Source organism: Malaclemys terrapin, chromosome 14 (assembly GCF_027887155.1).
Source record: "Malaclemys terrapin pileata isolate rMalTer1 chromosome 14, rMalTer1.hap1, whole genome shotgun sequence".
NCBI classification, from domain to species: domain Eukaryota; kingdom Metazoa; phylum Chordata; order Testudines; family Emydidae; genus Malaclemys; species Malaclemys terrapin.
In genome coordinates, this window is record NC_071518.1 from 39,795,792 (window position 1) to 39,914,854 (window position 119,063).

At 50.1% G+C, this 119,063-nt stretch overlaps 2 protein-coding genes and 1 pseudogene across 4 annotated transcripts in view; 2 read left to right on the forward strand and 1 right to left on the reverse strand.

Annotated features, from left to right (window-relative positions):
* Positions 1-3,213: 3,213 nt before the first annotated feature.
* On the reverse strand, positions 3,214-3,367 carry LOC128849096 (U4 spliceosomal RNA; annotated as a pseudogene).
* A 3,286-nt stretch (positions 3,368-6,653) lies between these two features.
* Positions 6,654-70,569, forward strand: GFOD2 (glucose-fructose oxidoreductase domain containing 2). The gene is made up of 3 exons (XM_054048864.1): positions 6,654-6,870; positions 40,129-40,472; positions 68,180-70,569. The coding sequence occupies exons 2-3, from the start codon at positions 40,214-40,216 to the stop codon at positions 69,076-69,078; spliced, it is 1,158 nt and encodes a 385-aa protein (XP_053904839.1). The 5' UTR covers positions 6,654-6,870; positions 40,129-40,213; the 3' UTR covers positions 69,079-70,569.
* A 28,883-nt stretch (positions 70,570-99,452) lies between these two features.
* ENKD1 (enkurin domain containing 1) overlaps positions 99,453-119,063 on the forward strand; it is a 19,970-nt gene continuing 359 nt past the window's right edge. Inside the window, exons 1-9 of one of the 3 annotated variants that reach the window (XM_054049375.1) lie at positions 99,453-99,502; positions 103,119-103,224; positions 106,713-106,816; positions 107,332-107,556; positions 111,052-111,224; positions 112,940-113,101; positions 113,238-113,407; positions 114,370-114,506; positions 115,022-119,063. The exon at positions 115,022-119,063 is cut by the window's right edge and continues 359 nt beyond it. In XM_054049375.1, coding sequence (XP_053905350.1) covers positions 106,732-106,816; positions 107,332-107,556; positions 111,052-111,224; positions 112,940-113,101; positions 113,238-113,407; positions 114,370-114,506; positions 115,022-115,182 — 1,113 coding nt within the window. In that variant the 5' untranslated portion in view covers positions 99,453-99,502; positions 103,119-103,224; positions 106,713-106,731 and the 3' untranslated portion in view covers positions 115,183-119,063. Of the gene's footprint in view, positions 99,503-99,972; positions 100,149-103,118; positions 103,225-106,712; positions 106,817-107,331; positions 107,557-111,051; positions 111,225-112,939; positions 113,102-113,237; positions 113,408-114,369; positions 114,507-115,021 lie in introns of those variants that run through there. The other 2 variants (XM_054049376.1, XM_054049377.1) reach the window with 2 other exon arrangements.

Genomic DNA, 119,063 nt, shown 5'->3' on the forward strand with positions numbered 1-119,063 from the left:
AATGAAGTATACATTGTAATTTAATTTTCTTCTTCTGACGGCTCAAAACTCAGGTATGAAAAGTTCAGCTCCAGCGTGGAATGTGAGGACACTTTGGTTTTGTTTCCTTTTTACCAGCCATGTCAGCTATAAAAAAAAAATAAATAAAAAAAAATCCACAATACAAATAGTGAGTGAGCAGAGTCTTTGCTCTTCCAGATTTATCCTCTTTGTTAATAACATCGGCTAAATGGACATTCTACAAGTTGTGCACATTGGTTCAGTCTAAGCTTAGTATTTGTGAATTAAGTTACCCAATGCTAGCATGAAACCCTCAAAAGGGGAGGGGAATTTTAACTGAAGAAAAAAAATGTAAAACTGTACTGGAAATATGGTAACATTCTGTTGTATTTTGACAGAATTATTTTTATTAAAATACACATCCATGTGCAAGAACTGGTGTGGAGATGTGCGCTTTGTGAGTCTGTGCTTTATTTATGCAATCAGGGTTAGATGTTGTCTCCCCAAGTTAACCCCCCACCCCATGTGCGCACACCTTCCGCTGCCTCACTGGCTTGCACGGGATGCTAACGCTATTGAGTTTGTTGTCAAATGATCAGCATCACAGGGGGCTGGGGGAGAAGACAATGCAGTAGTGGACTTTACAGCATGTGCTCCCCCTCCTCCCGTGTATCTGGGGGCTGGTCTACAGATAGTGGCACCAAAATGCCTTAAATTGGGTTCGGTTCACACTTTGGTTATTTTGCAGACCTGTGTGGACAGTCTGATTTCTGCTTCTTTTGATTTAGTGTAAATTTGTTAGGATGCTTGTAATCCCCAAGAAGTGTCCTCCCGCAGACTTGCTCCAGAATAAGCATTGCCAGCTCTTGTGATATTTGGTGTTTTTCTTTAAACCCTGCTGTTGGAATCAAGAGGGTCTTGGTAACTGAGTGTTTTTAGCTCTCGGGGTTGCAGAGAAAAGCCTGGAACTGTGGCCTATAGGCTCAGCAACCAGAGGGCAAAAAAACAGAACCTAAAGTGTAACCTCCCCCGGTGTGTGGGGCGGGGGTTACATCTGCCCCAGAGTGTGTGGACCAACCCTCATCATGGGCCTATCTAAGCTGAAGCCAGTCCTGCAACCCTGCCAGGAAGGACCAGCCATAACCGTCACAGGTCTCTGCTGTGTTCCATGAGTCGAGATTTGTCCCCTACTGGGTGCTCCACTACCCGCCCTCCTTCCCCTCTGCTTCGGACTGTTCCTTAAAGGATGTTTGGAGAAGGAACTGCGGGTGGTTCGCCCAGGCACCGCTGGCTATCCCCGGGGTCCAGCATGAGGAGGCGAAGGGGGCATGTGGGCCAAACAGACAATGTTAACTGAACATCTCTGATCAAGGCTCGAGAGCCACATGTGCACTTGAAGTGGAGCACCCAGAGGGGGACACATCTCAAAGAACTGCAGTAACTGCACATGGGGAGTAACCTCTTCATCAACATCATCATGAAGTCCTCCTGAGCCGGGCAGATAAAACCACCCAGTTTCCCTTCCAAAATCAACCTTCACTGCCCCTGCTGCCTGAAGGCAGGGCCTGCTACGTGCCAGCCATGGGCACCAAAGCTTGATTCTGTCCCCTGCAGAGAAGCTGCTAACTGTGCTGCCACTGCACTGCGAGTGACTCCCTGTAAGGGCAGGTGTCCCCAGCGTCCTAGCGCATCACACAGCCAGGGGAGGGGAGAGGAAGGGGACAGGTGGGCACGTTAACTCGCTAAACAGCAGCCGCAGAGCTGCTGGGGGAACTGGCAGCAGCAGCTGAATAGCCTGAATCAGGTACTTTGCAATGGCAATGAGGGACCACGGGATGACTTTAAAAATCAGGGCCGGCTGGGGGATGTCCTGCACAATTCAGGCCAGTAGAAAGGTGTGCCCCGCACACATCTGCTCCACCCATGGGAGTGGCCAGCCCCCAGGGTTCAGAAATGATCAACCTGCCCCAAAATCATTAGCTTGTCTTAAAATGCAGGAGGTTTTAACAAATAAAAAGTTGGATCTTTTTCTTTACTTTCTGGTCTCTGAGCCTGAGGTCACCTGTGTGTCATGTTTTCAAGCTTTTAGCTGTAATCACAAAGGCTAAACGTTGTTTGTTCTTTTTAAAAAAAAAAAAAAAAAAAAGCTGAGTCTCATGTAATCACATGATACCAGGAGCTGGGGCTTTCTGAAACTATCACAAGATTCACTATAGTTTTAACAAAACTGTAGAAAGGGCATTTCTACATCCTTTCCATGCACTTTCTGGAGGAGGGGGAGTAATTCCTGTGCATAGTCATTACTAACTGCTAATGTAGCCCTGCTATGTCTACACTGGAACTGGAGGTGTAATTTCCAGCTCAGGTGGCCATACCTGTACTCGCTGTGATCGAGGTAGCGCAATCAAAATAGAAGTGTAGCCATGGCTACAGGGGTGGTGGGTCAGGCAAACCACGCCACTTACAATCCCATCTGAACCCTTAGGTATGTACTTGGGCTGGCTCACCTCTCCTGCCACCCATGCAACTGGGGCACTGAGATGGGGAGGGGGGTGGGTGGGGGTTGAGATGGTGTGTGAGAGGGGTGGTGAGGCAGGGTGCGACGGGAACATCAAGGAGGTTGCTGAAGAGGAGGGTGTATGTGGGGGGCACAGAGATGGGGTGTGGGGGTGCTGAGGCAGAATATGGGGCACAGAGGTGGGGTGTGAGTGGGGAAGGTTGAGGCAGGGCCTATGAAGTGTGACGGGGTCCCTGCGGTGCAACCTGGACCATGGGACCGCGGAGTCCTCCAAACCCGCCAACCTGGGCTGCCCCTCCCTGTGATACTCATGTCAAGCTAGGAGCCTCTGATAGGCACTGCACTGACACCGCCATCTACAGGCACGGACACATCTGAGTTACATGAATGATCTCCCAGACACTCACGAATGATACATCAATGGGGAGGCTTCAGCCAATTCCCCCCAGTTCTCCAGTCTCACACCTCAGAAGTCTACCATCTTGTACTGCCCAGAAGTCTGACCAGTGTAAGCTCAATACCAAGTTTGCCACTCCCCCAGTGTAGAATGGGGACACACCAGCCCTTGTAGTCTGAACTGAGATTCCCCACTCACTTCAACCTAAACACACTGTTGTAGGTAAAATATAAAAGATTTATTAACTACAGACAAATTTTAAGTGATTATAAGTAGCAGGCCTAGAGATCAAAGTCCGTTAGCGAAGAAATATAAATAAATTAGAGGTCTGAATTCTAACTTAAACAGACTAAGCAGGATTTGAATCAAGCCCTCTCTCACCCTAACAGCTTTCAACTAGCAATAATCACGCCTCGGATTAACCTCATCGGCTATGATACTATGGCTATGATACCGCCACCTCAATACACAGCCGAGTCCCCCCCTTCTAGCCTGGGACCAAACTTACCCAGTCTGAAGTCTTTGTCTTCCAGATGTCCCTCCAGCTGTTGAGATGGGGGGCGGGGAGTGATCTCCTGCTAGAAAGATCCTTGTAACCTGGATTAGTCCGCCCCCATGGGGAGTCTCCAGGATAGGGGATTGGGTGTTGATGAGCCATTAATCCCTGTCTGGCCAATGATGGCTAGGCCTTGATTGCAACTGAGAGCCCTATTTCAGTAACTCACATAGCAATACTTAATAACTTCACATACAATGATAGCACACACAATCTAACAGGCTATTCATGTTCAGTGGATCAAGACTTTAAAAATTATACCTCACACGATACACTTTGTACAAAACGTTAGTGTTACCATATCTAACAAATAAAAAAAGAGGACCCTCCATGGCCCCTGGCCCTGCCCATTTCCCCAGCCCCACCCATTCCCCACCCTAACTCTGCCCCCTCCTCCCTCCCACTCCCAGCCACGGGGAAAGGGCTGCCCGAGCGCTACCGGCTTCACGGTTTGCCGGGCAGCCCCCAGACCCTGCGCCCCCGGCCGGCGCTTCCCCAGCGCAGCTGGAGCCCGGGAGGGGAAGTGCCCAGCCGGGGTCGCAGGGTCTGGAGGCTGCCCAGCAAACCGTGAAGCCGGTAGCGCTTGGGCTTCGGGCAGCCCCCTTGCCTCCGGACCTTGTGCCCCCGGCTGGGCACTTCCCCTCCCGGGCTCCGGCGGCGCAGGGTCCGGAGGAATGGGGGCTGCCCAAAGCCTGTAGCGCTCGGCTCTTAAACAGAGCCGAAGAGTCGGGGAGGAGCAGAGCCGCCGTGGCTGGAGGCTCTGCTCCTCCCCTGACTCTTTGGCTCTGTTTAAGAGCCGAGCTGCCCGAGCGCTACCGGCTTCAGGCAGCCCCCCTGCCTCCGGACTCTGCGCCGCCGGAGCCCGGGAGGGGAAGTGCCCGGCCGGCGGCTGGGGTCCGGGGGCAAGGGGGCTGCCTGAAGCCCATAGCGCTCGGGCAGCTCGGCTCTTAAACAGAGCCGAAGAGTCAGGGGAGGAGCAGAGCCGCCGCGGCAGGGGAAGTGCCTGGCCGGCATTTTCCCGGACATGTTTGGCTGAGTGGGGGGAGGGGCATAGAGGCAGTATGTGTTTGTAGGGGGCTCAGAGGTGGGGTGATGTGGGATGGGATGCTGAAGCGGGGTGTGTTGAGGTGGAATGTGTAGGTAAGGATACTGAGACTGGGTGGGGGGGGCTCTGAGATGGGAGGTGTGGGAGCTGAGGTGGGAAGTGTGTATGAGGTGGGGTGTGGGGGGGAGGTGCTGAGGTAGTGGGGAGTGGAGGAGGCGCTGAGGTAGTGTGTGTTTGTGGGGGGGGCTCAGAGGTGGGGTGTATGTGGGGTGGGATGCTGAGGGTGGGTGGGGGTGTGTGTTGAGGTGGGATGTGTAGGTGGGGACACTGAGGCTGGGTGTGGGGAAGGGGAGAGGCCATGTGTGGGGGGCTGAGGTGGGGTGTATGGAGATGATGCTGAGGTAGTGGGAGTGGAGGAGGCACTGAGGCAGGGTGTGTTGGGGGGGTGCCGTAGTGGGGCCTATTGGGGGCGCGGAGGTAGGGTGTGTGTTAGGGAGGAGCTGATGGGCAGGGGAATAGAGGGGGCACTGAGGTTGTAGGGTGGGGCAGTGCTCAGGCAGGGGGTGTGGCAGAGTGTGGTGGCGGTGTGTGAGAGGCGCTGAGGTTGTGTGTGTGTGTGTGTGTGTGTTGGGGGTGCTGCGCGAGGGCATTGAGGTGGGGTGAGGGAGATGCTGAGGTGGGGTGGCGGTGTGTGAGAGACGCTGAGGTGGGGTGTGTGTGTGTTGGGGGTGCTGCGGGAAGGCATTGAGGTGGGGTGGGGTGAGGGAGATGCTGAGGTGGGGTGTGGGGTGGCGGTGTGTGAGAGGCGCTGAGGTGGGGTGTGTGTGTGTTGGGGGTGCTGTGGGAGGGCATTGAAGTGGGGTGGGGTGAGGGAGAAGCTGAGGTGGGGTGTGTGGTGGCGGTGTGTGAGAGGCGCTGAGGTGGGGTGTGTGTGTGTTGGGGGTGCTGCGGGAGGGCATTGAGGTGGGGTGGGGGTGAGGGAGATGCTGAGGTGGGGTGTGGGGCGGTGAGGCGGATATGGGGGTGGTGGTCAGGCAGAGTGTAAGGGGGATGCTGAGGTGGTGTGTGGGGAGAAGAAACTGAGGGGGTGTGTGGGGTGGGCAGAGGGTGCTGAGGCACGGTGTATGGGGGGGTGAGGCAGGGTGTGTGTTGATGGCAGTGAGGTAGGTGTTTGTATGGGGGTAGTCCTTGTTGTCAGCAACAGGCAGGGCAGAGATGGGCTCAGGGCACGGTCCCTCATGTCATTGCCAGGTGGGGAAGGGCGGGGGTGTGTGTGCGGTCCCTGGGGTCGGCCCTGGGCGGGGAAGGGCAGGGTTGGGAGTGGGGTGCAGCCCCTGAGGTCGGTGCCAGGCGGGAAAGGGCAGGGGCAGGAGCGTGAGGGGTGGCATCTGGGGTTGGTGCTGGGTGGGGATGGGCAGGTTGGGGATGCAAATTCTGGGGTCGGTGCCGGGCGGGGGCAAGTGGTGCGGTCCCTGGGGTCAGTGCCAGGAAGGGAAAGGGCAGGGGCGGGAGTGGGGGGTCGGTGCCAGGTGGGGGCCGATGGCGCGGTCCCGGGGGTCGGGGCCAGGAAGGGAAAGGGAAGGGAAGAGCAGGGATGGGAATGTGGGTGTCGGTGCTGGGTGGGGTCGGTGCGGGGTGGGTGGCATGGTCCCTGGGGTTGGTGCCGGGTGGGGGCGGGTGGCACAGTCCCTGGGGTTGGTGCCAGGCGGGGACGCGGTCTCTGAGGTCGGTGCCAGGAAGGGAAAGGGAAGGGAAGGGCAGGGGCGGAAGTGGGGGGTCGGTGCCGGGTGGGGGCCGATGGCGCGGTCCCTGGGGTCAGTGCCGTGCACTGGTGGGTGGTGCCCGCCAAGGGCTTGGGAGGCTGCAAGTCCTGGCTGCGGGCTGTGCTGCGGGGTCACTGTGCTCTGTGCAGAGCAGGGCAAGAGGCTGCGCTGGTGCCAGCCTGTGGATCTGGCCCTGGTCCCCTACTCTTTTATTGTGGGTCCTACTGTAACCCGCCCGCGGGCTCCCCCTGCTGCTGCTGGCGGCCTAGCACAGGGGCTGTGAAATTCGACGCGGCTCCTTTAAGGCTTGGAACAGCCCCTCCCTTCCGCGCATGCGCACGAACTGTCGGAGTGGGCAGAGTGTCTCCCGCGGAGCCTGGCCGGCGCGCGCTGCATCGTGCTGCCAGAGGGGCCGCGCCCAGGACTCCCCCCAGCGCCGCGGGAGCGCGCCCCTCCTCTTTCTCTGCCTCGCGGGAGCGCGCGCCCCGCCCCGCCTTCCCGCCCTGCCAGGAGGATGCGCCCGGGGGCGAGACGGGGCCGCTGCGCTTCGCTGGCCCCAGCCCGGAGCCAGGTGCCGCCTCCGGCCCGCAGGTGAGAGACGCGCCCGGCGGGGCGTGGGGCTGGGGGCGTTAGGGGAGGAGCCAGGGGGTGTCTGGGTGCGAGGGGAGGGGGGTGCTGAGCTGGGGGTGTTGGGGGGTGCTGAGCTGGGGAGGGGGAGTGGGGAGCTGGGGAGGGGGAGCGGGGTGCTGTGGGGGTGCTGAGCTGGAGAGGGGTAGCATGGTGCTGTGGGGGTGCTGAGCTGGGGAGGGGGAGCATGGTGCTGTGGGGGTGCTGAGCTGGGGAGGGGGAGCATGGAGCTGGGGGTGCTGGGGGGTGCTGAGCTGGGGAGGGGGAGCATGGAGCTGGGGGTGCTGGGGAGGAGGTGGGCAGCGTGGAGCTGGGGGTGCTGGCGGGTGCTGAGCTGGGGAGGGGGAGCGGGGAGCTGGGGGTGCTGGGGAGGAGGTGGGCAGCGTGGAGCTGGGGGTGCTGGGGGGTGCTGAGCTGGGGGTGTTGGGGGGTGCTGAGCTGGGGGTGTTGGGGGGTGCTGAGCTGGGGAGGGGGAGTGGGGAGCTAGGGGTGCTGAGCTGGGGAGGGGTAGCATGGTGCTGTGGGGGTGCTGAGTTGGGGAGGGGGTGGGCAGTGTGGAGCTGGGGGTGCTGGGGAGGGGGTGGAGCTGGGGGTGCTGTGGGGGTTCCTCCCACATCCCTATGGCTGTGGGGATGGGTTGTGCTGATCTCCTCATGCCCTGCTCAGCCCCACTCTTCTTGCTTAGGTCACATCACTCCTTGTCCAGGGTCCCTGCAGCCCCTTGGTGGCTCCAGCTCTGGGGAACTGGGTTTGTGTGTCTTGACATTTAATTCCTGCGGGGAACTAGATTGAGCTTAAGCAGTAATGTCACAATGACCTTTAAAGCCAGCATGAGTTACAAGTCGCTCCTTTTCCCTCCTGCTCAGGTGTTAACTGCAGCCTTGCCTGGCATATCTGATGGCATTTGGGGCCACAGAAACACACTAGCAAATCACATAGTGATGGCTGGGAAAAGTCTGCATTTGTCAGCAATTGCTCCCAGTTACATGTTGTGTGCTCTAGTTTGTCCCTGTAGAATAGGTCTCTGCCATCACTGTGTGGTAGTGATTGACAAATGTGGACTTTTAGTGGTGAATAATCTAGCCTTGAACCCTTTGCACTTGCATGTCTTTTGTGTTGCCTCTCTTTCTTTTCCCGTCTGCCCATGAGAACAGAGCAGATGAGCTCTGTATTAAAATGTGTAAGAATTTGCTATGCTAGGAGAACAGCCCATAAGTAAGGAACATAGAAGCAGATGTGGGACAAGGTCAATAGTGCTACATATCTGCTCTTGGAATAATTGATAGCCACTGATGCACCATCATTCAAAATGTTACTTTTGGGGCTTGTCTACACTGCTATGTTGTCGCCAAAACTTTGGTCTTTTGCGGGTACTTAAGAAAGTCTCCCCCCCCCCCCCCCCCCGAAAGTCAAAAGTTTTGCCAACATAAGCGGCAGTGTGAATGCGACTTTGTTGGCAGGAGCGCTCTCCTGCTGACAAAGCTTATGCTGCTCTTGGGGCTGTACCAATAGCGTTGTTCACACCCGCTGACTTTTAGCAACAAGGCTGTGTCGTGTAGACGAGCCCTCAGTTAAAGCACAGGACTGACTGGGTGTTTGGAGATCTAGGTTCTGTTAGTGGCTGTGCCGCAGACTTCCTGTGTGACTTTAGGCAAGTCTCAGTTTCCCCATTGCTAAAATGGGGTTAATACCAACTCAGGGGCACTTTGTAGATTATTTGTAAAGTATTTTGAGATTAAATATCTTTTCTACACAAGAGAAAATTTACTCTTGCAAGAGCTATGTGGTGCCCCCTAGCAAACTTGTAACATCCCTTGCATCTGCATGTAAAAGTGCTCAGACTGTTTACACGCATACACAATATCATTTGGATCAGTACTGTTATGAGCTGGGTGAAATGTTGACCCCGTTGAGGTTGATAGGTGTGAACTCTGGGGTTGATAGGCATGAGTTCTGTTAACATAACTAAGCATAAGCTATGCCTAAAGCAAAAGGTGTGTCTTTAACCACCCAGGACTTTTGGCTGACTGTTGTGTTGGGTAGGGGTGTGTTTGTGTGGGAAGAGAGATCATGCATAGAAATTGAGAACCTACAAGAACAAAAAGAGGGAGAGGCTGGGCAAGAAAGCCAATCAGGAGACTGTAAGCAAAGTTTGACCCTAGACAAAGCTAGAAAGAGAGCTTTTGGGTCTGGTATTGGCTAAATAAAGAGTCTTGCCGGCTGTGTAAGCTCAGAAAATGCTCCTTTTGTTCTTGGTTCCTTCTGCATTCAGAGACACAGGACTTTGTACATTCTTTGTAAATAAACAAGATTGCATCAAAGAAAATATCAGACTTCATCAATTTCTACTTCCAACTGGAATATCTCCAGGGCCCTGAACTTTGACTATCCACTTGTTGCCCCTTTTCAACCCAGTATTTAGAGTTGCTGAAAGCAAACCTGATTTAGTCTGAACCAATTCAGCCTGCATGCATCTATTGCCAGTGGGAATGGAACTGAAATTGTTCAGATACTCCTCCCACTATTGTCTCATAGTGTACCAGAGTCTTTCAGAATCTGAGTCCACTGCTTCTAGGAGCTGTGCAGTGAACTGTGGGATAGGTACCCAAAGGGAACTGTAACTGAAGTAGTTCAGAGCAGCACTACTAGGGACACAGGACAAAGCTTCATGGTACAACTCAGTGTGGCTAATGTGGTTGCAGTGAGTAGTTTGTGCTTAAAACAGTTCTGTAAGAGCACTTCAATTGGGAATTATTCCGATCGGTGCTGTAGATCTAGTCTAAGACCATGTCTATACTACAAACTTTGGTTGACGCAAGTTATGGTGGCATAAAGGCAGCCCACTGTTAGTATATTGCTTGTGAGTGTGCATACTTGGCTGCTTGCATCAGAGTTGCGCATACTCACCAGGAGTGCTTGTGTTGATGCACAGTGTAGTGCAGTGGGGGGGTATCCTAGTGTGCAACACACCACCGTCCAGCACTCTCTGTTGGGAAGTTTAGAAATGCATAGTGGGGCAGAAATGAGTTGCACGGGGATGACTGTGAGCAAGGGGTCAGCTTCCCAGTGTGCAATTGTCCCCATCCCATAATGCCATCTAAAGCCTATAATTTTTCATGACTTTTTTAAAAATCCCACCACCCCATGCGGGCTGTCTTCTCTTTTTGCTGATCGTGGCGAATCAACTTGAAGCACTCCTTCCATTTTTAGTCATTTCTAACATTAAAAAAATTGATCAGGTATGATGTTCTGAGCATTAATTGATAAATTGTGGCCCGTGACTGAAGGTATTGTATTAACTTTGTGAGGACTACCTGTTAACTTTTTAAAATTATACGTTAACACGGTGTTGATTTTTAAACATTTTCTTGACAAGTCTAGAACAATTATGTAAATATATATTCATGTTTTGTACCTTGTGTTTGTGGGAGAAAGGGCTTTGATACCTAACTTGACCCATTTCCAGAGACATTATATTATCAAAATATCCACCAACTGAAGGATCTGAAGCTAAGAGGGCAGCAAGTCCCTCCATCTGCCATGCCACAGAGGATGATACCATTGAAATTATGATTCTTCTTCGAGTGCTTGCTCATATCAATTCCAATTAGGTGTGCGCGCGCCGCGTGCACGATCGTCGGAGAAATTTTCTACCCTAGCAACACCCGGTGGGTCGGCTGTGGAGCCCCCTGGAGTGGCGCCTTTATGGTGCTGGATATATACCCCAGCCAACCCAGCGCCCCCTCAGTTCCTTCTTACCGCTCCGATGGTCGTTGGAACTGAGGACCGCGGCATAGCTGTTCTCCACTCTCCCTAGCTTATGCTGTAATTCTTATAGATAGTTGTAGTTATAGTTGTAGTATTCTTAGATTGTTAATAGTTCATTATTTAAATAGTTGTAAATAGCGGGGGTTAAGGAGGATATTTCTCCCCCCTTTTCCCCCGGCGCATAGCCGGGCTCATGCCCAAGGCTCCTGGTTTTAAGCCGTGCGCATCCTGTGCTAAGCCTATGCCAACGGGGGATCCGCACGGCTCGTGTCTGAAGTGTTTAGGAGAGTCCCACCAGACAAATAAGTGCAAAATCTGTAAGGCTTTCAGACCCAGGACTAAAAAGGAGCGGGACTTTAGACTCAAGCAGCTCCTCATGGAGGCGGCACTTAGCCCCGATCCTCCCTCGGCGCGCCAAGTTCCGGCACCGAGCGCCTCGGTGCGCAGCGCCCCGGCCGCACCTACCGGTACTACACCACGAGCAGACGCGGATAAGGCCGCACGGCACCATCCTCCTTCGGCACCACGTCTGCCTCAAGCGCCTTGGTGCCGTTCCTTGTCTCCGGGACATAAGAGACCCCGCAAAACACAGGCACGCTGTCCTACAGGCACCGGCTCCCTTGGTACCGTGGTAGAGCCACGTCCGCCTCTAGAGCGCCAGAAGACGCAAATATCTTCTACACCGTTGACCCCGGCACTGGGGGTAGGGCCGTTGAGTCCGGTGCGGACTGGCTCACTGCCTCGGTTTGTGGTGGAGCCCTGTCTTCCGTCTACTCCGGAGACCGGACGGCAAAAGACCTCATCGCTCTCACGGAGCTGGCGCCGTCTCAACCCGGGGCACCGCCCGCTCTTCGGACCATGCAATCCAGGGGCAAGCCTGCCCTGGTACGCCCACCGTCTCCGAGCGTGGACTCGCGGCACCGCTCCAGGTCTCGGAGCAGGTCCCGACGCTGTTCGCGGTCCCGGCGCCGACTTTCACCCCGGCACCGGTTGTACTCACGGCCTAGGTCTTCTTCATGGCTCCGCTCGACGTCTTGGCGCCGTCAGGACCATCGGTACTGGTCGGAATCTAGACATAGTTCTCGGCACCTGTACGAGCGCCGCTCCAGTTAGAGGGGCCGCTCCCGGAACCATGTCTACAGGCGGTTGTCTTCATCTCGGTCCAGATCCGGATCTTGGCACCGACATGGCCAGTGGCACCGATCTCGATCACGGTACCGCTCACTGGCACCGCGCAGGGACCGCTCGCCTATGGACCGGCACTGATCGGCACCGTACCGGACTGAGCCAATGCAGCCGCGTTCGGCACCACCCTGGCCCTCGAGATCAGCGTCTCGCTCATCCGACGGGGCTTCACGATCAGCATACCCTCTCCAGGATCAGGCTGCCGCTGACTTGGGTCACTGGCACAAGGGGGCAGAGGACCCCGCGCAGGACCCTACGCATTGGTCTTTCTGGACCCTGTGGGCGTATCACCAAGCGCAAGGGGCTCCTCCATCGGCCTCTCGCTCGGCACAATCCGAGCCCAGAGTCCCAGAGGCCACCATCTCCCGTCCTCCCCCAGGGGGCATGGAGGCTCCTGTGCCTACACCGCCTCAGGCCCTAGACCCCGGGACATGAGATCCTCCGCTTCAGGGACCCTTGGAACCGGACCCTCATTTGGATCCCTTGCCCCCGGAGGCATCCTCCTCATCTTCCCCGGATGAGGCGGTGGCGGGCACAACAGCCTCAGGCCCGCCCCCAATAGATCTTCATGCCCACCAAGACCTGTTACATAGGGTGGCACGTAACATGGACCTCCAGGCGGAGGAGATAGTAGAGGTGCAGGACCCGGTGGTGAGCATCCTGTCGGCTGACGCCCCATCCCGGGTGGCATTGCCACTGATTCGTACGATTCAGGCTAATGCCACTACCATATGGCAAACCCCTGCCTCCATTCCACCCATGGCCAGAGGGGTAGAGAGAAAGTACTTCATCCCCTCCAAGGACCATGAATACTTATACACGCACCCTCCACCGTGTTCACTAGTCGTGTCCTCGGTGAACGCAAGAGAGCGTCATGGCCAGCAGGCGGCAGCGCCCAAATCGAAGGACGCTAAACGCTTCGATTTGTTTGGGCGTAAGGTGTACTCGGCGGGGGGTCTGCAGCTCAGAGCCGCAAACCAACAGGCGCTCTTGAGCCGCTACAGTTACAACTCATGGAACTCCATAGGTAAATTCAAAGAGTTGGTGCCCCAGGACTCAAGGGAGGAGTTCGGGGCCTTAGTGGAGGAAGGTAAGAAGGTGTCTAGGACCTCCTTGCAGGCCTCCCTGGACATAGCAGACTCGTCCACCAGGACACTAGCATCTGGCATAGCCATGCGACGCGTCTCCTGGCTCCAGGTTTTGGGCTTACCGCCAGAACTGCAGCAGACCCTGCAGGATCTACCGTTCGAGGGCCAGGGGTTATTCTCGGACAAGACGGACTCTCGATTGCAGAGCCTCAAGGATTCGAGAACCATCATGCGCTCCCTGGGGATGCATGTCCCAGGGCCCCAGCACAGGCCCTTTAGGCCCCAGCCGCAAAGGTTCTACCCTCCCCCGCCTCGTCTGAGACAAGACTTTGCCAGAAGGCGGGGACGCAGTGATAGACGAAGGTTGACCGGCCCTCAACCTGGTCAGAACCCAGGGCCCTCCTAGGCCACCTTCAGGTCCTGGACAAAACTTTTGAAGGTGCGCTCGAGGACGGCGCCCCAGCCACTACCCAGGATCCATCTCCCTCCTTTCGGGATCACCTCTCCCGTTTCCACCGTGCTTGGTTCCTTATAACCTCAGACCGCTGGGTCCTTCGCACGGTGGAGAGGGGATACGCTCTCCAGTTTTCTTCATTACTCCCCTCCACCCCCGTCCCTCTTCAGGGACCCTTCTCACGAGCATCTCCTTACACAGGAGGTTTTTGGCCTCCTCTCCATGGGGGCCATAGAGGAGGTTCCCCCAGAGTTAAGGGGCGGGGGGGTCTACTCTCGCTACTTCCTGATCCCCAAAGCAAAAGGGGGTCTACGTCCCATTTTAGACTTAAGCGGACTCAACAAATTCATAGTAAAGTTGAAGTTCCGTATGGTCTCCTTGGGGACCATCATCCCTTCCCTGGATCCTGGAGACTGGTTCGCCGCCCTCGACATGAAGGACGCATATTTTCATATAGCAGTTTACCCCCCACACAGGCACTTCCTTCGATTTGTAGTAAACAAGGTGCACTACCAATTTGCCGTCCTTCCCTTCGGCTTGTCCGCGGCTCCGAGAGCGTTCACCAAATGTATGGCTGTCGTGGCAGCATACCTTCGTCGACAAAGGATACAGGTGTTCCCGTATCTAGACGACTGGCTGGTGCGCGGCCGCACCAGGGAGCAAGTTCAAGCTCACGTACAGATAATACTGCAAACATTCCACGAGTTAGGCATTCTACTCAACAAAGAAAAGTCCACTCTGGACCCAACCCAGAGAATTGAGTTTATTAGGGCAGTCTTAGACTCCAGACTCGCCCGAGCTCTTCTACCAGACAATCGGTTTCACACCATCACAGGCATCATCCGAGGGCTCCAGGTCTTCCCAATTACCACAATAAGGACGTGCCTCGGCCTGTTAGGTCACATGGCCTCTTGCACTTACGTAACCAGGCATGCAAGACTTCGGCTTCGCCCACTTCAGGCCTGGGTATCGTCGGTGTACCGTCCTTATCGGGACAACCTGAACATGGTGATCACGGTACCGAACTCGGTCCTGACCTCTCTCACATGGTGGCTGGATCACAAGGCGGTTGGCGCAGGAATGCCGTTTCACGCCCCACAACCCTCCCTGCACCTGGTCACGGACGCTTTCTCTCTTGGTTGGGGCGCTCACCTCGGAGAACACCACACCCAGGGCCTGTGGACCGCATCCCAACTAGCTCTGCACATCAATGTTCGAGAGCTGATGGCCGTGCGTCTAGCCTGTCAGGCATTTCTCGGTCTCCTGCATGGCCGTTGCGTGTCAGTCCTCTCAGACAACACCACGGCCATGTTCTACATCAACAAGCAAGGAGGAGCCCGGTCGTCTCTCCTATGCCAAGAGGCCATTCGCCTGTGGGAGTTCTGCATTGCCCACTCGATACATCTCATGGCATCGTTCCTCCCTGGAGTCCAGAACGCTCTAGCGGACCGTCTCAGCAGATCCTTACAGACGCACGAGTGGTCGATTCGCCCAGACATCATCTATTCCATCTTCCAGAGGTGGGGATTTCCCCAGGTCGACCTGTTCGCATCTCGAGCCAACAGGAAGTGCCACGTGTTCTGCTCCCTACAGGGGCGATCTCCGGGCTCCCTGTCGGATGCTTTCCTTCTGACGTGGAAAGACCAGCTATTCTACGATTTTCCTCCATTCCCACTGCTCCACAGGGTACAGCTCAAGCTACACAGAGACGGGGCAAGTCTGATTCTAGTTGCTTCAGCTTGGCCAAGACAGCACTGGTACACCACGCTTCTGGAGCTATGGGTTCAAACTCCGATCACGCTTCTCTTGTGCCCAGACCTGATCTCTCAGGACCATGGCCGATTCTGTCACTCCGACCTGCAATCGCTCCACCTCACAGCGTGGATGCTCCATGGCTAAATCAGACAGCGCTACAATGCTCACATCCCGTGCAACAGATTCTGCTGGGAAGTAGAAAGCCCTCTACATGGACCACTTATTTAGCCAAGTGGAAACGGTTCTCCTGTTGGTGCGCACAGCGGGCTACGCCCCCCTTGCAGGCGTCAATTCCCTTTATACTCTAATATCTCCTATCCCTAAAACAGCAGGGCTTGGCGATATCTTCAATCAAGGTTCACCTGGCCGCTATATCGGCATTCCACCCAGGAGAACTCGCTTCCTCGGTCTTCTCTAACCCAGTGGTCGTTAGATTCCTCAAGGGCTTAGACCGGACGTACCCACAGCAACGCCAACCCGTTCCGGCATGGGATCTTAACCTGGTTCTCTTCAAGCTCACAGGGCCCCCGTTCGAGCCCTTGGCTACCTGCTCACTCCTGTACCTATCTTGGAAGACAGCCTTCCTGGTAGCCATCACTTCAGCAAGGCGTGTTTCTGAAATCAGGGTGCTTACGTCTGAGCCTTCATACACAGTTTTCCATAAAGACAAGGTGCAGCTTTGCCCCCACCCTGCCTTTCTTCCCAAGGTAGTTTCACCTTTTCATGTGAACCAGGATATATTTCTCCCAGTCTTCCATCCTAAGCCTCACGCCACCCGTCAAGACCAGCGTATGCACTCCTTGGACGTACGCAGGGCCCTGGCTTTCTATCTTGAGCGTACAAAGCCGTTTAGGAAGACGACACAATTCTTCGTGGCAGTGGCTGACCAGATGAAAGGCTTACCGGTCTCCTCACAATGTCTCTCCTCTTGGATCACGTCCTGCATTTGTGCTTGCTACGACCTGGCCAATGCCCCGACGCCGTGCCTTACCGCCCAGTCTACAAGGGCTCAAGCCTCCTCAACTGCCTTCCTGGCTCGAGTCCTGATCCAGAACATTTGTAGAGCTGTGGTTTGGTCATCAGTTCACACCTTCGCCACTCACTATGCGCTTGTACAGCAGTCCAGAGATGATGCTGCATTCGGATCAGCGGTTTTGCACACAGCGATGTCTCACTCCAACCCCACTGTCTAGGTAAGGCTTGGTAGTCACCTAATTGGAATGGATATGAGCAAGCACTCAAAGAAGAAAAAACGGTTACTCACCTTTGTAACTGTTGTTCTTCGAGATGTGGCGCTCATATCCATTCCAAACCCGCCCCCGTCCCCACTGTCGGAGTAGCCGGCAAGAAGGTACTGAGGGGGCGCTGGGTTGGCTGGGGTATATATCCAGCGCCATGAAGGCACCACTCCAGGGGGCTCCACAGCCGACCCACCGGGTGTTGCTAGGGTAGAAAATTTCTCCAACTATCGTGCACGCGGCGCGCGCACACCTAATTGGAATGGATATGAGCAACACATCTCGAAGAACAACAGTTACAAACGTGAGTAACTTTTTTTTTTTTTTTTTTTTTTTTTTTTTTTTACAAATCAAGTGACACCTCCCTTTCCTTTCGATCTTTAACTTGCCCACGGAATTACACATGCTCCCAGACTGATAGATATGGTGAATTTATTTAGGGACATCTTTTGATCTGCAGAAGTGCAAATATATGACACAATCTTTATCTTCAGGCACAAATGGGTTTTTCTGGATAATAATGGGCGAATGAACCAAAGTGTATTTTGTTTTCACGACAGTTAAAATTCAGGGTCGTCATAGACCATACTTTTATACCAAAGTAATCTATTTACGTGATAAGCACCACAATGCCTCTAGTTCATACACGTTGAATGTTGCTTGTACAGGGAGGAGGCAGGCCCGAGAAATGTGGATCATGATGAACCTCTCCACCTTCTGCTTCAAATGCGCAATGCACATTTTTGATCCTGACTTCCCTGACATAAATATGTAGCAAAATGTATATTAAAACCAACAACCTGAATGTATACTAAACCAAGATAATGTCCTGTACATGCTTCTCCACTGGGAGAGGATGAGACAACAAACACAACAGCTGTTTATCAGTATTTAATGCTTGCATCTGTAACTTTCACTCTATGCATCTGAAGAAGTGAGGTTTTTACCCAGGAAAGCTTATGCCCAAATAAATCTGTTAGTCTTTAAGGTGCCACCAGACTCCTTGTTGTTTTTGTAGATACAGACTAACATGGCTACCCCATGATACTTGACAACAGCTGTGTAGCAGTCTTGCTTACTGCACGATGACTGTGGTATAAGAACCTATTGAATACAATATTAGAGTGAGCTTTCGTTCATATTTGACTCTGTCCATTAATCTTTCCCTGCAGAGTCCTCCTAGACTGTCTTATAAGATTTATGACGTCTGAAGCAAGCCAGAAAATACAGAAATACACAAAATCCAAGAAGATTCTCCCCCAAGATTTTCATTCAAAAAGTTTAATGCCAGAAGGGACCATTAGGTCATCTAGCCTGACCTTCTGTATATCGCTTTTACCTATTTAACCCTGTATTGAGCCCAATGACTTGTTTGGCTAAAGCCTATCCTCCAGAAAGATATCCAGCCATTTTTGGTTTGAAGACATGAAGATGTGGAAAATCCACCACTTCCCTTGGTATTTTGTTCTTACCCTTAAAAATGTATCCCTTATTTCTAATTTGCATTTGTCTGGCTTCAGTTTCTAGCCACTGGTTCTTTTTATGTATCACTCTGCTAGATTAAAGACTCCTTTTGTATCTAGTATTTTCTCCCTATGAAAATAGTTACACACTATAATCAAGTCACCTCTCATTCTTCGTTTTCATAAACTATAAACAGATTAAGCTCTTTACATCTCTCACTGTAAGTAAGCCATTTTGTCCAATCCCCAAATCATTTTGTCTTTTCTGTACCCTCTCCGGTTTTTCAACATTCTTTTAAAAATGTGGACACCAGAGCTAGACACAGTATTCCTGTATCTGACTCATCAATACCATATGCAAAGGTAAAATCTGCTTCATACTCCTACTCACTACTCCTGTTTTTATACATCCAAGGATCACATTAGCCCTTTTTGCCACATCGTAGCACTGGGAGCTCATGTTCAGTTGCTTGCCCGCTGTGATCTCTAGTACCTTTTCAGAGTCTCTGCTTTCCAGGATACAGTCCCCCATTCTGTTGGTATGGCTTGTTCCTAGATGTATAACTTTGTATTTGGCTGTATTAAAACACATCCTGTGTCCTATAGAATATTAGGGTTGAAAGGGACTGCAGGAGGTCATCTAATCCAACCCCCTGCTCAAAGCAAGACCAATCCCCAGACAGATTTTTACCCCCGTTCCCTAAATGGCCCCCTCAAGGATTGAACTCACAACCCTGGGTTTAGCAGGCCAATGCTCAAACCACTGAGCTATAGCTTAACCTTTATCATGTTAACTATATGTTAGTGATTTTTTTAAATGTGAATTCCATGCTGATGAAAGGTGCCAGTCTAACAGCCTTGGAGACTGAAGACTCTTATCTGTAGGACAGGTCTTCTTGGTAGTCCATCGAATCCAATGATGACAAATCTGTGCAGATCATCAGTTGTTGGTCTTATGATGTGCCCACAGCAAGAGCAATAGACATGCAAACTTCACCCGTATGCAGCCAATATACCTTTTCCCTGATCTGAAAAGACTGACGCTAGTATTTGAGAGGTAGTCGTTTCAGGATATAGGTGTACACAAATTTATAATCCATTTCGAGTCTTAATTTTAACTGATAAAATGGATTATTTTTCCTTATGATTACTTGATGGAGTTGAACCCCTTATTCAACTTTCAGAGAATGAACTTCCACTTTCAATTTTGATCATATTTTTTCTCTTGGGAGAGTCAAATAATGTTTTTTTTTTTTTTTTCAAACTTCTCTCAATGTCTGCCTGCATTCCTCTCATATTCTGCTTGTAATTCACAGAAATGGGAATACTGGAGTGTCTAAGCAAAACATAAAGTTGTATGGGTACCTGTGTTAGGACTTTTATACCTGGGGTTTTATTTGCCTACTGAAATATCAGCAAACATTCTTCTAAAGTGCAGATTATAAAGCAAATATGTAATGGCTCCCTTGGAACCAATATAGTCAGCAGTGTAATGCAGTGTGCTTGAGGCACACAGTATATACTGTTCAGACAGCAATACAGAGTTGTTATAACTATCAATCTTTAATATAAATGCTACACAAATGCACAATTGTTGACTATTCATACGGTATAGTTTATGATACATTAAACTTCCAAAAACACCCAAAAAACCCTATGTGCAGTTTGGAGGTGACTGAAAATTGTTCCTGTCCAGCTGTTTGGCCTGTGTGAAATAAATACAAATAAACAAACATCAGATAAAAATAAGCACATAAATCACCTTGACAATTGGCACTAATTGGCCCCTTTGTTTCTACTTAGTAGAGTGCTGAAGTATTGAATCAGCACCAGACTGAGATTGAGAGAGGTTATTAATTGTGGGGAGGCGTGTGGGGGTGTGTGCCTTTCTGTTGATTTTAATCCATGAGCTATAGGTTTTGTGCATAGACACAAGATTTTGATCTCCATCGTATCGATCTGGCACATTCCCCCTGCACTAAATTCATTAAAAAACAAAACCAAAAAACCACTACCTCAAATGCCTTGCCTCTTGTTGAGGGCCTGCAAATGTAACTTTTTTTTAAAAGGCTTTGAGTTGTACCTGTGCAAAAAGTCTGAAATTAGCAATATCCTAGAGAAAACCTAAAGGTGACCTTTTGTTCAGGGCAGCAGAGTGCCGGCGGAAATTCACTAAATAAGGTAACATGCCGGGTGCCTCAAATTGTAGTAGGAAAAATGGGTGTTCAGTGTGCCTAAGCTTTTTGTTTTTGTTTTGTTTTTCTCTTGTACTGAAGTCTCCCAGAGTAATGCTCTGAAGCCCCAGCACACACCATGGAGAGGTGTGGTCTGAGCACAGCACAGGGATCTGTGTACTGCAGTGTTTCTCAAACTGGGGTTGCCGCTTATGTAGGGAAAGCCCCTGGTGGGCCGGGCCAGTTTGTTTACCTGCCCCATCCGCAGGTATGGCCGATCATGGCTCCCACTGGCCCTGGTTCGCTGCTCCAGGCCAATGGGAGCTGCTGGAAGCAGTGCGGACCGAGGGACTTACTGGCTGCCGCTTCCAGCAGCTCCCGTTGGCCTGCAAGGGCGAGCAGCTGCCAGTGGGAGCCGTGATCGGCCAGACCTGTGGACGGGGCAGGTAAACAAACCGGCCTGGCCCGCCAGGGGCTTTCCCTACACAAGCGGCGACCCCAGTTTGAGAAACACTGGTGTACTGACTCACCACTTGACCTTTGGCAAGTCATTGCACTTCTCCGTATCTTAGTTTTTCTAACTTGTAAACTGGAGCAATACTTACCTCACAGGGGGATTAGCAATATCATAGAGAAAACCTAAAGGTTTGAAAAGTGCTACGTATTATGCTATAATGTCATAGCTGTTACAGAACTGGTGTGGGGAGGGGGAAAGCAAACATTTACAGGTACACCTTCAGTTTAGAAATAGCACTTTAATATGAAAAATGTTTACTTGTTACACTAATCTTTGATATGACCAGTAACTGTAGAATTTGAGGGGGAAATCTCTCCCCTCAGCTTTTGTGTGTGTGACAGCACTTTGTGTATAGTTCGTTTCCCTATAGTTTTCTTGGCTCTTTCAGGAGAGAGAGAAATTTTTAAAATGAGAGAATCTAACTGTAACCCACAAAACTGGCAGGGGCATTCAAGGGCAGGGATAGGACCTGCAAATACTTTCAACACATTTTTAAAATGTAACTATACCTCTACCCCGATATAATGCAACCCGATATAACATGAATTCGGATATAACGCGGTAAAGCAGCGCTCCGTGTGGGCGGGGCCGCGCACTCTGGTGGATCAAAGCAAGTTCAATCTAATGCGGTTTCACCTATAACGCGGTAAGATTTTTTTGGCTCCTGAGGACAGCGCTATATCGGGGTAGAGGTGTATTTAAAGTTGACTATATCAAATTCGCTTCTGAAACTCTATAATGTTTGGGATATAAACTTGTTTATTTCATATTGAATCATATGCTTAATCTCCCTGGACGTAACGGCCTACCTGTGTCTTTGAACGTTAAGCTCAGCCTTAGATCCAAAATGTCACCAGCTTTGTGTAATATTATCTGAGTGGGTTTCAGAGATTCATCGTTTGTAAGGACAAGCCTTGGCTATTGTGATCAATCTTGTATAATCTGTGTTGTGTAGACCATAGAACTTCACCTGGTGATCCCTGCATGGGGTGTGGTAACTTGTGGTGGAGCTAGATCGTATCTTTTAGAAAGACATCCAGTCTTGATGTAAAGATTTAAAGTGATGGAGAATCTACTGCATTTCTTGGTAGGCTGACCCAACAAATTGAGTGACTCAACCACTTCCTAACTGAGACTAGGGCTTGGTTGAGAATGAGCAGATTAATACTCAGTCTAGACAAAATGGAGGCGATGGTTGTGGAATGGAAGAAGGAACTGGAAGAATTAGTGGAGGTAATTTCAACCTCTTTGATTGGGGGAAGAAATATGTTTGCTATTTGTCACACGATTGCAACCTAGCAATCTTCTTGGTTGCCAGATTTTCTAGGTAGCAGTTGTGCTCCAGGCTTTGTTCTTTCTGCACCTGGCTAGAAGTCTGTGATTATTTTGTTCAGATGTCTGGGGTCTTCATCACTTTAAGATTGGATTGCTGTAATGCTCTGAATGTAGGGCTGCATTTTAAGATTTGGAATCCTCAACTAATGAGGCAGCCTTCTTACTTAGTGATGTCTCCCACAGGGATTGCATCACAACTGTACTCTACTGTTGCACTGGCTCCTAGTTTTGGTTTTGGGTGTAATTCAAGGTTTTGGTTTGATTTAAAATGTGCTTAAATGGTTTGAGCTCTCAGCGAGACCTCTCTCTTCCCTGTATGTGATCCAACGACAGTTGAGAGCAGCTGAGGCATACAAGCTGACAATCCTGTCTTTAACTGAGTGTGTTGCTTGGAGGACATTTCAGAGAGAGGCTCTAAAGCTTGCTTTACTCCCCTGCACCAGCAAAGCCCAAGTCTGACCTTTGGGGCATGCTTACAAGGTCAGTGCGTTTTCCCATGCTTTTGAGAAGAGGGGGGTAAGGAGGATTTAGGGAGCTGCTGATTGTTCTAATGGATTAATTGTTTAAGGCAGAGTACGCTATTTTAATTTTTTTATTCACTTTTAACAATTTAAACTCAAATAATGCTAAATATCACAGACCCTTCTCACATCCTAAGAATACAGTAGTTATAAAGAAAGCCAAAAGATATATAAACTTATGTTTTATCTATAACTCAGTAATTTTTTTTTGTCCACAGTTCAATGTTGAATGACCATTCAGAGTTTAGCATAGAGTAGCAGCAGAATGAAATCTCATCAAACGTGACTTAATATTTAAAGGAATTCTTTCCAATTAAAAAATCATTCTTCCTCCTTAAAAGAAAATCTAGTATAATTACAAATAAAACTTGCATTCTGAAAGTTTAGAAGGGAAAATTTGTTTTTATTTTGTGCATTTTACAACATTTCCTGTAAATTAAGTTTCGGTTTCCTCTGCATTATCAGTTAGGTTGCAGTCTTGTAAAGACTTAGCATGTGCTAAACTTGCTCGAAGTTAAGCATGTGCATAAGTCTTTGCAGGATTCAGGGCCTTAGTCACTTTCACTCCTTTGTGTTGTTTTACGCAATAGGGGAAAGAGAGATTTTAAAAAGAAAATGTGATTGTAAAACCACAGAACTGGACAGTTACAAAGCAGATTGGTTTTACAGTACCCCACACAATGGGGCTTAGGCCTCTAGGTGCTACTGCAGTACAAATAATAAATAATCAGAAATATTTTAATACCACTCCATTAGTTAAGAAGGTCTGACTGCTTGTTCTCATTGCACTATACTCTTTCCTCTAAGGAGCTACTTTTAGTTGATAAAGTTCTAGTTTTATTTCCATTTTAGTATGGAGCCACCATTCTAGTGTAGAGTGACTCCAAAAGTTGTGGGTAGAACAGTCTTGCTCCAGACATGGGAGGAACAGGTTGTCTGCTGCAATATGTCCTATACAGCTTAGGTTTAAACCAGGGGTTGGCAACCTTTCAGAAGTGGTGTGCCGAGTCTTCATTTATTCACTCTGATTTAAGGTTTCGCATGCCAGTCATACATTTTAACGTTTTTAGAAGGGCTCTTTCTACAAGTCTATAATATATAACTAAACTATTGTTGTATGTAAAGTAAATAAGGTTTTTAAAATATTTAAGAAGCTTCATTTAAAATTAAATTAAAATGCAGAGCCCCCCGGACCGGTGGCCAGGACCCAGGCAATGAGTGCTACTGAAAATCAGCTCGCGTGCCGCCTTTGGCACACATGCCATAGATTGCCTACCCCTGGTTTAAACATTGGCTCTTCTTTAGTTGTAAGCATTGTTGAGTTGAAGTGCCTTTAAATCAGAGGGTATTAAAACTTCTGGCTGCATTGGCTCAGGAGCTGATCCCAAATACTTCTCTCTCCTGTACTGCTGGTCTCTACCCCATTATTGGTTTATTCTTTGTAAGATGTGTTGGTGTATGTGCTGCTAGAGTACTTGGATACGTTCATTTAAAAAAAAAAAAACCAAATCTACTGCTTTGCTTGGAAAAAAAGAAATTGCAAATTGAAATGACCCTTGAAGCTCTGTGCTTCAAAATGAATCAAAAGAAAATGGATATCCAAGATAACTGCACCTGTTTGTTTTTATACATGACTGTAGTACTCAGATTAAATTTGACAACTGACAAATTCATAATGTTTTAACTGTGCTTACTTGCATATTGATGCTGACAAGCATTGGCCAGAAAGATAGTTATTTAAAAACAAAATATTTGGGAGTACAAGTTTGTAGAAGATGTAGTAAAATTTTTCTTGCTATTGAAATCATCCTACCAAAAACTGTCTAGTCCTCTTGGCATGAAGATTTTAAACACAAGCTGAATTGTCAGAGAACAATATTTCAGTTTTACCCCTCAGGTTTAATTCAATATTTCCTCATTTTGGTTCAGCAACAATTAACTGTATTTAATCCGGGAAGTATCCACAATTACACAACAAGGACTAAATTGGCACCAGGCAAATGTTATGGAATAAGGTATTCTGGCTCGGGGAGAACAACTTGAGAATGTGGTATGTGACCTTTTCTTTGACTGGCACTGGATATTTTGTGCATGTGTGTGATATTAGGGTATATCCAAAACGAAGGATACTGTGTCATCATGTCTCTGTAATTAGTCATGCAGCCAAACCTGAAGGTATAGTTTGGAATTGGAACAAATGAAATTGGCATAGCGGCATTGTATGTCTGTCTGTTCCCCAAGAGCAGTTCGCACAGGCATATGCTGCTCAAGCTGTTTATCTCTGCCTTTGTTCAAGCTTAAAGTATATACATGCCATAGTTTAATGAACTATATTGTTCTCTGCACATTTTGTTACTGTAAAATTTGTAGATGCTTTTAATTCATAGGATTATATCTTGTGATCAAAACTTCCATGGCATTAAGATGGCCTCTTAAGTGTAATGAAATCTCTCCCCCAGCTCTTAATAAGTTGTCTAATAGAAAATTGAAGGGTTCTTTGCCAACAATTGCCCACTTGAATTGAATGGCTCACTTTTCAAATTAACCAAAGTAGTTTTGAAAGAGTAGCAGAAACACTAGAGCTATTGTATAGAATATATTCTAGTATTGCTTTGAATTTCACAGATTATGAATAAAAATGTCTGAGGAACGTCTGTCTTTCATAGAAAACGTAACCAAGGCCAAAGGCGGCAGTTAGGGGCCAAAATCTCTAACTTTGTAATTCTCAAGATAGCCAGTGTTACAAGAATGATTAATAAAATGCTCCCTGTGACATGTTTTCTTTCCATCAGACAGCTTCATCAAAGCCTGGGGCTATGCATGTTTTTCAGAGATAATTTAGTAACCTTCTCTCTCTCTCTCTCTCTCTCTCTCTCTCCAAATATCAGTAAAAATGTGAGTTGGAAAGGGAAAGTTTCCTTCAGCACTGTGCAGCTTTGGGTGTCTCTCTGTGTTGAAGTCACATGATGGCAAAGAGGGGGCAAATGACAGTTTTGTTCCTCCAACAGGTCCTTTACTTTAGAGTCTTCTCTCACCTCACGGTGACAAGATTCCTGAAAGGCCTAGTTGAAGTATTCCCACCTACCAGAGAACAGATTTCCCCATAGGACTTAAACCTAGTGCTTGCAGTCCTCATGGGACCACCCTTCAAGCCCATGGCCGCCTCTTCCGTGCTACACCTGTAAATGAAAATGACATTTTTCATAGTAATAACTTAGCCAGAAGAGTAGGAGAGATTCTAGTGCTAATGTCTAACTCACTGTACACAGTATTCCACCCGGATAAAGTATCAATGAGGAGTCATCTTAAATTCCTTCCTAAAGTAGTGACAGAAATCCATCTTAATCAACCTGTACACCCATCAATATTCTTTCCATGCCCTCTTACATCCAAATTAGAGACAGTGTTGCATACCTTGGATGTGAGGAGAGCTTTGGCCTACTACCTAAATCCTTTTAGAATGTCTCCAAGACTCTTCTTCTCTATTGTGCAAAGTATGAGGAGCTCTGCAGTTTCATTGCAGACTGTCTAGCTGGTTTTCTAACTGCATTAGAACATGCTATGAGGTAGCCAGGGTAGACCTACCATCCATGATCAGAACATACTGCTGTCACAGGTTGTGCTCTGGCTGAGTATCACTGTGAAAGCTACCGATATCGGACATTTGTAAGGCTGCTACTTGGACATGTTCACTCGACACCAAGCCTTAACGGAATCCTCTAGATCCAATGCTGCATTTGACAAAGCTGTCCTTGAATTGTTCATTAACTATTCCGTGCTCTCACCCTCCTTAATATGATCACTGCTTGGGAGTCACCATCAGTGGAAGGTGCATATGGACAATCACTTAAAGGAGAAAGGGAAGTTATTTACTGTGGACGGTAACTGGAGTTCTTTGAGATAGGTTGTCCATATGCACATTCCACATAGATCCCTTCTGTTTGCGAGTCCTGTCACAAGAGATTGTACAGTGAGAAGGAACTGAATGGCGGTAGGCACACTGCCCTTGTATGCCCTTGCAGTGAAGCACAGGGACTGAGGAGTGCATGCATACTCTTGGGTACTGCTGGCCCAAAAGATTCCTATCTCTAGTACAGGAGGTCCATGCTCACCATGTGCATATGGACAACACATCGCCAAGAACTCAGTTACTGTAGACGGTAACTAACTTCCCTTTTTGAACAACTTTTTATTGGGCACTCAGAAGTGTGGCATGCCAAAGGCTAAATGTGATTCTTGAAATACCTTCTCACTGTACTATCAGAAAATAATCTTTCAGTGGGTTACGGATCTCACCAAGTGTTTATTCCCATATACAGTAGCAAGAGAATATAAAAATGTATCATTGTTTGAATCTTTCTGTTCAAACAAATGGCCTTTTGGGACTCTAAAAAGATGGACTTTCTGGGTTACTGTTCTGCTACCTTCTGGGATTGGTCTGAGAGGAAGGACCGAAGTCATTTTCAGTGTGTTTCCATTCCCTGCAACTTCTTGGTGGTGGGACAAAGGGGATTTAGTTATGAAACAGACTTAGGTTCAGATCCTGTCCAGCACAAGACTGATTGTGTGATGCTGGGGATTACCAGTGAGAAACCCATGTGGAAAGAGAGGTCCAGCAGCTTTACGTTTAGCTGGTGTGTTGGTTGCTGAAAGGAAAAACCAAGATACGGTTTAATTTTTGTTTTGGGTGCTGTGAGCTGTTTACTTTTTAACAAGAGTCCTAAACTTTTTTCTTCGAATCTAATAAGGTAAATTACTAAATGGGGATGAAACGTCTTTTTCTGGAATAAACACTGACCTTAACTTGGCATCTGGTGGTGGTTCGAGACTATAGCTGTTCAGGCAATCCTGTCATTCAGGAGATGTTGTAAATCAAGATGAGTTGTGGAAGACAGAATTCTTCTTTTCTGTAATATCTGCTGAGGGGACTTGCTTATTTCCTTTAATAAAATCTTGTTTATATAGTAAGTTTAACTGAGAAACCATCTGCCTCCAGACCGGATCTTTAATTCCTTTGCAAAGTCATTGGTCTTTCATGTCAACTTCTTGACTTCTCAAAGCACTGAGACTTAAAATGGACTGAGCATAAATAAGTTATGAAACTACTTTATAAAGATCTGGTGCCTTCATAAAACAAATGTATTTGTTTTATCTCTAAAATTAGGATTATGTATATATTTGTAATGAGGATTATTAGTCAGGTGCAAACAATGTGCTCAGTGCTCTGTGAGGCACAGAGGATACAGTCCTTGCTCTGAGGACCATACAGTCTAATAGAAAACACTGTTTAAATAACACTGGGAGACCCTTGAACCTCTGACAGCCAACAGTCCACATATTTTATGCCTTATTTGCGGAGTCCTAATATTATCCACTTTTCTCTGACGGTAGCTAGGTTTCCCGATCCCTAAAGGTCTCTGCCATATGGGGCACAGACTGATTCCCTCTGGGTAGCTCTAGTTTTCATTCATAAGAAGGGTCATACTGGGTCAGACAAAAGGTCCACCTAGCCGAGTAGCCCGTCTTCTGACAGTGGCCAATGCCAGGTGCCCCAAAGGGAATTAACAGAACAGGTAATCACTAAGTGATCAATCCCTTGTCGCTCATTCCCAGCTTCTGGCAAACAGAGGCTAGAGACACCAGCCCTGTCCATCCTGGCTAATGGCTATTGATGGACCTATCCTCCATGAACTAATCTAGTTATTTTTTGAAATCAGTTATAGACTTGGCCTTCACAACATCCTCTGGCAAGGAGTTCCACAGGTTAACTGTGCGTTGTGTGAAAAAATACTTCCTTTTGCTTGTTTTAAACCTGCTGCCTATTAATTTCATTTGGTGACCCCTAGTTCTTGTGTTATGAGAAGGAGTAAATAAAATGTCCTTATTTACTTTCTCCATACCACTCATGATTTTATAGACCTCTATCATATCCCTGCTTAGTTGCCTCTTTTCCAAGCTGAAAAGTCCCAGTCTTATTAATCTCTCCATATGGAAGCTGTTCTATACCCCTCATCATTTTGTTGCTCTTTTCTGAACCTTTTCCAATTCCGATATATCTTTTTTGAGATGGGGTAATCACATCTACACGCAGTGTTCAAGCTGTGGACGTACCCTGGGTTTATATAGAGGCAATATGATCTTTTCTGTCTTACTATCTATCCCTTTCTTAATGATTCCCAACGTTCTGTTCACTTTTTAGATTGAGTGGATGTTTTCAGAGAACTATCCACAGTGACTCCAAGATCTGTTTTTTGAGTGGTAACTGCCAATTTAGACCCCATCATGTTGTATGTAGAGTTGGGATGATGTTTTCCAATGTGCATCACTTTGCATTTATCAACACTGAATTTCATCTGCCATCTTGTTGCCCAATCACCTAGTTTTGAGAGAGAACTTTTGTAGCTCTTTGCAGTCTTGGGACTTAACTATCTTGAGCAATTCTGTATTATCTGCAAGTTTTGCCACCTCACTATTTACCCCTTTTTCCAGACCATTTATGAATATATTGAATAGGACAGAGGTAGGCAACCTATGGCACGAGTGCCGAAGGCGGCACGCGAGCTGATTTTCAGTGGCACTCACACTGCCCGGATCCTGGCCACTGGTCCGGGGGGCTCTGCATTTTAATTTAATTTAAAATGAAGCTTCTTAAACATTTTATAAATCTTATTTACTTTACATACAACAATAGGTTTATTATATATTATAGACTTATAGAAAGAGACCTTCTAAAAACGTTAACATGTATTACTGGCATGCGAAACCTTAAATTAGAGTGAATAAATGAAGACTCGGCACATCACTCCTGAAAGGTTGCCGACCCCTGGGATAGGACATTCCTTCCCTCATTTCCCCTTCATGGTTCACTAAGAGTTACCTGCCTCAGCCCCCTTGCAAGGACTTTTGCCTAGGCAGGGCCGTCCCTAACCATTTGGGTGCCCTACGCAGCTCCCTCGTGGGGAGGGGTTGTGGGAGGCCCCAGGCCTCCCCCACCCAGGGCCTGGGAGGCAGGAGTTGTGGGGGCCCATTTTTGGGGCCCCATAGGCCCAGAGTGGCCCGGGGGATTAGCAGGGGGCCGGGAGCAGGCTGCTCCTCTTCCCTTGCCCTGGCCCCAGCCGTGCCCCTTGGGGAAAGGGATCCCCCCACCCCCCATTCACTGGCAGCGGCGGGAAGTGGAGCAGCCCAGCCCCAGCCCTCTCTCCTCCGCCCTACTCCGCCAGCTCCCAGCCGCGGCGCTCCGCTTCCTGTCACCTGTGAGAACTGGGAGTGGTCCTTCCCCCAACCCGAGCGACATGGCTGGGGCCTGGGCAAGGGAAGCGGAGCGGGCTGGGGCCACGTTGCTCCACTTCCCGCCACCAGTGAGTGCAGGAGGCGATCCTTTCCCCACGCTCACCGGCGGCGGGAAGCAGAGCGCCGCGGCTGGGAGCTGGCGGAGCAGAGCAGGCTGGGGCCGTGTGGCTCTGCTTTCCGCCGCTGCCGGTAAGTGCGGGGTCCCTGGGAGAAGAGGTGTAATGGGGGCGGGATGGGGGTGGAGCAGGGGAGAAGGGTAACAGGTGGGGTGGAGGAAGTTGTCCGGGGCCCCACGCCCCCCTAGGGACGGCCCTTCCCCGCCCCTTGCAGTTGGCGCAGCTGCGGGGGGGCCAGCCGAGGGATAGGTCTGGTCACCGGGGCTGGTGCTGCCACGTATGCAGCATGCAGCTCCCTAGGGCACCATGAAATTTGGGGCAATTTGGTGCCCCAAATTTCATGGTGCCTTACGCAGCTGCATGTGCTGCATATGCCTAAGGATGGCCCTGTGCCTAGGATAGCATTAGAATCCCCTCCCCCGACTTTCCTATATGTGTCGTGACAAGAGGCTCAAAGAAACAGGAGACCTATGGGACAAACAAAAGGTGAAATTGTCCCAATTGTCCCATACCTCTGGGTGTCTAGGAAATTCCTCAGCCCTCTCAACAGCTCAGAGTAACACGCTTGGAAAACAAAAAGAGTGAATGAAAACCAATGCGGTTATTTCACTGCAAGCCTGTGTGTGTGCTCTTTGGGTAATAAAAGTGCTTTGGTGGTTTGTTAAATGGTGTAAGTTTATAAGTAGACCAGGCCTTAGACATTCTTATTTAATTTGGGCAAAAATGGTAAGGTAAAAGCCAATCATAGGGCAAGGGTAAGACACCTCAGAGGATCATTTTGGGTCCTTCAGTTTGGCTAAAGAAAGGGGAGATGAGTCTTGTAGAGGCGAGAGGAGCACAGAATCAAGGCAGTGGTATGTTTTCTGTATTTATCAAATGCAGTGGCAGATTAATGCACGAGCCCACGGGTCCCGTGCCCAGGGGCCCTGACTAATTTGGGGCCCCTGCAGGAGCGCTGGAACCTGGGTAGAAGTGGGGGGGGGGCACCAGTGCCAGAACTGTGGCACTGCCCTCTGCTGCTCCTCTTCCCCCTGAGGTCCCACTCCATGGCCAGGCCACAAGCCGGAGCTAGGTAGTGGCCCCAGACCCTCCCTTTGCCCTGGGCGGGGGCTAGGTTGCCTGACAGCAGCCCCCAGCTGTGTCCCCGCCCCCCGGGGCATGCTGCTGCAGGTCAGACCCAGAGGTGGGGGCTCTGGTCTGGTCTCCCGTCCCCTCCCTGCCGGGAGGAGCCGGGCAGGGAGGCAGCCTCCGGCACAGCTCCCGCTGCTACTAGCCTGGCCTCAGTGGCCACTGGACTCTACCTGGGCTTGCTCAGTGCTTGCCCCCGTGGGTGCTGTTGCTGTCGGGCTGCCCCTGCGGGGTCCCTCCTGCTGACAGACTGCCTCCGCTGCCGCCTGGACTTTGTGTCTGTGGCAGCAACCACCTGCAGCACCGCTCCTCCTGTCGCCTCTGGCTTGAGGTTTGCAGTTTGGGGGGGCAACACCCCTTCCTGCCCCCCCAAACTACACCCATGCCATTGCCGCTCCATGCCTGCCTGAGGCTCTGCCCATGTTAAAAAGGGGGGGGCATGGCCCTCCATCCCTTCTGGTTCTGGTGGCCCTGGGCCCGCATGATATGGGGGAGCCAAAATGTTCTTTGTGCCCAGAGCCCCAATAAATCTTAATCTGCTCCTGATCAAACATGATGGCTTTTGTCCCCATTCTTCTCTAAATAATTGTTTTGAGTGTCGTTTTATTAGGAATAGATATTGGAGTTACTTTTCATAAAAATAAATCTCATATTTAGCATAAATTGCCTACCTTCATGTTAAAGGAAAACAAAATCCTTTGGGATTTCTGCCTTTGAATGTTTTGGAGCTACTTAATCACTCAGAGTAGAATGCCATAGACCAGTGCTTCTCAAGCTATCTGATGTGGGGGACCGGCAATTTTTTTTCCAATGTGCCAGGGACCGGTGCCATATTATCCTATTCGACACTCTTATGAGGAAACTCGCTGCGGACTGGCAGCCGATGGCTCGCGGACCGGCACTCTGTAAATAGAGTTTTTCAAGGGTATTGCTATCTATGGATACATAACAGGAGAAGATGGCCTTTCTAGTTTAACCTAAATTGAAAAAAAAAATGACCAGTTAGGTGTGATGGGCGTTGTATTTGTCTTGAGGCAGGCATGGCGTATAATAATAGTGCCTTGTGGCTAAGATCATAATTTACAGAACTATAAATCTCCAGCAATGCCATGTGATCTAGGAGGGTGGAGGTATACAGCACTATATTCAGAACATTACAGTTAAGTGACCTTTCTTGAATAAAGTCTGTCTGTGTCATCAGACCTCTAGAAAGAGTGGATATCTTGGGTATAATTCAGAGATATTGGGTAAATGCCTGGAAATGCTTTGAGTCCAGGTGCATTTCTCATGGTTTTGGCATACTCCCATCATGGTCCTCAACTGGGCAAAATTTTGACGCTTCTGGTTTAAATAGTGAAACATGCGCAGATGGGAAAAGTTATCCCCTCGTTTAAACAAATTGCTAAAATTTTGATCCTTAGGGAAAGCTGCTGTCTCCTGAAGCTAAAATTAGTTAACTGACTACTTGAAAGTAGATTATCCCTGTGAACAATTGATGGAAATGTTACTGTCTAAATATGCTGGCTCCCCCTGGAAGACCAGGGCAAGTTTCTTCACCTTCCTGAGTGTTCATAGAATCATAGAATATCAGGGTTGGAAGAGATCTCAGGAGATCATCTTGTCCAACCCTCTGCTCAAAGCAGGACCAACCCCAACTAAATCATCCCATCCAGGGCTTTGTCAAGCTGGGCCTTAAAAACCTCTAAGGATGGAGATTCCACCACCTTTGTAGGTAACCCATTCCAGTGCTTCACCACCCTCCTAATGAAATAGTTTTTCCTAATATACAACCCTAGACCTTCCCCACTGCAACTTGAGACCATTGCTCCTTGTTCTGTCATCTGCTACCACTGAGAACAGCCTAGCTCCATTCTCTTTAGAACCCCCCTTCAGGTAGTTGAAGGTTGCTATCAAATCCCCCCTCACCTTTCTCTTCTGCAGACTAAATAAGCCCAGTTCTCTCAGCTTCTCCTCATAAGTCATGTGCCCCAGCCCCCTAATTATTTTCGTTGCCCTCTGCTTGCCTCTCTCCAATTTGTTCCCATCCTTTCTGTAGTGGGGGGCCCAAAACTGGACGCAGTACTCCAGATGTGGCCTCACCAATGCCGAATAGAGGGGAATATTCCCTCAATGTGCTGGCAATGCTCCTGTGATGGGTTGGATCACAGAAACCCCCTTGGAAGCTGCCACCCAATGTACCAAGACTACCTCTGTTCTGGTTTTCCCTGCCAGCTCAGGACTCCAGCACCCTGTCTTGCTGAGCCAGACACTCCCGTCTGCTCCAACACACACCCAGGGTCTGAATCACTTGTCCCAGAGCTGCAAGTTTACCTGAAAATAGCTCACAAAAGTGTGCTTGTCTTTAGCACTCAGATGCACAACTCCCAATGGGGTCTAAACACAGATAAATCTGTTTTACCCTGCATAAAGCTTATGCAGGGCAAACTCATAAATTGTTCGCCCTCTATAGCACTGATAGAGAGAGATGCACAGTTGTTTGCTCCCCCAGGTATTAATACATACGCCGAGTAAATTACTAAATAAAAAGTGATTTTATTAAATACAGACAGTAGGATTTAAGTGGTTCCAAGTAGTAACAGACAGAACAAAGTAAGTCACCAAGCAAAATAAAATAAAATGCGCAAATCTATGCCTAATCAAACTGAATACAGATAATCTCACCCTCAAAGATGCTTCAGTAAGTTTTTTCTCAGACTGGACACCTTCCAGGCCTGGGCACAATTCTTTCCCTTGATACAGCTCTTGTTCCAGCTTAGGTGTTAGCTAGGGGATTCTTCATGATGGCTCCTCTCCCCCTCTGTTCTCTTCCACCCCTTTATATATCTTTTGCATAAGGCAGGAACCCTTTGTCCCTCTGGGTTTCCACCCCCCCCCCCACTGGAAAAGCACCCAGGTTAAAGGGCGGGCGGCGAGCCCGGCCGGGGCCCCGCTCTCCCCGGCGGCCGGAGCGCCGCGGGGAGGGCGGCGAGCCCAGTCGCGGCCCCGCTCTTGGGCCGGAGTGCCCCGCCGCGCCGCCCCCCTCCAGGCGCCGCCCCAAGCACATGCTTGGTGGGCTGGTGTCTGGAGCCGGCCCTGCATGATCACATGTCACTGCAAGACTTCATTACCCACTTGCCAGCACACACACATACAGGAAGACTCACAGGTAAACCCAGCCATCTGCAGACAATGGGAGTCCTCAAGATTCATCAAGAGCGCCGGGAGCAGGGCGGAGAGCCCGGCCGGGACTCTCCGCTCTCCCCGACCGGCCGGAACGCACATATACAGGAAGACTCACAGGTAAACCCAGCCATCTGCAGACAATGGGAGTCAAGATTTCAAACCACCATTAATGGCCCACACTTTGCATAATTACGATAGGTCCTCAGAGTTGTATTTCATATTTCTAGTTTCAGATACAAGAGTGGTACATTTATACAAATAGGATGATCACACTCAGTAGATTATAAGCTTTGTAATGATACTTTACAAGAGACCTTTTGCATGAAACATATTCCAGTTACATTATATTCACTTATTATGTTTTTATAAAACCATATAGACTGCACAACGTCACAGCTCCTACTAATGCAGCCCAAAATGCCATTAGCCTTCTTGGCAACAAAGGCACACTCCTGACTCATATCCAGCTTCTCGTCCACTGTAATCCCCAGGTCCTTTTCTGCAGAATTGTAGTAGTGCATGGGATTCTTCTGTGCTAAGTGCAGGACTCTGCACTTGTCCTTGTTGAACCTCATCAGATTTCTATTAGCCCAATCCTCCAATTTGTCTAGGTCACTCTGGATCCTATCCCTACCCTCCAGCGTATCTACCTCTCCCCCCAGCTTAGTGTCATCCGCGAACTTGCTGAGGGTGCAATCCACACCATCCTTCAGATCATTAATGAAGATATTGAACAAAACCGGCCCTAGGGCCGACTCCTGGGGCACTCCGTTTGATACCGGCTGCCAACTAGACATGTAGCCGTTGATCACTACCCAGTGAGCCCAGCTCTCTAGCCAGCTTTCTATTCACCTTATAGTCCATTCATCCAATCCATGCTTTTTTAACTTGCTGGCAAGAATACTGTTCACTGATGTTGGGATCTAGTGTCTGTGTCGTATCAGTTTACTTCCTTGGAAACCATTGTGTGATTTCTAAGAGCTGTCAGGACAGGAAATACAGAAAAAGCAAATCAAAACTTAAAAGGAGTTAAAACTGAATTCAGTTTGAGTGGCAAGGGCCTGCAGTTAAATATTTTATGACGTGGTATGTTTGGGATCATATTAACAACTTCAAGCAGTTTAGGCCTTCCTAGACTCTTTTCATGTGCTCTGTAGTTTTGACTCTGTCTCTACATAATTGCTGAAGGCTATGATATTCTTTCTACTACACACTACTTCTTGCTTTTCAACCCCAACCCCACCAAATGTAGGTGCATTGTTACACTAGCATTCTTCACAGTCATAGCAAACTGCCATTTGGGTAGAAGGCATTATTAGCTGATAAAGTTAAATAAGCATGAAAGTGAAAAGTGTTTCCTATCAGTGAAATGAAATCTTTATATACATAATTAATGTCCTTCAGAGTCCTTTGATACTAGACTTGTTTGACAGGGTTCCATTTAATGTTAGATGCTTATTAACTGGGAGTGAATTCCAGTTGCAAGTGAGCTCTGAACTCTGCCAATAAAAGAAAGCAAAGGAGTATGGCACTATTTGAGTACCAGAACACAGAACAATGAATAGATGTCAAGCACATGGGGTAAATAGCTGGTAACTTTTTATAGCCTCCATAAACATTTATACCCCTCAAGCACAATAAAAGCTCAGTGGTGCTGGCTTTGCTTTGCTATTTCCCTGACTGACTTCTGTCACAAATTCAAATATAGTACCCAGGGGCCTGATTAGGCACTGCATGGACGTGTGTGGAGACCCAGTCTTTTCTCCAGAGTGCTCACTAAGCACTAGTAACTTGTAAAACAAATGTGCTATGTTACTAGTGAGACTCTCATTTCAATGTACAGTCTCATTTACCGTTTAACTTACAAGGTGGCTTTTCTAGGAGGGGAAGATGTGTAGGGAACACTGTAAATGGTGCTTTGCTCTTTCTCTCTTTCCAAAAGGACAGGGCTTTTTGTTGCTTATAGAAAGGTTTGTAGGCATTTTTTCATGACAGTACTCCTGTTCGACCTGCTATTGCTAAGGGTCTGTCAACCATTCTCTTTGACATCCCCATTTTCCACTTAGAAAGGAGACCATTGCTCTCCAAAAATGAGCTTTTAAAGAAAAGCAAACTTAAATCCTTCCATACTGTTTTAAAAGAAGAAATGTACCTGACTTTGTAACCCTGAAAAAGGTCAATAGTGGACATGATGTTGGATGCGAACTTGCAGTGGGATATATAACAGTCCCCCCCAAAGCCCAAGCTTGGACTCTAGGTGTCTCGGAATGGGGGGCGGGGCTGCGGGGATGCCTTTCATGTAGCTCTGGTGAGACAACACTTCAAATACTACAGACAGGTTTGGGCAGAGGAAATTCAAAGAAGGACATTAAATAAATAGCTGGAGAGACTGATTTTTATCAGGAAAGATAAGAACTAATTATGTCTGGGTTGGCTAAATGCCTGGCAAATGTGGGGACATAGTAACTGTATAGGAGTATCTGTGTTTGCTGGGGGTAAATGCCATGAAGAGATAGGAATTGTTCAGTGTGGGCCAGAGTAAAGGAAAACTGAAGCTGAATATTGGAAGTGCCTTTATCGTAGACTGAAATAGTTTTCTAGCATGGCAGAAACACCTTTGCTTTTGTATCTTCTTTGTAATGTCATCAGGGACAGTCTTGCTCTGGCCCCTGTAGGGTGTTTTTAGGTATAATCTAAGAAAGCTTTTATCTCCCCCCCCCCCCCCCAACCTCCCTGATTCTTTGTGTGTCTCTGAACCAGAGAAATGTGGTCCCTTTAAAAAGCTTCCTAAACACAGAGAAGGAAACATAGTTCCAATTAATTTAGGGTCACCACCAGTACAGTTTTCACTTGGACAGTCAGGTTTTGGCTTGTGTGTCCGGGTGCCATTTGACAAGCCCTGATGTCCGTTTTTTTAATGTGGGGGGCAATTGGCGGAGAAAGGGGGAGGACTTTGGGGGAAGAGAAAGGGGTGAGGCCTCAGGGTCTGGTTACCAACCATTAGAAAGGTGGCAACCCTAGGTTAGACAAACACAAATTTACACATATTTGTGTGTTGGAATACTAGAGACAAAGCCACAAGAGTTCTGTAAATTGGTCAGCAAAAGCACATTAAAATGTAAATCACAGTGATGGATGGTGGACAAATCAGTTCATTGCAATAGCAGGTATAATGCAGTATTGGGCAGGAGAAATGAAGGAAATAATCTTAGGTTAACAGTGCTACTCAATATGGTCTCGCATTTTAGTTAACAATGTCACTAAGGGCCAGATTGTGATACCACTTACTCACACACTGAGTAGAGCAATACTCTACCTATAGTCCCATTGAGTCAGTGAGGACTATTCAAGGAGTAAGGTACTTCTCAACATGAGTAAAGGTTGCAAAATCTGGTGCTCAGTAAAGTGTCAGCTCTGTATAGACCGTTCTTATTTTCATTTTTAAATATTTTATTTATCAATAAAATGTCAACATATTGATGCACTTAGAGAAAGAGGCATGTGAAGAGCCTTAATTTCCATAGATTTCCACTTTATAGGGGAATAAAAACCTATTAAAGGAACACTCTTAAGGAGCCCAAGCAACAAATAATATCTCTGTGTAGCCATAAATAGGACAAGAACATCTAAGAAAGTAAATGGGCATTGGTACATTGGCGATCATCTTTTAGAATGCAAGTATATTGGTTGGTAAGGGGCTTGCAAAATACCAACTTATTAGGGGTTATATAATTGAAACATAATAACAGGTTTCAGAGTAGCAGCCGTGTTAGTCTGTATCCGCAAAAAGAACAGGAGTACTTGTGGCACCTGTTAGTCTCTAAGGTGCCACAAGTACTCCTGTTCTTTTTTTCTTGAAACATAATAGTGTCTGATTAATATTTCAGCAACAGAAAAATTAATATATAAAACAAGATGTGGAGTGATTACACATGGCAGCCTTTTACAAAACATAGTTACATATAAACTGGAATTGTTTACAGTGATGAAGATGAGAAATGTAGCAAGTTTTCATTTGATTTCATGTTTATATTTAGTTATTAACTCATTTTTCTTTTATGTAACTTAAATGTTAAACCAGAAATACAATATGAACTGCTTCTCATACTATATTTTTCATCTATGGTACACCTGCAAAGTGAGTTGTTGTTTTTTTAAACGTGTGTGAGCAAAAATAATTTTATAGTTCAAGATCATGCAGTTTCTGTAATTAAATACCTTTTATTTAAAAATCAATGGGAAAGATCTTATATAAACTACTAGTTCAAGAAAAAATGTTCTATCTGTTCTAATCAACTAAGTTTAGTAAAACTTCCTACCAGTGGCACTGGAGCAAATTTTAAGGGGAGATCCTGACTGGAGTAAAAAAGCTTAAGCAGAACAAACACACTGAGGAGACAGTGTTTGCTACGGAAAGAAGCTTTTTATAGATAAATGCTGTGGAACATCCTTCCATATAGTAGGCGTCAGGAATACAAACGATCCGTTAGTTTTCCTGTTAAAGTAGAGTTGTGAAACTTCATTTTATTGTCATGTCTCCCCATGCTTACTTGGTTTCACACTGCTTAACTTAAAGTACTTTTTACATGTACCAAAGTACTGTACCCTCACTGTGTGAAATCTAAAATAATGCCGTGATAACTAATAGACACTTGGAGGGGTATTTTAGTTAGACAATTGCTGATGTGGAAATTGGGCAGAAGGGAATTACGTCAGCTAGGCATCAGATGCACAAAGAATTTATATGTGGACTGCCACAAGACACTGATGGTGGTATGTGGCATGAATCAGGCACAGAATGTAAAATGTGGGAAGGAATAAAAATATACACTAAGTACACCTCCTTCTCCTTACTCTCACTGAAGAGAACACTTTCATCATATTAGTTGTTAAAACTTTGCTTTTAACTAAATCTTATTGTGCAGTGATGATACTGAGTTTCCCTACAGTTAAATAGCTTGATAGGTTTTTTTGTTCTTTGCTGTAGTGCTTCCCTTTAACCCTTCATATGAAAGGTTGCTGCCTTTGCATTGCCTCAGGCTTAGAATCTACGTTCAGGAGAGATTTTAGTAATGGATGTATGCCAAGATTAGCAGGGCTGTAGCACCATTCTGTTTGGTTCTTTGTTAGACATTTTACGTCTCTTCTTTAGAAGGGTGCTTTCTATTACTTATTCCTCTCTGTACCTACGCCCCTAAACTTACCAAGGGTCTTAGTGGATTCTCCATCACTGATGATTTTTAAATCAAGATTGGCTGTTTTTCTAAAGATCTGCTCTAGGAATTGTTTTGGGGAAGTTTTCTGACCTGTGGTTTATACAGGGTGGTCAGACTAAATGACCACAATGGTCCCTTCTGGTCTTGGAATCTGAAAACCAATATCTTTATTTCTCAGCTGACGTCAACCGTCTGGATGGTACTGTAGTCCCAAATTGTAGTGTGGCTGTACCCTCTACTGTCTCCTCTTGTATCATTTATTTTTAGTGCTTATAGTTAAACAGAGACCCACCACACTTGACATTTTACCAACATGATTACTTGGAATATGTTTTGTTCAGAACAGTATATTTACCTGTGTGTGACTACATTTATAACACAGAGACCATAGGTCTGGCATGTCTAAACTTCACTGAACCATGCCAGATTACCTGGGGACTGCACCAAGTGGGCAAAAAATGAGGCATATGGTATTCTCCCGCATCTTTAATGTGAAGATGTGGCCATTAAGACTAAATATCTCCGTATGCCAGGTAGCCTCTTGGAAGCTCACCTATTAAGATGTTGTTTCTCTGTTACACCTTCGCATTAAAGACAAGGGCACTGTGGATCTCCTTTTAGTCTGCTGGCTTTTGCTGCTCTATCTTAGGTTTATTTATGATTTCACTTTGTGTGAGTCTCTCAGCATTTTGCATGACACCAAAATGGTAACACTAACATTCAGTAGTGAATGCATTTGATGTAAAAATGTACCCTTCGGTAATATCCAACTGTAACATTTGCTGTTTTAGGAGCTGTGGTTGAGATGGAAGGCTGAGGAGCTAAACCTTATGCTGGCGGTCTACATATGGACACTAAGGCTTGAGTGAACACGCAATGAAAATGCTTCCTGGAGTGGGCGTTTTTGGGACTGGCAGCACTGCCCGGGTACTGGTACCTTTGTTGAGAGCAGAGGGTTTCTCCATCGAAGCACTTTGGGGGAAGACTGAAGAGGAAGCAAAGCAGCTAGCAGAAGAAATGAACATTGAGTTCTACACGAGTCGGACTGATGATGTCTTGCTGCACCAGGATGTAGATTTGGTTTGCATCAACATCCCTCCACCACTAACCCGGCAAATTGCTGTGAAAGCTCTAGGTACCGTGTTTTCTCTTTTAAGGCAGAGCAAAAGGTTTTTTTGACTATCTGATTGAAAAAACACTTTCTAATAGATTTAAATTTATAGCTGTTGACTTGTCAATGAATAGTCAGTAGTACTATAAATACACCATTCTAAATGGTGTTGTATTTGGAGCTGGTACTGCTGCCTGTAGTTACCTGACACTTCCCATTAGAAGACCCTATTTATAGTTTCTTATAACTTTTAACTGTTTAGGCTGAAATTTCCCATGCTGGGTGTCTACCTCAGGCTGAATTTTTTTTGGAAAGTTTCAGAAAAAACGGTCAGCTATTTCGGAGAATGAGATTAGGGCAAAATATATTTTGTTGCCCATGTTCAAAAACATTTTTTTACAAGGGTTTAACTGAGAAGCTCTTGCGCCCCCATGCTGTGGAGCAAGGACTTCAAATTTTTTTGGGGTGGTGTGGCGCTGGCTTTCCTTCCATCTCCCCTCCTCCCTGCATGAGGGATTTTTTTGTTTGTTTGTTTGCTGTTCACATTTTAAAAATGACCAAATTTGACCAAGTGATGAGGTTTTGAAAAAATCTGCAGATGCTCAAGAGACTTGTGAGCTTGGCAGCTAAATTCTTTGACTATTCAATACTGAGCATGCTCCATCCCGGGGTTGAGCTGGACTTGCCCTGCTATTTGCTGCTGGCTCCTATGGCACTACACATACAAATGGAAAGCCTGGAGAGCATCTCTTGTTGCTCTCTCTGCTGGCACCTGGCAGCATGGTATATGAGGAGGAATCCTCCTGACTGAAACACAGAGGGGGCAAAGGCTGAGCCAAGATAAGGGTGGAAGAAGTGGATTAGGACAAGAACTCAGGAGGGGGAGGGCTGAGAGTTGGTGTGGAGAGGGAGAGATACTGGGACTGCCTGCACAAGGAGACTGGGAACTGGTTGCATAGGCAATTTGAGTTCCCCAACTTCCTAACTTTTGATTTCTTGACCTTAATGTTTTTATAGAGGGTGGTGAGTGCCTATATATAGTCTTGTAAATCTAAAGTTCGACTTCTTGTTGACTCTTAATAGAGATCAAAGTGAATGGGTTTTTAGGATTGGGGAATATGTCGTGCTGTATCAGCTAGGGTAATCCTTTACTCTCTGCCTTTTTAAGCAGATTTTTGTGCTAAAGTAACTTGCTTTTGAAGTATACATCTCATGCTAACCCTTCTAAGATGTCAGTCAAATGTTCGGGGAGGTGATCTTTGGGTTTTGTCTTCACGTTGTTGTTGTTAGACTTGTATTGAGTGCTTTATTACTGCTAGTCCTAGGTCCCAAGGAACTACTCTGATGGAAAATGTAATGTACGCGTGAGAATTCATTGCTTGAAATATGCTAAAATCTCTTCTAAATGCTGTTTAAATGGTGACCGTTTCACTTGCTAGGATACCCTCTGCAGGTTACACGTGAAGTGAGATGAATTTGTGGTTGAACCTTTTCTGGTAAACTAAGCTGAACACGAGACAAATTTAGGTTGTTAATAAAACTCCCATTCCTCAAAGGTAAGGAAACATTAAATGGCATCACTCCAATCGAAGGAGGTGAAGAAAATGAAGTTGTGCGACAAGTGTTTATACAGTAAATGGACAAGTGAAACGAGAGGGACTGATGGCTTTTAAGAGATCAACAAATAAACTCTGGAACAGCAGAGGATTATTTACTTTTCATTTATTTTTATTTTCCCTGAAGTGGTCTTATCTAAAGACTGTCTGATGCGCCCATTTCAGAGTCAATAGATAATTACTAGTTCCTCCTGTCTTTCAGTTTTTTCTAAATTTGTCTAGGATGTTCCTTAAACACATTTCTGATGGGACCAAATTCCAGAAGAATGCGCATACTACCAAAAATGTTCTTCCTTGATCCAGTATTTTGGAGGAACACCTGTTATATGATGGGCTCAGAGGTGGCAAGTATGCCTGTTAGGATATCAGCATTAAAATAGCAATCATTACATCTAGAGCCTTTTTGCAAGGGAATTGTATGTGGCTGGGGGCAAACTTGTGCTTTACCAGCTGGGAGATTGGGGAACTGAGAATGGCTAGACTGCTGTGCAATGAAAGCCAGTCTCACCATGTCAGGTGTTTGGCCATGGGAGGAGGCAGTGGTGCCAGGTGGCACTAATATTAGTTTACATTTTTTTAATTTATTGGTAACCGTAAACAGTTAATCAACAATCCAATAACACGTAGGGGTACAGTCCTAACATAAGTGACATTGTGATATTAACTTTGAGCCATGAGCAAGGCATAGCTGATCAATGCCTAGACAGTAATCAAAATTAAGACCAGCATGACTAATAAGTAACCAGTAAGGCAAGAAACTATTTTACATTTATGTACCACTTTTCACCCCAAAGGATCTAAAGCCACTTCATAAAATGTGTCTCATATTGCCCACAACTGAAATGCAGCCACCTCTTGATAGAATGCATCAGTTTCAGGTAGAAAGCAAAAAGAAACGTATCTAACTGAAATGGCTTTGGAACTTAGAGAGGCAGAATATTAGAAAAACTCCAAATGAGAATTTGTTCAGGACACCAGAGCCAACACGGCTGCACCTGCCCTGCTGATCCTTTATGGAGTAGATAAAGAGGGAGCCATTCAGCTGCTCTCTCGGCTTAGGTGGGTTTTTACTTATTTGAAAGATAAGCGAGATCTTTGTGATGTATGCTTTGTTTGTCAGTCTGGCTTTGTGGGATAATGTATTACAATTACATTAAATGTATGTTTGTCTTGAGGTAGACAGAAAAGAGCTCTATCACTGTTTTGCATTTTTAGATAATTCACCCTTGTTGTTCCTGGAGCAGGTGTCCTGTGATGTTCACCAAGTATATTACTATTACTGTTTGCATACAGCTTTTCCATCTCCTTATCGCAAGCAGTGGGAGGATTTTTGTGTTTCAGAGCTCGTGTAAACAGGAAGTAGCAAAATGAAGGAAAGCATTTTGGACTGAGTTTATCACATTCCTGCATAGATGGAGTTGTCACATATTGGCAGTACTTCAAAACAGGCAGAATTTCTTAAGGTTTGAAACATAGCTGGTCATTTCATTATGATTGAAATTGAAATTTGCTCAGTCCCTCCCAGATGCCTGTGGAGGACAGGGTAATAGAGGAGCATGCTTCCAGTTATTGATTATACATCTCCATGAGGTGTATCCACATGCACTTCACTTCACACTGCTCAGAACTCTTGAAGAGCCTGTGGATTAAATGACACTAGGTCCTGGTCTACACTGGCGGTGGATGGGGGTGTCGATCTAAGTTACGCAACTTCAGCTACGTGAATAACGTAGCTGAAGTCGACGTACTTAGATCGACTTACCGTGGTGTCTTCACCGCGGTGAGTTGACTGTTGCTGCTCCCCCATCGACTCTGCCTGTGCCTCTCATGGCGGTAGAGTACAGGAGTTGACGGGAGGGGACTCGGGGGTCGATTTATCGCATCTAGACTAGACGCGATAAATCGATCCCCGTTGGATTGATCGCTGCCCGCCGATCCGGCAGGTAGTGTAGACATACCCTAGGATTTTTTAAAATTTCCTGTGATAGACATTTTAATGTAGGATAAGTAGCAGTACTGGTGGTGATGGGGTCAACATTGTAACTTACACGTTTGGAGGCAGGAGGGGCAAGCTGAAGTGAATCTGGTATTAGTGAAAAGTGCTGGATAGACAGTTCTGGAAACTGCAGCCATGTCAGTTAATCACTGAATAGGCGCGTCAAGGATTGTGGTTGTAGGGTTGCAGAATAGTTGTAGCATAATATTCCTGCAACTCAGCTGCTAGTGTGCACAAGCCCTGGCCTTAAAGGGACCACCCCACTCAGGAGCAAGAGGGGGAGTTTATTTTGTATAGCTCTGAGCCTTTCTGCTGTGACTGGTCAGAAGTGTGCAAAGTGTGATGTTCTCAAAATTAAAAGATGGACCTGCCAGCTGCTTGACAGATTACTGTACAACTTTCAGGTGACTTTTATTCTCTAACAACCTGGGCTGTATATGAACTGCTGAAAGGCTCCATATCCCATTAATAATTCATTGAGGTATCTAATGTGCACACACTTTCTTCACGCTAATATTAAAATGGTCAAGACTAAATTAATGGATTATAGCAAAGTAAGAGCTCTGCTATAGTTAACCTTAAGACCAGCTTTCTGTTTAAAGCTCAACTCTTAAGTGCTTTAAAATGTACATGGTTACGTGGATTGCTTTGAAATGTGGTGTGCTTCATGGGGTTTCAGGGTTCTGTTGTGGATCCAAATTTAGGGCCATTTGACCCAGGGTTTCCTAAAATGCAGCCTCTGAGGGGAAGGGGAGAGACAGACAGACTTTTCTTAACAGATTCTAGCAACTTATTTTTGCTCACGGAGAGAGATCAAACCCAGGGCTCAGCCAGGGGTGAAAATAACTTAAAGGACTTACTGGTACTCCGGAGCCCTTAGGAGGGGGTGGGGCCTCAATTGGAAGAGGCGGGGCCTTTAAATCCCCAGGCCCTTTAAATCGTCCCCGGAGCCTTGGGGAGGTGGCAGTGGGGCTCCAGCGGCTATTTTAAGGGCCAGGGTGGTAGCGGCGGCCAGAGCCCCGGACCCTTTAAATATTCGCTGGAGCCCCGCCGCCGCTACCCCAGAGCTCTGGCGGCAATTTAAAGGGCCCGGGGCTGCAGTCACTGCTGGGAGCCCCAGGCCCTTTAAATTGCCGCCAGGGGAAGCCAATCCGCCCCGGTACAGCGCACCGGCTTACTTTCACCTCTGGGCTCAGCTCATCGCTCCAGGGTCCCAAACACTTGAGAGTTACCCCAACAGAATGCTGCCCTTCGGGGGAAATCGCATTCAAATGTCATTTGATTGAAAAAGTTGACTTCTTTAGACACACTAAGGCTCGTGAGCCTTTTCTCACACCTTAAAGGTTACACTGAGCAAGCACTGACAAAGGAGTTAACAGGATTATTAACACCAGCTGGGGAGCTCAAGGGGACCAGCAGTAGTACTTTGAACTTGACCTACCCAGCGAATATCAATTTGAGTCCCATGTTGGGCAGAAATTTGGAAAAGGCAGGTTGCGAAAATCTGCCTGTCAGGGATTTTGGTTTTGTTTGTTTGTTTTTGGGGGTGAATCCAAGTAAAATTCTTTGAAATCTGCTGATGAAAAGCACTGTTTAAAAGCTAGGTCTTTTGATTATTGCCTAGCCATAGCATATCTGAGGTAGCATATCCACTGCAAGCCTCAGTGAGAACTACAACTGTCTAAATGCCCGTTAACGCCCACCGACAAACATTTCTTTTTCTGTTTAAAAAGCTAGCAAATTAAAGAACAAAAAACTTCATTAACACAGATTTAAGATTGCCCAGTGATAGCTCATGTCCTTCCAAAACATCAAGTTCAGCAGAATCAACCTTCGGCGAACCAGGAAATACAGTGCGAAGGTAAACGCCTACATAGAGTTAACTCTCCCTGCCTGGTGCAGGCAATAGCCACTAGTAATTCTCTGCACACACTCCAGCTATATTCACTGTGTTAGATGTAGCTGTTGCATAGTGGAGGAATAAGTTGGAGCAGCTTGGAAGAGCTGTGATTGTGATATGAGGAGATCTGGGTTTGAGTCGTCTCTTCCCTTCTCCTCCCCCCCCCCCCATGTGTTATCAAAGGGAAAAGGTTTATATGTACCTTGAGGTTCCAGTCTGCATCTTTTCAGTACAGAATTATGTAGTTGTGTCAATAGCAGGGCACTGGGGTCTTCTTGCCATAGGTATCCTCAGTAGTGAGGTGGTATAAGAGAGCAGTCAGTGGCTTTAATGATGGGCAGAGGAAATTACAGGTTTAGAGGGTATCCTGAGTTCTAGTGTGAAGGGGTTGTAAAAGGGTATGAAGTGGTTGTTAAATTTTACAGGTGTGGTATTTGTTCGGGGGAGTAGGCTCTCTGTTCGAGCATAGGGCAAGTGCAGGTAACGCCTGTCTATTACAGTGGAAAGGCAAAGTGGGAGTGAGTGTGTTATGGGCATATTGGGGCATCGCTTGAAGAGGGTAGAGTTAAGGTTGCATGGGCATTTATCTTAACTGTAGTCCCTGGTTTTCAGAAGGTTGAGTTTTGCTGAACTTGCCATTCTGGAAGAGCATGTGCTATCACTGGGCAACCTTAACTCTGTAAACAACTTTTCTTGCAATTTACTGTGAAAGATAACTTGAGATGCTACAATTGTCAGGACCCTGTATGTAACAGTTATTCTGTTTTGCAAATGCCCATATAATTTATCATTTTGCCTAAATCTCTTTGCCACACAATCCACAAAAACAACATATTCCAGTTCCTTGACTTGTCCACCCATTTCACTTTCCTTCCTGTATGTTTTACCACAAGGGGGAGTTCAGTGCTTTTCCAGAAGTGCTGCCATTAAAGGACAGAGCATGAGACAGAGAAAAAGATCCTGGGTGGTTCAGAACAGCAAGAACCATCTCCTAGAGCGCACGTACACAGGACAGTCCTTGGAAACCATCTTATTCCAGTATCGGGGGGTAGCCGTGTTAGTCTGTATCTACAAAAACAGCAAGGAGTCTGGTGGCACCTTAAAGACTAACAGATTTATTTGGGCATAAGCTTTCGTGAGTAAAAACCTCACTTCTTCAGGTGCATAGAGTGAAAGTTACAGATGCAGGCATTATATACTGATACGTGGAGAGCAGGGAGTTACTTCGCAAGTGGAGAACCAGTGTTGACCGGGCCAATTCAATCAGGGTGGATGTAGTCCACTCCCAATAATAGATGAGGAGGTGTCAATTCCAGGAGAGGAAAAGCTGCTTCTGTAATGAGCCAGCCAGTCCCTATTCAAGCCCAGATTAATGGTGTTGAATTTGCAAATGAATTTTAGTTCTGCTGTTTCTCTTTGAAGTCTGTTTCTGAAGTTTTTTTGTTCAATGATAGTGACTTTTAAATCTGTAATAGAATGACCAGGGAGATTGAAGTGTTCACTTACTGGCTTATGTATGTTACCATTCCTGATGTCCGATTTGTGTCCATTTATTCTTTTGCGGAGGGACTGTCCGGTTTGGCCAATGTACATGGCAGAGGGGCATTGCTGGCACATGATGGCATATATAACATTAGTGGATGTGCAGGTGAATGAGCCCTTGATGGTGTGGCTGATGTGGTTGGGTCCTCTGATGCTGTTGCCAGAGTAGATATGGGGACAGAGTAGCAAACGAGGTTTGCTACAGGGATAGGTTCCTGGGTTGGTGTTTCTGTGGTGAGGTGTGTAGTTGCTGGTGAGTATTTGCTTCAGGTTGGGGGGTTGTCTGTAAGCGAGGACTGGCCTGCCTCCCAAGTTCTGTGAGAGTGAGGGATCATTTTCCAGGATAGGTTGTAGATCGTAGATAATGCGCTGGAGAGGTTTTAGCTGGGGGCTGTATGTGATGGCCTGTGGTGTTCTGTTATTGTCCTTGTTGGGCCTGTCCTGTAGTAGGTGATTTCTGGGTACCCGTCTTGCTCTGTCAATCTGTTTCCTCACTTCCCCAGGTGGGTATTGTAGTTTTACGAATGCTTGATAAAGATCTTGTAGGTGTTTGTCTCTGTCTGAGGGGTTGGAGCAAATTCAGTTGTATCTTAGGGCTTGGCTGTAGACAATGGATCGTGTGATGTGTCTTGGATGGAAGCTGGAGGCATGTAGGTATGTATAGCGGTCAGTAGGTTTCCGGTATAGGGTGGTGTTTATGTGACCATCACTTATTTGTACTGTAGTGTCCAGGAAGTGGATCTCTTGTGTGGACTGGTCCAGGCTGAGGTTGATGGTGGAGTGGAAATTGTTGAAGTCCAGGTGGAATTCTTCAAGGGCCTCCTTTCCGTGGGTCCATATGATGAAGATGTCATCAATGTAGCGCAAGTAGAGGAGGGGCACTAGGGGACGAGAGCTGAGGAAGCGTTGTTCTAAGTCAGCCATAAAAATATTGGCATACTGTGGGGCCATGCGGGTACCCATAGCAGTGCCACTGACTTGAAGGTATAAGTTGTCCCCAAATCTGAAGTGGTTGTGGGTGAGGACAAAGTCACAAAGCTCAGCCACCAGGCTTGCTGTGGCCTCATCAGGGATACTGTTCCTGACAGCTTGTAGTCCATCCTCATGTGGAATATTGGTATAAAGTGCTTCTACATCCATGGTGGCCAGGATAGCGTTTTCAGGAAGAACATCAATGCATTGTAGTTTCCTCAGGAAGTCGGTGGTGTCTCGAAGATAGCTGGGAGTGCTGGTAGCATAGGGTCTGAGGAGAGAGTCCAAATAGCCAGATAATCCTGCTGTCAGAGTGCCAATGCCTGAGATGATGGGGCGTCCAAGGTTTCCGGGTTTATGGATCTTATTCCAGAACAGGTAGCTTTTTTGATTTAGCTTAAACATCTGCCAAAGTGACACAAACTGAACAGAAAAAAAGACACTCTTCTGTTGGAATAAGAGTGTCCACAGTGAGAGTTATACTGGTATAACTATAGCAGTTTAAATTCGCACCTTATTTATACCAGTATAAGTTTCCTGTGTAGACAAGCCCCTACAGGCAGGGAGTGAAGGGCTGAAGTAGTATGTGGGGAGAGACCACACAACAAAAACACTAACCCAGGAACCTATCCTTGCAACAAAGCCCGTTGCCAACTCTGTCCACATATCTATTCAAGGGACACCATCATAGGACCTAATCACATCAGCCACACCATCAGGGGCTCGTTCACCTGCACATCTACCAATGTGATATATGCCATCATGTGCCAGCAATGCCCCAAACCGGACAGTCTCTATGCAAAAGAATAAATGGACACAAATCAGACATCAAGAATTATAACATTCAAAAAACAGTTGGAGAACACTTCAGTCTCCCTGGTCACTCGATTACAGACCTAAAAGTCGCAATATTACAACAAAAAAAGTCAAAAACAGACTCCGAGAGACTGGTGAATTGGAATTAATTTGCAAATTGGACACCATTAAATTAGGCTTGAATAAAGACTGGGAGTGGATGGGTCATTACACAAAGTAAAACTATTTCCCCATGTTTATTTTTTTCCGCCCTACAGTTCCTCACACCTTCTTGTCAACTGCTGGAAATGAGCTATTTTGATTAACACTACAGAAACATTTTTTTCTCTCCTGCTGGTAATAGCTCACTTTAACTGATCACTCTCCTTATAGCGTGTATGGTAACACCCATTGTTTCATGTTCTCTGTGTGTGTGTGTGTATGTGTATGTATATGTGTGTGTGTGTGTGTGTGTGTATGTGTATATATATATATAAAAAATACAGTAGGGAAATATTAGATTTTATATCTATCTATCTATCTCCCTACTGTATTTTCCACTGCATGCATCCGATGAAGTGGGTTTTAGCCCACGAAAGCTTATGCTCAAATAAATTTGTTAGTCTCTAAGGTGCCACAAGTACTCCTGTTCTTTTTTCTAAGAGAGAGTACTTATTTAGGGCTCCCTGACCCCGGACTAGGGTGACCAGATGTCCCGATTTTATAGGAACAGTCCCGATATTTGGGGCTTTTTCTTATATAGATGCCTATTACCCCCCACCCCCATCCTGAAGCTGTGGGGCTTAGCGCATAGCTGCTGGGTTCCCTTTCGTGCAATTCCTATGCAGCTTTGCAGCCCTGCCCAGAACAGCCATGTGTAGCTCCTAAGGCCTGCCGGAGTAGAGAAGTACTCTGGATAGCAAGTAACGCTTCCTGCAAGCCTCCCCTGCTCCTCCCAAGGTAGTGCTTGAACTCTTTCTACCTCTCATGCCACTCTGTGGCCCCCTGCTCTACTAGTTAGTCACCCCAAAGAGGCTCCTTCCTCTCTGCTCCCTCTGCTATAGAGCACACAAGTAATCTACTTCAATGTGGCATATTTTGTATAGCTATTTCCTCACCACTGATGGTTATTTAGTCAGTAAAGTTACCAAGTAATTCAGTTTGCTTTAGGACTTGATGCAGCTCTGCCATGTAGATTGGAGTCCCTTGCCTAGTAATTTGGGCCTAATGTACCACACCGAAATTCCTGAAAAGAGGGTGCATAATAACCAGTGCTCCATCTACTCACCTGCTCATTTCAATTTGTTGGAGACTTGGCATGCAGATTTGTGGAGTGAATGCAGTCTCCCTTCTTATGCAGCCAGAGAAGGCTTAAAAGGTTACACTGTGTATCTTGTTCCTGTAGTTTAGAAATGGGATTTTTCGAGATCTCTCTTTCACCTCTTCTAATCATAACTGGTTGTTACGTGAGCTCTCTCGCTAATATGAAATCCTTTAAAATCAAACATGGGAAAAAATCTGTCTAAAAACCCAGTACAGGTTCATTATATGTTGCAGATTGAGAAGTAGAGATGTCAACAGAATTAGGGTTTACTGCCTGATTCCGAACCCCTTAGATAGCAGTGGCAAAACTTCCATTGACATCAGTGGTGCAGGGTAACGCCCTTAGTTCTGATGTACATACTATATTGATCGCTGCACTAGTTACTAAAACAGAACCTGCCTGACTGCTAAATGACCACTAGAATTTAGAGATAACTAGTGTTCATTCATCGCCCAGTGTTCAGGTCATTTACCTCTTTAGTGCAATCAGCAAATTATGGGACTCCACTAAAGGAGTGGATTATTGAAATTAGCAAATTTAAAAACAATCAGCTTTTGTCCTTTTAAAAAGTGTGCAAACAGGTAACTGGCATTGTAATTTTAGTTTACTGTAAATTAAAATGGCTGAAAGGTGTGAAACCCTGAAGATCAGAGCTCAGAATGGACATATGCGGGTTGACTTGCCTTTTAACCCTAGATCATTTGGGTGAGTTGCTGTAACATTCCATTAATTATTTTTTTTTAGTTTAATTGCTTTTTTAGTCTGCCTAGGAGGCATTTTTAATAGCAGCTTTCCAGATTTTCATGATCTCACAGGAAGAGGTTATGGGATTAATTTCTTAGAAAGTGTTTCTTATATTGGGTTTGTTTTGGATAAACTAACAATGTCAAATAAATTGACTAAGTAAAAGGTAGAGTAGAGCACACTTAAAAACACCTTAAATCTTGTAAAATTACACTATCCCATGTGTGTAAGGCAACATCACCCCTAAAGTGGTGTTAAACTTCTGTTGGAAGAGTTCTAGATGCAATTGTTATTGTATTTTGTCATTTTAATATTTGCAATACACTCCCATTATTATGCAATATAAGTTGCCTTTAAACTAGTGAGAGTGTGTAATGAGTCGAGGCAAATGGAAAAAAGAGCACTGCCATAACTTGAAAAGGAATCTGGTGTAGCTGTCCTGATAATATAATGCATTGGAACTTTTTGGAGGGATTATTACTATTTTATCCACTGTTCCATTCTGCAGAGTACTTTGTAAGAGAGATCCTCTCACAGGCCCACCTGCTGTCTTGGCTCCCTGATCACCTACATATTTTGTTTTTCAAAATATTTCATTCTCTGGCCACTGCTCAAGAACCACTGCTCTAACACTCTGTTCCAAACATTTGAATAGGTGCTGTCTTTATGGCAACATGTATAACTAAATTTCAGGGAAACATTTTATTCATCTTCTCACTTAGTAAGGCCCTTGAGTGTGCTATATAATTACAAAGAATTGAGCAAAACATTAAGCCTGATTTTGAATGAAATTTTGCACTGTCTTGGATGTAGGTATTAACTAGGAAGAAATATTGTTTTGAACACTTTACATTCAGCTTGAATTTTTTTACCTGTAATTTGCTCTTTCTTTTGCATTCAGGGAATCATGTGGCTGATTGAAATCTGAATTTGATTGAGTCAGAGTGTTTGCTTCATGTTTCAGACATGGTGTGAATTCAGTCGCTGTTGATCTTTTCGGAAATAGTAAAACACATCAGGCCATTTTTGAACTCGTGACCTAGAGGTGAAAGACTATGGAGTGTGACAATGTCTTGATAACTGCACCTGTATTCCCCCCTTCGTGGTCCCTCAAGGGCACCCACTTAAGGTTTCGGGCTCCCCGTTGGTAGCTCTCTTAGGCCTTGTCTACACTGGCAAGTTTCTGCACAGTAAAGCAGCTTTCTGCGGTGTAACTCCCGAGGGGTACACACTGCCAAGCCACTTAGTGAGCAGAAACTGCACAGCTGCAGTGCTGTAAAAAAAAAAACAAAAAAAAACACCCTGACAAGAGGCATAGAGCTTTCTGCGCCGGGGCTATAGCGCCGCGGTGCCAGTGTAGACACCCTGGTCGATTACAGTGCTGCGATTGCCCTCTGGGAGGTGTCCCACAATGCCTGTTCTCGCCTCTCTGGTCATTGGTTTGAACTCCCTGCCCTGCCCTTAAGTCACCAACTGTGAGCCCCAGCCCTTAAGTTCCTTGGGAATATTTAAAGACCCTTCCGGTTTGCTCGGTGACGCATGCAGTGGTCTCAGCACATCTTTCCAGGTGACCATGCCTGTTCCAAGCACCAGGCGATCCCTCTCTTGGAGCAATGCTGAGCTGTTGGACCTCATCGGCATTTGGGGAAAGGAGGCTGTCCAGTCCCAGCTGCACACCAGCCGTAAGAATTATGATACCTTCGGACAGATTTCACGATGCATGACAGGAACCATGACCTGGACACATTGCAGTGAAGGGTCAAAGTGAAGGAGCTGCGGAGCGCCTACCACAAGGCGCGGGAGGCAAACCGCTGCTTTGGTGCTGTGCCCATGAGCTGCCGGTTCTACAAAGAGCTGGACGCGATATTCGGTGGCGACCCCACTTCCACTGCGTAGGCCACTGTGTATACTTCGGTGGCTTGCATGCCAGTCAAGAGTGGACCGAGCCAAGAAGAGGAAATCTTGAATGAGGATATGGAGGAGGAGGGGGACCCAGAGGCAGAGGACGACTTGGAGGTCAGAGATACATGCAGCCAGGAGCTCAACTCTAACCTGGAGGAGGCTAGTCAGTCACAGCTGTCGGAGCTTGGCAAAGTGCAAACAGGAGAGGAGGCCCCGGTAAATGACTTTGATTTTGGGAATCGCTGAAGCGAGGTGTTGGGGGCAGGAGGATTGCAGGAACCAGGTTTGTCTCTGTATGATGCGTGTACCACCACATGCCTAGTCTGAGTGGCAGAACAGGGTGTTGATTGACTCCCTCACTTCACAGGAATCTGCCTCGGAGATCTCCACGAAACTCTCGTGGAGATACTGGGCAATCTGCTGTCGCAGGTTCTTTGGCTGAGCTGCTTTGTTTCTTGCCCCATGAAGGGTAACTTTCCTGCACCACTCTGCTGTCACGGGGGGAAAGGGGGCATTGCTGCACACAGGCGAGCCGCATAAGGGCCAGGGCAGAAGCCACAGTCTTGGAGAAGACCCTCCCTTGATTCCCTGCTCACCCTCAGCAGCGAGATATCTTCCATAATGAACACAGCCTGTGGAAAATGTGGGGACAGTAATGATTATCAGTCCACCACCCCCCCCCCCCCCCCCATAGTGCTGGTTCTCCCCAAGAGCCACATGCCCAGTGTACAGTAGGGTCCTGGAACACTGATTTCCCCTGCCCCTGCGGTTACTCACCATTTTGGGGGTCTTGTGGCTCATGTGTGCTTGCCTGGGGTCAGCCAGTCAGTGATAGCTATGTGAATAGTGGCTGTGTTTTAAATCGCTGAATCAGTGGTCTGTGTGTTGTAAACAATACTGCTTCGGTATAAAATGTTGCATTTTGGCTTCACAGATATGACCTTGGGAGCCAAGCCTCCCTCTTTGTTCTTGCCAGCTGAACGGCTGCGCAGAATTAGAAAGTGGCCACGAAGAACTAAAGAGGACTTTCTGTGTGATGTCATTATTCACTCCGCGGCCAAAAAACAAGAATTGAAGGAGTGGGAGGACAGCAAGAAGAGGGACTGAAAGGAGAACGCGGCACACCAGAACAACGCCACAAAGCAACTCCTAAACATTATGGAGCGCCAAGCGGACACGCTCCAGGTGCTACTAGCATTGCAAACTGAGCAGCTCTGCGCCCGCCCTCTCCTACAGCCGCTGTCGCAAAACTCTTTCTCATGCGCCCCCCCAGACACTGCCAACCCACTCTTATCAACCTCCTGGCTCCAGTCTGTACCGTCTGCGTTCCACTCCTGCCCAGTCACAGTCCAGCCCTGTGGACTCCCAGTACCCACTGCACTCAACACCCGTCCCTCTGCAGTGTAGCTCTGCTGAAGTACAGCACCCACTGCACTGTACTCCAAAGGACAAGGTTGCATATGATACCGGGACATACACAAATCTTTAACTGTACCGGGACCCCACCTCCTCCTGGGACCCTCCCTTTCTCCTTCTCCCACAGTGCTGATGTGTTTTTTTTGTTTGTCTTTCTCCTCCGGTTGTTGCTTTTTAATAAAATAATTGTTTTGGTTTGAAAGCAATCTTTATTCCATTAATTGAAAGCAAACAGACCCCTTCAAAGCAACAGGCAATTTTATTAAACTGTATGCACCAATCACAGTCACCTCCTAGCATTACAAGCGCTGCACTCCTGAGCACAGCAACAAATATTAGTGGCTGTCAGCTTCAAATTGCTGCCACAAGGCATCCCTGAACCTTATGACCCCGCGCTACGCCCCTCTAATAGCCGTGGTCTTTGGCTGTTCAAACTCAGCCTCCAGGTGCTAAGCCTCAGCGGTCCAGCTCTGAGTGAAGCTTTCATCCTTCCTTTCACAAATATGGCGCGTACAGCACGCGGCTATAAGCATAGGAATATTGTAATCGGCCAGGTTTAGCCTCCCACGTAGGCAGCGCCAGTGGGCCTTTAAACGGCCAAAAGCACATTCAACAGTCATTCTGCACTTGCTCAGCCTGTTGAACCGCTCCTTGCTGCTGTCAAGTTGCCATGGCATTAAGAGGTAGGCAGGGTCTCCAAGGATCACAATGGACATTTGACTTCCCCTACAGTGATCTTCTGGTCTGGGAAGAAAGTCCCTGCTTGCAGCTTCCTGAACAGGCCAGTGTTCCGAAAGATGCGTGCGTCATGCACCTTTCCGGACCAGCCTGCGTTAATGTCTGTGAAACATAGACGGTGATCCACAAGCGCCTGAAGAACCAGAGAGAAACACCCCTTCCGATTAATGTACTCGGAGGCTAGGGGGTCTGGTGCCAGAATTGGAATGTGCGTGTCATCTATCGCCCCTCCACAGTTAGGGAAGCCCGTTTGTGCAAAGCCATCTACAGTGTCATGTATGTTGCCCAGAGTACTGGTCTTTCAGAGCAGGAGGCGATTAATGGCCCTGCACACTTCCGTCAACACGCGTCCGACTGTCGACTTTCCCACTCCGGACTGGTTAGCAACTGATCAGTAGCAGTCTGGAGTAGCCAGGTTCCACAGTGCAATCGCCATGCACTTCTCCAGCGACAGGACAGCTCTCATTCTTGTGTCCTTGCACCGCAGGGCTGGGGCGAGCTCATCACACTGTCCCATGAATGTGGCTTTCCTCATCCGAAAGTTCTGTAGCCACTGCTCATCATCCCAGACATGCATGACGATGTGATCCCACCACTCAGTACTTGTTTCCTGAACCCAAAAGCAGCATTCCACTGTGGTCAGCACCTCCGTGAGTGCCACAAGCAATCTCGTGTCATAGCTACTACGTCTGGCGAGATCAATGTCTCACTCCTCTTGCCTTTGTAGTTTAAGGAATAACTCCACTGCCACTCGTAATGTGTTAGTGAGACCGAGCAGCATATTGGTCAACAGTGCAGGATCCGTTCCTGAAGACCGAAGAGGCAGAGCACGCAGTACACAAACCGTTGAAAGATGGCGCCAAATGCGGACGGAAGCTCAGGGATTGCTGGGATTCGAAACAATGCATCATGGGGCATTGGAACAGGAGCAGGATGCCCCGCGACCTCCTCCGCCTTCACACAACTCTTAGTGGCAGAAGAGGAAGAGGTGCTCTGTGGAATAGCTGCCCAGAGTGCACCACTCCAACACAATTGCGGCACTTGCAGTGGTAAACACGCTATTGCACAGGCAGCTGACAGTGTGAACACACAACAGCGGTTTCCCTTCAGCGCTCTCTGAGCGGCGCTGTAACTCTGCCAGTGTAAACGTGCCCTTAGGCAGAGACCTGCTGTGTCTCCCTCCCTCCTTACTGGGGATTTTAAGGCTGCACAGCCTCTGCCATGGACCGTGATATCCCCATCAAGCTCGTCTGCCTAAAGGCCAGTGCCTGTGGGTTGCTTTCTCTCCAAGGACAATGACCAGGGTATGCCAGCAGTTACAAGTTACCGTGCAGCTCTGCCAAAGCAAAATACTTTTATTCTTAGGGCAAAAGAGAAAATATTGGGGGGGAAAAACCCCATAACCCAAGTCTACACACACGCTAAAGCTTATCAGAGGTCACCCCCAACTCCAACACAGGGTTCTGGTGGGTATCAGTCTCTCACACCCTTCAACTGCATTTGCTCTCTTGGTTACTGTCACGAAGTGTGGGGGAGACAAGGCTCTGTGCAGCCCTCTCTGCTTGCACAGCTGGACCAGGTCCCTCTTAAGGCGATGGTTATACATCTCCCCACTGGCCCCAAGTTACTGTAGTTACTGTGGACTCGCAGGCTTGTGTGCTCTCAGCACCCCACGGTTTCCAGGGAGAACCCCTAGTGTGCCAGCTCTTCTCCAGGTCACCACCTCTCTTCCAGGGTCAAGCTGCAGACTCCTCCGCCCCTGTAATCATTCACTAGGGGGACCCCGTTCTTGCAACAGTCCTCCCCTTTCCCAGGGTCAAGCCACAGACAACTCTGCCCCTGGAACTGCTCGCCGCAGTCCCCAGGGGGACCCCGTTACTGCAACAGTCTTTCTCGCTGGTCACACAATCCCAGGGGTTAAGCGTAGCTTCTCCACCCCCCAAAACAGCTTCTCTCTGAGCCTTCAGCACACCTGGTCCTCGTCAATCCCCCTTCACTTTACTGCTCCCCAGTCACTTACTGCAGAAAGCGCCATCCATGGGGTGCAGTACATCCCACCTCTGCCACCAGTTGTCACGAAGTGTGGGGAAGACAAGGCCCTGCGCCCCAGGGTCGCCCAGAGGATTCAGGGGGCCTGGGGTCTTTGGCGGCAGGGGGCCCCCACCGCTGAATTGCCGGCGAAGATCCGGCGCTTCGGCGGCAGGTCCTGGGGCGGAAGGACTCCCCCCCCACACACGCCGTGGGTCTTCAGGGCACTTCGGCGGCGGGTCCCAGGGCAGAAGAACCCCCTGCCACTGAAGACCCGGAGCGGAAGAAGCTCCGGGGGCCCAGGCCCCACAAGAGTTTTCCGGGGCCCCCGGAGCAAGTGAAGGACCCCGCTCCAGGGGCCCCGAAAAACTCTTGTGGGGGCCCCTGCGGGGCCCAGGGCCTGGGACAAATTGCCCCACTTGCCTCCCCCCCGGCGGCCCTGCTGCACCCCCCACTTCCTGTGATTCACCGTGACTCTCAGCCAGCCAGCCAGTAAAGCACAAGGTTTATTTAGACGAGAGGAACACAGTCCAAAACAGGTCTTCCAGGTACAGACAACAGGACCCCCTCAGTCGGGTCCATATTGGGGGGCAGGGGCTTGGACCCCGGCCCCGGGTCTCCCTCCGTTTCCCCAGCCAGCTCCAAACTGAAACCCCCTCCAGCTACACCCCCGGCTCCTCCTCCAGCCTTTGTCCAGTTTCTAGGGCAGAAGGTGTCACCTGGCCCCATCCCTCTCCTGGGCTCAGGTTACATGCTCAGGTATCATCCCTCAAGTGAATTCACACCCTGATATCCCATCACGGGTGCAGATAGTACCTGCAAAATTCCCCCGCAACATCCCCAGGTCAATCCTCCCCTCTCCCTACTCCGTCAGTTACCATTTCATGTCAAGTTTTAGCTCAAGAACAATCTTGGGACAGTTCAGTTGATTCTTAAGTCTGGGCCTTTGATCTCTGTCCTTGCGTACAGGTCAATGGCCTGCTCCTCAAGGCTAAGTTTCAAAAGTCTGGATTTTTGCACAACCAATGTTAGGGAATTTGCATTAATCATCCCTCGGTGATTCCAGAGTCAGCAAGAAAGGCCTTCTCCCTCCCTCCCATCTCCCCAGTGAGCCAGGCTCATGCAAATACATATCACTGGTATTGATACAAAGGGCTATGAATATTCTACAACTCATACAACACTGGCCCATCTCAGTATAAGGAGTTTTGAGATTTTCGTGATTCAAGCATAAAATATGGTCCCCAAAGATGATGCCTGTGGCTACAATATTTGCCACAATCTCGTTAACAATTCCCTGAGAGATCCTCTTGCTGTAAACTGTGCCACCATTATAGTATCAAAATGTCAGAAACTGAAATTAAGTGATATGAAAGAGAACTTGGATATATAGCATCATCATGGGATGCTCTAGTTATCACGACCCTTCCTAAATTCAGTGACCATCTGTTCCAGTCTAACCTATCCCCCGTCACTGTAGTGATTGCTGGCTGTTGTCTGCAAGTCCACAATTAGTTACGCATTTCAGTTTATTCCTCTTTATTGTCTTTCTTTTGGAAGTATTATTTTTAAGTAGGTGGTGTACTGCTGTAGGTAAGTCCCTTCATTCTGGAGCCTGCTTTCCCTTAACAGGATATTATCCCTTCCCACCTCTCAGCAGTGTATCTTGGAGCTTAGCCTAGAGACCAGCATTAATGCTTCTCCAATAGAAAATCAACGAGAGATATTGGATTATGGAATATTAGGGGAGAGGAATTGCTTTATGTAAAGGAGACACAGATTTTAGATGAGATGGGGTGCAGAGGCAGAAAGACACAACACAGCTGTTCCAGCTGATAGGTGCCACAAAGGAGAAGGTTCTTGCCTCAGCAATGGTGCATTTTTGAGGCTGGAAGAGACTGGGACTTGATGGATGGGGAGGAGAATAGTGACAAAGTCCATCTATGATTGCTTATTCCAAAACAGGGGTAGCTCTCATAAATCCCAGTGCACCACAGGTCCTTCCTGGCAGGAGTCTTTCTTTAGGAATCCTACAGTGTAGAGCAGGGGTTGGCAACCTATGGCACTCGTGCCGAAGGCAGCACACGAGCTGATTTTCAGTGGCACTCACACTGCCCGGGTCCTGGCCACCGGTCCGGGGTGCTCTGCATTTTAATTTAATTTTAAATGAAGCTTCTTAAACATTTTAAAAACCTTATTTACTTTACATACAAAATAGTTTAGTTATATATTATAGACTTATAGAAAGAGACCTTCTAAAAACATTAAAATGTATTACTGGCACACGAAACCTTAAATTAGAGTGAATAAATTAAGACTCGGCACACCAGTTCTGAAAGGTTGCCAACCCCTGGTGTAGAGATTAAGGTTAGGAAGGGCTGCCGTGAAAGCAAATTTCATTACGAGGGCACTGGGGGGGAGGCTGTATGATCTGAAAGTAATGGTGTTCCATGAGCTCTGTTTTAATGACCCGATTATTGAAAACTCTAAATGTGATTAGTGCCAGGCTTGGATTACAAACCCCCTTTTGGAGGCTAGGAAGAGAGAGGAAGCATGACACAGCTGGGATAGCAGAGCGAAAGTGTGTCATGATGCATTTAATCCATATTCTAAGGCAAAGCGCCTTCCTATTGTTCCCTCCTTCCTGTTTTGATGTCTTGGGAATCTTATTTTTGTAACAGGAAGTGCATCACTTTCTAATCTCCTGGTGTCAGTGACAGGGATTTTGTTAAAAGCATCAAATCCTAATACGGCTGCTCTCACTTGTGTCTCTAGTCCTAACGCTGTCTGTCTGTCATCTTTCCTTTGTGTGGATTCCATCTGACCTAGGAGGAAACTTTGCTGAGATGGGACTGAGGAGGCTACCTGCACAAAGATTCCTTTATTCACAGGTGACTGAAAGAGATGCAAGCATTTCAAGGGAACATCCTGGAAGAAAGTATCTGGGACAAGTCTGTCTCCCCTTTCCTTCCTCCATAACCATTTCAGAGAACACATAAATCCTCCTGTGATCTCAAAACTCATTACAGTCACTCGTAGCTCAGAGCAGTGTGATCCCCCTGCAAACACCATCTGAGGGGAGCATAAGGAATACAACTGAATGGGTATTAATGAGCATATTGCAAAGTAACTGCACTGTTACCGTAGCCTTCATGGGCTCAGGGCATAACCCGGTCAATTTAGGCACGCACGCCCTTTCCCAGTTCCTAGCACTCGGGGCATAATCGTCTGCGGGTTTGTGGGGTCTTTTACCAGTGAAAGTGCCTTATGCGGTAATATCCTTAACCTCTATTTATTAACAGTTAGCAAAACAGAATACACTTGTTAAGCATGCAATGCTCACCACTTCCAATAAGACAGAAGAACTTTTTTGGGGGGCTAGTCAAGATTAGATCATCCGGGGCTCCAGCTTCTGCACAGTATGATTGGCAGTGTGTTGATGTCTGGCTTCTCTGATCGTGGGTTGTGTCCTGGAGTTAGGTTCCAAAGAACTTCCCTTTGGACCCCGACGGTTTATATAGTTAAAACTTGAGTTCTACTTAGCTAAACCTTAACCAACCATTTTAAACTAAAGTACTATAAAACAGTATTTTTCATCAATCCTAGTGCATTACGAAATACTTCCTTAACCAATCATACGCCACCACCTTAGTCTATTTAAATCTTGCAAAATTAGTTATGCAACAGACAGAAACAAAGAATCAGACAGAAACCACACCAATAAACAATAGAGAAGTAGTATAGATTTCAGTCACAATTGTTGAGAAGTGGTTCCTTGCCAGACAATGCTATCAAAAAGAAGAACAGGAGTACTTGTGGCACCTTAGAGACTAACAAATTTATTAGAGCATAAACTTTCGTGGACTTGATGTCCATCTGCTTGCATTTGGAAAGGAAGATGATGTCTGTCTGTATCTGTACGAGTTTTTTCATGAGGTTGATGGATTTCCACTCCATACGGCTAAATGCAGTGCCTTGCATAATGACAGCATTCAGAGTAGCAGCCGTGTTAGTCTGTATCCGCAAAAAGAAGAACAGGAGTACTTGTGGCACCTTAGAGACTAACAAATTTATTAGAGCATAATTATGCTCTAATAAATTTGTTAGTCTCTAAGGTGCCACAAGTACTCCTGTTCTTCTTTTTGCGGATACAGACTAACACGGCTGCTTCTCTGAATGCTATCAAAGTTTTCTTTAAACATCTTAAGATCTGTTTCTTTATGTGGTGATAGTGGGGACTACACCTCTACCCAGATAGAACATGAATTCGGATATAACGTGGTAAAGCAGCACTCCGGGGGGAGGGGAGGCGCTGCACACTCCGGCGGATCAAAGCACGTTCGATATAACGCGGTTTCACCTATAACGCGGTAAGATTTTTTGGCTCCCGAGGACAGCGTTCTGTCGGGGTAGAGGTGTATTAGGACAAGACTAAACAGCACCATATTACATTGTTTTGATGCAAGTTAGTTGGAATGTGAGGATGTGACTGCTTCTTAGATCATGGCCGCTGGGGCTCCTTACTGCAGACAAAGGCCTCCGACCTCACAGCATTGGGTTCGCTCTCCGAAAGATGCTGCATGAATCACTTTAAACTGTTTTCTTTACATTATTTTTGACAATTTCTTAGTGTCTCCAAGTATCTGTTAAAGTGTGTTTCTCCATTTAGACATCAGTTTTCATTATCTTCCTAAAGTGAAAGGGACAAGGTGATGAGGTAAAATCTTTTATTGGATCAACTTCTTTTGGTGAAAGAGACGAGCTTTCGAGCTGACACAGACAGAGCTGTTCCGAGCTGAAGTGAGGGTTCGTGTCCAGACAGTTTTTTCTACTGTCTAGATTTCAAGCAGCTCTTATGTATGTGGAGCAATTATCTCCACTGAGACGCAGCTGAAACATATTGATTTTACATTTTACCAAGACACATTATCTGCAGTGAGCCAAGAAACTACTTCACAACCAAAGAGAGCCTCTCCCCCTATACACAGATCAAAAGGAGTCATTTCAATGATTTTTTGTAGTATTCTGTCAGTGGAGGATCCCTCCCATACTTGTTTGCACCTTCCCCTTTAATGAAGACTGTAGCAGACAGATACTTTTGCTTAGCCTGAAGATCGGCTGGTACTCGGGAGCTCGTATGTTGCTCCAAGACCTGGCTAAATTAAATCAGAATAGTCATTCTTCAGCTTTAGGGCTAGTTACAAATAATCTTTACAGCTATATCATGATGTGAAGATAATACTAATCTCTTACTTGCCATCCCCCAAATCATATTGCTTTCCATTCAGATAGCAACTTTTAACCTGAAGGATTAAAAATATGCGTTACAATACATATACATAGATTACCCTGAAATGCAGGATGGTGTAAGGTGAGCAACAGTGGACACAGGGACAAATCACTTCCCATACAAAAAGTGTCTTGACATCTTTTAATACCCACACAGAGCAGACAGGACATCTGCTTTCACAGTTTCATCTGAATGACCTACACACAAGTAAACTGCATGGGACTGAAAGCAACTCCAAGTGAAACACACATAGTTTATTACAGTAGAATGATGGGAGATTAATGTAGTAGGCAACAAACGCTGCCTAACCAGAACCTATGAATAATTCCTGTGATAAATGCTGGCTTACAATGACTTCAGGATTTTACCTCCAGGAAACTGTTGTCCACCATAGCAGTGCCACTGCTCTTTGTGAGAAGGGAAGGAAAGAGCTGGCAGCAAAATCAAAGATGCTTGATAACTTGAAAGATTTCTGCAGAAAGCTGACTGACTTAACTAGTTCTCTGGTCGCTAACCAGAAATGAGCGTTCAGATTTCTAGCCTGCGGCTTCATAGGGACCTGACAAGGACCTTTCCCCTGTCCAGGGGAGGAAAATATCCAACTGACTTGTTCTAAAATGTTAAACTCTCTTCTTGGTTGGTCTAAAACAGTTTAGGATTGTTTCAGTAGGGTATAAACTTGTTGTAAATAAGATGCCTTACTGGCAGAAACCCTATTTGGACCAGATTAAATCATCAAAAGATGAAAGGATTTTTAAAAAAAATATTTAGTCTATTTACTAAACCAGGACACTGTTTTGGAAATACTTAGCTTGGCTTTTGTTTCTCACATGTAGGATAATAATTGTTTACTTTAAAGAGTCGTAAGAATGGTATCATTTGATTCTTTTTCTCCTCCCTTATAATATCCAATTAAAGGGACATGAACATAACCGAGAATAGTGTTTCCTTGTTCACTGAGTAAGCAACAAAGGATTTAAAGTGTGGATCCACTCAGAAAAGTAAATCTAAACAAGGCAGCTTCTTGTGCACAAGAACTAGACTGGGTGTGTATTCTGAGTCAGAGCTGATCCTTTAGTGACCAAACTGAGTCTTTATTCTTTTTCTTCCTGCGAGCCCTGCAGAGCCAAGGTGGCTAAATGTGAGTGAAGTGGATTCTGTTCCTCCTGGTATAGAATCCGTTATTTACTATGCTGCTGTTGGTGAGGACCAGCCCATTCAAGGCAGTGGAGTTACTGGTGACCGTGTAGAAGATAGAAACGGTCTAGCTGGACTCTCAGATTCCAGGCTGAATTTGCACATCTGGCAGTCAGGGAAAAAACAAACAAGTTTTTCACTTGTAAGCTAAGCACCTTTTGAAACAGAAATTGGGAAGAAAAACACGGAGCCCTATGATGCCGTTTTTAGAACAGTGTTTCGACTGCTGAAAAGCCTTTTGATCATTAGATTTGCTGTCTTGTTTCTACCCATCACTAAAGTTGCATTTATTCGGTTCCTTCTGGAAGAGACTTAAAACTGTAGAAAACCTGAAGAATATTTGGGTTACCACTCGGTGTCTGCTCAAGAATTTGTTATTTGGAGAAGAGGTGTTCACATTCTTTCAGGTGACTGCCAGTGACTAGTATGTTGGGACAATATTGCAGTAGTATATTTGCACTGATGGGTCCCTAAGTGTATTTATTAGAAATAATGTTTTAGAGGAGTCTTTAACTTTGCTATAAAATTTCTTTCATGGTTTGAACTAGACATATAATGGCAAGTGCAGATTTGTTTGTTCTTGTTCCTATTGGGCAAGAGGAATCGGTCTGTTTAAATGTGTCTGGAAAGTTTAGAAAACCTGGATTCTATGGATTTATTGTTAAAGGGTCTAACTATAACCCACAGAAGGTTTTGAGGTCTAAAAAACCTGCCTTCAGTGAGATTAAAGAACAATCTGTTTAGTTTATCCAAGAGAAGGTTAAGAGTTGACTTGATCATGGTCTGAGTGCCTGTATGGGGAGAAGAACTCTGATAGTAGAGGGCTCTTTAATCTAGCAGACAAAGGCATAACGAATTTGAATGTCTGGAAACTGAATCTTGACAAATTCAGGTTTAGAAGTAAGGTGCACATTTTTAACAGTGGAGGGCAATTAACCTTTGGTAATTAACCAATTTACCATGGGATGTGGTGCATTGAAGTCTTTACGTCAAGACTGGCTATCTTTCTAAAAGATATTCTCCAGATATTCAGTCAGAAGTTAATGGATTTGATGCAGGAATTCCTGGGTGAAATTATATGGCCTGTGTTATGCAAGAGGACAGATTAAATGATGACGTTGATCTCTTCTGACCACAAAATCTATGAAAAGCAAGGACATTCTGAGATAAGAACCAGAATCCACTCCCAGTGTGGAAGGGCTTTCAGACAAGTGGCTGCTGTCACTTGCCTTCTTTTTTTTGTATTTCTTATGCCCAAAATGCTGAAATTTGAGTCTGACACCTGTTAAAGTTTTCAGGTTTGAGGCAGATCTCTAATATTAAACAATGAGATATTGCTCAGTATTTCATCAGAATAGGCATTGGGATAAGGGTGAAACTATGCTATTGAATGATAGAGAATGGAGAGTTTGGTTGAAGTTTACAGTGGAGTTGTATGTGCTGTATTCTATTTTGTAATCTATGAAGTTGCATGTCATGCACATGTGCACACATAACAAGAAAGGATCCAAGTGTATGTTGAAAGTGGGTATTACATACGAACGAACATAAGAACGGCTATACTGAGTCAGATCAATGGTTCATCTATCCCAGTATCCTGTCTTCTGACAGTGGCCAGTGCTAAGTGCTTCAGAGGGAATGAACAGAACAGGGCAATTATCCCCTGTTGTCCACTCCCAGCTTCTGGCAGTCAGAGGCTAAGGACGCCCAGAATATGGGATTACATCCCCGACTATCTTGGCTAATAGCCATGATGGACCTATCGTCTATGAACTTGTCTAATTCTTTTTTGATCCCAGGTATAGTTTTGCTCTTCAACATCCCCTGGCAACGAATTCCACTAGTTAACTGTGCATTGTGTGAAGAAGTATTTCTTTTTTGGTTTTGTTTTGGTTGGTTGGTTGTTTTAAATATGCTGCCCACTAATTTCATTGGGTGATGCCTGGTTTGTGTGTTTTGTGAAGGCGGGATAGCTCAGTGGTTTGAGCATTGGCCTGCTAAACCCAGGGGTGTGAGTTCAATCCTTGAGAGTACCATTTAGGGATCGGGGGCAAAAATCTGTCTGGGGATTGGTCCTGCTTTGAGCAGGGGGTTGGACTAGATGATCTCCTGAGGTCCCTTCCAACCCTGATATTCTGTGATTCTATGATAAGGCATAAATAACATTTCCTTATTTGCTTTCTCCACACCATTCACGGTTTTATATGCCTCTTTCATACCACCCCTCATACCACATCTCTTTTCCAAACTGAATAGTCCCAGTCTTTTTTCTCTCTCCTCATATGGAAGCTGTTCCATTCCCTTAATCATTTTTGTTGCCCTTCTCTGTACCTTTCCCAATTCTAATATTTCTTTTTTGAGATGGGGTGACCAGAACTGCGCATATTCAAGGTGTATTCAAGTATTCAGTGGCATTATGATATTTCCTGTCTTATTATCTATCCCTTTCCTTGTGGTTTTTAACATCCTGTTAGGTTTTTTGACTGCCACCACACATTGAGCAGACCTTTTCAGAGAACTATCCACAATGACTCCAAGATCATTCTTGATTGGTAACAGCTAATTTAGATCCCCTCGTTTTACATGTAGAGTTGGGATTATGTTTTCCAATGTGCATTACTTTGCATTTATCAACATTGAATTTCATCTGCCATTTTGTTGCCCAGTCACCCAGTTTTGTGAGCTCCCTTTGTAACTCTTCGCAGTCTGGTTTGGACTTAACTATCCTGAGTGATTTTGTGTTGTCTTTTTTGCCATCTGTTGCCTGATCTTTAGATTATGTATTAATTATATTGATTACTTAAGAATCCCCCATTATCACTTTGAGGATTGACAGGTTCTTGTCCCAAGATCAGGCCCAGTATTATTTAAATTATTATATAGTTGGGAACCCCGATGTGCACAGTTGTAACACTCACACTATAGGAACTCTTTTATATTTACAAATCTAGTTTATTAATACATTTAGCACAGTCACAAACACCCCAACTTAGTAAGATAGAGATATGATAGAATGCACATCTGCACATCTATATACTCACACCATCCCTTGCAGAACAACCTGAAATGTTAGCCATCATCTTCCTTATCACCATCACCTTTCCCATCATCACCAGTGGCGTCACTCTGGCACCTCCCAAGGACTACATCTCTGTCTCCTACTGCCCTTAGGCTGGGATGCCACTTTTATAATATGTTACGCTGACGCCGCTCTGTTTGATGCATATTCAGTAGGGGATTTTTCCCTTTTTCCTTATTTGTATTTCCTCACCTTACTAATGTTGGGGTGTCTTTTTCCTATAGGTTAGTATATCAATGATCTCAACTTATTATATACATCAATTCATTACTATGGCCATTTTGTGGTTAGGTATCACATTTTTATTTCTGTCCTAACCAGTTATTTTGATTCTTTCCAAGTTGTGGTGTACCTGTTAAGTTTAAAAGGATATGAACTTAGGAAAGCCCCTATGCCAACCTGCTTCAATGCATCCTGTATCTAGCTATGGCAGAGGTCGCAGCCATATATAGACCGTACGCTTTATTTCATCACCCTCTTTAGTTGAAAGGTCCCAAACATGCGTATGCTAACTTTGTCCTAGCTTAACATACCAAACGTGGCTTGTAAGTTATAGCCAAATATAAGACTATTATAATAAAACCCATAAGAAACTTATAAGAAAAGGGGTGTATGTGTGTATATACGTACACAGAGAGAGAGAGAGAGAGGCTAGCATTAGATGTATCTTATGTGCTGGTTATGTACCTCAGTTAGTTTCCAGGACACCTCTGTGGTAGAATCATGTACCCGTGGTCAAACCTCCCCGTAAACTCTATTTTCAGCTGGGCCATTTATCTGTGCAAAGTTTCTGTTCAAAGTTTATAGGCCTCAAGCCTTATGCTAACTTGTTGAAGCTAATGTCTGACAGGGTACAGGCCTGTAGGTTTCTTGTATTACTGCTGAATCTAATGCAAAGCAAAATATAATAAAGGCGAGCTAGTCCACTTGGCTGCACACCTCACTCTTTACCCCTTTTTCCAGCTCATTTATGAATCTGTTGAACAGCGCTGGTCCCAGTAATTGTTGACAATGCTCTGTATGTTTTATCTTGGCACATGCTTTTAGACAAAATAGTTGATGCTATTTAGTAATTTTAAAAAATGAAATGGAATCTGATAAGTGCCTTTAGCTTAACTGCACAAGCAAATTGCCTTCAAAGCAATATTTTGCCTCCATGGAAGAATTTTCACGTCTTTCTTGTTGTCTGCAGGTATTGGGAAGAATGTAATCTGTGAGAAATCTGCTACCTCTGTGGATGCCTTCAGAATGGTTACAGCTGCCAGATATTACCCAAAGCTGATGAGCATTGTTGGTAATGTCCTCCGTTTCCTGCCTGCCTTTGTCAAAATGAAGCAGTTAATAGAAGAACACTACATAGGCAATGTGATGATCTGTGATGTGCGAGTGTACTGGGGAAGCCTGCTCAACCACAAGTACAACTGGATCTGTGATGAACTAATGGGAGGAGGTGGACTGCACACAATGGGCACCTATATTATAGACCTCTTAACTCATCTAACCAGCAGGAAGGCAGAGAAGGTCCATGGCTTGCTTAAGACTTTTGTGAAGCAGAACGCAGCTATCAGTGGAATCCGTCATGTCACTAGTGATGACTTCTGCTTTTTTCAGATGCTTATGACTGGAGGTGTCTGTAGCACTGTGACTCTCAACTTTAACATGCCTGGATCATTTGTTCACGAAGTCATGATTGTTGGGTCCACAGGTCGCCTTATAGCTCGTGGGACAGATTTGTATGGGCAGAAGAATACAGCACTCCAAGAGGAACTACTGCTTACAGATTCTCTGACCATCAACACAGGCCTTCTGGACAAGGGGTTTAAAGACATCCCCTTGCTGTACCTGAAAGGAATGGTGTACATGGTGCAAGCATTGAGACTGTCTTTCCAAGACCAGGAAGACCGTCGGACATGGGATCACAAACCAGTCTCCATGGCAGCCTCTTTTGAAGATGGCCTCTACATGCAAAGTGTAGTAGATGCCATTAAAAAATCCAGCAGGTCTGGGGAGTGGGAAACTGTGGAAGTGATGACTGAGGAACCAGATGCCAATCAAAACCTTTGTGAGGCACTTCAAAGAAATAACCTATAAAATATAAACATTCCTGGTGTCCACTATGGAAAATGAGAACAGTTGAAGATGTCCAGACGTAGCTATAGAAGTTTCTCAGTTTTTAGGACATGTAGGTTCTTATTTAATACTTTTGGTTTTTCATACTTGTGGGTAAAACATGTCATGGTCTGATGAAACTGTTCCTCCCTGGGCAGATTATTTTGTTTTTAAACTCGTTTAGAGAGTTTTAAATGTTTTGGGGTTTTGGTGGGGTTTTTAGTTTTTTAAAGCTGAATTTCTGTTTTGGAGATTGTTAGGAAAACTTGAATTGCCCTTTGCACTTGCAGTAGCTAAAATGAAGTGAGGGATCTTTTGTTGGATTGTTGGGAGACAGGACACAGTCCCTCTTGCACATAGTTCAGTTATTTTTACAATTTTAATCTGAGAGCAAGTAGAGCAAGATCAGGGAGTATGTACTGTTCTTGCTCTCGCTAATAGGACTTTCACTGACTTTTTTTTAAGTTTATTCTTCAGCTTGTAAAACTTTAATAAAGAAAAGTGTAATGACATGGCAAATCTCTAAACTCGAGTGTTAAGAAGAGTAGAAGGGACAGAGCAAAGTCTGTAAGATACAGATCAAGCTTAATGTTCTGCGCACAGTGAGTGTGTTGAATGTTTCAAATTAATTTCAATTGGTATCTAATTACCCCATGGATTCTCCATTGACATTATTGATAGTCTCTGCGTGATCATTAGACGAGTTGGAACACTATGATTATTTCAGCTGCTGTTCCATCTGTGTGACTGTTGTTCCTCCATAGCAAATACTTAGGAGACTAATACCTCACGTCAACTTTTTTCCGCAACTTCCCTCCCCCAGACCAATTGTGAATTTGTGTTCACTGCCTTGGCAGCATGTATGCCAAATCTACATCAGTGTTTCCAGTCCTATGTGATGTAGTAAAGCCCCCAGAAGCTTACTAGGTGGTGCACTTGGATTCCTTAATATGCTATCTATTTGAGAATGAGACCGGAAAACATTAAGCCTTCTAGGAGCTTGAACTTGGATGAAAAAGTAGGAAATATGCCATTACTATACTCTTCTGTGCCGGCAAGGGGATCACTACAATACACAGGAAAGAAAATGGTGACTGAATCATTAGGGCAGTGATGGCCTTCGGTTTGGGTGAGCCTGTTTTAAATCATGAACACTGGATAATATTACCCCTCCACATACACACACACCTTATAGTTTTGTACCCAGTGGGGATAATTTGTGCTGCTGGCAGATCTTGAATGAATTTCCACTCCATCCCAGAAGTACGTTTGTTCATTAGGCTGTCATTGAGAAGGAGAGAATTTTTATTGAGTTTATCTTGTTTACTTGAATGTTTTAATGTTTCCCACTAGGTTTTAACCCTGTATATTTATATAAAGCATTAACATGCAAACATAACCTTTTCATTAAATGGTCCTTTCTGAAAAGTGTCTCTCACTTGTTTTCTACAGCAATAAACATTTATGTTGGCTGAGGACAGACTTTCATAGAGATGATTATTTTTTTAGACAAACTGAAAAGTCCCCTAACAAAGGTCACCAGGAGACCATTGTTTTTCTGTTACTGGCACAGACCTCTCCTTTGTAGCTTGTGTTTCAGGACGGTGAAGAATACCCCACTGTAGAACCATTAGTATCTGTTCATTGCAACTGTCCACAGAGATTGGGCTAGTGGCTGCCTGAGGAATTCCCTTAGTTTGGTGCTGCTTTGTTCTCCGGTGAGAGTAGGATGTGGAAAGGGGAAATGTAGCCCCTTACCCCTTTTGCTGACTTTTTCTAGTCCTCAAGCTGTTACATCACAAGTTCATGGGTGTATATGAGTTAGAGACCATGGTATATAGCAGAGGTTCTCAATCTTTTTCTTTCTGAGGTCCCCCCAACATGCTATAAAAACTCCATGGCCCACCTGTGCCACACCAACTGGTTTTCTGCATATAAAAACCAGGGCCGGCATTAGGGGATAGCAAGCAGGGCAATTGCCTGGGGTCCCATGCCACAAGGGCCCTCACAAAGCTACATTGCTTAGGCTTTGGCTTCAGCCCTGGGTGTCGGGGCTCAGGGATCTGAGGTTCAGCCCCATATGGGAGGGCTTCAGCTGATGCTGGTCTTCTCATCTGTTGAGTCTTCAATTTATTTAAAGTTAGCTTCATTATGTAAGTAAACCATAACCGCAGCTGTATCCTTGAACGTACAAGTGTTACTTCATTGTCCAGTGATGTGTAATTGACCCACCAGAATACACATCATATATCATTTCTGGCTGCATTCATCTGTGCAGCCTAGATGATTGCATTATCAACAAGTGGAACAGGGACAGAGTGCCACATCCATCTTTTGTGAAAACTTAATTTTGTATTTAAACTCAGAATAATAGAAGAAAACCACTAATTAACTGGTGCTAATTGAAGTCCTCCTATTTCCAGGGTAAGCAGAAAGAACTCAACCATATGTCAAGCAGGCTGTTTTCAACCTGTCTGTTCCCCTCCATTCAAGCTTAGTCAAAAGTCCAGTGCAGAGATGGAAAGAGGAAAGAAAAGGGGCTATGGGTGAGGGGAGAGAAGAGATTATCTAATACCTGTGTGCTTTAATTTTATTATGTCTCAACATCATTTTAGTAGCTGATATTTTGTTACAAAAGAAATACTGTATGTTGCAGGGGAATAGGAAAACTAAATAATGCCATTGTTTCCAGGAAAGTCTGACGTATTCTGTAACAGGAAATATATTGTGACCAGGTACTGCCTAAAATTAATTACAAGTACAGAAATAGTTAAAACTACAATGAGCCTCTTTAAATTACAGGTTTTTCTGACCTGTGGTTAGGTTTGGCAGAATTTGGTTTTTAAATTTTTGATAATTTCTACATTGGTATATTAAGTATTTTTAAAGAGCTCTGTCAATTTCAATCAGACAGTGAGGAGGTGGGTCAGATGATTATTTAACAGCTGAAGACACTGAGATTCAAAAACACATTGTCAATATAACATGTCAAAATATACAACGTAAATAACCTTAAATCAAACTCAAATAAGTTCTCAAGCAGTACTTTTCTGACTTTGTCTATCTGTAAATTTCAATTATATCAATGGAAATATTTTTTGTCTGTTTCCAGGTAGAGTGAAATCAATGTTTGATGTTCACGGACTAAAGATCTAATCCAAACAGGTGTACCTTTGGTACTGGATTGCTGTGCAGAGTAATAGGTTTCTAAGGGCTGTGTTAGCCAGTCTAGCAAAGCTTTATCATATTTAAAACCATCCTCGTTGTGAAGTTTTACCCTTTGCTTCTGGCTGTGTGCAGTATAGCCAAGTTTCATAACTCCACTCCAGTTGATTCAGAATATGTACCCTAGAGCAAAGAACTACAGAATGACTAACTTGTCTTCTAAATCTGGGTCTTGCTGCTGTACAGTGACCTCTACTGGAGGGGAGGAGAGGATGTTTACAGGTTTTAAAACTGGTTATTCCTTATTGGTGGTGGTTTGAAGACTTCTCATTCAGATTTGGAGTTGGCAGCAGTCTCTCTGGCAGAGTTTCACCAGCTCTGAGTTTGGCACCTTATATCTGTATTGACTTAAAGGCGGCGGGGGGGGGGAATCAATAAAATAAAGGGGTTTTGGTAGTTATTCAATCCACTTCCAGAATTTCTGATGCAGCTACAGGAGAAGAAATTTGCTCTTGGGTGCTAGGTAGCTTCAAGAGCCTTTTAAAGTCCTGCTCCTTCACTCCCAGGAAATTCAACAGGCATATTCTCTCTCTGAACTGTGGCTGCCACCAGTATGTACAAATGAGTCCAGTGCACCAGAGCTGTTAGTCAATCAGGTGGTAACCAATGTGGATGCAGTATTTCTATATCTAGTTCCTCCACCTGGTGGGCAGGTGGGCTCCCCATATCTTTTGCCTAGCTGGAAGCAGCAACACCTTCTGTTCATCTCAGTCCCAAGGCAAGACACAGGAAACCTCTTCCCAGGAAAACCAGGGAGGAAAGTCTGAAAAAGCTTCTCCGGTGCCTGTCCTGCGGTGCTGGGGGCAGGTCCGTTCTGCTTCCCCATCCCCCTGTGGCCTTGTGCCCAGTTGCTGCAGCCAAGCCTGGGCAAGGACTGAGCCGCTCGGACCCATGCAGCCATGCTCCTTTGTAGTAGCCCCCACATGGACTCTGGGGGAGCAGCAGGACAGCTCCCACATAATCCTGGACACCCCGGGAGAGGCCCTACAGGTGGACCAGAACTCAGGTCAGAGTTCACACACAGTCTTGGGTCTGCATTCCATCCAGCAGCCCCGGCCTAGATCAATAGGGGCTTTGCTGCCCTGTGGTCCACAGCAATTGATCCTTTCAGCTCTGAAAAAAGCTTCCCACGAGAGCCTCCTCACTCAACACATGAGCTCCCAGCCCCTCCTACCCTCCAGCATCCCTGCCCTTAAAGTCTCCCCCAAGTTGGCGCTCAGTCCTCAGAGATCCCCCTCCTCAGCATCCTCCCCAGCGTACACCCACATCAGCCAGGTGGCCTATTTGAATTATCTAGATGGGACCTGGAGCATTTCCCTCCAGTAGGAATCCAACATCCTCTTGCACAGGGCTGAGAACTAGCCAGGGTACCTCACAGTCCTGCAGGGGCCTGGTTGTCTGAATCTTCAGGCAGATGGGCTGAGCCAAAAACACCTCCTTCCAGAAGGAATAGCCCCTTCACTAGGAGATTTTCAGACCTCCTGGTCCTGGTTTCCCTCAGTCAACCTCTTCTTGTCAAGCTGCAGTTCCCTACTTCCCAGATACTGGCCACTCCCAAGGCCTGGGTGTAAGATGTCGTGGGTGGAGAACGTAGCTTACACCACCCCTCCCTTCTGTGACGTTGGGTGGTGAAGAAAGCAGAAGAGAATTGGTGTTTGTGGAATCGCCTAGCCTCTGAAGGCCTATAGGAGCCTGGTTTGCATACCACATCTGGCTGTCCCCAGGCCTCCATCTGCATCTACCAGACAGAAAAGACCATTCTGACCCTTCACTTGGTCCCATTCTTCTCATACTCAGGGCCTGGCTCTCAAATGCTCCTTCCTCTTGAAGCTGGAGATCCCTGGCTTGGTTTTTATCACCATTCCCAGGCGAAGAGGTCTTTCTTCTTTGGCCATCCATAGGATTTTGGCCATGAATCCACTCTGTCCTGGCGCTCCCCCAGGATGGGTCTGAGGGAGGATTCTATGATAGGTTTGATTCCAAGGCCAGAAGGGGACATTGTGATCATGTAGCCCAACCTTCTGTATAACACAGGCCAGAGAACTTCCCCAAAATAATTCCTGTTGAACTAGAGCAGATCTGCTTCCCTAAGGGTCCTGACTTCCACCCTCTAGGGCTCTGTAGGCTTCCCAGTAGGGGGGCCATGCCATCATAACCAGATTCCTTAAGGCAGTGTCTTACCTTAACCCCCCTGTTAAGTTACACTTGGGGGAATTCTGCGCCAAAAAAATTAAAAATCTGTGCACGATATTTTAAAATTCTGTGTATTTGTCAAAATAACACAATATAATCATACCAGTTTCAATTATTTTGGTAATTTATTTCAAAATACTTGTCAGCAAGTATGTTTGTAACAATGCAGACGACAAAGATTCAGGATATGTTTTTTGACAAATAGATTCCTCACTAGGCATATTAGTCAAGAACTTTGAGTAATAATTCATTTAAAGTACAATGTAGAAACTTCCCTCACCCCTCGGAAGCAGTGCAAAGGCTTGGGAGAGTCAGGGGTAACAGAGGTGCTGAGGGAGAGGGAAGTAATTGCTGGGAAGGACCCTGGGAGTGAACATGGAGGGGTGTGGTTGTGGGTGGGAGAATTATGGAACAATTTTGTGTTGGGTTTTTTTTTTGGGGGTGGGGGGATTGTTAGGGAGTTGGGGAGCCTCCTCCATGCAGATTCTGCCTGACCCCTAGCCTCTCCCATTCAGTCAGGCACATCTGCCCCTGTCCATGTGTCCCCCTCCCCTGTCCCCATGTGTCCTTGCACCCCTACTCAGCCACCGCTTGCCCCTGTCCCCATGTGTCCCTGCACTCCCCTCCCATTCAGCCCCTGGCTCGATGCTGTCACCCCACTAGCTTCTGTGCCCCTGCCCCAGTCTGTGACCCCCAAGCAACCCCATGTGCCCAGCTCTGTTGATGCCCCCCATATCCTGTGTCTCCTCATCTGGCCCCACGGGCAGAGCTCTCTGAGAAGGCAGCTTCTGCCCTCGTCCCTCTCCATAGCTGGCTGCTCTGGCCCTGTGCTGGCTGCCCTCTCTTCTGGTGCCACAGCAGCCGCTGGTGACCAAGATGTGTAATTGCGGTGCCTCCTGTTCTCTGGGGTCATGAATTTTGCACGTGCGCAGTAACACGGAATTTCCCCAGGAGTATTAAGTGTCTTATGTCCTTTGGAGCCTAAAAGTAGTGTCCTGCGCTCGGAGCTGTTTGACCCATCCTTGCTGTTCCACTCACTCTCACATTCTGGAAAGTGACTTCCCTCAGCCTGGGGAGTCTTGGAGCTTGTAGCACTGGCTTGTGCTCCTCACTTCCACAAGGAGACACTGGCTCTGTGAATGTGCTGAAGCTTCCTCCCTGAGGTGGTCTTGGCCTTCCAGCTTAACCAGGAGAGCTCAAGCTGTTATCCCACTGCCAGACTCAAGGTTGATTGCCCTTCTCTGGATGTCCCCCTGGTGTTTGGGATCAGCCTTTCTCAAACTAAACCCTTCTGCAAGCCCAGGTTTCTCTTCATGCTGCTTGAAGGGTCTCATAAAGGGATGAAGGCATCCAGAAAGATTCTTCGCCCTGGATCAGAGCCTGCAATTAGCATCCTGCCACGCTGCCTGCCTCTTGCCCAGGACCGGTTCAAGCTCATTCTGCCCCCAAATTACCAGCAAGTGCGTGCATTGGACATAGTCTATGCACCCCTGGCACCTCTTTATTAAAGTTCTCTTAGGGATGCTCTCAGCAGCGCTTGTGATTCTAGCATCCCCTGCCTTCAGTATTTAGCTTCATCCCCATCGGCCTGTGAGCAGTCTATGGTGCAACGACACTGCATTGCACAGCAAGGGCTACATTAATTTGAGCATTTAATCCTTGCATCTTTCAGCCTGGTGTCACTGCAGCTGAGCCCAAGTGCTCGTAGCTTTTTTAACCATCTTGGCTCCTTTGAATAATCTCTTGTAGACATTGCTTTTGGATGCGTAAATAGAACCATCAGCCTATTTGAGAATTACCTGGTTTTAAATAATGTTTATCATTGTGTGAGTTGTATACAGTAACGCCTCACTTAACGTCCTCCTGCTTAACATTGTTTCAAAGTTACATCGCTGCTCCATTAGGGAACATGCTCATTTAAAGTTGTGCAATGCTCCCTTCTAACGGCGTTTGGCTGCCTGCTCTGTCCACTGCTTGTAAGGCTAGGTCTATACTACCCGCCTGAATCGGCGGGTAGAAATCGATCTCTCGGGGATCGATTTATCGCGTCCTGTCGGGACGCGACAATCGATCCCCGAATTGGCGCTCTTACTCCACCAGCGGAGGTGGTAGTAAGCGCCGCCGACAGGAAGCCGCAGAAGTCGATTTTGCCGCCGTCCTCACAACGGGGTAAGTCGGCTGCGATACGTCGAATTCAGCTACGCTATTCACGTAGCTGAATTTGCGTATCTTAAATCGACTCCCCCCTGTAGTGTAGATGTACCCTAAGATTCTGTGGAAGAGCAGTGACTTTACAAGGGAGCATTGCACAAGTTCCTCTTCTCTGCCTCCTTCCCCTCCCTCCCAGCGCTTCCTCCACTTAGGACTTTCTGGGAGGGAGGGGGAGGAGCAGGGAAGCGCTGGATCTCCACTCCTCCCTCCCCTTCCCTCCCAGAAAGTCCTTTTGGGGGGGGGGGGGGAGTGGGGATGCGGCTGCTCCGGAGAGGAGGTGGAGTGGGGGTGGGAAGAGCTGGGCCTGGAGTGGATCGGGGACAGGAAGAGGGGGGCCTGGAGCATTCCCAGCAAAGTCGGCGCCTGTTCTTCTCCGGGGAAGCTGCCTCTGCTGCTGTGAAGGTGCTTCCTAGTGTCCTTGCCTGCAGCGGGCTGTGCCTGTGTGGGGTAAGCCAGGGGCACTTCCCAACCACAGTACAGTACTGTAGAGTATATAACACCTTTTGTCTGCCCCAAAAGAATTCCCTTGGAACCTAACCCCCGCATTTACATTAAATCTTATGGGAGCGTTTCACTTAAAGTTGCATTTTTCAGGAACATAACTACAACGTTAAGTGAGGAGTTACTCTATTCTGGTAGCTGGATTGCTGCTGTATTTATTTAGCTGAGTGGTTTTACTTGCATTTTTATATTTAATTAGAACTGTTCAGAAGCATGTGGTCTCTTTCCAATAAAAGGGTTAATAGCTACAATTTAATTATGTCTGTTTTGGTTGTAGATACAGATCTATTTATATTTCTTTAAGATGGGGGTGAACCACTGGTATAGTAGCCAAATTGGTTTAACCTGCCCCTGTGTATAGCCTGGGGCTGTGCAAACAGCAATAAACCTGCCCATGTGGACAGCCTTGTGAGTGAGAGTTATTATAGGCTGTGGTCAGGAAAGCAAATTCATTAATGAGGAGAAAGGAGAAGTAGGTGGTGAGTGGGTCTCTTTGTAATGTGCCTAGCACAATGAGGCTCTGATCTCAGTCTGTGTCTAGGCGCTGCCGTAAAACCAACAATCTAAGCCCGGTGGAGCTTCCCCCTAGCAGATGCCACGTTCCTTCAGAGAGGATCTCTCTGGCTTATCTCCTGCTAACGTTATGCCCGTTTGGAAGCTGTAATTCCTGAACTGAGTCTGCCAGCATTCCAAATGCCAAGATGGTCTCGTACAGTAGAAGGAATAAATGTATTCTGGAGTGGAAAAGTTAAATGAACCACTGTTCGTCAAAGGAGAGAGGGACTCAGAAAACAATTCCAGATAGACCCCAGCAAGTCTAGTAGTGGAGTAGGAATCCTAGGAGGAAAGGAGAACATACAAGAGGAGTGAGAGAAGACAGGATAACCGGGAGTGGCTTCTTTTGTGTTTGGAGCTGGTGTTGGGCTTCCCATCTAACGGTGATAGCTTATGGGGCACTGTTCAGTCTGACCCCAGCAACCCAAAGTGACTCAGGCCACCCCACCTCTTGGCAGAGTGGGAGGAGATTTTGCTGCACAACCCCCCACCCTCTTTATCTAAGCCGTGTCACCGCCTGCTGTTTGCTTGTGCAACATGTTGTGGCTGGGGAGGTCTCTAATGCCATCTCCTCCAACAAGTGCTCTCTCTGCTGCCGGGGAAGGACAGCCCAAGTGACCCTGGGTGCCTGAAGAGTCTGATTGAACTACAAAGGTAATAAGCTGTTGACTCCTGCTCCAGGCCCAAACTAAGCCAGTGACAATGGTGCATTGAATCTTTAGACAGCTCTGAGAGCCAGCAGTTTTAAAGTCTCCCTTTATTTCATAAATGAGTGAGAAAGGCACAAAGGTTAATGCTCCTCCCAACCATGATGAGCAGCGTCTGGGAGATGCAGTAGCATTATAAAGACAGTGGTTTTACCAGGACCGCTTGGCAAAAGGCCAGCCTATCTTAAGGGCTCACTGCAGAGTTTTAAGAAGGCGGAAAGTCAACATGCTCAGTCCCAGGTTTCTTCTATGCTAAACGGACAAGGCAGGAAATTGAAATCCGTGTGATTATTTATACTGCGGTGAGAGTGGTGGCACCAGGTGAGCTGCACAGACACTCAGCATCTTGTCGATGTCGACTTGTGTTGACTTGTCGACCTCTGCCTGGAGTGGAGTTCCTGGGGAGCAACTTTCTGGATTATCGCTTTTCGTTCCTGAAATGGAGACGCAAGATGGTGGGTGTCTGAGCTTACCTCCCAGGGCAGGAGGGGGAAGGAGGAATAGGTTTTGGAAGGCGAATACCAGCTGGTGACTATTTCAGATGGGAACTGAAGGGGCTCCTCTGCTGGGAGAGGTTCTAATCTGTCTGTCTAGGCCCTCTAGAATCTAGGATAAAGACAGACTGCTGTCAAATGGGGGTAGTAGACCAGGTGGGAACAGCTCCAGCTGTAAATGGAACAGAAGTGGCAGGATCACGTCACAGGATCGCAGGGAGCGGTGCCCTCTCCAGGGCAGGTCCCATGCCTGGCGGTTGTGCTGCAATTTGAGTGTCACTCAGCTGCATGTGCTGAAGCCCTAATGATGCTTTGCAGCTTTCTAGGCTAATGGGGAGTGATTGGAACACAAAGAAGGTTAGAGCCTTGCCCGTTTCCTGCATGAAGGGCAGAGTCTGAATTGTGCGTCCGTTCCCTTCCCCTCTGTTAGGTAACTTATAACTAGGGCCTGGCACTGGCTCCCACACGATGGCTGCCGCTGAGTCGGAGACCCTGGGCAGACCCGTCCTGGCCTGCGCAGCCGCCAGTGGAGTTGGAGCAGTGCTGAGCGCGACGCTAGTATTGCAGGGATGGGTTTCCCATCTGAGGCCGAGAGCTTCTGACCCAAACTCTGCCAATTCGTGCCTGCCTGGGGCACAGCAAGGACACGAAGGCTGGAGTCGTGAACTCCGTGGCTGCTTCAGTGAGGGCAGCTCTGGGGCTCTGCCTCAAAGCATCATCCTTACTCCAGGCAGTAGTCGGCTGCCCGCCCCCCCTGACGTCCACAAGAGCCCAGCCCGGTCACTCCCTGACTCTTCTCTATCATCCTCATTACTGCACTCTCCGTTTCAGCCTTGCCTCCCACAGTTCCTAGATCCACAAGCCAAACCTGCAGCGCGTCCCTGGGGAGGAGCTGATGGCCGGCCAAGAGCTCTGCACATGGACTGTGCAAGCAGGCTTCTTTCCTGCCTGGCTTGCTCAGGAGCTAGTGAGTCTCAAATGCGGGGTGGGACCCCACAGGGGTCGCAAGGTTATTACATGGGGGTCACGAGCTGTCAGCCTCCACTCCAAACCCCGCTTTGCGTCCAGCACTTTATATTTAACACCATTTTAACAAGTGTTTTTAATCTATAAGGGGGGGTCACACTCAGAGCTTGCTGTGTGAAAGGGGTCACCACTCACCTAGGGCCTGGCCCACCCGGCCTCATGGGGAGCAGTGGAAGCGAACTCCAGCAGCAGTGACCGGGCCCAGCCTGCACTCGTGCTGAGAGCGACTTGGCCAGAAGCGCAGCGTGCCTCCCTTCCGGCCGCGGATGACACGCGGCGCTGCCCGCTGCTCTGGTGCGCTCAGGCAGGATGGAACATTAGAGAGACACCCACTGAGAGCAGGGCTATAGTGTAAGGAACCCCAAGTCGCCCCTCAGCCAGAGCTGAGCAGAGTCCGGGCTATTCCAACAGGTCACCTGGGCAGAGAACAGACCTGCAACCATGGGCACCTCCGTCTCTTGGCCCGGAATCAGTCCATGGGCCAGTCGCTGCTGTGCTGCCCCCGCACAGGGGAACACGGCTGGCTGGCTGGCTCACAGCACTCAGTCCATAAGCTGCCCCCCCTAGCGGGTCCCCACTTCACAACCGCGCAGCATGCTGCAGTTCTTAGGACACAGGACTGGGAAGTGAGAGACCTGGACTCTGCTCCTGGCTGTGCCCCGGGCCCTGGACCGAGTCACTTAACTTCTGGGCACCTGTTTTCCCCATGGAAGGAGTGAGGCTCGGCCAGCGTTGGGAAGCCCTGAGTGCTGCAGGCGCGAGGAGCTCTGGAGAAGGCTGTGGGTTCTGATGACATTACTCTCCGGATGTAAGTGGGGCCCAGATTAATTCCTGCCCCTGCCCAAACCCACGGCTGGGGCCGAAGGCTGCTGGAGAGCCAGGAGGGAAAAGCTGGGTCGGATGGCCTGGCCCTGGCTTAGCAGGATCAGGTCTCCCTCAAGGTTGGGGTGAGTTCTGCTGGTGCTTTCCGGCTGGGGCCGTCCTCAGCTGCCTAACGGGGCAGATGTTTCGAAGTGCTTGTGCCCACAAACCCAAAGGAGGAACCTGCGTGTGGAAAAGTGGTGGTAACGACACACACACACATCCGTGTGCCCCTTTCAGGCTCCAGCATTGGGGGCTGCCCCTCCGTGCTCCCCACAGGACACAGCTAGGCTGCCCCTGAAGGAACAGCATGAGCCCCCCACACTTTAACCCCCTTCTTGCCTCATCTCATGTGTCCCTGGCTGGAAGCCACCCTACCTTGGCGCAAACTGTGCCGTGTTAGTCCCCAGCAATGGCTGGGCCCAGGCCCAGAGCCACAGCTCCTCCCTGTTACCTGCTTGGTGAGACCCCTCTGACTCCTCCATGTTTGCCTTGTCTGGGGCTCCAGCGGCCTCCCCCAGTGCAGCTGTCTCTGGTGTGTCGCTCTCGTCCTCCGAAGGGCTGTTCAGCTCCGGGTTGTCGTAGTTTATGTACTGGTATAAGGGTCGCAGGCGCTGTGGTCTCCCTAGGGCAGTGATACCACCACCGCTGTAACACTGAATACTCCATACCCCTGCTTCCCGGCCCGGGCCCTCAGGGAACCTCCCCAACAGGCTGCAACAAAGCCTCGTGGCCCCAGGGAAGATCACGATCCCGGGGCTACAGAGGGGGAAACTGAGCCACAGGGCTGGGGTGGGACTTGCCCATGATCACACCGTGCAGAAGCGACCGCTCTTGTGAAGGAGGCAGGTTCTGTGGCAAAGGCTCCAGTCTTGGACTCGGTGCAGTTCGTGGCTCTGCTGCAGACTGGCCGGGTACCCTGAGGCAGGCCGTCGGTTCCCCATCTGTGCACTGGGGATACCAACCTTCCCATCCCCTGCTGTGATCTGTCATGTCTAGTTAGACTCTTGCCTGCGAAGAGCCTGAGGCAAGGGACCCCCAATCTGAAGCACAGCCCAGGGGCGCTATCACCATAAGGAGAAGCTGGGGTGTGTCTGGCAGTGGGGGAGCCTCCCCTGGCTGAATCCTCTTTGGGACCAGCCCTAGGAAAGGCAGCGGGGCTCTTGGAGCACGAGTGCCCTGGGGGCCCAGCTCTTGGCCATTATCTTTGAAAACTCCTGGCGATCGGGGGAGGTCCCGGATGACTGGAAAAAGGCTAATGTAGTGCCCATCATTAAAAAAGGGAAGGAGGAGGAGCCGGGGAACTACAGGCCAGTCAGCCTCACCTCAGTCCCCAGAAAAATCATGGAGCAGGTCCTCAAGGAATCAATTTTGAAGCACTTAGAGGAGAGGAAAGTGATCAGGAACAGTCAGCATGGATTCACCAAGGGCAAGTCATGCCTGACTAACCTAATTGCCTTCTATGACGAGATAACTGGCTCTGTGGATGAGGGGAAAGCAGTGGACATGTTATTCCTTGACTTTAGCAAAGTTTTTGATACGATCTCCCACAGTATTCTTGCCAGCAAGTTAAAGAACTACGGGCTCGATGAATGGACTATAAGGTGGATAGAAAGCTGGCTAGATCGTCGGGCTCAACGGGTAGTGATCAATGGCTCCATGTCTAGTTGGCAGCCGGTATCAAGCAGAGTGCCCCAAGGGTCGGTCCTGGGGCTGGTTTTGTTCAATATCTTCATTAATGATCTGGAGGATGGCGTCGACTGCACCGTCAGCAAGTTTGCAGATGACACTAAGGTTGGAGGAGTGGTAGATACGCTGGAGGGTAGGGATAGGATATAGAGGGACCTAGACAAATTAGAGGATTAGGCCAAAAGGAACCTGATGAGGTTCAACAAGGACAAGTGCAAAGTCCTGCACTTAAGATGGAAGAATTGCATGCACTGCTACAGGCGAGGGACCGAGTGGCTAGGCAGCAGTTCTGCAGAAAAGGACGTAGGGGTTACAGTGGACGAGACGCCGGATATGAGTCAACAGCATTGCCAGCAGATCGAGGGACGTGATCATTCCCCTCTATTCGACATTGGTGAGGCCTCATCCGGAGTACTGTGTCCAGTTTTGGGCCCCACACTACAAGAAGGATGTGGAAAAATTGGAAAGAGTCCAGTGGAGGGCAACAAAAATGATTAGGGGACTGGGGCACATGACTTATGAGGAGAGGCTGAGGGAACTGGGATTGTTTGGTCTGCAGAAGAGAAGAATGAGGGGGGATTTGATAGCTGCTTTCAACTACCTGAAAGGGGGTTCCAAAGAGGATGGATCTAGATTGTTCTCAGTGGTGGCAGATGACAGAACAAGAAGCAATGGTCTCAAGTTGCAGTGGGGGAGATCTAGGTTGGATATTAGGAAAAACTTTTTCACTAGGAGGGTGGTGAAGCACTGGAATGGGTTACTTAGGGAGGTGGTGGAATCTCCATCCGTAGAGGTTTTTAAGGTTAGGCTTGACGAAGCCCTGGCTGGGATGATTTAGTTGGGAATTGGTCCTGCTTTGAGCAGGGGGTTGGACTAGATGACCTCCTGAGGTCCCTTCCAACCCTGATAGTCTATGATTGTATTATTGTGGGCTGGAGGAGTACGGAGCTGGTGGTGATGGAAGGACACCAGGGAGGAGGGGGAGTGGAATCTGGCACTGGGACTCAGTCCTCAGCACCTGAGGGGGTGCCTGCTTGTATATATTTGGGGAGAGGCTGGACTCGCCCAATCTGTACCATGGGGTCTGTGGGGAGGAGGAAGCAGACCAGGCCCAGCTCAGCGAGCAGGGCTGCTCCTTAGACCTGAGGCCGAGGCTGGCTGGTGGACGATGTGTCAGGCACACACACAGCCTGATCCTGTAATGGAACCACTTCTCGGGACAAGAGTTACCCGGACTCGACAACACACACACAGCACCGGGGAGCCCAGCCTGGAGCCCTCGCCTGTCTGTCCCCAAACCACACGTCTCTGCTCCCTGAGCTACAGGCGATCCCCTTTACTGGTAGCACTAGCAGGGCCGTTATCTTCTCTGGGGGCCAACCGACCATGCCCTCAGCCAGCCCACCATACTGCCATAGCCAGCACCACAAAGGCGCAGTCCTGCACTGAGAAGCAGGAGCCTGCTGCCTCCCACAGGTACAATGAGAACAGCGAGCGCTTTCCTCGCGCCGGGAAGGGGCTGCGCGGTTCCGAGCAGCGCTGGCCTGTTGTGGTGTGTCCTGTGCACTTACTGTCCGGGAGCAGAGCCGCTGCCGGGCTGGCTGTGAGGTCTGACGAGCTTTTCCTTTTCTTGGCTTTCTTGTGCTGCCTGGTAGTGAGGGGGTTGTCCACCTCCCCCGCCTTGGGAGGCAGCTTCCTGAAGTCGGCGTGCTGGAAAACGTGGACTGCAGAATCAGCCCTGTGGGACAGAGCCAGAGACAAGGGGATGGTGGGTTTGAGCTGCTGGGCAGAGGGACAGCAGCCCCTGGCAGGGCAGGTGTCCCCTGCCTCCCACACAACCTGCACCAGTGCCAGGAAACTTCCCGGGAACAAGCTTACCCTGTTTTGACTCCTTCCTGCCCTCCGGCAGGCTGGGAGCGCATTTCCCAGCGGGCTTGGGCAATTCTGCTCCTGCTTGAAGCTCGAGGTATCACAGCTTGAAATGCTCTGCCCCTCTGGTGTGCCCCAACCCTTGATGAAGACAGAGAAGCAGGACCACGCCCCTTGTGCAGATGGGGAAACTGAAGCAGAGAGCAGGGCAGTGACTTGTCCGAGATTGCGCCCAAAGTCAGTGGCAGAGTCGGGAGAAGAGAACCCAGGAATCCCATGCCCAGTCCCCTCTGACCTAACTGTGAGAGAACAGTTTATAAATGAACCCAACCCTTGCTGAACCTTGCGCTGGCTTTGCATCCTAGGAGAGGGGCAGGGCGGATCTGCATTTTAGCCAGCCTGGTGCTGCTGCCTCCCCTAGCCTGGGTGCACCTCTCCAGTGGGCTGGCATGTTCCGCTGCCTCTGGTGGTCTGGCCGTCTGCCCTCTCCTCTGGAATGGTGGGAGAGGCTTCACCAGGCCTGCCTGACGCCTGTGTGCATTGCAGAAGCTGGTCACGGTTAGCTGCTCGGCTGCAGTGCAGCTGAATTGTACTCTGGACACTGGAGTTACTTGACATGGTCCCAGGGGGGATACTGGTTAGCAGAACCTGTTCTGGGCCCATTTCCTGACGTGTCATTCAGGGCCTGAAGTCGGCGTTATTTAATACGTCTGGGTTCGCAGAACAGCCACAGCCGCTGTGCCAGCTTCCCCTGCAAGGCTGGTGCCAACTTCCCCTGCTGTGCCCAGCCAACGTGCTGTGCTGCAGGCCCGCTCGGAGGGGAGCTCCTCTAAGGCAGCTCAGTCTCTGCTCCATTCGGCTCCTGGCCCCTCTGCTGGGTGCCCGCTGCGGTGGGTATGAGCCCTGGCCACCAGTCTTGCTGGCTCATGTCGGAAAGGTCACTCAGTGGGTCCTGGCCTTGGGTCAATACTGACCTGGACTGGGTTGGACCCTCTGTCTCCGAGACAAAAGGGTTCAGGCTCCCCGAGCGACCCGGTGTCCATATGCCTTTGTGCTAAAGACAACAAACTCTTCCCCAGCTGTCCCTCCACCCCTCGTGCCACCAGGCCTGGGGCTGAATGAACGGTGCCGTCAGGGGAATGGCTGGGACGTGCCAGGCTGGCCCATGACCATCCCATCCTTCCAGTCCCAGCCTAGCCTGGAGGCTCTCCCATGTTGAGAGATGGCAACGCCCATCCCCAGGTCCAGCAGCCTCTCTGAGCCAGGGTAGTCAGAGCCCAGCGCACAGGGCTGGTGCAGAACACAGACTGCCCCAGAACAGGGCAAGTCAGGGCCTTCCAGCCCCTGCAGGAGCCCCAGAAGGGCCCGTTTGGGGCCCAACAGCCTCCCTTTCCCCCCACAAGAGGAGCAGCAGCAGCTGGGAGGAGCCTTCACAACCTGACATCATTGTTCATTCAGCTCCAACGCCCTGTTGCTGCATCACCCTTGGGTGCTGGTCCCCCCTGCTCCGTCCCCTCCCACTCTGGCCTCTGCGATTCTCACCTCCTCCCTCCCCCTGTGCCCACTCCCTGCCCAGCTTCAACCCCAGGGCCAAGCGACTTCATTCTCACCGGAACACAGGTCTGAGCCGGTGTGTAACCAGGCCTGGTATGGGGACGCCATGTGCTGCCCCCTGCCCCAAGCCCTTTGTGTGTGAGTTAGGGCCCCGGTCCCAGCCCTGTCTCTGCTCTTTGCAGGCGGTGAGCTCCTGGGAGATGGGCTAGGCCTGGCACAATGGGGGATGAGCCCCCTGCAGCCCCCAAGGGACCCTCCAACCTACTTTGCTGCCTTTGCTTTAAAGCCGGAGGTCAGCAGCCACGCCTGGAGCACGGAGACTGATCGCAGGGGTTTCAGCTCCGGAAAGAGCTCTTTGTGCTTCTGACCCTCTTCGTCGTACAGCTGGGCGTTCACGACCACGCCTTGCCCGTCCTCGTCCCACTGGGGAGGAAGACGAAAAGTTACTGCTTGGGGAGCGGATGATGAAAGCCACGCTTCCGGCTGCAGTGCCTGGCGCAGCTCTCAGACCAGCCCCGGGATAGCTCCTCTCTTGTCCTGGAGGGGAAGCTGTGCTTTGCATTGAACAAGTGGCCAGGGGCTTTCTGGACTGTGAATTGCTTAAGCTACGTTTAAAACCCATCTGCATAAGTGATCAGGCGTCCATGGATCTGTGCTGCTATGCAGAGCCTGCCCCCACCAGGCCATGGGACTGGCTAGCAACAGGACCTGGATGGCAGCTGGAGGCCGTGTGCTGCAGCCCGGAGCCTACGCTGGGTTCTGTGGTGTGAGACATTCGTAACGTTAGGATAAAATAATGTCATGGTAGGATGCCAGGGCTCTGTGCTGCTATGAGCCGAACAGCACGGGAGTGACACTGCTGCTGAACGGCAATTCTGCGCGGCCAGCTACCGAGGCAGGACAGGGCGAGGGAGGCAGATCAGTAGGTCCCTTGTAATGGGAACCCTGTCCAGGGCCTCTGGGGCAGGAAGGGGTCAAAGCAGCCAGGGGAAATGTGAGCCCCAAATTAGGCAGCTGGTTTTCATACGAATGAACTGGAAACTTTGAAAATCATCTTTTTGGGGGCCACTTCTCGTTCAATCTCTTGTGAGGGCGTTGTGGAAGTGTAACGGAGCTGGTAGGTGGCCTTTCTGGGACACAGCTCCTTCCCCAGGGGAGACGAGCCAGCTCCCACGGGGCCTGGCCACCTCTCAGCCCCACATCGCGGCTGGAGGAGACACATTCCCTGCTCCCCATGCGCCTGGCCGGATCCCCTTGTGAACACGCCTGCTTCAGGCAGCCGCAGCTCTGCGAGCGCGCCTGTCCTATGACGACTCGCATTCTAAACGCGCGATCGTCCTTTACCTCCAGCGCCTTGATGGTCGGATTGTCCAGTGCGGCTGCCAACTGGGAGAGGAAGCGTCCGGGCATGGCCTTCCCCCCAGGCCTCTTCTCGCTTGGACTCCTTGCTGCAGTGGCCATCGCCTGAGGACAGGGCAATCAGTGACATCAGATACTGGTGCCTCCGGGCTTTGAGCTGCTGTCTGATAATGATGCTTAGCCCTAGATCACTGAGCACTCCGCACAGGGGTGTGTCATTAGCCCCCAAGCCTGGGGGCAGGGAGGTCAAGCTTTATGAATGTTGCCACCCTGTGCCCCCTCACAAGACCCCATTACAGCTAGCACAGATGAGTCGTGGCCACCCAGCAGCATCTTTCACAGCGCAACTGAGTGCAGGCTGTGTTTGGGCATCCACAGCGGCTAGGCCAGCCAGCTGTGTTGCAGTGAACTGTGGGAAAAGCGGGGCGACTATCCCATAATGCTTCAGCGGGGGAGAGGGTGCCCAGAAGACATGCACCCAGAGCAGTGCACTCTGGGATGTCACAGTACTGGGAGGAATGGCTGACACCCCAGTTGCACATGCTGCCACGGGGCTAAAAGTGACCTGTATAAAGGAGAATCAGGCCCATCATTTCTTTGCAATGAAGAATCCCACCAGCTCAGGAGTGAGATGCGATAGAACGATCAGGTCACATACAACGGTTGCTCCTAGGGTCTGAGTATGGTTCGTCTGACCAGAGCAGACAGAGATTTGAACGCTATAAAAACCCACTTGGCAAGTATCCCCACCCAGTTTCCGGAGTGAATGAATCCACTCAAATGATCGTTTCACCGTACGAATGCAGCGTCCCCGCTCTCGCGGCTCTAACCGGAGCCGCCTGATGATTGGGGGTTTTCTGGGTCTGCAGTCCTGTGAATACACTAGAACACTGTTTTCTGAAGAATGGTTCTAGCCTTCGTGGTTGCAAAGAAAACCCTGGAAATGGGAACCTGACAGGTCCCGCTGGCAAACAGAAAGCCCAGCACTCCAAGCCACGCTCTTATTCAAACTGCTGTCTTACAAGGTTGGATCTCATGGGTCTGGAGGCCTGATTCATGCTTTCTGAACATGAGGGTTTGGCGATGCTGGGAATGCTGAAAGTCCTTCCCATCTAGTCACCAAGTACCTGACCAGGAGGACCCAAACCAGGGGAGACTAGCAGGATTCAAATATTTGACTTTCAACTCTTTGAGCCTCAAATGCTTTCCGCCCAGGTCAACTCGGCTTTACCAGCGCTCTTTATCCCTTTGGTGTCCCCCGTGCTGGGAGGTTTACAAACCCTGACCATGGGTAACTCCTCTCCTAGCCCTGGAGAGGAGGGGACCACACTCTGCTCTGGTGCTAGGAGTCCGTGCCGCCATTGGTGTCTGTGCCCTGCAGCTTTTACGCCGCAAGTCTGCAAACACTCGTGGGCCCCCCCATAGCAGTCCAGGTAAGCACACGGGCAGGCGTTGGCAGGATCGGGGCCCAAAACGACCTCAACTCATCCTGCGTGCTGAGGCTCTTTGTCTCCCGAAGCTGCTGCAGAGTATTCCAGGGGGTGCCACGCTGCGCTCTCCCATGGCAACGTGTCCGTGTCCTCTAGTGTCAGGGCTTCCTGAATCGAAACAAGGCACTCGCCAGCCAGCCAGCCAGCGCGTGGCTTGAGACGTGTCTTTGGCACTGAGCTTGGTAGTGTAACGCCGACCCACACGGGGGTGTTGGCAGCGGGGATCACACCTGGGACCTCGGAAGCTAAATGCATGAGCTGCCAAGGCTGTAGCAGGCCCCTCAATCGCCAGCTGGCCTAGCCCCCACTAGAGGGGGACACACCGAGTGAGCAGGGGGTCACAGGAGCAGATCTGGGCCTCAGGCAAACCATAAAGGAATGACAACACCCGCTTCGCAGAGTGTAGCTAACCCCTCACCCGGCTTCCAGAGCGTCCCGGTGTGCTCCTGGGAGCCGGTCCCCCCTGCAACTCCACTGCGAACGAGTGGTTCCCTCCCCCTTCCCCTGCGCCAGGTTACGTTTCCCCCTCTTGGCCCAGTGCTCGCTCGGAGCCCTTCGTCCGCATCTCCTCCCTTCGTCCGCAACGTGTTCCCCGTGGAGTTCAAGCCTGCAGGTTTCACAGGCTCATGAAACTCGACAGCATGGACTTTCCCCCAGGCAGCCAGCAGGTGTCCGGCCTAACAACTTCCCCCTGCCAGCCAGCGGGCGTCCAGCCCGGCGCCTTCCCCCTCCCCTGAAGCCAGCGGGTGTCTGGCCCAGCGCCTTCCCCCTCCCCTGAAGCCAGCGGGTGTCTGGCCTGGCGCCTTCCCCCTCCCCTGCCAGCCAGCGGGCGTCTGGCCTGGCGCCTTCCCCCTCCCCTGCCAGCCAGCGGGCGTCCGGCCCGGCGCCTTCCCCCTCCCCTGAAGCCAGCGGGCGTCCGGCCTGGCGCCTTCCCCCTCCCCTGCCAGCCAGCGGGCGTCCGGCCCGGCGCCTTCCCCCTCCCCTGAAGCCAGCGGGTGTCTGGCCTGGCGCCTTCCCCCTCCCCTGCCAGCCAGCGGGCGTCCGGCCCGGCGCCTTCCTCCTCCCCTGAAGCCAGCGGGCGTCCGGCCCGGCGCCTTCCTCCTCCCCTGAAGCCAGCGGGTGTCTGGCCCGGCGCCTTCCTCCTCCCCTGAAGCCAGCGGGTGTCTGGCCCGGCGCCTTCCTCCTCCCCTGAAGCCAGCGGGTGTCTGGCCCGGCGCCTTCCTCCTCCCCTGAAGCCAGCGGGTGTCTGGCCTGGCGCCTTCCCCCTCCCCTGCCAGCCAGCGGGTGTCTGGCCTGGCGCCTTCCCCCTCCCCTGCCAGCCAGCGGGTGTCTGGCCTGGCGCCTTCCCCCTCCCCTGCCAGCCAGCGGGTGTCCGGCCTGGCGCCTTCCTCCTCCCCTGCCAGCCAGCGGGTGTCCGGCCCGGCGCCTTCCTCCTCCCCTGCCAGCCAGCGGGCGTCCGGCCCGGCGCCTTCCCCCTCCCCTGCCAGCCAGCGGGCGTCCGGCCTAGCAGCCGGCGGGCATCCTGGGTGGCCGGGGCTGAGTGTTTGGTCAGAGATGCCCACACACGCCCCTGTCCGAGGCGCAGGCTGATCCCGTGGGAGGGAATTGCCCAGCGCGCCGTGCATGGGCCCAGCGGTCGTGCTGCACAAGCACACGGACCTCCGGGCTCCAGGTTCACGCCCGGCAGGGGCTGAGCAGACAGTCAGAGCAGCTGTAAGAGCCCCAGGCAGGAGCGCCGCCAGCTTTTCTGCCGCCCTGGGCGGCAGAAGGTCCCGCCCTGAAATGCCGCCATGGTCACTGCCCCCCAAATTGTAGTGTCCTAGGTGACCACCTAGGTCGCCTAATGGGTTGCGCCGGCCCTGGCCCCAGGAGCCAAGTGGGGATTTTGAGTAGGGGGAGGAGGGGAGGAAGCAGCCTACGCCGTTATGGGGGGCAGAAAGAGCCAGGCAGCTCATGGTGGCTCTGTCCTCTCCCCCCTCGAGTGAGCAATGGGTCAGTCTGCTGCCCCTGCCCCCTGCGACACCCAGCCTGGCAAGGCAGGGTAGGGTGAAGAGCCCCTGGAGCTGGAGGAACAGCAGAGGCAGGGCTGGGGGTGGGGAGCAAAGGGCAGATGTGAGGCTCGGGAGGTGCATAGTTAATTGCTGAGCTCGGGGAAGGGCAGATGTGGGGGCTGGGAGCAGAATTAATGAGAGCATTGGGGTGGGCAGCCACCAGCCCCCCATGACTGGGGCTAGAATTACTGCACTCTGTACACGGGGGAGCGTGGGACTGCCCCCCACCACTGGGGAGTGCTGGGATTGTTCCCCCACTGGGACAGCTGGCATTGGCCCGCACACATAGTGGGGAGCACTAGCAGCTCTGGGACTGTCCCCCCCACCCTGGGGAGGGAAGGGGGAGTTCAGAAATCAAACGACAGACCGAACCCTACAATATCGTCATCTTAAAAACCTCCCTGATTTCTGAGCCCTGGGGGCTGTCCGTGCTGCCTTTGGCCTGTGAGCTCGGCCTTTGGTGTTCTTTGCACAGAGATGGGGGGTGTTGGGCTCTACCTCTACCAGCATCATCGACTGGCCCGGGCTGTTCTTTCCGCAGTAACCGGCTGCTCAGCTCCAAGCACATCCCTGACAACCCAGCCAGGGATGCTGGGTTCCCCTGGGCCGGGTACTTGGGAGAGTGCCGTGGGACTGCTACCCCATCAGGGAATGGCCTGGTCTCCATGGCCAGGGATAACAGGGAGCCTAGTTGAAGCACATGACTCTGCAGATAAGCTCTGCTCTGTGGACCTTTTGGGGCGCATAGGTCTTTGCAATCTCCATGCCACGCAGCTACGAGACAATGCAGCCCACGACGGATGGGGCTTATCGACGGCCTTTGTTGGGCGTTTTGGGGTAGGAAAGTGCTTTGCTGTGACCCGACAACAACGCAGGCTGGATGTGTAGCGCTGATCAGCTCAGCCCATATGCGCTGTCTTGCCTTCTCGGTTAAACAACACGTAAACCACGCCCAGACCTGCTCTGGGAACCAGGGGCATTTGGCGCCGTGATGCTGCCTTGAATTCCCTGTGCTCTGTGCCACCAAAGCTGCGGCTCTGAAGCTGTTTCCACTGCATTGGCGATGGCTTTCTGTGTCTTTCCCTGGTGTCTTTTCACATAAGGTCTGTCCTTAGCTGCATTGTTACTCTGCAACCACCTCTCTTTATGCTGGGATCCTATTAGATCTCACAAGCCAAGCGGGCTTGGGCTGTTAGTACGTGTATGGAGCCTCCCCAGCAACAGCCTCCAAGGTGGGGCTGCAAAGGGAGTTGATGATTTAGCAGAAGACTCTTCAATTTCTTTTTAAACCAATCAAATGTGTGTGTTTGCGGGAACCTCTCCTTTGCCACAATGCGAATGTCGTTCCCGCACAGAACAAATGGCAAACGCTGATCAGAGGCAGCAAAGAGAGCGAGGCCTGGAAAGGTTGCCTGACACATCCCATTCTGGTTTTTCAGTTTTTAAAAGAGTTTTAAGGTTGCTACATCAGGCGCCCTACCGTTAGGGGATGCCAGGGTTAAGACAGGCTGTGCAACTTTGATTCAGCCTGATTAACCCTGGGGCATATGCAGTCTTTAATTACATGCAAGGGCAACCTTCATTGTGACAGTTCTTGACTTTCCAGCGTGACTGTGCTGCGTTTGTGGAGGTGACGCTGGTATATATCTGGCAAATATAAATAGCTGAAGCGATACTGTCAAATAGTACTAAAAATATTGTTTTCTTCCCTTCGTTGTTAAGAACATCTCAGACAATCGAATCTGAAATGTGCAAAGTGACATTTAGCGTCTGCTCCATGTGTAGCCTTTCTTGGTGCTTTAACATTAAAACAAGATGGGGTGGGCCAGAGACCTGGGCCACAAGGTTAATGAGAAAAGGAATAAAATCCATCCAAATATAACGACGCCGCTTAATGACACAGCGATTTTCAGCTTCATAGCAGGTTCCAGACATCAGCTAATTAAGCCGCACAATACCCAGGTGAGGTACTTGAAGTAATTAAGTATAAAACAATTAAGAGGCCTCTTGTTGCTTTCAACCTCAGTTCAGCAGCAGTGATGAGAGCAGCGCCCAGGCTCAGGGAGAAGCCAGTGGCTGGTTGATGCGAACGTTCAGCTTGTCCTGCCACCTTTTATCTGCGGGTCTCCTAGAGCGTCGCAAAGATCTGTCGGGCTCGGTCCCACGAGGTGCTGGGAATCTTCCAGCCTCAAGCCAGCATAACAAGTCCCTGTGCGGTCAGTGGTGCTGCCTGCAGGCTTATCGTTAAACCCCTGCTCAGGTGCTTTGCTTTGCCAGAGCGCTTGGTACCGTTCCACAGCTGGGGAAACTAGCTAAAGAGCAGTGCTGGGCCCAGCTCTGGAAGGGAGTGCTAGGGACCAGTTTTCCCTGGCCCACACCTGGTAGGGTTACCATACGTCCAGATTTTCCCGGACATGTCCGGCTTTTGGGGGCTCAAATCCCCGTCTGGGGGGAAATCCCCAAAAGCCGGGCATGTTCGGGAAAATCGGGAGGGCTCGGCCAGGGCCTCTTTGTCTGGGGTCGGCGGTGCGGGGCCAGGGTCGCGGGGCCGGGCGCGCGGTGCCGGGCCGGGGGCCAGGCCGGGCCAGGGTCGCAGTGCCGGGCCGGGCTGGGTGTGGGGCCGGGCGGGGAGCCGGGGCGGGGCCGGGCCGGAGCCGGGCCCGCCGGGTCGGGGAGCCGGGAGCCAGGCCGGGGCCGCGGGGCCGGGAGCCGGGGGCTGCGCCGGGCCGCCAGGGGTGGTCGGCCGGGGCCGGCACCCCAGGGCCCGAGCCGACCCAGGCTGGAGCCGCCGGGGGCCAGCCTGGGCCGCGCCTCCTCCCCCCACACCCCCCTTACCTGCTTCAGGCTTCCCGCGAATCAAATGTTCACGGGAAGCAGGGGAGGGGGCGGAGACTTTGGGAGGGGGCGGAGTTGGGGCGTGGGCGGGGCTGGGGGCAGGGGCGGGGCCCCGGGGAGTGTCCTCCATTTGGAGGCACAAAATATGGTAACCCTAACGCCTGGTGTCATTTTCAGCGGTGCACAGTGGGTGGAGCCATCTACCTCCTCTCTCCCGCTCTGCAAGGGCCGGCCAACAACCTCTCCCGAGCTTTGGTAAAGCTGCATTTCGCAGCTGAGTTTCTAGATGTGGTTCTGACAAAGCTGGGCTCCCTCCATTGGGTCGCTGCTCCATGCGATAACACCTGCAGAGCCCTAGCCGGAAGAGGGGCTGTGGTAGAGGAAGCTGCAGTGAGGCTGTTTAATACCCCCCCTGAAGAGAGGCATCAAATGGGATAGAGCGACCCCGACCCTCCCAGCACGCTGGAACTGGACAGAGACCTGTGCTGCCCCCACAGCCTTCACACTGCCCAGCCCTTGGGCTGCATCGGCTCTGCACTGCCTTGGTCCCTGTTCTCCTCCTTGCTCTGATACCCAGGCCCCCCCAGATGGGGCCCACAGGAGGAGAGAGCCCAGGGCTGCTGGGTTTAGGGTGGTTATTGCAGGGGGTGGCAGGGAGTCACACTGGTAGGGCAGGGGGTTCTCAACCTTTTTCTTTCCGAATCCCCCCACCAGGCTGTAAAACTCCCTGGCCCACCTGAGCCACACAGCTGTTTTTCTGCATATAGCAGCCAGGGCCAGTGATGGGGGTAGCAAGCTGGGAAATTGTCCGGGGCCCTGCGAAGCTAAGTTGCTCAAGCTTCGGCTTCAGCCCCAGATGGCAAGGCCCAGAGCCCTGCGTTTAAGCCCCACACGGCAGGGCTTTGGCTTTCTGTCCTGGAGCCCCCGGTGAGTCTAACGCTGGCCCCGCTTGGTTCTGAAACCTGCTCATGGTCCCCCTGGACCCATGGTTGAGAATTGCTGTAGTAAAGAACCTCCAGCCTCCTTAAACCACCAGTCACCTCCCAACTCCAGCAAAGAGCACCAGCCAGGACTCCTGCTGGGGAGTGGTGAGTAGGTCTGCCCCAGCCAGCTGGCTGCAAAGGCATCGTGGGATGGTATCCTGTCAGCTGTCACATGCTGGGTGGGGGCAGCAAAGGGATTCAGCTCCCACGCTGAGCGACCTGATAGAAAAGGTTGCTGGGCTGTGAAGGAAGCCACCTCTGGCCTGCCTTGGTTTGAGAGCGGTTCACCTCCACGTTGGTGCAACGGAATAGCCCTAGGACATCTTTCCTCCTGCCCCGAACACATCTTTTGGGTGAAATTTTCAGCCTGAGCTTTGTTTTTATGCCTGCAATTTTGTGGGTGCAAATAATCTCAAGGACAAAATTGCAACCAGCCATGCAGAGGCTGCTGAGATGGTGTGACGTTATTGACATAAACTGGGACCATATAGATCATTGTTGCAACCAAGGTCCTGTAGTGGCACCCAAATCTTGTATAAAGGGGGTCAAATGGGGTGTCTAGGACAAGGTTATGGTTTACTGGTTATGATTATGCTGTCTATATGTATGTATCAGTTTTGTAGTCGAAGTTATGAATATTGGCTCTATACTTGTCTGTATGGCAAACTTATGCTATGCTTCTGGGTGACATCCCAGACAAGCTGAGGTTAGCTCTGCCTAGCCTGCTTGATGGCCCATTAAGGACCATCAGCTATACAATGGACCCATTGAGAGAAGGTAGATACGCCTTGTACCTCAGCAAAGTATGCAGGGACTGGCCCATGTGACTCCAGACTCCATTTTGCTGTAATTTTCCACAGTAAGAACAAAGAGGTGTTCTTACACCTGGAAAAGACTATATAAGGCTGATGCCTGATCTCCATCTTGTCTTCAATCCTGCTTCTTACCTCTGGAGGAACTTTGCTACAAGCTGAAGCTCTGAACAAAGGACTGAATGACCCATCCCAGCGGGGGATGTATTCCAGAGACTTGATTTGAACCTGCAGTTTATTCCATCGCTGCTGCAAGCCTGAACCAAGAACTTTGCCATTACTGTATGTAATTGATTCCATTTAACCAATTCTAACTCTCATCTCTATCTTTTTCCTTTTATGAATAAACCTTTAGATTTTAGATTCTAAAGGATTGGCAGTAGCGTGATTTGTGGGTAAGGTCTGACTTGTATATTGACCTGGGTCTGGGGCTTGGTCCTTTGGGATCAGGAGAACCTTTTTCTTTTACTGGGGTATTGGTTTTTATAACCATTTGTCCCCATAACGTGTGGCACTGGTGGTAATACTGGGAAACTGGAGTGTCTAAGGAGATTGCTTGTGAGACTTGCGGTTAGCCAGTGGGGTGAGACCGAAGTCTTAGTCTGGCTGGTTTGGTTTGCCTTAGAGGTGGAAAAACCCCGGCCTTGGGCTGTAACTGCCCTATTTGAGCAATTTGTCCTGAGTTGGCACTCTCAGTTGGGTTCCGCCAGAACCGCATTGTCACAGATGGTGAGAACAATGAAGTCCTGATGTGGGGGCACAGCCAGGTACTCAGATGCCCGGCCCATGTGACACTAAGGCACCTACAAATAATTGCAAGGGGAAAATGGAGGCCAACTTTGGAGCAGCTGGCCCTTAAAAGCCACAGAAATTGTTCCCCCACCCCCGTGAGCTGATCAGACGGGATCTCCCAGAGAGCCAGCCACAGAATGGCAGCCTGTTGTGAATGAGAGGGACCCACTGCAGTGAAGTCCCCTAATGCGCAGACACGTGATCCTGGTGCACTGTCTGCAGTGTCTTTGCCTCCTTGGAAATGATCCTCTGCCTTCGATTCTTGCTTTCATAGAATCACAGAAGATTAGGGTTGGAAGGGACCTCAGGAGGTCATCTAGTCCATGCCCCTGCTCAAAGCAGGACCAACCCCAACTAAATCATCCCAGCCAGGGTTTTGTCAAGTCTGACCTTAAAAACCTCTAAGGAAGGAGATTCCACCACATCCCCAGGTAACCCATTCCAGTGTTTCACCACCCTCCTAGTGAAATAGTATTTCCTAATATCCAACCTAGACCTCCTCCACTGCAACTTGAGACCATTACTCCTTGTTCTGTCATCTGCCACCACTGAGAACAGCCGAGCTCCATCCTCTTTGGAACCCACTTTCAGGTAGTTGAAAGCTGCTATCAAATCCCCCCTCACTCTTCTCTTCTGCAGCCCAGTTCCCTCAGCCTCTCCTTGTAAGTCATGTGCCTCAGCCCCCTAATCATTTTCGTTGCCTTCCGCTGGACTCTCTCCAATTTGTCCACATCCCTTCTGTAGTGGGGGGAACCAAAACTGGACACGATACTCCAGGTGTGGCCTCACCAGTGCGGAATAGAGGGGAATGATCACTTCCCTTGATCTTCTGGCAATGCTCCTACTAATACAGCCCCATATGCCGTTAGCCTTCTTGGCAACAAGGGCACACTGCTGACTCATATCCAGCTTCTCGTCCACTGTAACCCCCAGGTCCTTTGCTGCAGCAGGGAAAGCTGTTTCAGCCCTCTCTGTTCCCGCTGTTTAGCTTGGAACAGACTTTCAGGGGGACTCAGAACCCCCTTGACTGCTAGATGTCAAGGCCGGAAGGGTCGGGACTGTACTGGTCATTTCAGCTGCCTTCCCGGCAGCACAAGCCAGAGAATGTCAGCCAGCGACTGGGCTCCTGGCTGAGCTAGAGCAGAGCTAAGACGCCTCCTCTTGATTTAAAGCTTCTCATAGCAGCGAATCAACCACAACCCTTGGTGAGTTGTTCCAATGGGTGGTTCTCCTCACCGTTCAAAAATGGCACCTTCGTGTCAGGCTGATGTCATCCAATGTCAATTTCCAGCCTGTGGCGGCTGTTTTGCCTTTGCTAGGTTACGGAGCCCTCTGCAATCAGAAATTTCCACCATGGGGAGGTACCTGTAGATTCTTTTTATATTACAGACCCCAGAACTGGCACTTTTCCTGTTTTCCCTCTTCAGGGCAAATGTTTGGGGTTCTTGGGCCCCAGGCTGCAATCAGAGCCATGTGGGCAATTGCGTGTATTTGACTCCACTGGGACTCCATGTGGGGGTGAGGGTAGTCTGCCCATGGAGAGCCAATGGCAGGGCCATTGTTTGAATTAATACAGCCCATAAACTAAGCAGGCCCTGTAAGCAGCTGAGTAAATGCTGTGGGAAGAGCCTCACCCCTTGGCCTGCCCTGTGAGTGCTGCAATACAGTCAACCCCAAGCAGTTCAAAAGCACAAGATTAGCATCAGAAATCACATGATTTAAAACAGATACAGGTCGGGTTCCACTTATTTGTCTTCTGCTTTTGTCAGTAACTAGAGGGATAGAAATATGGACCATGGGAGGGCTGATGAGCAAGGGAAAGGGGGGGGGTCATTTTTTCCGGGCCTTCCCCCAAAACATCTGTAACTGGGGTGAAATTGGGGGGGGGGGAGTGAACATGATGTAGCATGGCCCCGAATTTCTCTTGAGGAGCTGTCTGTGCAAGACAGTTGTGCCAGTTTACCTTAAATGAGCTTTTAAACGGGTTTGGTGAAACTGGTGCCAACCCGTATGTAGATGCAGCTTAAGAGTGGCATATTGTGGTTTAGCTTAAATCTGGTTTGAACTGATTTAAGCTAAACTGAAATGAGTGCATTTACATGGGGCTGTGGGAGTCTCACTAGTTCAATTTAAAATCTCACTTTTAGTTACGCCAGTGCAGCTTTCCCATGTAGTCAAAGCCTTATAGACATTTTTAAAATTGCAAAGAGAGTGTGTCGTAACCCCATGACTCTGGGAGCTGGGGCTTTAAGAAAAACACCAAATGTCACATGACTCTCAATAGCATGCTGAGCACTGGAGATGGTAAGATTTCACGGGGGTATGGTGTATGCATTAAGCTAGGGTAGTGGTTCTCAATCTGTGGCCCAGAGTGATAAATAGGTTGAGAACCTCTGAGCTAGGGGCACTGGCCGTTGCTGGTCCTGAATGAGGCAGAGTCGGGAGGGGAGGGTAAGAGGTGAGGGAATGATGGATTTTTTGGTTGCTTAAAAAAGCAAAATGTTTGGGTTGGAGTGAAAATGAAAATTTCCAATGTTTTGGGCAAATCAGCAAGTTGGAAAGCAATTGTGTTGGGTCAGATGAGAGAGAGAGAGAGAGAGTGTGTGTGTGTGTGAGACAGACAGACAAAATTCAAAACATTTGTTTCACATTAGATGATTTTTGGATTTAAAAACAAAATAAAATTCAAGGCCTGAGTGAAGCGAAGAGTCATTTCAAACCCAACCACCCAAATATTGGGCTTAGAAAATGTCCGAGTGAAATGTTTGGAGGTTAATGTTTTTTCCCCCTTTAAATTAACAAGGCCGCAGCCTGGAGCGTGAGGACTCGTGACATGGAACCGGGGGGGGGGGGGGTCACAACAGGGAATTGGGGGGGTGGGGGGTGAGCCAGAGAATGGGGGGGGTCATGACCCGGAATCGTGACACGGAAGCGGGGTCTGTGTGAGGTGAGTCATGACATGGAAGGGGGGGGTTGAGGTAAATCACGACACGGAATTGGGGGGGGGGGTGTTAAGGCGAATCAGGACACGGCCTGGGGCGTCAGTCAGTGGGCTGGGCGGCGCAGCAGGCAGGGGGCGCTGCGGGACCTGCCGAGCAGCGAACTACGACTCCCAGCAGCCCCCGCGGCGGCCGGAAGTGGCGGCGGCGCTGTTGCTTGGAGAAGCGGGGGGCGTGTAACCGCCTGAGAGCGCGAGCGGGTCAGTGCCGGGCCGGGGGACCCCCGTGGTGGGGGGGGCATCCCCGCTGTGGGGAGCCCGGGGCAGGGCGCCCCCTATGCTGTATGGGGCCGGGCCGGGGGACCCCCGCGCTGTGGGGGGGCCGGGGCAGGGCGCCCCCCATGCTGTATGGGGCCGGGTCGGGGGCACCCCCCGCGCTGTGGGGGGGCCGGGGCAGGGCGCCCCCCATGCTGTACGGGGCCGGGTCGGGGCACTCCCCCCGCGCTGTGGGGGGGCCGGGGTAGGGCGCCCCCCATGCTGTATGGGGCCGGGTCGGGGGCAACCCCCGCGCTGTGCGGGGGCCGGGGCAGGGCGCCTCCCCGCGGTGCTGGATATTGTTCCCGGTCTGGGGCGCTGTGTTGCCGGCTCTGCCTGGGAGCAGGGGCCCCGCGCTGCTGGGGGACCCCACAGTGCCCAGGGGCCCCGATCCTGCTCAGCCCCTGACCCCCTCCGCCCTGAGGAGCCCGGTGCAGCCAGGAGTGTCCTGCCTGGCCCCAGGCCGCCAGGGACGCGGCAGGGGCTGGCCCCCTTTGGCCCCGCGCTTAGCCCAGGCTCCAGGGCAGAGCTCTGTGCTGCGGGGGGCAGCGCCCTCGGGGCTCTGCCACGTTCCCCAGGCACCAACGGACAGGTACTGATCCCTGCACCCTGCTCCCCCCTCCTCCCCCCAGGGCTCCCGACCCCACTGGTAACCGGCTCCCCTGCCTTGGTGCCCGTTGATTGGGGGAGCTTTGTTTGCACTTTGCCTGGAAGCGGTTTGCCCTCCAAGCCAGCAAAATAAATAAAGCACAAATGCCGAGGCTGGCGTGTGGCCAAGAGCGCAGTGCAATTGCCATTGCACGGACACCCAGCCAGATGCTGCTTGGCCGACTGGGGGGAGAGAGGTGGCTGGAGCTTGTTCGTAATTCCAGTGATGCTGCCTTGGGCAGGGTGTGGGGTCTAGTGGTTGGAGCAGGAGACTGGGAATTCCAGGACTCCTGGGTTCTAGTTCTGGCTTGGCCAGTGGCAGCAGAAAAATCTCTTTTCTTGAGGCTTCAGTTGCCCTGTGTAGAAAGGAGGAGTCGTGCTGATGTGCCCCACGAGGGTGATGTGCAGGTTGATTGGTATTTCTAATGTGTGCTGGGAGCACCTAGGGGGAGATACCAGAGGAGGTTACAGCACTAGCAATAAAGGAGGCAGATAAAGGGGTTCCCCCTACTTGATCATACCAGTAACCTGTCCCCAGCGGGACTCCTAATACCTGGTTCTGTTCCGACTACTGAGCTTTGAGCAGCACGTGTTGTGTCTGTTCATAGCAAGGGTATTTCCAGGGCTCGGTATGTAGTGGGGCCGTGTGAAAGTGGGGCAGGATTAAATAACTCCAGAGGCTCTAGTGCTGGGCAGCTATCAGATACTGGGTTGAAAAGTGGTCAGAAGGCAGCAATTGTTGGCAGTGGAGGAGATTACAATGGAAAGAGATGATCTGGGGAACAGGTCATGGTGGTCAGGGAAGGTCTCTCTCTCTCTCTCACCTTTGCATCAGCCTTTGTCAGCAACTGTCCAGCTCGTGTCAGTTACGTTTTTTTGTGGCCATGGTAGTATACAGTAGCGATAGACTGGAGATCCTACAGGGAGAGGGGCTATATAAAAACATGAGTGAGAAGGAATGGCATTCATTTCTGTAGCACCTTCTGTCTCCAGGAACTCCAAAGCACTATGTACGCTGTAGCTGAGGAACACTCCTCTACTACCGAAATTCAGCCACTTCTGGAGTGGAGTGTGACAGCCGTTTAACAACACGCAGTAACACCCTGCACCAGTTAAGGACAGGAAGTGAAGAGGGATATCCTAGCAGCTGACAGTGCAAGAGAGATGTAGGGAGGCAGAATGTAATTACCTGTGTTGGAATTTGTCTAGATTTGAACACCTTGGCTGTTAAGAAAAGAGACCTGGGATCTTTAATGACAAGGAGTGGTCAGAGCCTGAGGTTGGGGACGTATATGAAAGGCTGGGTGTATGTGGTAGAATACTATGGACTTTGGTCAGTCAATCAAAATCATAGAATAGAATCTCAGGGTTGGAAGGGACCTCAGGAGGTCATCGAGTGCAACCCCCTGCTCAAAGCAGGACCAATCCCCAGACAGATTTTTGTCCCAGATCCTTAAATGGCCCCCTCAAGGATTGAACTCACAACCCTGGGTTTAGCAGGCCAATGCTCAAATCACTGAGCGACCTTTCCTCCCACAAATCCTTTCCCAGTGAGCCTTCCCTTAGAAGTCTCGAGGCAGTGGGCTTAGGGCAGTGCCCCGCCTTACCCATCATGTGAGCTATCCATGCCACCTTGGGAGCTGCAGGCAGGGGTTGAGGCAGGGCCCAGAGCCATGCTGGGGGCTGGGGCCGGGGCCGGGAGTGGAGCCGTGGCTGGGCCGGGAGCCAGGGACTGAGGCTGGGGCCACGGCTGAGGTGGGTCTGGGCCCTGGGGCGAGGCTGGAGGTAGGTCTGTAGCCGAGGCTGGGAGTGGAGCTGAGGCCAGCCTGTGTCCAGCAACTGGGAGCAGAGCTGCGGCCAGGCTGGTGGCCAGGGGCCACGGCTGGGGCCATAGCTGGGGGTAGAGCAGGACTGGGTGACGACCCTCCCCTCCTGTGGGGGCTGGCCCGGGCCTGCTGTGCTCTCCCAAAGTTCTTCCACCTCCCCCTTGGGGGCACGCCCCACAGTTTGGGGACCACTGGCTTAGGATATGCCTGCCCTGGAGCTGGAAGATGTAAATTCCAGCTTGGGGAGACATGTCTGCGCTAGCCATGATTGAGCTAGCATGCCTAAAATAGACGTGTAGCGGCAGGAGGGGCAAATCACCCCAAGTACCATCCTGTCGGAGACCCTCGGTATTAGGGTGACCAGACAGGAAGTGTGAAAAATCGGGAAAGGCGGTGGGGGTAATAGGCACCTATATAAGACAGCCCCAAATATCGGGACTGTTCCTATAAAATTGGGACATCTGGTCACCCTACTCGGTATGGAAATGAGAACTTCCAGCTCCTGTGCAGACGTACTCTTTATGCCCAGTGCTCAGGGAGGGTGATGTTGTAACCTTAGCTGAAATCTCATTTGAAAATTTTCAGCTTGGTTCCTGTTGGTTCTGGTTGGCCATCTAGGGGACCAGAGCTATGTGGTGCTCCAGGAGAAACCACCAGAAGCTAGTTGAGATCAGCTGAATTATTCTAATGGAGCCTACTGGAATTTCCTTTAGGATAGGGTTAAACCCAACCCTCCCACTGCACCTGGGAAATTGGGGGCAGGGGAGGCCACTGGTTTCTCTCCCCGCCTCTCCCCCCCCCCCCCAAGGTGGGGACTACAAATGAGAGCTGATTCCAACCCAACTATATTTAACTAGCTGTCGTCTTCTTTTGTATGGCTGAAAGCCAGCAACGTTGGCTGTTCAGTGAGATGTGGGGCAGCTGGCTGACCTCTCCAGTAGCAGGATCTTGGGCTTTTCAGGGCTTCAGTGGCTCGCACCCTGAATCAGTGGAATGAGGATAATTGCCTCCACCTTTGCAAAGTGCTGTGTGATCTCCGGCTGATCGGAGCTGCTGTGTACAAGTGCTTTTCGCTGCATCATTTCCAGGTGGACGGTCTGTGGGAACCATTGGCTGATACACACAGTTCTGAGGTGCCGAGTCTTCTTGCTGCTCCCTAACATCTCTCTCCTCCTGTCATCTGTGAAGTACAAGGTAAAGATCCCGAGAAACGTGATCTCTGGGACACCCGAACATTGCCCAGTGGAGAGCTGCATCCCCTTCCCATGTCTGTTATAGGAGAGGTGTGGCCTCTACAGCTCCCAGCATGCAATGCCCCATCTTCATCCAATGGCTGGAACATTGCATGCTGGGTCCTGTAATCTCTGCACGGTCCATGCACCCTGTGTTAAGGCTGAGGGAGCTGCAGACCTTGATGTAGCCCCACTACGTTATCCTGCCTGCTCTGGCCACAGAACGCACATTCCCCTTGTCCTTGGAGCATTGAGAGGACACTGCTGCCACCCCAGCCTCCTCTCAGGGAGGTACCCGAGTACCCTCCTGCCATCCCTTTGGGAAGAGAGCCCCGTTTACCTCCTGTTCTAGGCTGCTGCTGCAGGGTGTCATTTCTGCTCGCTGGAAAGAACATAACTGCTAAGCTGGCTTTGTTCCTACGGGCAGCGCGTGGAGACCTGCCCAGCTCCTAGGGAACAGGTGTCCCTATGCAAAAGCCACCAGCACAATTGGCCGCTCCTCAGCCTCTCTGCAAACAGGCCTTGGAGGCCCAGTGGCAGGGCAGAGGGTACAGTGAGGCCCGCAGTCTCCATGGCTGCAGTGGACAGCTCTCACCAGCACCGACTTCCAACAGGAAGGGGTTAAAGGCAGAGGCCTGCTCTGTCTGGTTGCTCTCTGCATGGAGCAGCCAGCAGGGAACTGTACACATGGGGGCTCTGAGCCGTGAAGCGAATTGCACATCAGGTATAACTTAGGGGTCGGGAAAGCCCCTGTTGGCAGGGGAAGGTGGGCTCCCATCCCACCTCTCCTGCTAACTGCTTTTCCTGCCATCTCCCTTGCCCCCACATGAAACCCACCCAGAGCTGCTTTTTGCCGGCCTCGGGCCTGCTCCCGCTGTCGCGGAAGTTGGGGAGATGTCAGCCACTGATGTGAGTGGGAGCAGACTCAGATTCCTGTGATGTACAGCGCCCTCCCTGCTGGCTCTGCCCTGGGTCCCCCCAGGGGAAGGGGGAATGCCAGCCGCTCCAAGTGGCACTCTGCTGCCCCTTCTCTCTCCGATCTGCCACCAGCCCAGGCGGCATTCCAGGCAGTGGAAGTCACCCTGCCTCGTTTGGAAGACTATTTGCACAGCAGGGCTAGGCACAGCGAATGCTCCAGCTATTTTAATCCTATTGAGAGAAACTAGAAAAGGAAAGATGGGATCAGTCCGAAATGGGCCTTTGAATTCACTTGGGAGGCCCGGCTGCTGCTATCACAGCCCTCCAATTGAATCATGGCTCCCTCCTGGCTTCGGGGCCAGTGGACTCCAAAATCCACTGCATTATGTCTTTCATAATAGGCTATAAATGTACTTCTGCTCATGGTTCTTTTGTGTTAATCTCTGTGACAAATTTTCTATTGATGCTGCGTGATTTCTCTCGCTGATATCCACAGGGCTCAGCTGATAACGGCGCACAGCTGCCTTTGCTTTGCTCTGCCTGTGTGCCTGTTGCGCTGCTGGTGACTCTCTTGTGGGACAGGGACTAGCTCGAAGGAGTGACCTTGCCAGGACAGGAAAGGCTGACAGTGAGACCTCATGGGCCAAGGTTTTAAAAGTGGATCAAGCGAAACCGGGACAAGGCGCTCTTATTCCAGAGTAGGAGTGTCCACAGCTGGAGCTGGTCCAGAACAGCTCCATGTGTCAACAAGCCCTTATGCTCTCTTACTGTCGCCGCATTTGTCACCGCTGCATTAGTCCCTGGGGGGTGAATAATTAGCTCTTTGCTAATGGCTCTCATTCCAGTAAGAGCTGTACCTCCATGACGGCAGGCTTAGGCGGATTAGCCGTTAGCATCAGAGGCTTTCTTATCCCCGCTCGGTATCAATAATTCATTGGCTTGTAAATGGAATTGAGGCCCCTGTCTGTCCCTGCAGCGCCACTGTGCTCTCCCTGCTCCCGCACACCACACCGCAGTTGGCGGGAAGGAATCTTCCCGCTGGAGGGCTCGCCTGCCTGGGACAATTGTTGAGCCTTCCAAACGTGGGGCCTGATCCTGTCCCAAAGTCCCAGGGAGTTGATGCGCTCAGCTTGGCTCAGGGCCTGGCCCAGTTTTATGATGATTTTCTGAGTGAGAGTGAGCGCATGTCCCCTGGTGATAGGAAAGGCTTCCTTCGGCGCTGCAAGGGGAGAGGTGCTGGCTGCTCCCGGGTCGGAGATCTAAAGCCTGCCCGGCTATCAAGTGACTAAAGGACCGAACCAGCAGGTGCGGTTGTGACCAGGGTGCAAAATGAGGTTCTGCCCAGAAGAGCAGGGCCTGCGCAACCCATTAGGCGACATAGGCGGTCGCCTAGGGCGCTACAATTTGGGGGGCGGCAACCGCAGTGGTATTTCGGCAGCGGGACCTTCCGCCGCCTCTGTGGGGGGCGGCATTTCGGGGTGGGACCTTCCGCCGCCTCTGTGGGGGGCGGCATTTCGGGGTGGGACCTTCCGCCGCCTCTGTGGGGGGCGGCATTTCGGGGTGGGACCTTCCGCCACCTAGGGCGGCAGAAAAGCTGGCGGCGCTCCTGCTGAAGAGTGACTGTGCAAGTGGCATCACAGGCCAGTGTTTGACCAAATCAGGCTGCAGCAAATCTGCCTAACTGATAACTAAGCAGGCAGGCCAGTCCGCTCCCTGGGATCTGAGGGTCAGGCTGGGCACGTCCCTGCTCATGCATTGTTCTTGGAGGTGCCGGGCGCTCCTGTTGGGTGGGGTTTGCTATTGCAGCCTTAGGGAGCTTAGGCTTTAAGCTGCAATGTACGCTTCCAGCTCAGGGCTGCGGCAGGGGCCAAAGCAGGCCAAGCCCCACAGCAGCATGAGGTGGCCGTGGCTGGAGAACCTTGGCCATCAGTTCTGCTGATTGGGCCCCAAGAGAAACCCTCTCGCTCCCCAAAGCAGCACATACCCATCTCAGTCCCTGCAGCGAGCACCTCAGCCTCTGATACTCCCGGGGAGTGAGACGGGGCCGTTCTCACAGTCACGCTGCAGAGCAGACCCATGGTGACAGCGCGTGAGCCAAGCGATGTCTGGCGAAGGGGAGATGCCATGAGAACGGCCAGACTGGGTCAGACCAGTGGTCTATCTAGCCCAGTATCCAGTCTTCCACACTAGCCAGTGCCAGATGTTTCAGAGGGAATGAACAGAACAGGGCAATTTATCAAGTGATACATCCTGTCGTCCACTCCTAGCTTGGCAGAGTACAGCAGTAAACATGGACGCTTTGTGTGGGGGAGTCGTGCTGGTCAGTCACTGCCTGGTGGGGTTCCCAAGTGATGCCTGCAGCTTAGTCAGTGCCCAGATTGGAGGGCGGGTGTTTGTTTTCCCTAGCTGGGTGTGTCTCCAGCGAGGAGCAGCAGCCCAGATGTATTTAAATATTCCCCATGGCTGGTAAATGATTCCCAGGAAAAACCCAGCTGATTTCTTTTCCCAATGGTGTCCGCTTGTCGATTGCAGCCGCAGAGCCGTGGCCGAGATGTCTGAGGGACCTTCCAGGATCTCGGGACCCATCCCTCCCGACCCTACGCTGTTCCCAGACTATTACAAACGCCCCCTATCAGGTGAGTGCCAGTGGAGCATGCAGCATGGATGGGGTCCTACGTAGTCACGGGCGGCTTGTTCTCCTTTCCGTAGTCCCATTTTGCTGCACAGTCACACTGGATCCATGGATGGGGCCAGCATGGTGGCCCATTGAGGTGCCAGGCCAGAGGGCTGTTCGTTGACCTGGCTTTCCCCGAGCCCAGGCAGGGGCTGGGGGCTCCTGCAGAGCTGGCACGCTCTGCTCCAAAGGGCACGGAGTGGGCCTGCTTCTCCCTGCAAAGAAGCTTGGCTCCTCTGAGCTGAGTGCTCCCAGCTCCCATTGGCTCCAGGACCAGGCTGACGTTAAGAGCAGCGTCGATGAGGGGCAGAGGGGCTGGAAGTTAGGAGAAGGTGGGCTGGGGAGGCCAGGGGGCTCTCCAGCCTCATCTGAGGCCGCCGTGGCCGGAATGGGGCTAGCCTGGCGCAAGCCTGGGGCGTGGGGGGAGAAAGCGATGGGGCGGTGCTGCACATCTTGACTCATGCTGTCTCTCTCTAGCTCGAGGGAGGCTGGAAGGGAATGCCTTGAAGCTGGACTTCCTCTCGGGCCCTCTAGCCCCAGATCCCAGCCTGTACCCCACCTGCTACAGTGCCCGCCCTGCCCATCCTGCCCCGCGTATCCGCCCCAATGGTCAGGCCATCCTGGAGAAGGGGCAGAAGGGGACGGTCGGGGTCTTGCTGAAGCTGGAAGGGATCTCTCTCTACAGGGAGCCGCCCCTGAAAAGTAAGTGCAATGGAGCAGCTGGAGCTGCCCGTGGCTAAGGGCAGGACAGATACTTTGGTTGGACGCAGTGGCAAGGCCTTAGGGTGGGGATTTCCAACTGAGTAACCAAGGCTTGGATTTGTTGGGGGCTGATCGGCTCTGGGGGTGCTGCAATGGGAGCAGCGTCCCGACCCTGGGGTTATTGAGGTCATAGCCTCACCCTGACTGCAGCATGGCCTTTGTCTGGGGCTAGGAAGGGAGTGTGGAGAGGAGACCTGCTGGTGGAGGACAGGCTGCGGGGCGGTTTGGGAGCAAATCGAACACTTCAGTTTACCCTGGCTCAAGGCTGAAAGGATGGTGGTTAAATCGAGAGGCAGCACACTTAAAGCTGATGAAAGGCAGTGGGTTTTTACACAAAACGATTAGCCTGTGGAACTCACTGCAACAAGACATCATGGCGGCCAAGAGCCAAGTAGATTCAAGGTGGTGATCCAAGTGCGTGGATAACGAGAACAGCCAGGGGAGTGCCTTGTGAAGGAGGGCTCTGCTGGCCTTGGAATCTGTGACCCAGTTCTGGCTCCCGTTTGCTGCCCCAACTCGGCAGCCTGGGGACTGTGCCCGCAGAGGACAGCCAGAGTGCAGTGTGCACCAGCTGCTGTCTGTCCCCAATGTCAGTGGGGAACTCCCCTGTCTGGAGGATTGTGGGTAATTTCTGCAACCTGAGCTGAAGACCGAGAATCTGCCCTAAAGTAGCGATTGTGGCCCCTGGACCTTTCTGAATCAGTCTGATTGGCCCTCAGGCGGGAAGGGCAGACGCCAGACTCTATGTCGGAGCCATTGCTGTTGACAGTCCCACATGATGTGGTTCCCCATCCCTCCCTCCCCCTGGGGCAGGAGTGACTGGCAGTAGTTTTCTCCCTGGGTGCTGGGGTGTTTGTGGCTTGATGCTGAGCTAGAACATTGGCCCAGCCCTCTGGGCTGTCAGGTAGTGGAGGGGGAGGGACAGTCTCCGCATGGATGGTGTTCCAAGAAGGAGTGCTAGGCAGAGACGGGCTCCGCCTAACGAAGAGAGGGAAGAGCATCTTCGCAAGCAGGCTGGCTAACCTAGTGAGGAGGGCTTTAAACTAGGTTCACCGGGGGAAGGAGACCAAAGCCCTGAGGGAAGTGGGGAAGTAGGATACTGGGAGGAAGCATGAGCAGGAGGGGAGGACTCCTGCCTCACACTGAGAAAGCAGGACGATCAGCGAGTTATCTTAAGTGCCTATATACAAATGCAAGAAACCTGGGAAACAAGCAGGAAGAACTGGAAGTCCTGGCACAGTCAAGGAACTATGATGTGATTGGAATAATAGAGACTTGGTGGGATAACTCACATGACTGGAGTACTGTCATGGATGGAGGTAAACGGTTCAGGAAGGACAGGCAGGGCAGAAAAGGTGGAGGAGTTGCATTGTATGTAAGAGAGCAGTATCACTGCTCAGAGCTCTGGCATGAAATTGCAGAAAAACCTGGGAGTTTCTGGGTTAAGTTTAGAAGTGTCAGCAAGAAGGGTGATGTTGTGGTGGGAGTCTGCTATAGACCACCAGACCAGGGGGGTGAGGTGGATGAGGCTTTTTTCAGGCAACTAACAGAAGTTACTAGATCACAGGTCCTGGTTCTCATGGGGAATTTCAATCACCCCGATATCTGCTGGGAAAGCAATACAGCAGTGCACAGACAATCCAGGAAGTTTTTGGAAAGTGTAGGGGACAATTTCCTGGTGCAAGTGCTGGAAGAACCAACTAGGGGCAGAGCTCTTCCTGACCTGCTACTCACAAACAGGAAAGAATTAGTAGGGGAAGCAAAATGGGAACCTGGGATGGGAACCGGGGAGGCAGTGACCATGAGATGGTCGAGTTCAGGATCCTGACACAAGGAAGAAAGGAGAGCAGCAGAATATGGACCCTGGACTTCAGAAAAGCAGACTTTGACTCCCTCAGGGCTGATGGGGAGGATTCCCTAGGAGAATAACATGAGGGGGAAAGGAGTCCGGGAGAGCTGGCTGTATTTTAAGGAATCCTTATTGAGGTTGCAGGAACAAACCATCCCGATATGTAGAAAGAATAGTAAATATGGCAGGCGACCACCTTGGCTTAACAGTGAAATCCTTGCTGATCTTAAGTGCCCCAAGGGTCGGACCTGGGGCTGGTTTTGTTCAATAGCTCCATTAATGATCTGGACGATGGTGTGGACTGCACCCTCAGCAAGTTTGCAGATGACACTAAGCTGGAAGGAATGGTAGATACACTGGAGGGTAGGGATAGGATACAGAGGGACCTAGACAAATTAGAGGATTGGGCCAAAAGAAATCTGATGAAGTTTAACAAGGACAAGTGCAGAGTCCTGCACTTAGGACGGAAGAATCCCATGCACTGCTACAGACTAGGGACCGAGTGGCTAAGCAGCAGTTCTGCAGAAAAGGACCTAGGGGTTACAGTGGACGAGAAGCTGGATATGAGTCAACAGTGTGCCCTTGTTGCCAAGAAGGCTAATGGCATTTTGGGCTGAATAAGTAGGAACATTGCCAGCAAATCGAGGGACGTGATCATTCCCCTCTATTCGACATTGGTGAGGCCTCATCTGGAGTACTGTGTCCAGTTTTGGGCCCCACACTACAAGAAGGATGTGGAAAAATTGGAAAGAGTCCAGCGGAGGGCAACAAAAATGATTAGGGGGCTGGAGCACATGACTTCTGAGGACAGGCTGAGGGAACTGGGATTGTTTAGTCTGCAGAAGAGAAGAATGAGGGGGGATTTGATAGCTGCTTTCAACTACCTGAAGGGGGATTCCAAAGAGGATGGATCTAGTGGTAGCAGATGACAGAACAAGGAGCAATGGTCTCAAGTTGCAGTGGGGGAGGTTTAGGTTGGATATTAGGAAACACTATTTCACTAGGAGAGTGGTGAAGCACTGGAATGGGTTACCTAAGGAAGTGGTGGACTCTCCATCCTTAGAGGTTTTTAAGGCCCGGCTTCACAAAGCCCTGGCTGGGATGATTTAGTTGGGGATTGGTCCTGCTTTGAGCAGGGGGTTGGACTAGATGACCTCCTGAGGTCCCTTCCGACCCTGATATTCTATGATTCTATGATCCCAAACTAGAGAGCTAGGATTCAAACCAGCCCCACCTCCTGTGAGTGGGGGAGTCATCTGGCTCCACTGATCGGCTGTGGGATGCTTGTCTGCACCGCTCTGAGGGCCAGCAGCAGAGGGTGCTAGTGAGTTGCTCTGTGTCATGGCACAATTGAGTCACCCCAGAAAAGCCAATGTCTTATGTGTGCTTACAAGGGGCTCAGTGGGTATGATTCTATCGCCCCCTGGTGGCTGGCACACAGGCAGGGTAACAGCTTGCTGCTGCTTGCAGCGAACGGAGTAGCTTTGGTAGCAGAGGCCTTGGTCTCTGATGCCAAAGGTCATGGGCACCCACTTATGGCTTGGGAGGGTTTGTTGGTAAAAGCAGTCTCTCCCCGGGGCATGCAGGGAAAGAAGCCAAGGACCACGAGAAGGAGAATGTGAGGCGGATGAGGGAGATCCAAAGGAAATGCAAGGAGAAGGAGCTGGTGCGGGAGCACAGCCAGCCCAAACCCATGAAGGCCTTGTGGAAATCCCAGAAGTATGAGAATGTGGAGTCCAAGGTGAAGGCCAAGTTGCAGGTATCTGTGCACTGCCCCGTAGCCCTTCAGGGGCCATTGCCCCGGCTGCCCTCGATTGGGGTTTGCCGGGAGACCCCGTGTAGATCTGCAGAGCCCTGCTCAGTAGCACAGGGGATGGAAGTGTCCCTTCCCAGGCCGCTGTGAGAGCGGAAAGCGGGAGCCATGCCCTGGGCGGGAATACCTGGCTCGAGCAAGCAGACTGGTGGCTAACACCTGGTTCAAGTGTGATGGGGAAGTTGGGGAGAAGCGGGATCCCCGCTGTGGTTCTGCACTCTGGGATAGGGTCAGACGCTCCCCCCTCAGCAGGTGGCTGCTCCAGCAGGGGGGTCTGAGGCAGCGCTCGTTGGCATGAGGCGAGCGGGACATTCCGACGCTGCTAGATGGCGCCATCGCTGAGGCGCTGCTAGAAAGCTGCCATTGTGGTCTGTGCCTGCTGCTCTCGCCTATGGAATCGGACCGGTCCACGCCATGCATTTAATGGCAGCTGTGTCGGCCCACTCTGCAGGACGGGTCGCTGGTCTCATGCATGAAACCAGATCGAAAGGGAAGCGTGACCCAGCCCCTCAGTCCGAAGGGTCATGGCTCCGAATGGCTCAGACCCACCCAGTGTGACTTACAGACACTCGGCATTTTAACAGGCTGTCACAGACTCACAGGGTCTGTCTATGCCACGCCGGGCCCCAAGGACCCACACAGCTCCACAGGACAGGCCCTTGACCTCCAAAACTGGGCCCTTGGCACCCGCAATCCCTGTCTCTCTCTCTGGCTCTCTGCCGCGTTCCAGGCTCCTGTGGGAGGCTTGTACTGTCCCCTTCAGGGCACAGCGCTCCCAGGGCGTTTGTAGTGACACCAGGCAGCCTTTTCACAGCAGAGCCGGGGTTATTGTGGGGGATTCCTTAGGTCAGCACAGAGAAGTGAGGGTTGACATGGTCCATCCTGGCCACGCCTGCACTCCACCTAGCCACGCTGTTGTTAATTCCGTCTCCATCTCCGGAGAGAGCTGCTGAGTCTCCCCAAAAGCCACCACTTCTCCCCTCCCTGACGACGCACGCGGAGGTCACGTGTTCCAGCTGGAGATTTCCCATGCTAGGTGTCAGTCGTTCGGCCCTTGGGCCTCCCATTGTCGTTCTGGATCCTCCACTGATATGGGTCGGTTTCAGCCAGTCCTTTAATGCCCCATTCATCCCACCTCAGCCAGTGACACACACCCCTCAGTCCCGCTCTGCCCTAGTTGCCCTTGTTGCAACCACTGGGTGACAATGCAAAGTGCAGAGGGAAACTGAGGCACGCAGCAGCATCATAAAAAGATTAGAGAAAATTCCCACTTTGTCGCACAGGCGTTCTAGTCCCCGCCACAGCCGGCTGCAGTGTGAAGCCTCTCCTGTCTGGGGCACTCAGCGCACTGTATGAAGAGTGATAAATTCACTGCAGCCCATGGGTTTGCTCCTGCAGATTCCCCTCTCATACTCCAGTGTCACTCCATTGAATTCAATGGCCTAATGCAGATTTACACTGGCTCCATGTCTCCGCTGCTGGCTGAGTTCCCTGCCTGGCTGCCTCCTCGAGGAGGCCTTCCCTGGCATGCCACAGCAGGGCCTGGGGTCGCCCATCTGCCATGGCACTCCTGGGTGATCCTGGGCTCTGAGGGGCTTTGCCGTGTGGTTTGCCCTGTCCTGGCAGTAATGTCTCTCTCTCTCTCTCTCTGCCTTTTGCAGGAGAGCTCTCCCCCGCCCAACCCGGAGTCTCAGAAATTCCTCCGGGCATATTCCCGCTGCGGCTCTGGGGTCCAGCCCCGCCGTTCGCTGTCGCCCAGCCCTGCCAAAACGAGAGTGGTGACCGACACCGAGGCTGCAGGAGCACAGCGCACTGATGCCAAGGTGAGGGACTGCACGCCCTGCTCGCTGGCTCCTGGCGCTCCAGAATCGCTCTTGCTCGGCACAGGTTCCTTCACTCCAGCCTCAGAAGGCACCATCACTGCTGCCTGACCTCTCATGCTTCCCCCTTTCCTTCCAGATCCAGGTAGAAGGCACCAGCATCGACTTCGTGAGCCACAACGCCCGCACCGCCAAACGGGCCCCCATGCGGCGCTCGCGCTCGCTGCAGTCGCTGGCCGAGGCGCTGGAGCAGAAGCACCGGGAGCAGGAGGAGTACAACGCCAAGCAGAAGGGCCACGTGCCCCAGTAGTACGTAGGCTCCTGCCCAGCCAGCGCCTCTGTCACAAACAAGCCTGAACCCACTTCTTGCTCCGTGCGTGGGACGGCAGCGGCTTCTCTTGCGGCAGCGTCCTCCTCCGCTGCTCTGTGTAGTGAGCTCCCGGGGTCAGTGCGGTTGCAATGAGCTTGGCCCAAGAGGGGCAAATGAAATCCCCGACGAAGCTGCTGCATGCGGGGCCAGGGCTGTGCGACCTACTGGCTCTGCGCAGTGGAGCTGCTGAGTGTCCGGTGCTCCAGTTGACTTGCTGGTGCTCAGCCCTGCTGGGAATGGGCACCAAAGTGACTTAGGAGCCTCAGACTCATTGAAAGGCTCCTCGGTGCCTGAGTCACGTCCCCTAAGTGCCGAGCATGTCCCACAACGGCCGGTGGGGCCTCCCGAGCGACACCCGTAGGGGACAAAGCAAAGCTCCCCCCTCCCTGCCTTGCTCGACCCAGGCCAGCGGCTTGGATGGTTTCTGTATTGTACGGCTGAAGGGGGGCAGAGGGGTGGGCTGGCTCGGCTGGGGATGGGAGACAGAACCTCTTGCTCTGACATTGGGCCAGATCCAGCTCAGGACCTTGCTGCCCGGTGCCCCATGGGCAGTGAGTTTGGTGCGTGTGGTCAGGCCCTGCGCAGCCCGGATGCACCCTGTGGCGCACTGCTGAGCCCTGGACGGGCCTATGGCTATGTGGAGACGCCACGGGCCTGATTCCTCCACATCAGGCCCAGGTCCTTTGTGGGCACCTTGATGTGTGGGAAGCCTGCACTGCCCGTGCTGTGTCATGCCCGTGGTCTCCGGGGCTGTCGGTCACTCAGTAGGGTGACAAGTCAAGTATCTGTGAGCCTGGCATCCATCCCTTTCCCCTCTGCTCGTCCCGTCTGAGTCTCTTGCCCCTGGGCGTCTGGCCCTGCCTGGATCCTGCCCCTCACCACCCTCCTTCTCCCTCGGCAGCCTGCTGGAGCGGAAGGATCACTGGCGCAGGGAGATGGAGGAACGGCAGCGGAACCTGCCCGACCCTGACATGCCACCGGGTCACACCATGATGCCGGAGAGCGAGCGGCTGGCAACCCTGAACAACCTGCAGCAGAGTAAGGGGAGGAGAACCACTGGCTCCTGCTGGAGAGAGAGAAGCCAGTGCTGCTCTGCAGTGGCACCTGCTGTGACGGGACAGCTCCGCTTACTGCAGCACTAGCCTCGGCCACGGGGTGTCGCTCTTCTAGAATCCACTGAGTTGGCGACCTCACAGTGCCAGTCTCTTCCCCCCACCCCCCCTCAAGCCCCCGGACAGTCACAGACTTCCAGTCACAGCCTAGTCACGCTGCCCCTTCTGCCCCCAGCTGAAGGGCCTGCTGCAGTGCGACGCCCAGAGCGGGACACAATATCCCAGGGTGGGTCTCACTTAGTGCAGGGCGGCTTCTTCCCCGCTGTGACGTGCTGCCTCTGTGCACATGGGTCTTCATGGTGGCTGGAGCACGATCAGCTGCCCCATGGGATCGCATAATGTCTAGTTAGCTGATCTCTGGGGAGTGAGAACCAGTGCTTTAGTGGCAGAGCAGGAGAGGCCTGGCCGTGCCCCCTCTCACCAGCCCCCTTCCGTCCGCAGGCCAGGAGCAGCTGGTGAAGGACCTTGTGATGCTGCCGGTGCGGGCCGACACCCTGAGCATTCAGAAGAGGCGGGTGGAGCTGGAGAAGAAGCTGTCGCAGATCGATGAGGCCCTCAAAATCTTCTCCCGGCCCAAGGTCTTCATCAAGCTGGACTCCTGAGGGGGGGGGTGTTGTGCTGTGCGTGGATCTGCCACCCTGCTGGGGGGGGGCTCCTGGTCACTCTGCTCCTTGGGTTGGGGGGGAGGGAAACCAAACTCAATCTGCTTCCACTGGCTGCTGTAGCAGCTCCTGCCTTGGGGATTCCCAGAGCCCAGCCCGACGCCGTCCAGCCAAGCTGGCCCCAGGCAGAGGGCAGCTGGGCCCTTGTGGGTGACAACAGCAAACGAACCCGAGGGGTGTTGCCAGGGGCCATTGTCTTCAAGGCAGTGCCCCAGCCTCTGCCCGGTGGGGGGCTCCGGAGGGGCAGACTGGCCAATGGCACCTTCTGTGCAGCGTTGCTTGGAAAGCGGCAGGCCTGGTGCTCTCAGCTGCCGCTCTGCATGGCTGGGCTTACTGGCCTCTCGCTGACATGGAGTGATGCTTTGTAGGACAAAGCAGGAGCAGCCTCTGCCCGGCACCCCCTCCCCGGCCACCTTCCTCGCAGGTTGGAGCTGGGAGCCACGGGGCATTCAGAGAGAGATCGGGAGAGTCTGAACATAACCCTGCAGCATCCCAGCTGCCCCTGCTGGGGGGGTTGCGACACAGCCGGGCCTGAGAGCCAGCTCCCTGCCAGCCCAGGCTGGGCCTCTACATGGCGCTCCTCTGGCCTGGCCACCGCTCCCCTGCAGCCTTCTGCCAAAGGCCGTGTGCCTGGGACGGGGGCAGCCCGGAGGGGAGCAGCTTGGTAGGCCAAGACTAGCAGAGGGACAGGGTAACCAGGCCTGGCAGGGAGCTGGCACTGCGGGGAAGGGGTGGGGAGCGTGGGAACCCTTCTAGGGGGGTGTTGGACAGCTTTTAAATAAAGGGTTTTGTAGGTATTGTGTGTGACAGGTGTGTGAGAGGGGGAGGGCTGCTTTGGGCTGTGTGGGCAGCTGGGGAGGGTTCAGCCGGCTGAGTGGGTAGAGTGTTGGGCATTGGCAGTGCCCGGGCTGGGGCATGCCTGGCTGGCAGGTGAGGGCAGTGGGAGCCTGCTGGGTCTGTGCTGGGAGGCAGGGCCTGGGTAGCCTGCACCTTTCATGCTCCTTGGTGCTCCAGCCGTGTGCACATGTGGTACCAGATGCCGCTGCCCTCCAGTTGCGCAAGCCAGCCAGGGAGCCGGCTTAGCTGGCCCTGGCCAGGGTGAGTCCCTTGGCTGGGTACAGCTTGTCCAGCAGCGCTGTGCTCCCCCACCTGCCTGCTGCATAGGGGGAGGCAGGGATGCCTCCAGCTGTTCCCAGCCCGTCCCCACAGCTGAGGATTTGATTCCTGTCTGGGACTGTCCGTGGTTGCTGGTGCTGCTGCTGCCTTGCAATGGGCCATGGAGGAAAGAAGAAACTCCTGGCGGCGGAGGAGCACCAAACTGCCCCACAGCTTAATAAACTAGCCGGGCTCAGAGTGGGAGTGGTTCCTGCTTCCCAGCCTGCGGGCCAAGCAGCCCAGGGGTCGGTGCGGGATTGGAATCTGCCCCCTGGGTTTTTGTAAATCTCCAGTCTTGTGCCCTGAGGATGGGAGCGGGCAGGGCCCTGGGCCGGCGGGCAGAAAGTGTGTGTGTGGGGGGGGGGGGGGGAAGATGACCCCTAAATGGAGAATGTAGCTGCTAAGGCATGTGGTGGAGGGGGCTCTGTTACAATTTTCGGCTGCTGGGGCCCTGCTGTTGGGGGGCTGGGGTGGTGGCTTCAGGAAAGGGAAATGGCAGAAGAGCTGGTGCACTGGTTGCAAAAGCAGCAAAACCACAGTTGTGCAGAGGAGCTGTAACTGATGGGGCCAGGGCAAGGCGGTCGAGCTCCCAGCTTGCTCTGAGCAGGTCCTACACCCGCTCCTCCCCACCTAGGCAAATCAAACACCAGCTCGTGCTGCCCTGTGCTGCTGGGGGAAACAGGCAGGGGAATGCCCCCTGGCTTAGGAATCTCACAGCTCCGCACGTGTTGGGAGGAGACTGCCGCATGGGTGAGTGCTGGGCTCTCGAGACTGGATTCCCCACAGTCCATCATTACCCCTGTGCAAGGGAAGCATGACCTGCTACTCCCTCAGGATGGCAACATTTCCCCCTCACTGGGCCCAGGGGCAGGCTGGGGGACCTCCACCCTGCTGTGTCCCAGTCTGATGCTCAAAGGCCCTGGCCAATACATCAGCCAACTGGTGCTACATTTGGAAAAGAAGCAACTCCAGCCGGATAATTGTGCAGTATGGCCACATTGTGCATTGTCAGGCTTCTTTTTGTTCCTAATATACCATAAAAAAACTCCTCCTTATTGTCCTTAACTCTGCTGGCCATAGATTTCTCCTTGTGTCCCTTTGCTTCCCATATCAATTTTCTACAATTCCTAGCTTCTAACTTTATGTTAATTACTAGCAAGTTCCCCTGTCTTCCATGGTTATTTTTTATAGCTGCCCTCATTTGCCCTCTAAGCCAGGTTGATTTGACCAATATCGCCTTTTCCCTCAAGTATGGTTTTTTGGGCATCTAGTAAAGTGTTCTTAAACAATTCCCAATTATTATTCACATTGTTCTGATTAAATTCATTCTCCCAGCTGATTTGGCGCCTAGCTGTTTTTAGCTTTGTGAAATTGGCCCTTTTGAAGCACCAAGTCTGTCTGTCTGTCTCTCTGTTGTGGACTTTATTCTATTTGCACACTATAAATGTGATCAAATCATGAGTCCTTCTACCATTAAGTTTTTAGTTCTGTGATCCGTTCCTCTTTAGCTATTTGGACAAGGTCTAATATAGAATTCCCCTGTGTTAGAAGCAACATTGTTTGAGTTTGGAAATTGTCATTTATAGTTAGAAGTACCAAGAATGTTTAAGTATGGGCAAGGTGAGACTTCTAGCATGTCACTCAGGTTGACGTCCCCCATGACCACACAGCATCTTTTCCTACATTAGAGGTAGGTGCATAGGGAACCACTCATGCTGTTACCTACTGTGATTTGGTGGGCTGTAGGAGACACCAATTAATACCCCACACTCGATCCTTCCTAAATAGGTTAGAATCACTGATTTTAGCATTCCACTCATGGGCCCCATGCCACCGGGTTTCAGTAATACCCGGGAGATGAAATTTATGCTCATATGAACACTTTCAATTCCTTATTTGTTACCCAGGCTCCTGGCATTAGTGCGTAGGGAATTAAAGCATTTCTTCTCTTTGTGTCCTTCAGTTCCTTGGTTAATTTTATTCTCAACATCTCAGTGTGCTAAACGAGTGCTCAGATTGTCCCTTCTTTTACCCTCCCTCTTTAACACCCTCCAGACTACCCTAGTCAGCCTATCCCTGAACTGCTTGGTTCCCTGTCTCCTGAAGTGGAGGTCATCCAAACTATACAGCTTCCTCTCCCTGTAGGTGGTGGACTAGTGTGCCACTAAACCAAACCCCTCCATGCTACACCATTTACCTAGCCAGCGGGTCACCTCCAGCATCTTCTGCCTGCCTTTGCTTGCGGAACAGGGAGGCTCTTAGAGGCAATCACGTGGCCATTCTGCTTCCGTGTTCCCTGAAGTCACCTAGTAGCTGTGAGCTCTCTTGTGACAGTGTCAATCTGAACCATCTGTGATGCTGGCAGACCAGGTGCCAGCTCATGCCTCCACTGAACATGGACAAATACCTTGCTGGGATCAGTCTGGCCCCTGCATGTTGGTATTGGTATTGGCATGTTCAGGGGTTAGAGGTTATTGAATGCCTGCGTTATGCTCACTGATAACAGCTGCCTCCCGCACTGCAAGGTCATGTTTGAGCAGTTGTATTATGAACCTCTGTAACTGTAAATCCACCAGCCAGGAGCGCGCCATTAATGCGTGTGAAGTGCTGGTCTCCAACAGGAGGTGTTCCGGCCTGCCTGCCAAGGAGGGCCCATCAGCACCAGC

What these genes read in the sequence shown, in the direction of transcription:
- GFOD2 (XM_054048864.1), top strand. Translation starts at nt 40,214, where the DNA reads ATGAAAATGCTTCCTGGAGTGGGCGTTTTTGGGACTGGCAGCACTGCC. An exon ending in AATTGCTGTGAAAGCTCTAG is followed by an intron (nt 40,473 to 68,179) that starts GTACCGTGTTTT and finishes TGTTGTCTGCAG; the next exon opens with GTATTGGGAAGAATGTAATC.